Genomic DNA, 144,179 nt, shown 5'->3' with positions numbered 1-144,179 from the left:
CTTATTTCATCTTTGAAAATACTGGTTTTTCCTATGAGGGGTTAAATTTCTTCAAGGAGAGGAAGGTCACAGAGAAGGCTCTAAAGAAATTTCCCTAGGATGAAGATGAAAGGAAAAAAATTAATTAAGGTGAGTAATTTATTTTCTAATAAGAAAATTAATAAGATTTCAAGTTAGATATTTGTCCATTTTTATAGCAGTCTAACATTAAGAATGTAAGCTTAAAATTTTACATAAGAAAAAAGTTCTATATTAATTTTAAAAACTATATAAAATTATAATTTACATGATTTCATTCTCTTGATTAATATCAAATTTCATTGAGATGTTATAGATGTTAGATGTTCTTGATGTTCTTGATAAATATTAAATTTTATACTATATTTTACAAGAACACATTCTAGCCCTCATTGCATATCAAAAGTTCATAACAAAGACTATTGTAGAGTTTGATATAGGGGCACATGAAACATGTCACATGCTCCAAAAAATACTACTCATCTTATGCAGTCATCCTTTTGCATCCTTGAATGGTGGAAAAAATGTCTTCCAATGGATAACAAAGAGAAAGGGTGAAAGCCAAGTGCAGTCTACCTACTTCCATGGCTACACTGAACAACCCCCAGAGCTCAAAACACTAACACTTCTTGAATCTGCAAGATCATACACCTTTTATGCAAATAATGAACACAACAAGTGGAAAAAGAGATATGGAAAAACCATAGTCAATTTCTACCCAAAGTTCTACAACATCCCTGATGAGGAGTCAAAGTTTCAAATATTCTATTGGAGTGAGCTACTCTTATAGAAACATTTTCGCCATATAGAGATTGAAATAGGGATTAAAAAGGATCAAATTATTAAAAAATAGAAGCAAATTAATGCAACAACATATTTTGTATGATATGTCAATCACATTAACCAAAAGGGAGAAACCATAGAAGAAGATGAAAGAAGCAATGATGCCAACATGGATGAAACAATAGAGCTAAATGAATGACTATTCTTTTCAAAAATATGGACGTGAGTTTGATCACAATAATAGATGGGATTTGGTTTCAATACCAAAACATTTACATGAAATTGCAACACAATTCTTAAATGCCAAAAAAATAATTGGGCAAGAGGAAAACATGTTGTCTAGCTTTGACATTCCACGCTATACATTATTGACAAAGCAAGAAATTGCTTTAGAAATAATTACAAACCACAAAAATTTCTCGAGTTCCAAATCACTTCACATTATTATTCAAGGGAAATCCAATATAGGAAATCATTCTTGATCACCTACATACAAAATGCACCCAACGGTAAGACACTAGAAAAAAGAAGCCAACTACTCATACTAGCTCCTATAGGAGTTGCTACATTCAACATACATGTGTTGACACTACATTCAATGCTCAATATTCCTATTAGAGAAATGCATCCATTACATTGGTAGTCCTTGAAAACATGTTAGGAATAATTAAAGGACATAAGATACATTCATATTGATGAAATGAGCTTCATCGGGGAAAAACTACTATTAAAAATAGATAGTCGATTGCGACAAGCATTTCCCTACAATGAGCACCTATGCTTTAGAGGAATCTCCATAATCTTAGCTAGAAATCTTATACAATTACCACCTATAATGGATAGGCCCATCTACACAACACACTCTATTGCTAGGTTTCTATGGGAGAAGTTCACAATAGTTGTCACTTTAGAAATAATGTTTTGACAATAAGGTGAACACACACTCTAGACATGATTCTATCAAATGTTACAGAATGTATGAAATACAAAACTAAGGAAAGAAGATTGGTAGTTGTTGATGACCTGAACAAACAAACAAGTTACATCATCGAAAAGGGAAGAATTTGATCGCTCAATGCACCTATTTGCTACCAATGATTTGGTGATTCTACACAACAAATGAATGTTGTAATTGTTGAACTATTCCTATTGCAATAAGTATTGCAGGAAACATGAGGAGAAAAATGGACAATGCAACTAGTGATGAAAAACTCAAAAAATAAGTGCTACTTTATAAAAGCCAATGCATCATGCTCATGACAAATATATGGACACAAGAAGGTCTTTAAAATGGATCTCTTGGTGAGGTAGTTGATATTGCGTATAGTCTATCTTTAGGAATATCCTGAGGGGAAAAGGTGATATGTTGTGATGTGGATAGGTTCCCAACCATGACCTGGAACTAGGAAACATCAATGTCATCTAGGACTATTGAATCTTTAAGGGCTTGATCCAAGATCTTTTGATGTTGGGGAGACACATGTAGTAGGTCCAAGATGGATATTTGTGTAGGGGTCTTGCTGAGCTATTCAACAAGGCTATAATCAGATGAAGTAGAAGCATTAGGTCTACTAGGGGGTATAGGTCTAGTAGAGGCAGTAGGTCTAGAAGGAGATCTAGGTAGGGTGATCTTAGTATAATGTGTAGTGACAATGCAACAAGGGTCTTCAACATTTAAGGTGAATATGGATAGGTGGGAGTTAGACTCATTGAAGCAATTTATGGTGTAATCATATCCGGTGTGTGTGTAATTCATATTAGCTTGTGGGTTTGAGTTTGAAATAGAGGCCTTTTCTTTGTCATGATTACCTAAGGGATCTTTGAAAATAGTGTGATTAGAGTTAGATGCTAGTAGTGAAGAAGGATCTATAGTAATTATATCGACATCGATGAGGTCTTGTATTTCATGTTTGAGTTGAAAACATGAGGTACTCTTATGTCCCTATAGTATGGTGATAATCAAAAAATTTCTTTTCATCCCGTAATTCTAATTTTTTTAGTGGTTCATCACTGATTGGGGGTAATTGAAAGAAATTTTAACTTAGTATTTGTTGAAGTGTAGTGTTGAGAGTTATCCCAAAGGGTGTGAATTTTTTGTCCTTGGTTCTAGGACATCTTCAAGGTTTGTCCTCCATGGAAGTATTAGTTTTCTATTATTGAGGTGATGTTTGATTGGGAGTTTTTTAATTTGTAGGGTTTGCACCTTTTGGAGTCAATTGAGGTTGTGTTGCGCTAATTATTCATGCATCCACAATGCCATCATTTGTTACATTCTTGTTCTTGTAGAAATTTTTTTCCTTTTCATTAGACGAGTTGGTGTTTATGTTTTCCTTGTTCATTTTAAGGATACCCTTATGGATGAGGATGTCTTGAATACTAGCCCCCTTTTTTATCAACTTGGAAATGGTGCTTGGACATTTGATCTTAAGTTTGTACATTAAGTTAGGGACTAGGTTTTCAATGCACATATTAACTTGTTGTTCTTCAGGAATGTTTAGTGAGCATTAACTAAGTAAGCTTCTCTAGTGTAATAAGAATGTAATGAATGGTTCTCCCATCTTCTGTTTAGTTGAGCACAAATCAAAAAGTGTTACCTCATTTTTAATGTTGAAGGAAAAGTGGGAGATGAATTTTTTTTCCAGTTGTGACCAAGATTTTATGTTACTAGAAAGTTTGGAGTACCATTTAAGTGTAGGTCCACCCAAAGAATGAGGGAAAATCCTCATGAGGTAGGTGGGCTCATCACTAAGTTTGGTACAATAGGCACACAATTCCCTAATGTGATCAACAAGGTTGCCTTTTCCTCAGTATTTTTGAAATCTAGGTGCCTCAAAATATTTTGGGAAAGGAGGTATATACAAACTTTGTCAAATGGATTAGGATATAAGTCCCATTCTATATAAAGAGCCTATTTTTTCTGGACCCCCAATACCTTGACTTGTTTGGATAGTTGTAGTAACTCTTCATTATGGTTTTGCATGATAGTCTTCTCTTCAAGTTTTTTGTGTCTACGAGTAGATCATTTTCTATCAAAAGAACTATGTCTACTTGGTTCTGACATTGCTGTGTCTAAAGAGTTGGGTGATGTGTTTTGAGGTTGTGGAGGTATGTTAGTACCTCAAAGGAAAAAAGGTCCTTGTTGTGGTAGTTGTTGTGGCACTTGTTATGGTACTAGTTGTGGCATTGATTATATTGTTGTACCATGTTTTGTTGTTGCATCACTTGTTGTGGTTGTTGTTGTACCATTTGTTGTGATTGTTATTGACATACCTATGTTGTTTGCATGTGAGACCATGTATGTGACTGTTATTGTAGAGGTATCTATTTTGATAGGAAATTTTTTGCTCAAGGCATGTTTGGTGTTCCATCTATTTTTTTAGTTGCTCTTGTTGTCTAGCAAACATGGCTTGTTGTTGTTGGAATTATTGCTAGTACGTTGCATGAAAGTCAAGTGGATTTACATTGGGTTGTGCGTTAGTAATGTTGGATCCTTGCACCACTTTAGGTTTTTGTTGTGGTTGATGTTTTTGTTGATATGTTGTATGCATATTAAGTGGATTTTGACTTGCTTGTGCACTAGAAATGTTAAGTCCTTGTACCACTTTAGGTTGTTGTTGTCTTGGAAGTTGATTATGTCCTTGAGAATTGAACATCATGTTTGGGTTTTTGCTTTGATACCTTTGTGTGTTAGATGTTTCTCCTTGGAACATCATATTGATTTGGAAGTGAGACATGTTCCTTTTGGGAATGAGTGAAATGTCAATAAGGCTCTTCCTTTGTAAGTCAATAACGGTTGTTGCAATTGATGTTTCACATGCTGTACTCATGGAAGGCTCAATAACATTTGATGTCATAACATTTGGTACGTTAGGAGCAAGGGTGTGCTTTGTTGATTTTACTCCAAAGAAGATATGTTTGGAATCCATAGAGTGCAAGCCCCTTCAAACACATCTTGTTGTTACATTATGTGATTGAGATCAAGTCTTAATGTCCTTTTGGGATATTTAGGATAAGTAATGGAGGTTCATCAAACAAGGGATTGATGTTGATGTGTTCAAACATACTTTGGAGGATTTCAATGGTTGATTCTTGATGGGATCTTATAGGTGTCATCATTGTGTTTGAAAATTCCAAAGGCTATTTTCCCTTGTCCAAGTCCAAATTAATCATGGGTTATATGTTTTCAAGTGTTGGGTTGTTTTGATGTTTGGGCTTAGGTCACTCCAAGTGTGGATTAAATTAGATAGTTTCTTGGGCTGCCAAGAGTTTGAAGTTTTTGCAAAAATTATTATCATGGCAAGCCCTAGCCATTTCTTTATCATTGATGCCATAATCTATGTCAAAATCATCACTTAGGTGTAAAGTACCTTGCATGTTTAGAGGATTGAAGGTACTTGTGTTAGGTACACTTTGAGAATTGTAGGTACACTTCCACATCTGGGTGATATAGGTACAAATATGGGTTCAAAATTAGGATTCCATTGAACCATTATATGTGTAGGGGAAATTCTTGAAGGGAATCTCATAGTAGGTGTCTTGTTTAGGGTTGGTTGTGTCATTCCTTGATGTTTGTGATCTTGCGGATACATGCTTAAGGGGTCCACAAGTAAAGGTTGTGATGCTTCAATTTGGTCTTTGTTAAAAATTTGTTGGAGTTTCTTGCCCTTCTTTTTTCTTGGATGAGTTTTAGGTTGCACTTTGGGTTGTGTTTGTACCTTAAAAATCAAGGGTTGATAAAGTGCTTCAGGTCTCTAAGCTGATTGTGTCCTTGTAAGTGCTAGCATGGTACCTAAGGATGTAGATTCAATGGAGAAAACCCTAAATGGACACTCTACCTCCCAAGTGTGCACCCAAACTATCAACTACACTTAGATAGTACCAAGTGTGCCCTTCGTGCCCTCAGGGACCTCAAGGTAAGCAGTTGTAAGCAGAAGGTATGCAATTGGTAAAAAGAGGTGTTAAGGTGACCAATATGTAGAATGTTAATGATTTGAGTGTTTTTAGGTGTCTTCTAGGGTTTAAAGATGTAATGCAAGCTATGTAAGTGTATATTAGGGTTTTGGAACCTAAAATTAAATCCCTAATTACCAAGTATGCTTTGAAATTACAAATTTCACACTAAAACTACCAACTGTGCACTTTAAGTGTGTAGTTGGTAAAATAGGGGAAAACATAGAAATATGGAAGTGGGTATGCAAGATATGAGTGTTTCTTTATTTTTAAATGTTAAGGGATGTTGTGCAACTTAAGGAAGTGCCAAATAATCTATGGAAATCATCCAAATTCAAATGTAAATGATGTTTTAGATTTTGAATAAAGGGGATGAAAATGACTTTATGGTATGCAAAATGAAGATTAGGGTTGGACCTTGGACTTGCAAATGATGTTGAAGATTGATGCATGTATGTTAGATAATGAAAAGGGAGGTGTAATAAGGTTGATAATGACATTTAGGATATGCAAAATGAGGATATGAGATCTAGGAGACAAGTTGATTGATAGGCAAGTTGATAGGATTTGATATTGGAAATGATGCTAAGGTTTTGGACAATGCAAGATGGAGTGGTTATTCAACTAAAGTAAGTCAGAATGACATTTAGGGAGACTAGGAATATGACAATGCTATGACAAGGATGCATGTAAGGTTTTGAACTTAGGATCAAATCTTTGGAAAGTATTTTGTCTAAGAGTTTAACCTTGTGAAGATGGACTTTGGATCTTGACCAAAAAGAGAAAGAAGATAAAAAGATCAAGTTGATAAAGACGAAAAGGTCAAATCCATCAAGACATAGATAGATTTTGACCAAAGAAATAATATAAATGCCAAAAGGACTAGTCAAGATCCATCATCCATCAACATTAGGAGATACTTTAGGACTCATACTTTGTTCTGATTTTTTTACTAAGTTTGAAGGTTTTGGTTTAAAAATGATGTTTAAGGTGACAAAAATGATAGTTATGCTAATCATATATGCAATATGAAAAGATCCTAAGATGAAAAATGAAGTTTTGGGTGCAAGATGACATTTTGGGTCATATGCAAAATGAGGACCTAGAGAGGCTTCTAGATGTAGTTTTAGGGTCCCAAAATATAGTTTGGAGCCCCAAAATGGTCATGAAGGTACCCAAGTTAAATCTAATAGAACAAAGTGCACTCAAAAAATTCCAACTACACCTATGGTGCACTTGGGCCAGCTTGTGTGCAGTTGGTAGTTTAATGACACAATTGGGAGACTAGGTTAAATGTTTGTTGATTCTGAGCTGGGTGATAGCTAAGTTGCTATACCAAAGAGATAGGATACTAGGGATGATTTTATGATTGGATTGAAGATTTAGAATGAGGGTTATGAACTAAGGAATGAATCCTAAAGTGAAGATAATGAAGGTTAAGACATGCAAAATGAAGATTAGAACATGCTAAGAAAGAGAGACCTATCTAGGCATCTAATGACCCTCCTAAGGTCCCAAAATGATATCTAGAAGTCCAAAATAGGTTCTCAAACTACCAAGTGTGCGAAAATAGAGACAACTATGCCCATGGTAGACTTGGGGCTAGTTAGAGCACAATTGGTAGTTTCAGAGTGCAGTTGGTAAGTGTTGGAATTCTTTAGAATAACTAGGGTGGGGGGTGAACTAGTTATCCAAGGTCCAAATGTATAAATAAAACTTTTCACAATCTAGTGAACCCACAAAACATTCATATCTATGCATGCATCCATTAAGATTATGCAATCCCTAAAACTTGTAGGTTACTATCAAATCAACTTGCAGAAATGTAAAGCATGAAACATAATAGATTCATCAACACATTTGACACAATGATTTATGTGGAAACCCAATTTGGGAAAAACCACTAGTAACATGCTAATTCTTTTTACTCTTATGAAGTGATGCCCTATGAAAAGCCAACCCTACAAAAGGTTACAATACACACTATTAAATGTGAGCTAGTTAAGGGATTTCAATTACCCTATTAAAAGTAAGCCTTGTTAGAGGACTTTAGGCCATTCACTTGGAATGCCACCCAGTTAAAGGATTTACAAATGAATGTTAGGTCAACCTTAATCCAAAGGATTTATACTGGATTGATACAATTGTTAGAAATTAACCATAGAGATTTGATTTGATACAACTTACAACTTCTCTTGCAGATTACAGATCTTTGTTCAATCCTCAATTTTGCTTGGCCTTCATACTTTGTAGCTCTGATAGTTTGTTCACCCTTCAAGCATTCATCTCCTTAAGCCTTCTTGCTTAATATGACATTGCAAATTCTCCTCTTGCGTCTCTTGATGAAGAAAAACCCCTTAATTCCTTCTCCTCCTTGGGTTCTTGTGCATGATAACTTTGCTTCATGACTAGACATTCCTATAAATAGGAAATTAGGATATTTTTCCACTCATTTTCCATCATCCAATTTAGGGTTCAAATGGATTTGGTAGGGTACAATGTATCCACCCCATATCTTGTATCTCTTCTATAAACTTCTCCTAGAATCCATTTGAACTCACCTAAAAATTGTTTAAATCAAGTTCTGTACCACCAACTCATCAACCTTATCTTCCTCCTACTTCACAAGTTTCAAGAAATCAAACTTGTCAACTTAGATTTGGAAAATCTTTGATCTTTAACATAATGCAGTAGCTCGACATTATCAACCTTTTGATGCTTGACATATACTACGTGATGCAGGAGCATCCAGAGGTATAAGGGCAATCCTGTGTCACCCAAAAAAATGTAATTAGAATTAGTTTCTATTTCATGTCTTTACATTTTTGGATACCCATTTGGCTCAAATAAAGGTTCCAACTCTCATAGTTCAACTATCAGTGCGTTTAAAAATCTCAAAAAAATAGGAGCATGTATTTGGGCCATCATTTCAGTAAACTAGAAGGTGTGAATTGGCCAAATGAATGTAATCATGATTTAGAGCATTCCAAAAAAAGAATCAGGTCAATAGGTCCCATGGTTTGAAAGTTATTGCAATTTTTTGGGTTTTGGAGACCTCCTAAGAATGCTTCAAAGTCAAGTTTGGGGCATTAAATGACCTCAAAAAGGGTCAAAAAATGGGGGATGAGCAAAGCTTGTCCATAGGGCTATAGAGAACTTCGAGAGCTTTTTGAAAATGTAAACGGTTCGTCAATCGGAGCTACGGTTCAAAAGTTATGCCTCCCGAAAGTTCGGTTACCATTTCTGGATTCTTTTAGATTTGCACCGACTTCTAACGCAGCTTCCAGAACCTTCTATTTCATCGGTGGATGCCTAATAGCACTTTCTAGAATGTACTCCTAGTCCTTAACCCTCTGGGGTCTATTTAAGGAGATTTTTGGAATTGTAAAAGGAAGTTCGGAGTTGAGTTTGAGAGGAGGTGCTAAAAGGAGAAATATTCTCCAGATTTATGCTATTGTAAGCCCTTAGGGCATGTTCTAAAGTTTATTTTCTCTGTACTATTTGTGTTAGATTATTTTCTTAGTTAATATAATTTTCCTTTATGTTGGTTCCATTCTGTTCTTGGGTTGTGTCCCCATCAAGTGGTATCAGAGCGGATTTTCCTGAGTGTGTAGATAGAGCGCCGACTGTGAGGCAGTTTGCACCAGGACTATGTGGTTGTGGGTTCGAGTTAGAAGATGCCTCCATGAAGAGAGCATGGAGGAAGGGCCAAAGCTATTGATCTTGAGGAGGTTAGATCCCTCCAGAGGCAGGTACAAGCATTGCAAGAGGAGCTTCGTAGAGGAGCAAATGTTGCCGCAGGTGACAATAGTGAGGATGACAATGAAGAGGAAGTTGACAGGGAAGTTTTGAATCCTGTAGAGGAAAGTTTTTTTAGGGCCATTACTAAGTTTGGGAAAAGACCTACAATTGAAGTGCGTATATTTTCAAGAAATCTGAAACCAGATGAGTTGATCGATTGGATCAATGAACTGGAAGAATACTTTGAGTATGAGGATATAAGGGACCCAGATAGGGTTAAGTTTGCAAAGGCCAAACTGAAAGGCCATGCCAAAATCTAGTGGCAAGAGGTTCAACTAGAAAGACTTAGAAGAGGAAAGGAGAAGATCACAAGATGGGATCACATGGTGGACAAATTGAAGAAGCAGTTCATTCCTGTGGACTACGAGCTTGATCTGTTTAAGAAGATGCATGGGTTAAAGCAAGCAGGAAGATTAGTCCAAGAACATATAGAGGAGTTTTACCGACTCTTGATTAGAGTGGGGCATGCAGAAGAAAATAAGGAGAAGGTTGCTCATTATATCAGTGGGTTGCGACCTAGCATCCAAGAGGAATTAAGTCTGGTAAGAATGACCAGCGTTGAAGAGGCATACCAGTTTGCCCTGCGAGTTGAAGAGAAGCTGAATAAAATTTTGAAGGAAGACAAAGAGGGCGCAGTCAAGGAGGAAGGGGAAGCGGTAGATCATCTGGAGGCCACAATGAAACCCAAAAGAAAAATGAAGATGTGGGTACTAGCAGAAACCAGAGGAATGAGGGTTTCAACCGCTCCCATGATCAAGACTTTGGAAATCAAAGAGGAAGAGGTAGAGGATGTGGAAAAGGAAGAGGAGGCTTCCGTGGTACCTGTTTCCATTACAATGAAGAAGGTCATCGTGCCTTTGAATGCCCTCAACGACAAGGAAGGATGAATAGGAGAACTGAGGGCCAAGCTAGGGTTGCTCATGTGGATGAGGATGCACAATCATCACATTCAGAGGATGTAGAAAGAGGAGAGACCTTGGTAAATGAAAGAGTCCTACTAAGTGGTGAAAATGAACCAAGACAACGAAGGAGTTTGTTCTGTACCAGATGCAAGTGTGAGGATAAATGTTGTGATGTGATCATTGATGGTGGTAGCACTGATAACTTGGTATCAGAAGAGATGGTCTCTAAGCTGAAGCTCAAGAGGGAGAAACATCCCTAGCCCTATCAGATTTCTTGGGTAAAAGATGATCATAAGGTCCTGGTAAGTGAACAATGTTTAGTAAAATTCAAAATTGGGAGTTACCATGATGAAGTTCTTTGTGATGTTATTTTGATGGATTTTTGCCATCTATTGTTGGGTAGACCATGGCAGTTTGATAGACATGCAATACATGATGGCATGCAAACACATACTCTCTGAAAAAGGATGGAGTTCGCCACAAATTGAAGCCCATGAAAAAGGAAGGTGAAAAGGTATGTAGCAGTGCTAGGATTTGTCTTGTTGATGAAAGGAAGTTTTTAGATGGCATGAAACATCAGCATATGTGCTATGCTTTGATTCCTAGGAAAGATAAAGAAGGTAGTAGTGAAATACCATTTGAAGTTTCAAATTTACTAGGGGAATTTGGAGATATTATCTCTGATAATGTTCCAGATGGATTGCCACCAGTAAGGCAAATTAGTCATCAGATAGATCTGATTCCAGGAGCTAGTTTGCCTAACAAGGCTGCTTACAGGATGAATCCTACTGAAATAGAGGAGCTAAATAGATAGGTTCAGGAGTTGTTGAGGAAGGGCTTGATTCAAGAGAGCCTGAGTCCATGTGTAGTACTTGCAGTACTTGCACCAAAGAAGGATGGAGAGTGGAGGATGTGTATAGATTCTCGAGCTATAAATAGGATAACCATCAAGTACCAGTTTCCTTTACCAAGGATGGATGATCTTATGGACTGCTTGAGTGGAGCTCAGTACTTCACAAAGATAGATATGAAGAGTGGCTATCATTAGATATGGATTCGAGAAGGAGATGAGTGGAAAACAACCTCCAAGACCAAGGAGGATCTTTATGAGTGGTTAGTCATGCCCTTTGGATTAACGAACGCCCCAAGCACCTTCATGCGGCTCATGAATGAGGTACTTAAGAAGTTCTTGGGAAAATTTGTTATTGTCTATTTGGATGATATTTTAATTTTCAGCAAGACTTTGGAAGAACATTTACTACATATTCGTAGTGTCCTTGAAAGGCTAAGGGAAGAGAAACTGTTAATTAATCTAAAGAAGTGTGTCTTTGCAAAAAGGGAGTTAGTCTATTTGGGATTTGTTATATCACCTGAAGGTCTCAAAATGGATCCAGAGAAGGTAAAAGCCATCTTGGAATGGCCTACTCCAAGGTCTGCTACTGAGGTAAGATCATTTCATGGTCTGGTTAGTTTTTACAGGAAGTTTATTAAGAATTTCAGTGGCATATGTGCACCCCTAACTGATACAATAAGAGGGGATAGAAAAGAGTTCAAATGGACTGCAGAAGCTGCGAGAAGTTTTGAATTGTTGAAGAAGAAGGTGACAGAACAGCCTGTGTTGGCACTTCCAAATTTTTGAAAAGTGTTCGAGGTGGATTTTGATGCTAGTGGCAGTGCTATTGGGGCTGTATTAAGCCAAGAAGGTAAGCCTATTGCATATTTTAGTGAAAAATTGAATGATGCAAAGAAGAAGTATTCTGTTTATGATCAAGAGTTGTATGCAATAGTTCAGGCCTTAAAGAAATGGAGGCATTATTTATTGCCAAAGGAATTTGTTTTGTATACTGATCATCAGGCATTACAGTACCTAAATAGCCAAGGTAAATTGAATCAGAGGCATATGAAGTGGGTAGAATTCTTGCAGAGTTATACATTTGTGTTGAAGCATAGAAGTGGAAAATCTAACAGGGTTGCAGATGCACTAAGTAGGAGACAGTTGTTGCTTACAACAATGCAGATTGAAGTAGTTGGGTTTGATGAACTCAAGAATTTGTACCCTAAGGATCCTGATTTTGCTGAAGCATGGAAAGCTTGTAAAGAACCTATTGCTGTAGATAGAACCAAGTGGTTAGACTATTTGATTCAAGATGGCATGTTGTTCAAAGGTAGTCAATTGTGCATTCCAAGGAGTTCCATGAGGGAAAATCTGATTAAGGAGAAACACAGTGGAGGGATGGCAAGACATTTTGGTCGGGATAAGACCATTGCCATTCTTAGAGAACATTATTTTTGGCCTCAAATTACACACGATGTGAAGAAGTTTGTACAGAGTTGCCAGGTTTGTCAAGTTGCCAAGGGGTTTAGTCACAATACTGGTTTATATCAGCCGTTGCCTATTCCATCAAGGCCATGGGAGGACAAAAGTATAGATTTTTTTCTTGGATTGCCAAGGACACAAAGGGGTAATGACTCAGTATTCTTGGTGGTTGATAGGTTCTCCAAAATGACACATTTTATTCCATGCCACAAAACTCATGATGTTGTCCATATTGCAGACTTGTTTTCCAAAGAGGTGGTAAGACTACATGGTCTTCCAAGGAGTATAGTTTCTGACAGAGATACTAAATTTGTGGGGTATTTCTGGAGGACATTGTGGAAGAAGTTGAGAACAGACCTAAAATTCAGTTCCACGCATCACCCACAGACTGATGGTCAAACAGAAGTCTAGGAAATTTGTTGAGATGTTTAGTTGGGGATGAGCCCAAGGGATGGGATTTGATTCTACCACAAGCAGAGATTGCTTATAATAACTCTGTAAATAGGAGTACTAGAAAATCACCATTTCAAATTGTATATGGGAATAGCCCAAGGACTGCACCAAAATTGAGGAAGATAGAACAAGGGGAGAGGACAAGTGCTAAAGCTGAGGAATTTGCTGAACACATCAAGCATCTACATGAGGAGGTTCAAGCACACATTATCAAGATGAATCAAGAGTATAAAGCTAGGGCTGATCAAAGGAGAAGACATAAGGAATTCCAAGTAGGGGATCTAGTCATGGTGCACTTACGAAAAGAAAGATTTCCAGTTGGTACTTACAACAAGCTGAAAATGAAGAAATTTGGCCCCTGCAAAGTTTTGAAGAAACATGACTTAGGAAATGCATATGAGGTGGAGCTACCAGATGGTATTCACATTTCTTCCATTTTCAACATTGTAGATTTAACAAAGTATCATGATGATGGTGTAGATGAGGAGCTGGTTTTAGAGCCATGTCCAATTCTTGCTTCTAAGAAGGAGGAGATAGAAGACATTCTAGATCATCGTGTGGGTAGGAGTACCAGAAACATGCAGTATGAAGAGTATTTGGTCAAATGGAAAGGACGACCGATCGAGGACTCAACTTGGATTTCAGCAGCTGAGGTTTCCCATTTGGAATTTCCTCTACCATCCATAAAGTGACAGGGTCACTTTTCAATCTACCCTGGGTATCTGATGCAGGAGCATCCAGAGGTATAAGGGCAATCCTGTGTCACCCAAAAAAATATAATTAGACTTAGTTTCTGTTTAATGTCTTTACATTTTTGGATACCCATTTGGCTCAAATAAAGGTTCCAACTCTCATAGTTCAACTATCAGTGCGTTTGAAAATCTTGAAAAAATAGGAGCATGTATTTGGGCCATCATTTCGATAAACCAAAAGGTGTGAATTGGCCAGATGAATGTAATCATGATTTAGAGCATTCCAGAAAAAGAATCAGGTCAATAGGCCCCACGGTTTGAAAGTTATTGCAATTTTTTGGGTTTTGGAGACCTCCTAAGAATGCTTCAAAGTCAGGTTTGGGGCATTAAATGAACTCAAAAAGGGTTGAAAAATGGGGGACGAGAAAAGCTGGTCCATAGGGCTATAGAGCACTTCGAGAGCTTTCCAAAAATGTAAACGGTTTGTCAATCGGAGCTACGGTTCAAAAGTTATGCCTCCCGGAAGTTCGGTTACCGTTTCTGGATTCTTCTAGATTTGCACTGACTTCTAAGGCAGCTTTCGGAACCTTCTATTTCATCGGTGGATGCCTACTAGCACTTTCTAGAATGTACTCCTAGTCCTTAACCCTCCGGGGTCTATTTAAGGAGATTTTTGGCATTGTAAAAGGCAGTTCGGAGTGGAGTTTGAGAGGAGGTGCTAAAAGGAGAAATATTCTCCAGATTTATGCTATTGTAAGCCCTTAGGGCATGTTCTGAAGTTTATTTTCTCTGTACTATTTGTACTAGCTTATTTTCTCATTTAATATAATTTCCCTTTTCTTTTGTGTCCATTCTGTTCTTGGGTTGTGTCCCCATCACTACGTTGCTTGACATCAACTATAAAATAACTCAACATCAACTAAAGTTTACTGATGCTCAACATAAACTAAACTTTACTTGGAATCAACTATCTTTCTTGGCATCCACTAGAATTTTCTTTCACTTGACTCCAACTAACTTTTTGCTTTTCTTGCATTGACTTTACTCGAAACCTACTATCCACTTGGTCAAGCTTGGCAGACAAACTTTGTGTAACTTGTTCTTCTAAACTTTCTTAGTGTAGCCAACATTTGTAACCTTAAGTAGATTATGAGTACATCATGCCATCACTATCTTAACTAATCCTTGTACCTCATTACATAATCATAATTCAACCTTTCCTCTAGGTGCTATTGTTACCTCTTATTGATCAAATCCTCTTCATCAATCAACTAAGTGATAGTACTTGAATCTATAAGTAGTTGTCTTACTAGCAACTAACAGGTTTGACACCAATGACAAAACAATGATTGAGACACATAGTCATCTTCAACAATCTCTTTCTTTCAATAATCTCTCTTAGCAATGATCTTTTCAATCAAATTTAAATAGTAAGTTGAGCTGAAACTAAGGTGATTTTGGGTTCTGTGGTTTCCAGATTGATGTGACAGTGAGTTAAATGGTAGAGGATAGTGATAAGACAAGAATTAAGGTGCAAAATGATGGTTATTATACCCAAAATTAGGGTTAAAGTATGCAAGATGAATGTTGTTGGGTAATATAAGAATGAAAATGGGGACATGCAAGATGTAGATTTTGGACTGAAATGTAAAGACTAACGGATGCAAAGTGAAGGCTAGGGAATGCAATATGGATGATAAGAGATGCAAAATGAGTAATAATAAGATGTAATATGAGGCCTAGAGGATGCAAGTATAAAGCTAAAAATATGGTGAATGCAAGTGGGTGCTATGAAAAACTTGAATCTAAGGCATGCCAAGCACTCCTAAGGTTACAAGTTGTCATGTTTTCCAAATCTTGACTTTTTTGGACCAAAGTTTGCAATATTTTGAAAAGAGGTGTAATGTTTTGACAATGTGTAAAGTTTTGACAAGGTTTGAATAATATCCAAGGTGTAAATTTTCCAATCTAGTTTTATCTTGATTATTGTTCTCCACACAAACAAAACACAATAAACAAGAATAGTTTTTGTTAAAGTGAAAAGACATAGTGCCACAACCTAGGCTTTAATACTATATCCACTAAATTCCCACTTGAATCGAAGTTCATCCACACTTATCTAGAGTGGACAACCTAGGATCTTGGCACCATAGGCTCCCCCTCATAGCTCACTCACTTCTTGGGGCTACCAAGATCCAAATCCCAAGGGTCATCGCTTCCTAGGGATGGGTGACCCCTTGAGCTAGTGGATAGAAATTTTTTGGTCTCTAAGAAAAAATATTTAGTATGGGTATTCTATTTAGCAAGTGAATGATAAACTTCCTCAGAATGTCTCCCAGCCTTGAGAACTAGGGTTAAGCACCCAGAAGGGTACTAGAGGAGAGCTATCATGCAAAAAAATTGTTGACATAACATTAATCGTATCAAGTTTTTTATAGTAGCTAGAATGTTGACCTGGCTTTGACTCATAATTGTTTTGAGATCATCCCCTGGGGCTCACCAAGTGGTGAGTCTTAGGTCAAAGGTAGGTCTCTCTATAGAAATTGCACAGATTTCTCTTGCACCCAAGATCCACAAATGGCAAGGGGAGAGGATATGTCCATGCAACTCCTAGGGTTCTAAACAATTCATAGATACCAAGTAGTATAGAAAGTTTATTTTAGTGCACCAAAAAAAGTGTTATCTAATCTAGAAAACCCACACATAGAGTTTGGACAAGCACATGAGTCTTGGACAATGTCCTACAAACAAACATTAGTAGTTTTTCAATGAATGTCTTCTCCCAATGATTGCCACATGCTACAAATAGATCATCAATAGAAAGAAATCATCTACTCTAGGTCCTAGAATGAAATTGAAACCCTAGATGTAGATTCTTATCAAAATAGGTGCTTTTTGTGAACCAACTGCACTCTAATAGAGAAGATTGTGCCCCATAAGACTAGAATGACTCAAGAGACCCCCAAGTGCACTCAGATAGTGCTAACTATGCCCATGGTGCACTTGGGGCCTAGAAGGGTGCAATTGGTAGTTTTGATGTAGAGTTGGGAGACTAGGTGTAGACTATGGGGAAATGGTACCTAAATAAGACCCAAAACTTGAAATTTTGAAACCTAGTCAACCAAGTGTGCTCAAATAGTGAAGAGTGCACCCCTAGTGCACTTGGGGCCTAGAAGGGCATAGTTGGTCAAGTGTGAACAATAGATGGGGGTTGTGGTGACTCCTATGCCCCTAAAATAGTTTCTTAGAGGCCCCAAGTGTTCCTTGACAGAGCAGAGTGCACCCTAGGACAATAAGCTAACATAATGCATAAATGAGAGCTTAACATCATGTTACTGGGCCCCCTAATTAAAATATATGTGATAAGAAAGGGTAGATAGCCATTATACCCTTTTGAATGAGCTCCTTCTTTTCACCTACAAGCACAAAAACAAGAAACCCAAGTTAGTTAAGCATGATCTTCATGTCGGGTTCACTAATTGTAGAACTAGAAAATTGGCTAATATCTAACATACTATGAGAAATCATAAAATCAATTAACATACATTAATACCCTCTAGTCTACCATGAAATCCAAATAAACAAAGAAATAAACACAAAGTAAAAATCCTCTCTTTCATTTGTAGCTCCTGTAATCACCTAAAAATGGTCATTTAGACTATTAGCCCTCTTCTCAACATTTTGGCTAAATTAAATTAATCATTTACCTAGACCAAATTGCTAATAATCAATTAATTTGATTATAACCTATAGTTTTCCTATGCTATCCTAAGTTCATTATTTGATTAGAAGAACATCTCCCCTTTTAATTAAATAAAAGACCCCATTCTTCTAACCCACTTTAAGTGCACACATAAAGTCCTTTTTCTATTTTACAATTAAAAAAAGAGGCTTTTGACACCTTTGTCTTATATGACAAGTCAACTTATATTCTATTGGTTGACTTGTGTGTGTACGTGGATCACTTCCATTTTTGAATTCAACCATTGATCATCCACCATCTCCATCTTGATCTCTACCATCCGTACGACTTTAAAAGGGAGAGAGCTTTCCCCCTCAAAGGATCCATCCTCATTCGAATAGTGTTATGCTATAGGTTTTCTAATAGGTTTCCTTGGAGCTTTGTGGAGAACTTCTTATATCTTGTCTCATTCTCTCATGCCATAGCATTTTAGCTTAGAATCATGTTGCATGTTAGTTTAGCTTCTATTTTTCAATAATCTAGATCACATAGCTTAAAATTTGGGTTTGTAACACTCTCATCCATGCTTAGCCTAGTTGCACTTTTCATACTCATTCTAGTGTAGTCTTCATACTTGCATTGCATCCTTAAGGGATTCATTGTAGACACTTGTATTCTTGTTGTTGTCTTGAAGAACCTCCCGTTGCATGCTTTACTAGCAAGAAACGTATCTCTAAGACTTGGTTGAGAGCCTTCATACTTGAAACATACCTTCTTGCACTCCATGGATAGGAAGCTCTAAGAAAACATCCAAGCATTCCAAACTCATGGAATCATTTGGATAGAAGGGTTTAGAGTGTGACTCTTTTAGAGTGTACAACTCCCATGTCCTTCTTTTGTCTCCATATGATATAGCTCCAATTGCCTACAATGCACACAATTAAAAATAAAAGTCTATGATGGGATAATGGTAATGATAATACTATAAGAAGTGATTTTAATCTTTATGACTATGGACTTAGGCATGAGGACTAGAAATGAGAGTAAGAAGGCTCATTTTATAGTCATCACACAAGAGGAGAACATTGGACTTGTCACCTTGGATATGCAACTTAGCAAGAGATTCCTTTGAGAATCTATGATACATATGAAAAAAGATGCCATATGTAGGATTGTATGACACTTTGAAGTCAAACATGGCTAAAAATGGTGGAGGATATATGACACATTATGTGACACCTCAAAGCCACTTAAAGCCAAGAATCTATGACAATGATGACTAAATATAGATATGTGTAAGGAATAAGAATATATGGAGTATGACAATTCTTAGCCAAGTGGAGATGGAGAATTCATGATGTAAGATTCCCATATGTCATGATGATGTCAAGATTATGTCAATATTATGTGAAATATTTGAATTAATTATTCATTGTTCCTCACAAATGGAAATTAGGAATTTTGAAATTAGAGGTGAAAAATGTGACTTAGGAAGTTGAGACTTTCCATAGTTTATGAATGTTGAATCAATTAATTAATAATATTAATTAATTGAAGATGTTAATTAGAAGAATAATTACAAAATGCAAGACAAAAATTATTGGAATGACATAGGATTAAATAATGGGTTATTTAATCATATAGAAAAAATTAGTAGTTGATTGGCCAATTTGATTAATAAATGCGACAATATCCTTTCATAAAATGTGACGATTATGTAGATTAACTATAATGATGATAGGTAGACCAAAGCCATGGTCAAATTTATTGAATGATTAAAATTGATAGCATGCCAAGGACACATGACATGAATTAAGGACACGTAATATTTAACTGAATTCACAAATGCTACATGATCAAGATTGATTAATATGGTTGATCATAATAACATTGATGAAAATTTTCAACATTATTAAATTAGTTTAATGATGTCATGATTTGACAATGACGGACTTGATAATGTCAATGATCAGATGACAGGAATGACAGGTTGACCTAGCACTAAGAGCCATGACAGTACTAAAGTCAGATTGATAGATTTGATAGATTGGTAGGTTTTCAAGGCACTGAATGTTGGAAGCATAAATGCTAATGATATTTATATGGAGGAGTATTGTAGAAACATGATTAGATGATTATCATGATGATATATTACATTCATGATTGTGTTTGTCATTTATGTCAACATAGTAGTTTTATGTGGTTTTTGATCGAAGAACAATGGTAAAGATCAAGTTGGTATAGATAGATCATTGAGTACTTTCATTAGTGAGGTTAAAGGGAGATTATACTATGTGTCTAGTATACATAGCTAACCTCAAAAGTATAAGATATTAAGTTTGGAAGAAGTTATGCAAGTTTTGATGAAGACTATTTTGAGATAGAGTTTCCAGAGGCATGTTTCGGTAAACTTGTTATATCTCTTAACAAAGTTGTAAATATAAGAAGAAAAAGTTAAAGATGTGAAGAAGACATGTTGGTGATGAGGTGGGTAATCTCACTTGTCATAATGTTACATGTATGGAAATTTATTCAAGTTGCAAGGAAAAAGATGATTGTTATCACTAAGTGTAACGTGTTCTTAATGTGGTCCTATAATCATTAATTGAGAAGGTGTAGCAACCAACTTAGGGAATTGTTTTATGGATTCGATATAAAGGAAGGATATTTTCCTTTATCATGTATGGATGAACATGAATGATTAGAAGCAAAACACAAAGTGAAATGCAAAGATAAGAAAAGTAGAGCAGAAGTGAAGGAAACTTCATTGTCAAGGTTTTATTGTGTGATTTGAAGTTTGATACTTGGATCTGAGGTTCATGACCTACTCTACAAGGTTAGAAAATGATTGGTCCACTTGATAGGATAGAGGAAAGAAGTTAAATTATAGTATGGATAATTATTCTACAAAGGATAGTTGAGAGATCAGTTGGATAGTGAGTTCAGTGGTCTTGCCGCAGAAGCAATTTGGATAGTGGGTCTTTCTATCTTCTACAACTCCTAACAGGGTCCATCCTGTAACAAGGAATATATATTAGTACATCATTTTGTGGGCATCATTCCCACTGGGTTTTGTCTCTGATTAAGGGTTTCCCTAGTTAACATATCTTGCATATTTTTTTATGTGCATCTTGTTATGGTTGCTATTTACTTTGGTTGAATGGATAAGATTGTTTAAGGTTGATAAATGTTTTAATTATAGGATAACTGATTCACCACCAAACCCCCCCGCCCCCCACCCTACCCCCACACTTAGTTATCTTGGTGGACTATTATTTATAATAATTGGTATTAGAGCATCAAGTCCTTGAAGATAGAGTTTAACAACTTTGGGAGATCCATGGAAAACATGTCTAGGAAAGATAGTCCAAAGTTTGATGGAACAAATTATGATAGCTAGAAGGAAAAAATGAAGACACATCTATTGTGTATGGGTCCAAGATATTGGATCTTGACAATATCATCAAAGAAAATCATTGTTGAAAGTAATTTGGAAACTTGTACCCAGGAAGAGAGATCTTTTCATGTGCAACATGAGAGCTAGAGAATCACTACTGTCTGCACTCATTGAAATTGAATACAACTAGGTAAAATTACTTAATACTTCTCATTTGATTTGGAAAGCTTTGGAAAATAGTTTTGAAGGTGATGAACATTCTAAGAAATTGAGGCTACAAAATTGGATTAGTGCATTTAAAGATGCTAAAATGATGGAAGATGAATCTATAAGAACATATGTAGGTGGAATATCAAAAATTACTGTAGGTATCAGATCTCAAGGAGGAATCAAAGAAGATGATGAGGTTATATGGAAGATACTAAAGAGCTTAACACCATCGTTTAAGTCAAAAGTTCAAATGATATAGTTTTTGATATCTGGCACCAAAGATTTCACAAAGGAGACATTGCTTGGGAGACTTGAAGCAGTTGAGAATGAGCTTAGAGAGCTTGAAGAATTGACTAGAATAGAAACAACTTTCAATGCCTTGAATATTTGACCTAGTTTATCAAGGAGTACAAGTGCTAGAGGAGACTACTAGTAGTAGCAGATCTAATGAGGACATAAAGATTGAAGAAGGAGTAGCCCTTCTAGTAAGAAGAGAAAAGGATGGTAAGAAATTTTTTAAATGTTGGACTTGCAACGAATTTGGTCATTATGCATCTAAGTGTCCTAAAAATGAGAAAAAAGTATAAATGAAATTTCAAACCTAGAAGAGATAGAGAGTGCCTGTATGCAAATGAAGATGATGAATCTGATGAACAAGTAGTAAGTGCTAGTGATGATGCAATAGGATTTGTAGCAATTAAAGAAGAAAGTCCACAGAAAATAGCTTTGGTATCATAGTTTGAAAAGAAATCTATTTGGATAATTGACAATGGTTGTTCACATCATATAACTAGTGATATGAATAATAAGTTTGTTGACTTCAAAAGTCATGATGGAGGCATTGTTAGAGTTGGAAATAGTGCATCATGCCATGTTAAAGGAATTGGATTTTTAACTCTTGATGGTAAAACTAACACTAAGGATGTATATTTTGTTGATGGTTTGAAGCATAATCTTCTTAGTGTTGGACAACTAGTAAAAAGGTTATCAGCTGTGTTGCCCCACTTTTCATCCTGTACCCATTATGCAAAGTGAAAAGTGTCTCCATTAGATTTTCACCTTCTTCCTATTCCTGCATTACATAACTGGGTGGGTTTCCCTTGTTGTCATGAGTTTGTGGGTAGTCTAAGATCCTTTTCGATGGAGATTCTTAGTTTTTATGATGATCTTCACAAAGTCATTTCCAAGAAATAACTTTCTCATGGCTCATTATAGTTTACACACAAAGAAAATGAATTCTGCAAAAAACCTAGCATCAACTTCTCCTTGGCAGATTTTCACACTATGTAGGTGATTTTCTACAGAGGCCAACAAAAGAGGAATACAATCTAGAACAAGGAGGAAATGTGTTGTTTATGGATGGATAGTTCTTATATTGCAGTATTCTACCTTGGGAGTTACTCAGAAATCATTAGAATGATCACAATAGCATCTGGTGAAAATTTCTAAAGCAACCTCTCCACTGCAGGATTTCGACCCAAGAAGTCAATTTTCTAACAAAGGTGTTTGTAAGAGAGAAAAGCAAGGAAGTGGTCTCATTTTTTATTTTCATAGCTCTTTTGAGACTTTCCAAAGTCTAGGGACATATTAACTTAAGAGGCTAAGTGAAAATAAGAAGAAGGGCAAAAAAATAGAAGTTACCTTCTCTGCATTGGGTTTTCAACCCCTTAAAATGATTTTTCGCATCCATTGAAAAATCACTTCTACAAAAATGTTGAGCTCACAGATCAATCACAGGATGCTTTAAAAAGATAATGGAAGCTAGTTGATCACATTTAGGGAGGGATCTTGAGTAAAATATGGCTAGGTAGATTTTTCCCAATAGAGTACTCTGTTCTTAATTCTCTACAACTTGGTGAAAAATGGGAAAGTAAGTCTGTAATAAAGGAAAGTAAACATTGGGCCAATGGGAATAGTGAAATGACATGCAAAAATCTGTTACAAAAATCCGTTAGAAACCCCTACAATTAATGATCTAACAGATTTATCCTTTAATTCACTCGTGTGGCACAAATCTTGAAGATTAACAGGTGGATTGATATTTCTATATAGAGATGAACATAACTAATTTATAAACTATCACTTTCTTATTTTAACTGTTATGCTATCAAATTGTAAATGATTTCAGAATTCTTATAGTTACAAGGCCCTAATCTCTATACTATTTTCAATTTTAAAATTTGTAGTCCATCTCTGTCTTAGTTAAGATGGCAACAAGATTCACTAGTTTTAATGGACTAGGTGGGATTAAGTCAACATTGCAAAATGTTACAGATACTTCACTTTGCTTCTTTGACATGCAAGATTTCCAAAGGAGGTTGAAGATGGAGCCAATCCACCCAATAATAGAGAAACTCTGAGAAAGTAGGTTAGTGGAAGCAGCCAGGTTTCTAGTAGCAATTGAAGCCCGTAAGTTTATTGTTGAATGCATTAACCATTACAATCTAGATACTAAACAAATTTTGTTGCCGGATCATACAATTTTAATCTCAATGTCATCAATTGCCTCTAGATTCTAGAATGGGAAGAATTTTTCAAATTGATCATGGGAGGAACCATGTCTAAGTTTTCCATGAAGAAGATGGTGTGGTGGAAGGAAATCATGAGGTCTTGGTTCCAAAAACCACGAGGACATAAGAGTAAGGTTCCTAAGACTCTTTTTGGCACTGATCTTAAGCTCAAAATTGTGGACATCCTAGTTCTTTTACATCGGTTGAAAGGTGAGGTAAAAGCACTCAATTTTGTAGACAATTATTAGTGCAAATCATTTGTTTAGACACACATTATGTTGATTAGGCGTATGAGGTTAGTGAACATCTATCCAGAGCTTTGAGTGCTGCAAAATTCTACAATACCTTCTACATGTCCTCTTTCCTAATTTATATGTTGGCTTCTTTATAATTGTGGTTAGTCCTCCCCAGAATAGAGGATTTTCTTGATGATGTAAAAGGTTACAAATTTTATGTGTGCTTGCAATTACAAAATAGTTATGCAGAATATGTCAAGGTTAATGATTCTTTTACAATGAGAATTTGCAAGGAGCTACAAAGATGCCCAGAGAGGAGGTTTAGCCCATAAGCAATGACAACCATCAGGTAGTTGGTAGCTATTTCATTCAATTCTCATGCTTTTCATATTTATGTCTTGTAGCTTTCGATGGATTTTCTTTGAAGCTGCCTAGATACCCAAGTGACATGATCATGCTCATAGAGATCATAAGACAAGCTATCCAAGTGAACATGCTAAGTGCCAATCTAAGAAAGAAGGGATACAAGTTCCCCATGAAGGTTGGGGCTTATAGTTGCAATCCTTGGTCTAAGACTAAAAACATGCTCAAAGCATTCGAGAGTAAGTATAAACTGGAGGAATATGAAGTTATGAGGCCTATGTTTGACCCAAATGGATATGTAAGGGAGGTGCTTCAGATTAGGAGTGTGATCAAACATGTCACCACTCTGGAAGATTATTGAGTAGATTACAAAGATGAGTTGGAGATCCATGATCATGCATTTGCCAGACTCACAATGGAACAAATAAAGACATGGTGTTGATCTCAATGTAGAGGGATTATAGAATGATGGTCAAAATATGTATAGCAATACATATCTTACTAAATTAAGAGGAGTTCCTATCAGTTCTGAGCCATATGTGGATGTGGAGGAGAGTCTTGATATTATGATGGCAAGGATAATCAAAAGAACTAGGAAGTGGGTTGAGTGGACAATTAGAAAGAGTTGGAGTAAGGGTGCAGCCACTCAAGCCTCTCTAGTAGCTGAAATGCCTACTTCATCTCAAAGTGTGACCATAGCCTCCACCCAAGGACTAGCTCAAAATGTGGGCGGAGGTGATCAACCCCTAGACAAGAATGTTCATATAGCCCCAACATGTCATGATGGATTCTTGTCAGTTATAGGAACCTAGACTAGCACTAAAGAGAAGAAAGTAGAAGAACCAAAGGCAGTTCTCCTTCCCCAGTACCTTCCCCACATACTACTCTCATTCCATCTCCTCACACTACCCTTGTTCCTTCTCCATATACTAATCCAATCCCATCCCCTCATCATAGCCCCGTGCCATTAGCAAGTGCTCCCCTTTTGAAACTAGGTGGTTCACTCATATATATAGTGGACTAAGGGGATGGAAAAAGTAGCACCAATGAGTCAATAGAATCAGATGAAGAGATGAGGAAGAATTTGGAGATGGAGAAAGGCTAGGCTTCTTCCAAACTCATCTCAAAGGATTCAAATAATCATTTCTCTTCAACTACTATGGCCATGACTCTAGTGAAGAAGAAGATGTTCAACATTAAATCACTCAAAACAGCTTCCAAGGGGATAGGAATTGACTCTTGGCTAGAAGATACTTTGGAGAGGAAAATAAATAGAAAAGATGAGGGTGTTTCTACAAAAGAGACTATGCCCCTCGTGGTTCATTCTGGGAATGCATTGAAAAAGTTTAAGAAGTAGAAGACTTTGTCCATACTTGGACAAGATCCAAAAATAGGGCACCTGACAATGGAGATCGCAAAGCCAAAAAAAGGAGAGAGAATTGAGGATATGACTCCTAAGGATTTTACTTTGCATTCAGTAGACCTTGGGGAAGCCATAAATGATACAAAGGTTGGCTTGTGGAGATCGAGCAATGAAGTGATAGAAGAACAATTAGAGAGTCTCAAATTGTCCAAGATCAAGATGAAGGCAGAAATAGAAGAGTTGAATAAGTTCATTAGATAGATTGTCACTCCACTGGAAACTATTTCTAGAATGTCTGTGACTCAAACTCCTAGTGTAGCTGAAGTGCAAGCTCTCATTTCCTAACTCTAGGAAGATAGCCACTATGGCCAAATCAGAAGAGAGTAAATTGAGAAACTCAAGTCAGAGGGAGTTTCTCTCATAGATCAAATTGGGAATGTTATCCTCAAATTAGAAATAGAAAAAGATATCATATTATATAACACTAACACTCTGGCCAAAGATAGAGTCAAGTTTGATGAATGTCTCTCCCTCTTAAAGATGATCATGCAAATGAAGGCCAAGGAAGTAGTTGAAGCTAAGATTCTAAAAAAGGGTAATGAGCCTTTATTTGAATGGTTCCAAAGTATTCTGTTTAAGCTTGAAATGATTCAAGAAGCCGAGAAAGGGCTCAGAGAGAGAAAAGATAAAATAAAAAAGACCCAAGATAGAGGATTTGAATTGATGAGAGGGCTATACACAGAATCTCAAACTAGTGGTCAAGGAAAAGACCTCATTAGAGTAGAAGTGATGAAAAAAAACTTCTCAACCTATTTGGATAATTTTTCTACAGTGGCATCCAGTAACCAAAACAGAACTAAAGAATTCCAGGCACTCAGCAGATGGATACATGTGGCTGCAATGGAGTTACCAGATCAATTGAATAACGTAAAAGAGTTCACAAGGGAACATACAAAATGGCTTTTGAGATTCACCAATATACACGTGCTCAATCATGAGGAACTAATCCTAGTAATGGTTGCCACCAAGTCACATAGAGTGAAAATAGTAAAGGGGAAGAAGCCTAAATGATTCATATGATACCCTCTTTTTATTTCTTTCATAATTTTGTAATATGACAAACTGGCATCTTGTCATTTGTCACTCTTGGAAGATGAACTGATTAAACTTCCATTTTAACGGTCATCTCAAAAAACTTCATATGTATGAATTGAAAAGATTAATGAAAGGTAGGCAAATTTTTGATGTGAAGTACTTTTTGTTGTAGACACAATTGAATGGTATTTTATGTCAATTATTTTCTGTTTCGGAAGGTATTGTATTTAGTTCATGTTTCGCTTTCTGTTTTACTGGGAATAAAGGAAGAATAGAGCTTCCCCCCTTGTTTTGAGGCAATGGATGAGTGTGATAAATATTGTTATAGTTTCATTCAATGAAGAGATTCTATTAGTATTTTTGATTTATTAGTTATATTTTAGGTTTGAATTTTCTTAGTTCAACATCAGTTGATTATGTGAATGAGATTTACAAACTCATAAGATGTGTGGGTACATGAATCTATTCCAGTGTTGAGAATTTTTTATCTGCCTGAGTTGGATTTTATTTAGGTCTAGCTCAATTATCCCTCTACTATTCTTGGGTTAAGAACATACCCCAAATTAGTCTAAGAATAAAACAAAATTCATCACAAATTTATTTCAGGGAGCTATACCTACCAATTCAGAGGAAAGCTAGTACATTCATAGAGATTTTTCCAACTGTTTGTGATTAGATATTGTTCCAAATTGGGCATTAAAGAGTGATAATTTGAAAGAAAAAATCTATTTACCAATAGATTTTTTGGCGACTTCACTGGGGAAAACAAACAATCACTTGATCAAGAAGCCTATCACATGAGGAAAAATGGTACTACATCATGAAAATATAATTCCAGTGCTCCAACCTAACCTTGGTTTTTAGGATGACCAAGAGGATATAATTTCATCCCTTAACATATTTGTTTGGAGACATAGAAGGAATATTGAACATTACAAGAATGCTAGTCTAGTATTAGAAGAAGAAAGAAGAGTTGAAGCCTTGGAGAGAGCTATTCAAAGGAGAGATATCTGGAGAGCAAAAAGACAATTGAGACAAGTAGCTTAGAGATAAACTAGACGGAGCATCATGGAATAGTTTAGATTCCTTAGAAGTACCAAGGAATGGGGTGTGCAAGATCCTATCTTTGATAAACTCATAGAGCTCAAATTTCCTATTTTAGATGTCCCAAAGTAGAAAGGTGAAGGTAAAAGCCAAAGCAGACCCGCTTCCCCTATTAGAAATCAAGATGCTAGCACTTCATATTCCATGTGTCAGGTGTTAGCACTTCATGGAGTTACATCCCCTCCAGTTGTTAATTTCCCACCATATACTGCCAGGATAATCATGGCTACTCCATGGGCTATGGCAATAGGACCCTTAGCATTAAAGGCTTATCATCCACTTTCAGCCAGTTTAAGGAAAAATTTCCCTAAATTCTCGAGTGATGGGAAAGTCACTATAGACGAACACATTAAAGCTTTCTTCGCAGCCACTCATATCTTAGGGGTGGGACATGAAGATGTGGCTGTAAGGTTGTTCGTAGAGACCCTCACAAGCAATGCAATAGACTAGTTTTACCATCTAGCTAATGGATCAATAACTGATTGGGATACATTGAGGAAAGCCTTTGAGATAAGATTTAAGACTATGGAAGATGAACATGCCTTGCTAACATAGTTGACTTCAATTAAGAAGCAACCAACTATGAGCATGATGGATTTCATTGCCAAATTCAATAAGATTATCAACAGAATTCTAGTTGGTGATAGACCCACACCTAGTAATTTAAAAACTCTCTTTATTAGTGCAATGCCTCTAGATGTCAATTATGATTTAAGGAGGGTACATCCCACAGATCTAGCTGATGCACAAAAGAAGGTGATTGAATGTGAGGATGATTTGATTTCTACAAGAAAATGGAAATGAGAACTTCAAAGTAAAGGGATTTCAAGTAATACCATGTCATCAAAGGAGATGATTCAGAAGTTTTCTAATGAGCTAGTAGCAATGAAGAAGAAGTTACTCGGATTCAGTAGCTCTTATCAATAGAACTACCAAAATTCACCAGCAAGAAGCAATAAAAGTAGATTTTCACAACTTACAAGTTCACAACCCAGGTTGCAAATTGAGGCAGTGCCAAAAAAAGAAAATATGTGCATCTTTCATTTGACCACAGATCATGATAGAAAGAGCTTCCCAAAGACAACCCGCATGTTGCAATTGTTATCTACTAACAAATTAAACACTACATCTCCTTGTTTAGAACCAGATTCCTATCCAAGTGGCGACACTGGAAATTTATTCTTGGAATACGAATCAAATTTTGAATCAAAAGGTGAGTGTTACACAACCATTGATGGAACTTCATACATAGTGCTTACCCATGGACAAAGGTTGAAGAATCAATCCTCTAGTCATATTGACAAAAATGATTCCAATCCTTTGATAAGTAATACACATGCTGATTAAGGAACAACTACTACACAAACTGATAAGGATACGACATCCTTTGATTTCATTCAATTTTGTGAAGAGTCAAAAATTCAAATTTCCACTATTGATTATTTAAAGTCACATCCTTTCGATTTAAAAAGATTGGTAGACCGATGTAGAGGAAGTACATTAGATGCAAATTGCAATGTAATGGTTGAGAAGGAGGATGAAACCTTGACATCTAGTTTGTTTAACCAAGAAGACTTTACAGTTCTAGTGACATCCCCAGGGCAAAAACCTGAGCCTTTTTATATTTCATTGTATATTAATGGATGTAAACTTAGTAATTGTATAATAGATTTAGGTGCATCAGATAATATTATGCCTTATTTCTTAGCCAAAGCCTTGGGTATCAATCTCACTAAAGTACATGGAAGATGCTACTCGATGGATGCTAAACAAGTTCCCTTGCTTAGGCAGATTAAAGACAATTGGGTAGCTTTAGCTTCTCACCTAGAAAAGAAGCTCCTATTGACTATTTTGATAGCTGATATTCCAGCCAATTATGGACTACTTTTAAGTAGAAGTTTTTGTTGGGACTTGGGGGGAGAAATAAAGCTAGATTGGTCTTAGGTGGTGATACCTATTGGAAATAAAAAGATCAAATTAGAACCTGAGGAGAAGGCAAAGTTTACAGTTTTGAAATCAGATGACCCCAAAGCTCATATTCTCTATCAAAAGCTAGAATTTGGCAACTATATGTTGTTTACTGAAGAGGGCCTAGATGGACAAGTAGATGAGAGTCAAAACAAGGAAGTTTTAAAAGGAAATAGAGATGCATTGAGTATATGGACACTTGAATTTGATGGAAGTTGTGCCACCTTTGGATCTAGAGCAAGTGTAGTATTGATATCTCTGGAAGGAGAACTTAAGCCTATGAATTTCAAATTAGAATTCAAGAACATAAATAACACTGCCAAATATGAGGCCTTATTATTGGGAATAATATTAGCAAAAGAAAGGGGGATAAAGGTTTTAAAAGCTCAGGGTGATGTAGAGCTTGTTGTAAAATAGGTAAAAGGATAGTATTCTATTAAAAATCACAAGCTAAAGAATTATAGAAATAGAGTCTGAGATGAGATTGAAGTTTTGGATGCCTTCTCTATTGAAGCAATCCTGAGAGAGATGAATACCAAAGCTGATTCCTTAGCAGTCTCTTCCTCCTTATTACTTCCTCACCCAAATTTCAAAGACAAGAAGTACCAGATCAAAATTATGTATCAATCTGCCATTCCAAATAACACAGAATCATGACAAGTCTTTAATGATGATAAGAGTCTATAGATGTTCCTTGAGAATGATAAGTCCAATTTCGAGTAAGAATCCAGTGGAAGTAATCATGAAAATTCTTGCATGGATGGGGAAGAGAATCAAAATGGAGAGGTTCGTCTAAAAGGTAATATTATTCCCCCATATTTTGTAGCTTTAGAGAAACTGTTTAATTGACACGATGCTTACATAAAGCAAAAGAGAGTAGAAAAGGGGTCAACAATAGGTGAATATGAAGGAGTTAAAATTGGAGGTATTCATAATCCCAAACTAATTAACATCGAGAAGTGTTGTTCACCTGAAGAGAAAGAAGCCACAAAGAATCTATTTATGGAATATAGAGATGTTTTCACTTGGAGCTATGAAGATTTGAAAAGTTATAGAGATGGGAAGGTAAAACACCAAATCCCACTAAAGCCTGATGTAGTTCCTTTTCGGTAGGAACAAAGGAACTACAATCCTAAAGTTGCTGATGCCATTTCTTGAGAAGTAGATAAGATGTTAAAAGTGAGAATCATTTATCCTATTCATCATTCCACCTAGATAGCCAATATAGTACCTGTTCAAAAGAAGAACAGAGAAATAAGAATTTGTGTTGATTTTTGCAACCTAAATCAAGCATCCCTAAAAGATAATTGTGCACTTCCTAATATGTATTATTTATTGCAAACAATAGCGGGATCTGAAATGATGTCTATGCTTGATAGCTTCTCAAGTTATAATCAGGTTGAAGTAGAGGAGAAAGACTAGCATAAGATGACGTTCACTACCCCTTGGGGTACATTTGCATATCACAGAATGCCTTTTGGACTTATCAACGCTAGTTCTACATTTGAAAGGTGCATGAGTAAGACATTCACTGATTTGAAAGACTAAATCATAGTCATATACCTGGATGACCTCACCGTGTTCTTGAGAAAAAGGAAAGATCATATGGAAGATTTGAGGAAAGTTTTACAAAGATTCAGAGAGCATGAAATTTCTCTCAATCCCAAGAAGTCATTTTTTTGTGTAATGGAAGGGAAACTCCTAGGTCATATAGTGTCCCAAGAAGGCATTAGGATCAACCCTAAACAAGTAGAGGCTATTCAAAGATTGAGCTTGCCTTCGAATAAAATAGGAGTTAAATCTTTCTTTGGATAGGTAAATTTCCTCAGAAGGTTTGTGCTTGATTTCATGAAAAAAACAAAACACATAGTGGATATGATGAAAGGAAGTTCAAGTTTCAAATGAAATGAGGTAGAAAAGAAAGCCTTTCAAGATATAAAGACTGCTATTAATAATGACCCAATGTTATGTCATCCAAATTACCAACAAGATTTCATCATCTATTGTTATGCTTCCGAACACACCCTATAGGCCATACTTATGCAAGAAAATGATGAGGGTGTACAAGCCCCAATAGATTTCATGAGCATACCTTTGAAGAATCACGAATTGAAATATTCACAGATTGAAAAGCATACCTTTGCAGTCAATCTTGCATTCACATTCTGTGATCTTTGTCTTGGATGTAGCAGTGAAGAGTGTATTGACACAATAGGATGTGGGTTGTAATGTCAAAGGAGCATGGGTGGAAAAGATACAAGAGTATGATATAGAAATAAAACCTACCAGGCTAATAAGGGGAAATTCTTTGTGCAAAGCAATTGCAAAAAACAAGATAATTGAAGAATCAAAAGAATTGGAGGAGAAGTAGTTAGTGTTGACTGTAGGCCTCTATGATTCATGGTTTGAAAATATTTATTATCTATTGACATATGGTGAATGCCCATAACGCTTAAATGCAAAACAAAGGCAAGATCTCAAATTGAAAGCAGCTAAGTATGTGATTTGGGATGGTAAGCTATTCAAACAAGCCATTGATGACACTTTCCTTAGGTGTGTAGATAGACAACATCAAGAAAAACTATTGAAAAAATTTCATGATGAGGCTTGTGGAGGTCATTTCTCATCTTTAGTCACAACTTTTAAGATACTAAGGTAGTGTTATTACTGGCTTGGGATGTTTAAAGATGCATAAGCCTGGGTAGCGAAATGTGAGAAGTGCAAGATGTTCTCTAGACGTCCTCAATTAGCCACTATACCATTGAGACATATTATCATTGAAGGACCTTTTTAGCAATAGGGTCTTAATTTTATTGGTCCGATTAGTCCTACATCTAGTGTCGATCACCAATATATGATAACTGTGACTGAGTATTTAACCAAGTGGGTGGAAGCTAAAGCTACTAAGAAAACTACTTCCAAAGTGGTGTGTAAATTCATAAAGGAGAGCATATTGGTCAGATTGAGTGTTCCTATTAAATTAGTGATGAATGATGCATCTTATTTTTCTTTGATTGAAATTACTAACTTTTTCTTTGAGTATGGGATCACCGTGGGTCATTTGTTTGACTATTTTCCCCAAGGAAATGGCCAAGCTGAGTCAAGTAATAATAATCTGATGAATATTGTTAAGAAATTAGTTTCAGATAATCAAAAGAACTAGCACAAAAAGATTCATGAGGCATTCTGGGTAGATAGAGTGACACCTAAAAGGGCAATCAACATATCTCCTTTTGAATTGATTTATAGAACCGAAGCTAATCTTCCCTTACCTTTGGAATTAGCCACAAATAAACTAAGAACAGTGATCAAAGATGATGTTTTCAAGGATGGTTTAGAAAAGAGGATCTTGTACTTGAGTAAACTTGAAGAAGAAAGGGAGGAAATCATAGACCACATCACACAACACTAGATGCAAGTGAAGGTTCTCTTCGATAAGAGAACAAGACCATGAAATTTTATGGTGGGAGATAGTGTGTTGCTCTAGGATTAGCGAAGTGCTCTGAAAGGAATGCATAAGAAGTTGGATGCTTTATGGAAAGGCCCATTCAAGATTCATCAAGAATTTGAAAAAAATTCTTTCAAATTGGCATATGAAGATGGTGAAGTACTACCCCTGACCTATAATGGTAAGGATTTGAAGCTTTATCAAATTACTAACTAAAAATAGGTAACACCTATATTTGTATTATAGTTAGGCACATTATCTCCTTATGTTTCCTAGTTAATCCTTTCCCTTTGCTTTTGTTTTCCTGTTCTTTGTTTCATTGTGTTTTTTTGTGTTGCCACCTTTTTTTTACCTTCTTTGTGAAACTAGAGATTTTGAGTTCCTTGCTTGGGTATGATCAACCCAAGTCCCCAGTCAGAGCCAACTATTGCCCCACTTTTCATCCTGTAACCATTATGTAAAGTGAAAAATGGTCTTGTGTCTCAATTAGGTTTAGGTATGTTTGAGTCGGTTTCTTTTCCCAAGTGAAAAGTCTATCCATTAGATTTTAACCTTCTTCCTTCTCCTGCATTACATAACTGGGTGGGTTTCCCTTGTTGTCATGAGTTTGTGGGTAGTCTAAGATCCTTTTTTATGGAGATTCTTAGATGGTATGATGATCTTCACAAAGTCATTTCCAAGAAAGAACTTTTTCACAACTCATTATTGCTTACACACAAAGAAAATGAAGTTTGTAGAAAACCTAGCATTAGCTTCTCCTTGGCGGATTTTCGCACTGCGTAGGTGATTTTCCGCAGAGGCCAACAAAATAGGAATACAAGCTAGAACAAGGAGGAAATGAGTTTTTTATGGATGGATTGTTCTTACGTTGTAGTATTCTACCTTGGGAGTTACTCAAAAATCATTAGAATGATCAGAATAACATTTGGATAAAAATTCTAAAGCATCCTCTCCACTACAGATTTTCGAGTCAGGAAGCCAATTTTCTGACAAAGGTGTTTGTAAGAGAGAAAAGCAAGTAAGTGGTCTCCTTTTTTATTTTCATAGCTCTTTTAAGAATTTCCAAAGTCTAGGGACATATTAACTTAAAAGGCTAAGTGAAAATAAGAACAAGGGCAAAAAAATAGAAGTTGCCTTCTCTGCGACGAGTTTTCAACCCCTTGAAATGATTTTCTGCATCCATTGAAAAATCACTTCTGCAAACATGTTGAGCTCATAGATCAATCATAGCATGCTTAAAAAAGACAATGGAAGCTATTTGATCACATTTAGGAAGGAATCTTGAGTAAAATCTGGCTGGGCAGATTTTTCCCCATGAAGTACTCCATTCTTAGTTCTCTGCAACTTGGTGAAAAATGGGAAAGTAAGTCTATAATAAAGGAAAGTAGCCATTGGGCCAACAGGAATAGTAAAATGACATGTAAAAATAAATTAGAAACCCCCACAACTAATGATCTAATAGATTTATCATTTAATTCACTCGTGTGGCGCGGATCTTGAAGATTAATAGGTGGATTGATATTTCTATATAGAGATGAACATAACTAATTTTTAAACTACCACTTTCTTATTTAAACTATTATGCTATTGAATTGTAAAGTGATTTTAGAATTCTCACATTTACAAGGCCCTACTCTTTGTACTATTTTCAATTTTAAAATTTGTAGTCCATCTCTGTCTTAGTTAAGATGGCAACAAGATTTGTTGGTTTTGATGGACTGGGTGGGATTAAGTCAACATTGCAAAATGTTATAGATACTTCACTCTACTTCTTCGACATGCAAGATTTCCAAAGGAGGTTGAAGATGGATCCAATCCACTCAATAACAGTGAAACTCCAAGAAAGCGGGTTAGTGGAACCAGCCAAGTTTCTAGTAGTAATTCAAGCCCCTGAGCTGATCATTGAATGCATTAACCATTACAATCCTCATACTAAACAAATTCCTTGAAGAAGATGGTGTGGCGAAAGGAAATCATGAGGTCTTGGTCCCAAAAACTATGAGGACCTAAGAGTAAGGTTCCTAAGACTATTTTTGGCATTGATCTTAAGCCCAAAATTGTGGACATCCTGGTTCTTTTACATTGGTCGAAAGGTGAGGTAGAAGCACTCAATTATGTAGAACAATATTTCCTTTTAGTGCAAATCATTTGTTCAAACACACATTATGTTGATTGGGCGTATGAGGTTAGTGAACATCTGTCCAAAGCTTTGAGTGCTGCAAAATTCTATAATACCTTCTACATGTCCTCTTTCCTAATTTATATGTTATCTTCTCTACAATTTTGGTTAGGCCTCCCCATAATAGAGGATTTTCTTGATGATGTAAAAGTTATGAATTTTATCTGTGCTTGCAGTTACAAAATAGTTATGCAAAATATGTCAAGGTTAATGATTCTTTTACAATGAGAATTTTCAAGGAGCTACAACAATCCTTGGAGAGGAGGTTTAGCCCAAAAGTGATGGCAGCCATCAGCTAGTTTGGTATCTATTTCATTCAATTCTCATCCTTTTCATATTTATGTCTTGTAGCTTTTGATAGATTTTTTCTGAAGTTTCCTAGATACCCAAGTGACATAATTGTGCTCACAGAGATCATAAGACAAGCTATCCAAGTGAACATGTTGAGTGCCAATCTAAGGAAGAAGGGATACAAGTTCCCTATGAAGGTTGGGGCTTATAGTTGTGATTCTCGGTCTGAGGCTAAAGACATGCTCAAAGCATTTGAGAGTAACTACAAATTAGAGGAATATGAAGTTATGAGGACTATGTTTGACCCAAATGGATATGTAAGAGAGCTGCTTTAGATTGGGAGTGTGATCAAACATGTCACCACTCTGGAAGATTATTGGGCAAATTGTAGAGATGAGTTGGAGAGCCGTGATCATGCATTTTCCAGACTCACAGTGGAACAAATAAAGACATATGGTGTTAATCTCAACATAGAGGGATTAGAGGATGATGGTCAAAATATGTATAGCAATACATATCTTACTAAATTAAGAGGAGTTCCTATCAATTTTGAGCCATATGTGGACATGGAGGAGAGTCTCGATATTATGATGGCAAGGATAATCAAAAGAACTAGGAAGTGGGTTGAGTGGACAGCCAGAAAGAGCCAAAGTAAGGGTGCAGCTACTCAAGCCTCTCCAATAGTTGCAATGCCTACTTCATCTCAAAGGTTTGACCATAGCGTCTACCCAAGGACTAGCTCAACCTATGGGTAGAGGTGATCAACCCCTAGACAAGAATGTTCCTATAGCCCCAACATGTCATGATGAATCCTTTCCAATTATAGGAACCTAGACTAGCATTGAAGAGATGAAAGCAAAAGAACCAAAGGGTAGTGCTCCTTCCCCAGTACCTTCCCCACATACTAATCCTATTCCATCTCCTCACACTACCCCTATTCCTTCTCCACATACCACTCCAATCCCATCCCCGCATCATAGCCCTGTGCCATCAGCAAGTGCTCCCCTTTTGAAACTAGGCGGTTCCCCTATACATATAGTGGACTTAGGGGATGGAAAAAGTAGCACTAGTGAGTCAAAAAAATCAGATGAAGAGACGAGGAAGACTTCAAAGATGGAGAAAGACCAAGCTTCTTCCAAACTCATCTCCAAGGATTCAAAGAATCCTTTCTCGTCAACTACTATGGCCATGAATCTAGTAAAGAAGAAGATGTTCAATGTCAAATCACTCAAAACAGCTTCCAAGGTGACAGGAATTGACTCTTGGCTAGAAGATATTTTGGAAAGGAAAAGAAAGAGAAAAGATGAGGGTGTTTCTACAAAAGACACTGTGTCACACACGGTTCATTCTGGGACTGCATTGACAAAGTTTAAGAAGCAAAAGACTTTGTCCATACTTGGACAAGATCTAGAAACAAGGCACCTAAAAATGGAGATAGCAAAGCCAAACAAAGGAGGGAGAATTGAGGATATGACTCCTAAGGATTTTAATTTTCATTCAATAGACCTTGGGGAAGCTAGACATGATACAAAGGTTGGCTTGTGGAGATCGAGCAATGAAGTGATAGAAGGACAATTAGAGAGTCTCAAATTGTCCAAGATCAAGATGAAGGCAGAAATAGAAGAGTTGAATAAGTTCATTAGATAGCTAGTCACTCCACTGGGAAATATTTCTAGAATGTATGTGAATCAAACTCCTAGTGCAGCCGAAGTGCAAGCTCTCATTTCCTAGCTCCAAGAAGATAGGCACTATGGCCAAATCGAAAGAGAGTAGATTCAGAAACTCAAGTCAAAGGGAGTTTCTCTCATAGATCAAATTGGGAATGTTATCCTCAGATTGAAAATAGAAAAAGATAACATATTATCTAACAGTAACACTCTGGCTGGAGAAAGAGTTAGGTGTGATGAATGTCTCTCCCTCTTAAAGATGGTCATGCAGATGAAGGCCAAGGAAGCAATTGAAGCTAATATTCTAAAAAAGGGTAATGAATTTTTCTTTGAATGGTTCCAAAGTATGCAGTTTAAGCTTGAAATGATTCAAGAAGTTGAGCAAGGGCTCAAAGAGATAGAATCTATGGGTACATGAATCTTGATGGGGACACAACCCAAGCACAAAATGGACACAATAGGAAAGGGAAATTTTATTAACTTTGTAAATAAGCTAATATATTCAGTACAAAGAAAATAGACTTCAAAACATCCCCTAAGGGTTTACAATAGTATAAGTCTAGAGATAATTTCTCCTTTTAGTACCTCCTCTCAAACTCCACTCCGAACTGCCTTTTACAATGCCAGAAATGTTCTTAAATAGACCTCAGAGGGTTATGGATTAGGAATACATTCTAGAAAGTGCTAGTAGGCATCCACCAACCAAATAGAAGGCTCTAGAAGTCACATTAGAAGTTGGCACAAAATTAGAAGACTCCAGAAACGGTAACCGAACTTTCGGGAGGCATAACTTTTGAACCATAGCTCTGATTGATGAACCGTTTACATTTCTAGAAAGCTCTCAAAGTTCTCTATAGCCCTATGGACAAGATTTTCTTGTTTTCCATTTTTTGGCCCTTTTTGAGGTCATTTAATGCCCCTAACCTGACTTTGAAGCATTCTTAGGGGGTCTCCAAAAATTGAAAAATTGCAATAACTTTCAAATCGTGGGGCCTTTTGACCTGATTCTTTTTCTGGAATGCTCTAAATTACAATTACATTCATCTGGCCAATTTAAACCTTCTAGTTCATCAAAATGATGGCTCAACTACATACTCCTATTTTTTTGGCATTTACACATATCCCAAGGCATTCAAATACTCTATCCTAGAACACTGATAGTGGAACTATGAGAGTTGGAACCTTTATTTGACCCAAATGGGTATCCAAAAATGAAAACACATGAAATAGAAACTAAGTCTAAGTACATTTTTTTGGTTGACACAGGATTGCCCTTATACCTCTGGATGCTCCTGCATCAAATCTAATTCCCATGTTGAGAAGTTTTTATCTACTTGAGTTGGATTTTATTTAGGTCTAGCTTGGTTATCCCTCTACTATTCTTGAGTTAAGAGCATACCCCAAAGTAGTTTAGGAAGAAAAAAAATTCATTGCAAATTTATTTTAGGGAGTTGTACCTACCAATTCAAAGGAAAGCTAGTACATTCAAAAAGAGCTTTCCAACTATTTGTGATCAAATATTGTTTCGAATTGGGCATTAAAGAGTGATAATCTAAAAGAACAAATCTATTTACCAAGAAGTTGTAATTCATGAAAAAAATGCATGATTAGAGATAAAGATAGAAAGATAATTGGAACAAGAACTAGATCTAGAGGTAATGTATTTCAGTTGAATCCTATTGAAATGACATGTTTGGTTGCAAAGGTAGATGATAGTTGGTTATGGTGTAAGATATTTTTTCATATAAACTTTGACAGTATTGTGAAGACTAGTATGTTTGCAGTTAGAAAATTTCCTAAGATTATAAAACCTACTAACACAATTTGCAAGGAGTGTGTTTTGGCAAAGCATAACAAAACTTCTTTTCCTAGCATGAAGTTTGCTACTATAGAAAAATTAGAGATTGCACATACAGATCTTCATGGTCCTAAGAAGACTAAAGGATTCTATGATGAAAGGTATTTCATGATTTTAGTTGACAACTTTTCTAGAATGGTGTGGGTTGTATTTCTTAAAGAAAAATTTGAGGCATTTGATAAGTTCAAGATATTCAATAATAGAGTTGAGAATGAATTGGGTATGAAGATTAAATGTTTAAGATCAAATAAAGGAGGAGAGTTTACTTCAAATGAGTTTAACATCTTTTGTGAAGCTAATGGAATCAAAAGATAGCTATTAGCTTTGAGAACCCCTGAACAAAATGGTATAGAAGAGAAAAGAAATGAGTCAGTAACATAAGACGCAAGAGCTATGTTAGTTGAGAATGATGTATCCAAGATTTTTTGGAGAGAATCTATCAATATAGTAGTCTACACTATGAACAAATTGTAAGTTAGGAAAGACACAAACAAGACCCCTTATGAACTATGGTTTGGTCACTCACCTATAAGTAAGTATTTTAGAATTTTTGGCAGTAAGTGTTATATCAAAAGAGATGATGATATTGGTAAGTTTGATGCTAGAAGTGATGAAGGTATATTTCTTGGTTATTCATTGAAAATAAAGGCTCATAGATGTTATAATCTGAGAACTAAGACTATTATGGAAAGTGAAAATGTAAAAGTTGATGAGAAATTAGCATACAAGAAAGAGTAATTGATTACAATTCAGATAATGATGTTGCTATTAAACCAAGGAATGATGAAGTCTTCCTTGAGACCAACAATGATATGTAGAATGAAGGAGAGCTAAGGCAAGAACAAAGCTTGAAACCTTCAATAGAGCCAAGAGTTGAGATAACAACTCCTACTTTAGGTAAGAATATGACAAAGAATCATCCACCCTAGTAGATCATCAAAAACAGAGATAAAAGTGTGATGAGAAGAAGTAGAATCAATGAAGAACTATGTTTGATATCTCAAGTTGAACCTAACAATGTAGATGAAGAATATAAAGATGACTATTGGAAGCAAGCTATGAAAGAGGAATTGGATCATATGTAAAGAATGAGACATGGGAATTAGTCCCCAGACCAGTAGACAAGAATGTGATAGGAACTAAATGGGTATTTAGGAACAAGATGAATAAACAAGGTGAAGTTGTAAGGAACAAGGCAAGATTGGTAGGTAAAGGTTACGCACAGCAAGAAGGAATATACTATGATGAAACCTATGCTCCCATGGCAAGAATAGAAGCAATAAGGTTATTCTTAGCATATGTAGCATATAAGAAATTCAAAGTATATCAGATGGATGTTAAATCAACATTTTTGAATGGAGAACTTGAAGAAGAGGTATACATTAAACAACCTGAAGGTTGTCCTTTAATAGATGACAAGGATATAGTATGTAGATTGAAGAAAGCATTGTATGGCTTGAAGCAAGCTCCCATAACTTGGTATGCAAGGTTAGAAAATAATTTGACAAACCTTGGATGTAGCAAAGGTATAACATATAGTAATCTCTATTGGAAAGAAATTGATGATGGATTTATGATTTTGGTAATATTTGTTGATTATGTCATGTTTGGAGGAAATGATGATGAAAGTGACAAGTTTTTAGAAGAAATGAAGAAGGAATTTGAAATGAGCATGATAGGAGAAATGAAATATTTTCTAGGATTACAAATTGTGCAGGACAAAGAAGGAATATTTATTTCTCAAACTAAGCATTTGAATGATTTACTAAAAAGGTTTGGTTTGGAAACATGTAAACCCATTGGAACAACTATGACAACTAGACAAAAGCTATCTATAAAGGATGAGACACCTACTATTGACTAGAGGAAGTACAAATCTATGATTGAAGGATTGCAATATTTGACTCACACAAGGCTAGATATAGCAAATGCAGTTGGAATTGTTGCAAGATTTCAAACTAATCCCAGAGAAGCACATTATGCAATAGTCAAAAGGATATTTAGATACCTAAAAGGAACACCAAAGTTCAAATTATGGTATGATAAATCTAATGATTTCACTCTATATGCTTATACTGATGCTGATTGGGCAGGCAATATGGATGACAAAAAAGAGCACTAGTGTGGAGCCTTCTTTCTTGGAGGGAGATTGGTTTCTTGGCTAAGAAAATTGTAGGATTGTACCGCATAAAGTACAAAAAAATTAGAATATGTTGCAACAAAAAGAAATTGTAATTAAGTTGTTTGGATGAAGCATATGCTGAAGGATATAAGGATAGAATTCAGTGAACCTGTTATCATACATTGTGACAAAACAGGCATAGTAAATATGTCTAAGAATCCAGTGTTGCATTCTAAGACCAAGCACATTTCTATCAAGTATCACATGTTGAGAGAGAAAGTTTCAAAAAAGAAAAATAGATTGGAGTATGTGAGCACTAAAGAGAAGATTGCATATATTTTAACTAATCCTCTTCCTAAAGATACTTTTGAGCATTTGCGATGAATGCTAGGGGTTATGCCCCTTCCTACATCATAGTAGATGATGCAAGAGTGCATTAGTCTAGTGTAATAGAGCACTATTGTTTTTCTAGACTAAATGTTAATGCTTCCTGTAAGGGGGAGTATTGGTGATGGACATAGTCATCTAGGAATCTTGTTGGATGTTGTTTTTGAATAGTGTCTTTGGACACTTGAGCTAGTCAGAAATAATTGTTGCAAAGTTTGATGGTTGCTGAAACCTTTGACATTAATTTTGATGGGGGAGAAGTATAACATGAAAAATAAATAGCATGAAATAGTAGTATAGCATGAAAAAATAGTTTGATGTAAAGCACATTGAGTTATATCAATGGGGGAGAATGATTGATGAAGAGGATTTGAAAGAAAGATTAATAGTCTTTTGTAGTTGGTATTCTTGGAACTAGACATTTTTCATCTATGTTGCCATCAATGCCAAAGGGGGAGATTATTGGAAGATGAATGTTGATGATATTCCTATGGGGGATTATTATAGGAACATGATTAGATCATTATCATGATGATATGTTATATTCATGACTGTCTTTCTCATTGATGTCAACATAATAGTTTTCTATGGTATCTGAGAGAAGAATAATGGTAAAGGTCAAGTTAGTTCAGATAGATCATTGAGTACTTTTAGTAGCAAGGTTAAAGGAAGATTATACTATGTGTCTAGTATACATAGATAACCTCAGAAGCATAAGATATTAAGTCTAGAAGAAGTTATGCAAGTTTTAGCGAAGTCTATTTTGACATAGAGTTTAGAGAGGTATGTTCTGGTAAACTTGTTATTTCTCTTAGTAGAGTTGTTATTCTAAAGAAGCCAAAGTTAAAGATGTGAAGAAGACATGTTGGTGATAATATGGCTAAGCTTGCTCGTCATAATGTTATGTGTACAAAAAGTTATTCAAGTTGTAAGGTGAAAGATTAATGTTATCACTAAGTGTAACATGTTCTTAATGTGGTCCTATAATAATTATTTGAGGTGTAATAGATGACTCAAGGAATTTTTTTATGTATTCGATATAAAGGAACAAAATTTTCCTTTATCAAGTATGGATGAATGTGAATGATTGGAAATAGCACAAAGAGGGGAATGTGAAGATAAGAAGAGTAGAGTGAAAGTGAAGGAAACTTCATTGTTGAAGTTTTATTGTATGATTTGAAGTTTGATAATTGGATCCAAGGTTTGACAAGGTTTGATAGTGATTGGTCTAGTTGATAGGACAAAGGGAAGAAGTTAAAGTATAGTACACACAACTATTCTACAAGGAATACTTGAGAGATTAGTTGGTTAGTGAGTTCAGTGGTCTTGTCCCAAAATCTATTTGGACAATGAGTCCTTCTATCTTCTACAACTCCAAATAGGGTTGGCATAACTCCTAACAAGGTTGGTATCTTCTAAAAATGATTCAAAGCCTCCTAACATGGACTCATATGTACTAAATGTTGTAATAAACTCCTAGTAGGGTCCATCCTCTAACAAGGAATATTTATATTAGTATATCATCTTGTGGGTATCATTCCCACTAGGGTTTTCCCTTTGATCAAGGGTCTCCCTAGTTTACATATCTAGTGTAATTGTCTATGTGCATCTTGTTATGGTTGTTGTTTACTTCGGTTTAATGGATAAGATTGTTTAAGGTTGATAAATGTTTTAATTATTAGATAACTAATTCACCCCGCCCCCCCCCCCCCCCCCCCAAGATATACTGATTTTGGGTAGATTTGGGGTGATTCTAGGTTGATTTTATATGATTTTGATGATGCTAAAATGATTTTTGATTGATCAGATATGTTTTAGAAATGATCTACAATTTGATGTGAAAATGGATATGAGTGTTGAAGAATATTATTGAGATATAATCACGTTGGCCAAAAGATCATAATTAGTGAAATGAGAAAATGGGATGAGTTAGTACAAAAATGTGATGAAATTGTAGACAAGAACCATTTTTTAGCATCTATAGATCCTACTAGCAGGGAACAATTGATTGTTCATTTTATTGTACCTAATCTGATGATAGTTCTATAGGAATTTTTAATCAATGCACCTAATCAGCAACTAGACCCATTTAACTAGGTTATGGCTAGTTTCTTTCTAAAAATATTTGCTATGATATGTTTTTGTAAAATTTCTTGTGAACTCTGCCCATTTTTCCTAGTCTGCATTATTTTTGTATAGGTTCTTGAGGTAAGTCACTTAGCATGGGTTTAGTGAGTTTTATTGTTTTATTATTTGGATTTTGGAACATGTATGTAGTTGGATCAATTTTTTTGTTGTTCTAAGATGTAATAAGCACCTTTAAAAGATCTCTAATTAGACAAGTTTAGAAGGAATAAAGAGATACATGTTTAGAAGGAAAATAAATGGACATTTACATAGTCCTTGAAGAAAATCATAGAAAAAGGGTATGACATAGAAAAAAATTGCAAAGCAAGGGCACAGAGATCACAAGGGTAGGGCATGGCAACAAAATCGTAGAGAATGGGCATGACAACAAAAGGTAGAGATCACAATAATGAAATCATAGAGCAAGGGCACAGAAACAAAATATAGAGATCATAAAAGTGAAATGTACTGATCACAAGGGCATGACAACATTAAGAGCTTTCCACCCTCGTTCAAAGCTCTCCACCCTCTTTTGTGTGTATATCCCCATAATGAAAACAAATGGGGAATGTTTTATATAATGTTTTATTTATTTTTGTTTATGCTCATGTGAGCATTGCAATTGTGATTCCAATGTCGATATTGTGATGATGTTGGGGAAAATTGTAAAAATAGAACATGAAAATCACTACAAATTACAACATCATCTCAATTTGACCTCAAATGTTGTAGTGCAAGATAAGTAGTAACCCCACCACTCACAAGTTGATCCCAAACCTAAGGCATGTCTCCTCATTCCTTACAAGAACTCAACTCTTGCCTTTTTGGTTCACCTCCCATGGTTCTACAACTATTCTAAAATCCTATCTCCACTTCTTCAAAAACCAAAATGCTTAGATTTCTACTAAATTTTATGAGAACGGTGGCCAAAATGACCTAGGAAAACATGTCACTCATGAAGATCTTGACATGTTAATTGAAAACACTTGACAAGTTAACCAAAGATATTCCCTCAAGAAATTTGTTCTTGAACCCTTTTCTAGGATCATCCATACCTTGGAACATGGCAAGGATACATGGAAAGTGTACACTAGTTCTTTATCACTCATTGCAAACTAACACTAATAATGATATCGAGGTTCAAGTTTTTTTGTTGACTATTGACTCGATATCTAGAATTTAAGTAGAGGACTTGGACCTACAAGATTCCTAGGGCATTACTAATGTTATTTCCAATTAACATGTTCATGCGTGGTGCATTGACAAGGTTATCCATATAAATCAAAATAAACTAGAACAATTCAAAAACTTCAAGATATCACACATTTTTATGAACCTAATGGTTTGTCAATTTCACTTTAAAAAATGTCATTGTTCATTGTTGATATATTTGAGTTAAATAACATGAAGTTTTAAAAGATTTTCAATAAGGAAAATATTGATGATACAATATATAGGAGTATGATAGCAATTGGTAATGATTTTCACACACACATTCCAATGCATTTGAGAGGAGAAATATGACAAGGATTTATGATGATGACATGCCTTTTGAAAAGATCAAGAGGTTTTTTTTTATAATGTCATTTTATGTCTTTTTATTGGGAATTTGAGTCACCAACCAAGGGTTAAGATTGGTTTGAAATCATCCAAACATCCTGCCATTTTGGTAAAAGATGTTGAAGGAGAATTTGAAATTTTTTACACCATAGAATATCCATTCTTCCTTATGGTCATATGTGCTTTACTTGGTATTTATTTTATTGTTCCAAAATTCAAGTCAAGAATGAGCACATGTGTTTCATATATGTTCCATTCTTGGGAGTGCAAAACTATGGAGTGATGTGGGAAACTTGAATGGTATTTTAGCCAAGATTCAATATTGAAGTAGGTGGAGCATGGGATTTGGTGGTTTGTAGAAGTTAGGGATGAGTAGGTTGTTTCAAGCTCTCCTTACCATGTTTACCCATTCTTCTTTTGGGTTCTTTATAAAACAAGGAGCTAAGGAGAAATGAGGTAAATGAATATTGGGGGTTCATCATAGATTCCATGCATGACTAAAATATAAATTTCTGGATTTTTGGGGAGAAAACTCATCTAGGAGATGAGGCATCAATGAGGGTTCTCATTGTGGTAATGGTGGAAGGAGTTAAGGTCACAAACATACAAAGGGAAATCAATGAGGAAAGATTATTGGGGTGTGTTTCAAGGCACTTCTCAGTGGTCTCATTTTTGACAAATTTGGATACTTTTGATTGGCTTTGTCAAAGGATGAGAAATATTACAAGTGGATGGGAGCTGTTTTTAGAATTTTTATTTTATTTTGTTCAATTTATTTTCATAATATGATACTATGTATAACTCTAAAAATAGGGACAAGGTTCCCTTTTTTGTTGTCATTGATTACTTCATATATATAATTTGGATTGGCTTTGCCCATATGAGGTGATGGTGATCCCACCATGTTCTCTATAGTGTTACTAGATTGTTTTGAATAAAAGCTTATAAGAAGGAAGTCTAGATGCCTTTTCAGTAATTTGTAAATTATAAATTTATTATAGTAATGAATCCATAATTATAGTAGTTATAACAAAAATAAATTTTACCCACCAAAAAATTAATGTAACATTATAGTATGATTATAGTTTATAAAGATTATTTATATTGTATAAGTTATTAATTTTAAGCTTCTAATACATATTATATATTATTCTAACTTATTCATTAATATTTTAAAATTAAGAATAATCATAAAATATCTATGAATTAATTACTTCATTGTAGAACTATTATACGGGTTCCTAGTAGGATTAGAGGGAAATCCATTTGAATGGGAGAAGCATTGGGTGACTTGACACTTCATTTCCATTTGGTCAATGTTCACATCTCAAAATAGGTGTTTGAGAAAGGGTGATGGATCTAGATAAGGTAAATGATCTGTTACCTTCTCAAAATTCTTCATGGGTAAATCTAGTCAAATCCAAACAAATGAATTTTGAGAGAAGAGGGTTCTTGTCTTTTTAGTAGTTTCATTCTTTTTATGAGAGATGCATTCCATCTCAATCTAAAGATGAATCTTGGATTGTTGGTAGTCTCAAATTTTGAAAAAATTTGAAACATGTCTATGCTATAAATTTTTCCAAGGCACAAAAAAAGAGCACCCAGAAACGATATTTAGAGTACCCATGTTTGAATGTAAATTGTAAGGTTGGATCTTTATGATTGTCATGCGAGATTACTTCCAAAATTATTTACCTCTAACCATTCAACATAATTTCGAGTATGAATCCCTTCATTTTCATATTTGATTGATTTTAGGAGCATTTGGTTTGACGGCCTACATTACCACATGCTATTGGTTGTCATGAAAAACTAATAGTTCTATTATATTGTAGACACGAAAGTGAGACCCTATACACATTTTTAGACTCCAATTATTTCACCTAATGAGTTTTCCAAGACAAGTACATACACAGTTTATTCAATTTTTTGAAATGTACGGAGTTACATATTCAAAAATACCACTTTGAATGGGTTACCTTTTATTATCTATTGATTTTGATTGAGAAGCTAGTTATTGTCTAGTATTCCCAGCATGTGAATGTACTAATGTGTAATTTCTTAGACTCTAGGGAGTTTGAAAAGATATTTTTCCAATTTCATATGAAATGTGCTTGATTCAAAGGTGGAATTGGAAAACCAGTCTTGTACACATGTTTTTTGTATCTCAATGATTAAATCATCTCATTGACAACTTCATGGTAGGTCATTTATTATTTAATTAGGAGGCGTGTGATGAGGTTTGAGAATAGTTTCAATGTGTCTAGAGGTAGGAGCAAAGAAGTGGTTAACTTTAAAGATTAAAATTTCTCATCTCAACTAATGTCATGCAAAACTATTTTGCAAAATGACCCCTTTATATAAATTTGTATGCCCAATTGTAATCAAAGTGATTGTTTATAGTAGGACCAACAAGGGGACCTAACTTGTGTTCAAGATTGAGATTATTGTTTTATTATTATTTAAATATTTTCTATGATTTAAATAAAATAATAATCATATAAGCTAAGGAAATCACAAACAAGAAATTTGATGAGTAGGAGTCCCTTCTTTCTGTGATAGTTAGAATGAATTGTCAATTATAATGAACACATTGATCAATGGAGCTCAAGTTGCAAATTCTACATATATATCAAATCACAGCCTACACTAAGGAAGTATCTAATAAATTTTGGCTATTATACTATACTATTGATTGGATGTATATTAGTTAGGAACAAATATAAGTAGTTTAGTCAAATCACATGCAAAGACGGGGAAAAAACATTGACATAAAATCTAGGTGTTCGTCCTCTATTTATTACTTTTGTATGTGAATAAAGAAGTGAATTAGTTTCTACTTTAGAAGCCACTCCTAGCCAAATTTCATTTTAGCACTTAAATAATTTCAACTTATTGTTTTACTGTTGAGCCAATTGATACATAAGTAGAGAGTTAATAGAATAATTGCTAAAATGGTTTTAAATAAAAGTGGTCCAAATTCTAATAGAATTATAATATTTCAAAATTGTCATTAGATGTTTGACTATTAAATAAACTAATTTATAAACAAAGAGATACGACTTGTTAAATCTACTTTATTAAAAGGAAGTGGTTTCAATTCAAATGTTATTTTATTATTAAAAAACCCCCCATTTAGGTCTAGAATTTGACAGTCACCCCTCTCCATCATATGATTTTTTAATGATGGTTGGGTCATTTTAGTGCCTTTCATTTTACGTTTTAAGAAAAATATTGATTGTCAATTTTTTTATGAATAATTTAATAAATTAATTCTTAAATTTGAATTTTTTTCAATATAATTTGCAATATATTTATTATAAAAATTATACTCAAAAGTAAAACATCTAATCTTCTAATCTAGAAGAAAAAATTCATTTCAAATTGAGATACAAAACATAGATTGATAAAAATAAATTAATCAAAGGTCAAAAAGTCTTCTTGACTTTGTGTTCTTCCATATATGATATATTTCATTCCAATTTACATCATTTATTTCACGTCTATTTAATGATACTCTCATCAATACATCTAGTGTATCCAAACCTAGAATAGACTTTCTGACATCTTTGATGATATTTTGTTTTGAAAATTCTCTTTCACAATCAATAGTACTTGCAAGAATAGCAATCATAGCCTGTCATAACTTCATCATATGAGGATAACTTCTATGTCAATACTTTGTGTTACAAAAGACTCTCCATGCATCTTTCATTTTAAAACCCTTACAACTCAAATGCAATGCATCAAAAAAAGAGTTTATCTCTCTTTTGCAACCATTAAAATTGTAGTGTCTGCCCATAGGTCGCATTTTGTTATCATTGCAAACTCTTTTAGGTCAATTGTATATTGATGATTGGTGACATTATTTTGAGATATATCATACATTGTTTCAGATTCAGTTGATTTATGATGAGATTACTTGGTACTTTATATTTCATGTTTGCATGATGATTATTCAGTGATTTCAGTTATTGATGATGATTAGTTAGATGATTTATTATCATAAGTGTTTTCTCATGGATACTTACCCCATACTTGCATGTGTATGGTGTGTGTGTTTGTTTCCTTTCTGTATGGCATTTCTGATGTGGTTAAGGAAGGGAGTCGTAGTCACTTGCTAGTCGGGATCTACACGATGCACCAATTCTTGCCATTGCCTATTTAGCTTAGTATATACTGTGCTTGTACATGCATAGATTTTATAAAGGTTGCAGGTGCTAGGTATCGACTTCCCTGAATTGTCAAGATGAGTGTACCCTATCACATTATCTCAATGGTAAGAGAGGGGAGATAAATTCTCAAGTCCAAGTCTCAACCCTTTAAGCCATTTGTCCTGATTGAAAGCCAGGACAAGTATCTGAGTTGAGTACCCTTCGAATACATCAGATGACATAATTCATGATATTAACCCTTTTGGTTTGATTTTGTATGTGTTTTGCTATGATGGGTTTTTGTATTTTACTTTATGAGTCTTTAGTGTATTTTCTATTAATTAAGCCTAATTAAAAGATTTAATTAATGGTTTAATTTAATGGAAAATTAATATGATATTTTAATATTTATTTTTATTTAATTAATTGGGAAATTAATTAAATAAAAAGAATTAATTTGGAGATGAAAGTTATAAGTTTAAATTTGGAACGTGACAATATTTATTTTAATAATAATATATTTAAATAAGTTTAAATTTGGAACGTGACAATATTTATTTTAATAATAATATATTTAGAGTTCATTTTTAAATAAATATTAAATAATATTATTATTATTTAAGTTAGTAAATATTTTTATCAATGAAGTTTCAAAAATAAATTTAAAAGTAGAAAGGATATTAAAATTTATTAAAAGATTCTAGATCACATGATGCATGCATGTGATTATATATATATATATATATAAAGACAAAACAAGTGGATTTATTAAAGTGAGTGCATGAGATTTAAAAATTAATAAATTAAATTGAAAAGAGTAAAGTGAATATTAAATTAATTAATGTGAAATATTTATTCACATAGGAGTATGCGAGCTCTTGGGAGTTGTCATGTTGACAACACAAGAGTTTGCACTCTAATTATGCACATGTTGTCTACACTTAGGAGTTAGCATATTATTTGAGCACATGTTGTCTACAACATTCTAGATACCTATTTATCTTCTTATTGTGGAAGTTATGTGCTTAGTTGTCATGCTTATCTCTTAGTTCTTTCTAGACACATTCTAGATGCATCTTAGAGGGCTTTAAATAGAAGCTCTCCTAGTGTGTATGGACAAGCTTACATGCATTCGAGAAGCTCATATGCTTCTATATGCTCATATGCTTCTACAAGCACTTCTACTCACTCCGGGATTTTGGTTGGTTTGATTCTTGGAGGAACAATGAATGTTGGAGAAGGAAGGGATTTTTCTATGGACTTCAGAGGCATAAAAAATTAGTATCAGTATCCAGGTGCACTCGTGATTTTCATATATTCCATTTGCACTCTTTCTCTTATCGTCTTCATCATGTCTGTTATATGTGTTTGAATATACTCCATGAATGAATCTCCAATCTTGAAATTGGAATCTAGATATGTATGTTAATTTTTATTTGGTTGCAAAGAAATATTAGGAAACCCTAGTTTTATTTATGAAAAAAATTCATCACAAACTGCCCTGTCACTGCCCCTTACATAGACCCAAACTCAAACATTCATAACTTTTTATCTAGACCAAATTTATTCGATCACTCTAGTCAAATTTGGCACAACTTGGCCCTCTCTAACATATTTCAAATTTGGCTCAATCCAACAGTTCATTAGGGAGATATGACCCCCGTATTGGGACTGTTTTATTCAATGACAGTCATTCCTCCATTTTTCATAACCAGGAGTTCTTTGTGCTTAAACTTCACAAAAATAATCTATCAAAGCATGGAATGAATTAAAAACTAAACCAACATAGATCTAAGACATTTATAATCAAGATTTGGAAATTGATTCGGGTTTGGGTTTGAATTAAAATAGAATCTTATTAATATGCATTAGTTCTATATGATTTATTAACTAATCTAATTAAATTAAATTTAATTAAGACTAGTTAATAGTAGAAGAAGTGTAATTAATTATTAGTCAATTTAAGTAAATGGATTTTTAAATGAGGGAAAATTAAAAGAAAAAAAATATTAATAAGTGGAATTAAATAATTGAATTATTAATGAGATTGATTAAATGATTGTCCTTGAAGTGTTTAAAGGAAATTGTAAACTAATTATTTGAAAGTTGATAAGTATTATTCTAATGTTTTGAATAATGTGAATGATTTTATCTAAAAGTCAATGGGAATTAGTTTAATGATTTAAATAAGTAAATAATTATCTTCTGATTATTTTAGAAAATAATGGAGGGATAATTCTATGTTTTATTTGAAAAGATAAATGGGTTGACTTGGAGATTAAATGAAGAATCTTATACACTTGAAATGTACTTGAAAATGAAAACTGAAACCTAATATTTGGCTTAACCATGTGGTTGCGAAAGCAAACTAAAATATGTGTTTGTATCTTGTTCTTTATGCTTCCATGTTTGGGGTTTGGGTGGTCCTAGAGTGTTGACCAGTTAGGATGTTTACTAGAAGCTTGGGAGTTATGCGAATGTGATGGCATGTTGATGTTATTTGGTCTCAATCTTTATAAAACCCAACCATGGTAATGTGATGGTATGCTCTATGAGATGTTTGTATTTACTAATTGTTATTGCTTTCTAGTCTTCTTGTGTGAAGTTGAGGTGTATGTATTTGAGATACTTGACATAACCATTTTTAAGTCATCGATCAGTTATACTTGGGTTACTTTCCAGTCGCCTTGATGGGATTGAAATGTTTGTTTTGATCTTGATGATGTCATGCTATGACATGTTTTGACTTGACCATTTTTGAGCCTTTGATTAGTATTACTTTGAGATATTTTTTGATTGCTCGTTGAGAATCGATGGATATTATGATTATCAATAGATGATTTTCAGTTGCTCATGGAGGTTTGATGTTCTTATTGTGGATTATCTTTTGGTATTTTTCCAGTTGCTTGTATAGGACTGAGGTGATTTTGTGATTTATGATTCCATGAGCCTAGGGTAGGTTATCTACTCGTAGTGTCAGGAAGTGGCTTGCAATGGGGGTCGGGGCCCTAAGTGGCTGCCAAGGTAACTCATTGTAAGTTCTATTAATAAGTGAAAACATTTACACTAAATGGGGATTAAATGAACCTAATAAGATAATTGAATGTTCTCGCCCATGCCTCAAGTGCTAGTATAGACTAGGATGGGAGTAGAGAGAACGCTTGGTTGTGACCTTGCATTCCATAGTATGCCTCGTCAGTACGAGAGGATACTAGTGGTTGCATAGAGATCACTAGGGGGCCGAGGTCTATTGAGAGACTACCAGGGTAACTCTAGTGTGATCTGTGCAATGACACTTTCTCACTTGCATAGTAGGTTTCCTATGTGTCTTTGTGTGCCTCTGGGTATAGATGTCAATCTGTGTGTTGGAACCTTTGAGTTAGCATACTTTAGGATTCCTAGAGAGTACTTATGTTATGTGATTTTTTATCTTGTGTTATGTGATTTGATATCCTATTTGGGACTTGAGACTATCTCCTCAGTGTGGTGGGAGTGGGCCATTTAGGTTCCATGCAGTCAAGTGGTAGTGCATTTTCACTTTTACCATTTGAGATCCATCTAAGACATCGTGGCTAATGCATTTCTTGTTGGCATCTATCTTCATTCTATTCTTGGGTTATGATGGTGGACATGTACCCTTACATTGATGATTTTCATATGTTAGATGATGTTATCTTATGCTTTACTTTGCATGTTAGATTTCTTTTCGGTATATGATGTAGTGTGATTTAGGAGTGACATTCCTACTATGTTAATACCGATGATCTCTTTTGTGATTTGGGATGTTATGCACAAAGGGATGGCTAGGGCCCATGATGGTCTAATGATGTTATTTACGATTGGGAGGGATTGTGCACTTAGTTAGTTATGTTTGTGTTATATGGATATCTTTTATGATGATGATGTATCATGTATGGTATTTGGTTTCATTTACCTTATAGCATTTGCACCATGGATTAGAATAGGAAGATCTATTTTATTCTCACACATTTATATTCCTTAAGCCTTTCGTACACTGTGTCATGTATAGTGGATGATTGAGCATTCCAAATTTAATTGCCAAGAGGCATTCAGAACAAATGTGTAATATGAACATTGGACTTTCCATTTATTCTTTCATGTCGATGTGGTAGTGGTTAGACTTAGTGTTAATTGAATTAAATGTGACTCAACGTCTTGGGATCCTTAAGGAATGTAACATGTTATGTATGCTTACAGTTGATTGTATGTTATTGTTTTCGCTACTATGTGTTTGATGAGAATGGTTTATCTTTCATGATTAAAAAAAAAATTGTTTGGCAAACTTAGTAAAGAATTTTAGGTTAATTCTTTTGGATTCCTTGGCGAGGCGTTACAAAAATCAAATGTATATTCAAGATCATTAAAATTGTTTGAATTAGTATGTTGCAAATGTTGAAGAAGCTTATCAAGCCAATGCTCTGAGATGCTATCTCAAGTCTGGAAATCATATGAATAATAAGAAGGGCTGGAAAGTTTTGTTGCATTTAAAAAGAGGAAGATTTGGAAATCTTTCATTCAAACAATCAATGAGAGATTGAATAAAACCATTTATCAAGTGTTGACAACATTTTTGTGTTCCTTCAACATGAAGTTACATGAAATTCTTCCCTATATCCCTATACTAAAACCCCTCGCATGGATAACCATTTGGTGATGTGGATTTAAAAAACATTCAAAACATTGATCTGCATAATTTTAAGTAAACCATTTAGCTCCTTATTCTTTTTGGTGAATTTTGGATCCATGCATGCACTTTTTGTCTTTCTATTTGTTCAACTCATAGTAACTCTAGTACCCATTTGGAAGCATCAGCTACTGCTAATGATTCATGATGAGCTATATAGTGTACTAAAATAAGATTCAAAATATTTTTTCATAAGAGAAACAAATCCATTTTCATGACCAACCATTTCAGAAGCACCATCAGTTGAGTCAATTATTACCTTTGTTAATGGAAACTCTCTGTCATTCATTAATTGGTTAACAACATCATATATAGTCTTCCCTCTACATTTGGCACATTCATTATCTTCATAAACTTGGAAACTAGTGTCCCATTACCCTCCAAAGTCATATATGTTAAATAAGCAATAAGATGTTTTGATTAAGTAAAAATAGGTTTTGAAAGGGCTTTAAACCTTTTACAAGGAGCCAAGCAAATTATTAATAAAAATCCAAGAGAAACTGTGCATTAGCGCCAAAAAGATAAACAGGCTACAACATAATTCCCTAAAACAATAGGCAGATAATAAAGACAACAAACAAATAGCAGAAAGATAGCAATAGGACAACTATAAAGTCTTCAATAGATTAGCAGCTTGATCAACCAAAATGTTCATGTTCACAACGAAAGCCCTCAACTCATTGATCTCTTTATCATCCATGACCTCTATCTTCTTTGATAAACAATAATATGTTTATCTAAACTTTGATAAGTACTTTCATCAATAATTAGTGATAAAAAAAGACATTTCAACATCTCACATATTCAAATTTTCCCAAGATATTTTGATATGCAAAAAAGAAACTCATTGGCATCCTTACAATTTGTGTATGCAGAGTAATTCTGATTTTTTGGTATATTGGGGGCTTTCAAATCCATGAGAAAGTTACATATTTTCTCATATTTAGTCAAAGATATTGACTCTTAATAAACAAAATAAGTTGTTTTCATTATGGTTATTAATCTTTCTCTATTAAAATCTTCAATCTCTAAAATGTGATTAGGAATAGACTTTATCTTATTTTATGATGCATTAATCCATCATGCTTGAGCATTTTTGTGTATTCATGGTTTTTCATGAGTAATCAAAGCATCATGCTGAAAATTACTATATCCATCCCTAAATCCCATGATCCTGGCATCATGTACTTCTCACAATAATTGCATTTCATTACTATGTTACCATCATTACTTAAATGATTTAGCCACACAAAGTTTTCTAGCCATTCCATTCAATATTTTATTTTAACATGTACTTTTTCCTTCCCTTGATTAGTAATAACTGACCTATCTTCAATTTCATCATTAAAACTACCCCCTTCCCCAAATTGATTTATTTATTCATTTAAATCCTTATCTGAAGAAGACCCAAAAATTTCTTTGAATGTTTCTTTCAAATTTTTATTTTGAGATTGTTCATTTTGATCTAATAATGAAATACTCAAAGATCCTGAATGATTTTTTCTAGGACACCTATACATTTCTCCAATAGTTGCTTGTTTTCTTCTCTTTGAAGATATTTCTGATGTACGTACAAAAATAAATATAACATTGATAACTATGTATGAAAATTATTGTATATAGATATTGAAAAATTATATAAAATTTACCTTATGAGATTCAATATGATGAAGAAGAAGAATTTTGAAAACTACATAAAACTTACCTTGTGTTATTCAATATGATGAAGAAGAAGAATTTTGAAACTAAAATAAAATAAAGATACAATTGTTTGATAATAAATATTTTTTTTGGTCATATGATTGTCTTATATAGATACAAATTGAAATAAGTATAAATTACTAACAAATAAACAAATCTTATATTTACAAGTTTCTAATTTTTCATACTTTATTTGAAAACAAATTTAAATATAATAAGAAAAAAAAGTACAAATTAGTCATATATATATATATATATATATATATATATATGTTTCTAAATTAATAATATAAGAAAAAAATTTAAAACATTAAAGATTTTATTTATAAGATAAAAAATATTAAATCATAAAAATATTTTAAAAACTAGACAACTTTCTAAAATTTATATATTCAATTTTAAAAATGCTAAATCAATATAAATATAAACAAGTTTTTAAAATCATACACTTTATAAAAAACATTATAAAATAATAATAATTATAAATTACAATGAATTGGTAAAAATATAAATATAAATATATAATAAATAACATAGAATATTTGTTAAGGATTACATAATAGTATTATTTATTAGTAATTTGAGTTTCTTAAATTCAGATATTTTATATTCTAAATTACTACTAATATATATATAATAGTTATTAAAATATCCTATAATTATTATGAAGTTTAATTCCCAAGTTTATAGTGTTAAAAAATAGAAAATAACCAATATGACATCAATTTCTAGATTGTTTTCATTGATTTCAATTCAAACATGTTATTTTATTAAATTCTCATTGACTTTTGAACTTGTTAATATTTAAATATTTCTATTTAACCATAAAAATATTCAAATATTATATACATAAAAGAGATGAATAAAAACCAATCCCATATTAAAATTATACAATATCATATATGATTAACAAATTATTTAAATCACATTATACCAAAGACTTTTAGTCCTCACATATCTAAGAAAACTAAATAGAAACCAATTCCATAATACAATTATATAATATATGACCAACAAGTTATTATGTTAGAAATAAGTTGCTTTGGTTGTGTTAAATAGGGTGTTGTCATTGCAATTAGACTAGTACGACCAGTTCCATAGTTTGGTGGAGACTTCCAAAAACATGGAACATGATTTTTTTTTTGAGATTTTATTATTATTTGAAAAAAGAGAAATCAATGATAAGAAATTATTTAAAAAATAAAAGAGCATTCATATGTTTTCATGAATTTTATTGGGGAGACTAATTATACACTTTGTCTATAAGTAGAGGCTACGTAACAAATCAAACATATATTTTAGAGAGCTATGAGTTCAAATATATCATTTAAATCATTATTCTAATAGTTCAAATTAATTCTATTAGACTTTATTTTCAAATCTCAATTAAGATATCATCCAAAATTTATAGTGAAGCATCCTAATTTAGCAATATGATTATTAGACATTGATATTACTATATGATACAATTGTATATGATTGTTACAAGTTCTTGCTCTTTTCCAAAGGATAGTTTGTGCCCTTTTTCTTAACATTTCATATCACTAGGCATGTCTATATATATGAATAAGCATTAACAAAGATCTCTATGTCGAGTTTATTGATATAATGATATTTTTTCTATATTTTAGAGATGGGAGGTAGCATGTCTACTCTAATAAGTTGAATTTGCTGCACCATTTGTATTTGCTATAGTCACTAGCGTATTTTTACCAAGTATGTTTCCTTGTTAGATTGAATCAAAAGTCTAGTCTACCATTTCAATATATTATTTGTACACTAGTTTACCTAATTTGTCAATTGAGGTTTTTTTTTTTTCAGTTCCTAATGGCTACTGGCATAGAGGAATGTGAAAAAAAGGTATAAAAAAGCAAAGCAAAGCACCTGCTAAAACCAACTATATCCTTAAAGAAAATGGCAGAGGGTTGTTGCCTCGAATTTGATGACCATATGGGCTCTTTTTAATAAGATAGAACATAGTGGTCAAATGAAATATTTTAATATTTCTAAGGAAAATACAATTTTCTTTTACTTTATTTATTGAAAATAGGGTTATTTTCCAACTGCTTAAATAAAACAAACTAAGATTCGATTCTTAGACTAAAAGTGTTAAATAGTCAAAATTGACTTAAGCAGGAGTCCTATGAGAGGGGCTTGAGGTCATAAATTTTCTAGAGGAGCCAAATTTTTTTTTGGAATCTTTCACTATAAAATAGGAGCTCCAACTTTTTAGCCCTCTCAATTTGAGTGGGTGAAAATGGGGTGGGTATGAAATAGCTCCACTAGCTTAAGGATTTTTTCGGCCACATGTCAACAATTAGCTTATTATTTTGATAAAATAATTATGATTGTAATAAATCAATGACACCATAAATTTATAATTTTAAGCTTTTTCTACGCTTAAATCTATGGGAACACAATCCTTATGATTGAACCTCTTTGACTAAGAGCCAAGGACTAAGAGGCATCCATTTCACTAGATTCACAAAAGGTTAGAGTTATGCACTCAGTGAGATCCCTTATGGACTTGAAACCTTTCAATCTAATCAATAGACTAAGAGCCCAATTTGCGAAAAAATAAATTTTTAATGTTGAACAAACTAAAAAAATTTATGGAACTGTTAATATCAACAACTACTCCCTCTATATAACTCCAATCTTACCTTTTTAATTTTTAGGAAAAGGTGGAGAAAGCCACTAAATAATATATAATGCTATAAAATATAGTTCAAAAACTCCATAGGGAAAGAACTAGCAAGAAAACACTATTTCATCATTCATATACAATATAAAAAAATGTGCTCAAGGTCCATGCCTCAAAGTCACAAAAAGATTAGAGTGTAAGCACTCTACATTTAAAGTGACAAAAAAAAAAAGTAGAGTTGAGGCCACAACCATATGTAGAATTAGCCATACAAGTGTTTTCGAGAGCTACCATGAGGTCTAAGTTGGGAAAAAATCCACCTAATCTTCTAGCTACTAACAAACAACTTGCCAACAAGCATTCAACTTCTAAAAGTTTCCAAGAGGTTCCAGCAGTGAAAAATTCCACCAATAATTTAGTGTGCTAGCTGAAGCCATGTGGAAGTTAATCAAGCAAAATAAGAATCTCAAAATTGCATAGAATAACACTGCAACTTTTTGATTCATCTATGTTTTTCCATATTTGTGAAATCACTAATGGCAAGATACAAATAAAAGTCTATTGTCAGGTTGAAAGAGCAAATGCTAACACCATCACACCCCAAATTTGAGAGATAATCAACTAGTTTGTTACCTTATTAGTAGACATGAGATATTCTACATTCACTAAAGGATTCAATAAGATTCCAAATTCAATCCATTATGTATGCAATCCTCCAATTAAGTAATTTTTTGGAGATATAAGCATTAATAATAATAGAAGAATCATGCTCAATATGCACTTTTGTGAAACCACCTAGTTTTGCCAAAGTTACTCCTTCTACTATCGCTTGCACCTTAGCAACATTATGTGTACCTAGTGGAAGTGGACAAGTTGTGATAGCCAATAGTTGCCCATCATGATCCCTTATGCAAACCCCAATTCCAAATTGCCTTGAGTTACCATGTGAAGAACCATCAAAGTTAACTTTACAAAAACCATGTTCAAGAGCATTCCATTTTATAGTAGCTTTGTCAATGAACCGATGAACATTAGGATTAGGAATTTTATTCATTGGGATATCTAATCCTTTCCATGTTTTCAACATTTTTCCATCCCAAGGAGAAAAATAATGATTGCATCTATTGTTAATCAAGTTTGTATTCATCATCTCCATAATATTTATCTCAAGTCGGTCTTGAACTTGGCTCAAAGAAGAAGATTCATGTCTGAATATGAATCAATTACATTTGCACCATAAAGCCCATGCAATAGTTACAGAAGCACATTTCTAGATGCTATGACACAAGGAATCAGAAAACAAAACTGACCATGATTGAAAAAGAGCTCATAAGCTATTAGGTAGAGGCATAAAGTAGCTTAGTTTTGAAAGAAAAAAATGCTAACATTGCATGGAAAATGAGCAATTCAATAAGAGGTGATCAACCAATTTAGTTTCCTCATTACAAAGAATGCAATTAAAAGGCTATGATATTCAAAGCATGGTTAATTTATCACTTGTAAGGATATGCTTCCTTAGTGCTAGCTAAGAAAAACACCTTGGTTTGGGTAGCACTATATTGTTCTAACACATTGAGAAAGCTCTAGATGAAAGCCTCATATTCTCAATATATTGCATAGTTGCATAGCCATCCTTAATATTGTATGGGCCATTCTTTGCTGGAGCCCATCTAAGGACATCCTCCTTCTCTAAGAAGAAAACTTCACAATCAACAAGAAACTTCTTCAAAAAAACCCTTTACTTCTCATCAAGAGGTAGGTTTGATAGATCCTTCCAAATGACTTTCCCTGAGTATATCAACAACACTAACATTATGGATCAATTTTCCCCCCATGCAAATATGACAATATTCATAATATCCTGAAATGAGGGTATTTTTACTAGAGGAGGTTTGTTATTCCAAGAGTCCTTCCAAAACAAAACATTGAATCTGTCATGCACTTCCCATGTAATACACTTTGAAACTAAATCTCGAGATGACATCACGAAGTTCCAAATTGTGGAACTATTGGGAGGGTCAAGGATTGTGAAAACATGAGCAGTGTCCCCATTATCTATGTAATTTTTCTGCATGATCTAACACCATTTTCTCTTCAGTTTAGAATATAATTTCCAAACTAAATTCCACCAAAAGCCTAATTCCTTTTACTCAAATCATGAAGAGCTACAACCCCCAAAGCCTTAGGTTTGGACATGTCATGTAAGGAAATAAGGTGAATCTTTTTGTCCTCCAAGAGATTACCTTTCCATAAAAAATCTCTGATTAGTTTTTCAATATGATCTATCACTATTATAGGAGCTTTAAGAATAACAAGATAGTAGTTGTGGATTGTAGCTTAGACTGATTGGATCAAAAATTACTTACTTGATAAGGACAACCACCTAGCTTTCCAAGTTGAAACTCCAATACTAATTCTATCAGGTAAAAACACAAATTTGTGTCACCATTTGTGATACCAAAACATGTTTTGGTTAAATCTCATTTCTCTATCAAAACTCTTTTTTTTTTTCAAAAACTAAAAATACCCTTTTATAGATCTTAGATTCAATATCATCATTATATAAAATTTTGAGTGTTTTGATTAGTTATAATATGTTATAATCTCAAAATATTATAAGTCAATATTTCAACATTTTAGAAGATGCTCCCTCAAAAAAGAAAAAAAAAAATAGTAAATCATATGAAAAAAATTATAAAATTATATTTATCTCTAGAGGAGAGAATCCTCTTCATGAATATGTAATTTTTTTTTCAAGAAGGTATACATTTGATAGGAAAGTTTTGACGGGAGGAAAAAACTGTTGGATTCTGATAAGGTCAAATTTGAGTACTTATAACAAAGAAAATATACATCAAAAATAATTATTTATTTTTGTGTTCACTAGCTATACATGCCATCTATTATAAGATATTTTCAAATCAAAAGAAAAAAAGATGATTTACATATACTTGTTTGACGGGAACTACACCCTATATTTTTTATAGTTAAAAAAGGGACTTCAAAATAAAATAAAATGAATAAATTCTTAGTGAAAAAAATTATAAAAATTATAGGCATAAAATTCATCCAGTTCTACACATTTCGTCAGTTTACATCATCTTCATATTTTAAACACAAATACCATTTTTTTTGTCGTTAATGTTGAATTTCACATTCTAATATCCCGTTTCTTTATAAAAGGTGACATAGGTTTGTACTTTTACCTTGTCAATGATAGTAGAATATTAAGCTGGCTTATTTTCCCCAACAAAAAATGGAATGCTCAAATATGTTAAAGGTAAATGGTCAACTATGAAGCCTAAGATGTTAACAATTTGATTAGCGAGGACATCATTCATGTTCAACAAGTAGATTTTAGATTTGTGAATAGTTACCTTTTTCCTAGATGCCGAAGTGTATAATTCTAATTTCCTCTTAATTTTCCTTGCTTCTAGGAGGGAAGCCTTACCAAAAAATAGTGTGTCATCAACAAATAAAGAGTGTGTACCCAAAATATTTGTACCAATAATATGGGTCCTTCTCCACAACCCTTGCTTATGTTGTTTCATTATAGTATGAGTGAGATCCTTTGTCATGATAATTAAAATAATTGGAGACAATGAATCCCCTTGCATAATCCACTTTGATGAGGGGAAAAAGCCTACTAAAGCTCCATTGATGATGATCGAAAACCAAGCACCAAATATGCATGCGCTTACCCATTTACACCAATTTTTTGAGAAGCCAAATTTTTCTAGAACTTTAAATAGAAAAGTCCCAAGTCACTTTGTTGTATGCATTCATCATATCAAATTTAATGACAAAAAAGTGGTAATTTGTAATTTTTTGTAGAGTGTAATACCTTATGCACTACCAAAGCACCTCCCATTGTTTCTCTTCCAGACAAAAACCACCTTGCTCCAAAGAAATCATGCTGGGAAGTAATCACTGCAAACTCATGTATATAGAATTCAAAAATATTTTGTAGATTGTGTTACACAATGAGATTGGGTGAAAATCTATAAAAGTTCTGGGGTTCTTGATTTTAGGTATGAGAGCAATATTTGTGGTGTTGAAATTTCTCAACATTGCTTTTCCTTTTCTAGACTCTTCCACCACTAACACTAAATCTTTTCCAATTATATCCCAACATTTTTTTTATAGAAGAGGGCTATAAATCTGCTAGGCCTAGCGACCTTATCAGGTAGAAGGGAAAAGACCACATGCTTTATCTCATCCAAACTGAAAGTGGCCATGAGTGAAGAGTTGTCATGATCAGATATTAGCTTAGGGATGCTATCAAGAAGTTAATTAATTTGTGTTTGGTCTAGGGTTGGCAATAGAGAGGGATCAAGTAATTATTTGAAGAATCTAACACCCTCATACTGGATGTCAACTAGGTCTGAGATAAAATTACTTGATTTTGCATCTTAAATAGAGAAGATGGTACTGGTTGCTTGTCATTGTTTTGTGGAAGCATGGAAGAACCTTTTTTTTTTATCCCCTTTCTTGAGCCATAGTTCATGAGATTTTTGTCTCCAATACACATCCTCTCTTTTACATAGCTCTTCCCATTCTTTTTGTAACTCTTTCTAGGATAGAAAAGTTGTGTTACCAAACCATGTAGAATAATGTGATCATTTATGTCTTGCATCTTAGTTTTGACCCAATCCTTCTCTTGAAGGATGTTCTTGAATAGTGCGCTATTCCATTCCTTGATCTGAACTTTAACATGCTTAAGTTTACTATAGAATTGAAACAATTTAGTACCTTTTACTATCGGAGTAGAAACCCACCGTTGACAAAGAAGTGGTAAGAAGTGTGAATGCTAAAACCACATTCTTTCAAATTTGAAAGAAGCCTTGTGGTTGTGATCCAAAACTATAGATGGTGAAATAATTAATTCAATTTGAAAGTGATCTGAATCTGTAAAAGGTAAAATCTCTTATATAATTAAAACTTTCTAATTTTTCCATTGCAACAAAAGAAAAAACTAGTTAAGCTTGTCTACAATTTGAAGGAACCCCATTCTCCTATTGGTCCAAGTAAATAAACTTTTCCTAGGCTAAACATCCTATAAAACATTTTCTTCCATAAATGGCAAGAAATCTTATATGATTCTAACCAGGGGACATATTCCAACACGTTTCTTTACTGCCTTGAAAATGACATTATAATCTCCTACTCGAATAAAGTTCAAATCTTCATGATTTTGAATTAGTTGTGATAATGTGTCCCATAACCATTTTTTGTCAATAGTTTGAGAAGGGCCATAAACATTGATGAGATAAAAAGAAAGATCAAAATGTAGGATTTTTGGGAATTTCCAATTAGAATTCTGACTCAAAATTTGTGCCTATATCATTTTAGGATTCCAAAAAATCCCCATTCTACTAGAGACATGTTGCCTTGGCATGTGAACAACCTTCCATGCATTCCATTTGGCCACTGTTTTGTCAAACATATCATGAGATAATTTTCTCTCTTGCAATAATATAATATCTACCTTGGAAGAATCAAGTTCCTACATGATCCTATGGAGCTTATCAAAGGCATTAATGCCTTTAGCATTCCATGAGACAATCTTCATGGCTGACAAGAAGGGCACCTCACCCTTCTTGTCTTGCATTTGATCAATGAGAACTTCTCATCAAGAGTTGTTTGAAAACTTCCAATCTTACTTTTTTAAGCTTACTTTTTTCATTTAATGGTCGATAATTTCAAATAAGAACTTTATAAATGTTGTGGTAAATTGTTTTCAACTTGTAAGAAAATTTTATGGGTTTTAATATACCTCAAAGTGGCGGATTCAAGGTAGTAGTTAGGTGGAAAAAATCCCCAAGCATAATGTGGTCTTGTAATCTGCAATGGCTATAGGGCATTGACAAAATAGATATGTTGAAAAGGATTTAGAAATTTGTAGGCAATGACATTTTGTATGAATATTGTTGAACTAATACAACCTTCACCAATATTCTTTCCCTTTCATTTCATAGGGAGTTTCTAAACAAGCTTTGTATACCACTAATGAGATAGACAAGATAGAAAAATTCATTTGCAAAAAACCACTAAGTCATTTGTCGGTCATTTCTCTTGTATGACAAGGTGTAATTTCTCAACACATTTTGTAATCATCTCTGTTGGCCATGGAACATGATATCAAATATCATGATGCAAATTTTATTAGATTAATAATCCATTATAAAAAGTAAGGTTTATAGTGAAAGATGGTATTCAATTGTTAGAAATAATTCATTTAGTGTACAATTGTAGAGATGGTAGTTTCCCAAGGCACCCAATTTGAATTTGTATGATCTTGGGACTATTGAAAGCATTGAAATATGAAAGATAGAAAATAGTAGATGAATTGAATGAATAAACAAAAGAAAAAGTGTAACAAGATTTTTATCCCAGTTCACCACACTTATGGCTATGCCCAGACTGAGCACAATTTTGTATTAATATGTAAAAATTTCAAATACAAATGATCAAGAGGGGAAAAAAAAGTATGACCGTTGGCCTTCACATATTAAACAACTCCCACCTGAATGAAAACCAATGCTGTAATTAATCACCCAATACCCTTCTTAAATTTTTCTTTACCTTTTCTTCACAAGCCCAAGGAAATTCATTGCACATTCAAACTTCTCTTTGGCAAAAATCTTTGTGATTGTATTTTCTTGATTGATCTTAGCATCAATCTTCACAACTTTTCTTCAACTGTATGATGAACAAAGTGAACATGTGCATCGATGTGCTTTGAGTGACACTGTGATGAATGATTATGAGCCATAAAGATGGCACTCTGACTATCACAAAAATAGTTATATTCAGTTTACTAAACTTCAAAGTCACCAAGAAATCACTGAAGCCTAATCATTTCTCTTACACCTTTAGAAAGAGACAAATACTCATCCTTGATTGAAGAAAGAGAAATCCAATGTTGCAACCTTTAAGCCTAGATAGTAGATGCTCCAACAAACATGAAGGTCTAACCAGTGGTAGACCTTTGTTTACCCAACTCTTCGACAAGATTTGAATTAGTGAGACCTTGTAGCTAAACTTTATTTCTTCCAAAATATAACATAATTTGAATTTCCCTTTAGATATCTTAATATCCATTTGATAACTTCCCAATGAAATTTTCTAAGATTTCTTATGAACCTACTCATAACTCCCACCACATGAGAAATGTCAGGGTGAGTAGAACCATGGCATACATAATGCTACAAACTGCAAACTTATAAGGAATTTCCTCCATGAATTCCTTTTCTTCTTGTATTTTTGGGTACAAATAATGCAATGTTGCAACCTTGAAGCCCAACTAATAGTAACTCTAACAAACATGGAGGTATAACTAGTGGTAGACTTTCATTTATCCAAGTCTCCGATAATATCTGAATTAGTGAAGCCTTGCAAATGAACTTTATTTCCTCCAAAATATAACACATTATCTAAAGTTCCCTTTAGATACCATAATATTCATTTGATGGCTTTCCAATGACATTTTCTAGGATTGCTCATCACTAGTACATTTGGCCTACATTTTCAACAATTAGCCAATTTGGCTTGTTAAACTCTTTTTTTTTAATATGATTCTGACAACCTCAAAATTTTGATGATAGTTAAGTTTCTCACCAACATTTTGATGATAGTTAAGTTTCTCATCAAAATTTTGACATTTTTAGGATCATATTAAAAAAAGAAAAGTGAAACACTTCATTTTGTTTGCATGCTGCAAATTGTAGGTGGGAGTTTGGATCAGGGTTGAGAGGAGAAACCATGACAAGAGGTAAGGGTCGATTTTATGCTTAAATAAAACTATATGCTTGATTTTCATTCCTTATTTTATTTAACTATATATTCTTGAAGAAATTTCTAACCCTTATCACATTTGAGTAGCACAAATTGTGGCACCAATCTTCTTGGGATGACTTCCTATTACTACTAATTTGTAGCACAAATGCAACCACTTGACACATCTATACAACATATCCATTCCATGGCATTCATGCATTCATTTAGTATATCCTCTAACCCTAAGCTAGACACCATGTAAACATGTACATGCACATGGCATCAATTAGGTCCATGAAAGAAAAGGTTTCCTCATCTTCATCTTCCTATTTTAAAATGTGTAGTAGATACAATTTGATATTTACTAAATTTTATGAGGATATGAAAGAAGGAAGCCCTAGAAGTCCCTATATCCACATCATCTAGGAACTCCAACCCTAAATTATTTGTTGAGTGTGGATGCCAAAACCTAGTCTTTCATCTAGGGATTTGCTGAATATTTACATAAAAATATAGAGCCAATTTTTCTTGAATTCACTAGATATTATTTGTTATAGTTCACAAGAAATTATTTTCCTTCTTGAATCAAAGTGTTTATTTCATTTCCATATAATTCTTCTTTATACATTCATGTAATAAAATAACCAATAAAACCCAAAAATCTCTATCCTACTAGTTTGAACTTTAGATATGCCTATAATTAGCTTGTGATTGGAATACTAATAATTTACTACACATCATTTTTGGCTTAGTGATAAAGATACTGAGCTATGTGATTGAAGAATGAATGATTCTAATGAGCTTTCACTAAAATGGGAAATTATGCCTCTGTTTGTACCATTCACCCCTTTCGGGCTAGATTTTGGCTTAAATCATACAAAAAAAATTCTTAATCAAAACTCATTCAAATAAAAGTTGTGATCAATTACAAAAATTTAGTTGCAAATAGTTTGATGCAATTTTAAACAATTATTTTTTTGATACAATGTGATTCCCAATTTTTTCAACACTAATTTGCAACACAAATGCAAAAAATGACACCTATATATGGTTTTTAATCTTCAAATCAATTTCATATTTATGTATTGTTATAGTTTCTCTAGTTTTATCTAACCTAAAAATGTATTACAATAGCTTATAGATTGTTTGCAAGACTATAGGGTATAGCTATGAATAAATTCTATCATATAGTAGCGTATAGATTGTTTGCATGCCACACTTTATTTGAAATCACTAATCTTGACAACTGATTGGAAAATGAAGTTCAATTTGTAATTCTATAGTGGAGACTCCTCACTTCCTATTAGAAATCCTTCTAATTGTATGCATAATATTAACTTATTTGAATTTGAATTGTATGGGCATTATGTAGGCATAAATAAAAGTTTGTCAATATACAAAAAATTAATAAAGAATTTTATATTTCTTTAAAGTGAATTGAGCTAATTGATGAACCAATATAAGTCCACACCACCAAATGGGTGTTTGATATCCAATATTGCAAATGCTCTAATCTATTCACTTGTCACAAGCACAATTTAGTCCCCTAAAACTAATATCTAATTTCTTAAAATCTAAATTGATGCTACCTAATGAATTTAAGGTTTAAAAATAATGAAAACCAAACAACAATAGATAGCCTCTAGATAGCCAAACTATATATACAATGCAATATCGAGACCATCAATGATGAACAATCCAATGGCCCCAAAGTATGAACATATAAAAGAGTACAAATCTTTTGAATCCAAAAAGGTAGATCCACTTGAAGTGGTAAATTGAATTTTGGGATCAATCCTGAATAGTAACATACTTTAGGAATAAGGATCAATTTTGAAGAAAGGACCTTAGACTTTGTGCTCACCACTTTCTAAACCTTAAGATTGCAATGAATATGATATCTTAACAATAAATGAATTTGTGTAAGGATATCACAACTTGTGATCTTATAATAACAATTAGTTAATTAAGATAAAGTTTTCTAGCTAAGACTATACTAAATTCTTGAATAACAAAAATATTACAAAGTTAAATGTCAAGGATAATTTTGATGCAATAAGTTTTCATGAAAGCCAATCATATGTCCTAGAGTATTTTTCTTGTGATCACTATTACATTGAGCATTGGATTTCATTTCCTCTCGAGAACCAAGAGACTCGATTTTATCTCAACCTATTCTCTCAATGTATTTCCATACCAAGATGAGGAAGAGAAATAATGGTAGTTCACCACATAGGCTATATTTTGAATGTTGTTTTTAGTGCACTAAATGAACTATAGGGGTATGTTCTTTAGGTCATGAATTGAGACCTTAGTGATGAAACCATTGAAATATGAAGCTTTAGGAGGAAAAGTTGTCAGTTATATAACTAATTACATGGTTGGACCCAACTATGATTTGGACATAGTAGTTTTGGGAAATGAGGGTCTCACAAATTAATATAGGGTTGATTTGGAGTGATTTCTCTATTTTCTTCAACAAAAATAGACCAATCAATATTTTAGTTTAAGTTATAGGTATTGTACCATTTTTGGAGCTTCCTTGTGTACTCCTTGTGAATGACCTTAACTTTTATACTTTTGAACCCATTGACCTATTTGATTAGAACTCTTGCTTAGGTTTCTTCACAAAGTCCACAACTATCCTTGTGCTCAATACTTGAAGGTGGTTTGTACAATCTAGGATTAGGTATAACTTACTCTATTCACAAAAATTAACTAAGCATTTTTGCACTATTGAACTTAAAATTATTAAATTATTAAACTAGGGGGCTACAAAATGGAAGCTTTTTTTGAGTTGGGGCAATGGAAGGGAAACTAAAAGGTATTAAATTGATTAAGTTATAAACTATGCTCCCACCTATATTTTCTAGTCATTCATTCATTTAGGATTCAACAATGAGTATATATTTTGTCTCTTGGTGTGCCCTTGTGATCTATGTCTCTATAGTGATATTTTAATAATGAAAGCTTTTCTTATTATTATATATATTTAAATTTTATAATTAATTTAATTTTTTTATATGCCACCCTTACTAAAGAGAAAGTACTATTTAATTATTTTTTATTATATATAAGATACTACTAATGCTTGTATATTTATATTTGATTTAATTTTATAGCCTAAGTATTTTCTTGTGAAGAAAGTCTACACCTAACAATATGAACCTAGAACAAAATAAGGTGACAATTGCTAGATTGTGGTCTTAGTTCAAAAGAAAAAGTGATGAAAAATGTTATTGTCATTGCAAAAAATTTAGGGGCTTAAAGAATCAAAGAATTCTAATCACAACAAATCAGAGACATTGTGGGCAACATGATCACATTGAAGGGGGGAAGGATTTTTATCATTTGGTGAATGTGGGTTTTGAATTGGTGGAAAATGAAGGTGTGAATATCAAAGAACAAGGTAATGCTCCTATGGAAGAAGATGATCCTAAGGTAGAGAACACAATTGAAGATGTTGGTATTGGTGCAACGGATAATGTGCTAGAGAGCATGATTGAAAAAGATGTTACTTGTGTAACTAATGAAGATGATGTAGATGATGGTAGTAGCACATCTAACGATGATGATAAAGAGAACCTTGGTATACCTGTAATTGAAAAGGCATATGAGCACTTGTACCAAGGCTCCCAAACAATGCTTCTCTCCATTTTATTGTTGTTGGTAAACATCAAGGTTATGAATGGTATATCCAATGTAGCAATCTCACGTATGCTAAGTTATAGTGTCATTTTTGTCAACTTCTATGTTAGTGTATTGTTAATGTTCTTTATATTAAGATTTTTTCCATAGGTTGATAGGTTATTTTTTGTTACCACCATCAAACATTCTAGCTCGCTCTTTCCAAGAATAATCAACCATTATAAAAGATATTAGAATGGAGTATGAAACAATACATACATGTCCCAATGATCATATTATATATCATAAAAAAATTAATTTGCAACACAATGCCCTACTTATCACATTAGTTGATATTGATAAAAATCAAATCACAAAAAAGGTGTCTCACAAGGTTCTTCATCACATTTCTATTATTCCATGTCTACAATGATTATTCAAGTGCACTAGCTTAACACAATTTATGGATTACCATGTACACAATAGAAGTCGAGATGACATTATGTGAATTCTTGCAGATGGTTCTACATTTAAGGACATAAAAGATAGGTGGCAAGTATATAAAGAAAAACCTCATAATCTAAAGCTTTCATTGGCATCAGATAGTGTCAATCCATTTAGAGAGATGAGATCTATTTACTTGATCTGGTCTATTTTTGTTATTAACAATAACATTCCTCCTTAGATTTCCATAAAGAGGGAGCACATGAAGCTAGCAATGATTGTACTATGTATTTTTCCATTTAATAATCATCTAAATTAATTTATAAAAATAGTATCAAAATGCCCATAATAATTATGTTTTGTTAATGTTCATTCAATTAGGTAAGTACCAAGTGAAAGATATGAATATATATATTAAGCCCCTAATTGATGAGTTGTTAGAGTTATGGAATAGGGTCACCATGTATGACATCTCTAGACCAATTGGTGAAAGACAATTTCAATTCCATGCAATGCTTGAATGGACAATACATGATGACTTGGACTAACACACTTTTGTGGTATGTAAAACTATTAACACATATTTTTGGTATGTAATAGTGCTAACACATTTTTGTTGTATCTTTATGTTGCATGTGATAATTGTAAATATGAATCTTCTAGTACACATGTCATCCAATTATACATGATCTTGTAGGTTTTTAGAAAAAGGGAAAGTTTTCATGTCCAATTTGTGGTCCAAAGATGAAATCTTGTCATTCAAAAAGTTTAAGAAAGCAAGTGTTAGATGAGAATTGACACTTGCTCCACAAAAATCATAAATATTAAATTATCAAAAAACATATTTTCACTGGGAAATAAGAGACAACATCAAAGCCATGAAGAATGACACTTCACATATGGAAGTTGGACAATAGAATGAATCGTTGAGGTATTGTCACTCCATCTGATGAAGGTTTTTGTGTGAAATTTAAATTTGGATACTATCTTTTGTCTAGTAATGATGGAATTGATGTTTCTAAAGGTTTTCAAGGCATTGAGAAACTTTAAAAAGGACTTACAAGCTATCCTAGACAATTTAGTAGGTTGTCATACTATGAGCACCTCTTAATCGTGCATTTGTTTGGTGCTATGCATATTGGAAATAATGTAACAAATACACTATGGAAAATATTGGATGGAAGACATAACAAAGAAAAATAGCTCAAAATTTGTAATGAAATTGATGAATCCAATCATGCATTGAAGTTTTTCCTTGAATCAAATACCAATGGAAACTAGATTAATACAAGTGTCATTTCTTAGTGTTAGTAAACAGTTTTGTCCTTCCAAAATTAGATACAAAGAATGACTCAAGACACCCAAATAGAAAAAAAATTGCCACTAACAATTGGAAATACTATCATGAGATTGATAGCTTTCCTCTAAATTGAGAGGTATAGCTCCCTCTTAGAAAGATATTCAAAGAATTTAAATAACTGGTTAACATAAAAGTTTTCTAGCATTTACCCATCACTATGGGATAAATACGATTATAAGATTTAAAAGCTATACAATGAAGAAAGAAAATGAACAAATAGCCACAGGACTACCTATCCAGTTTCTCATATCACAGAGAAAGTACAAAGAAGCATTATCTTATTTTTCTGAATATGAATGATAATGCAAAACTGCACCTAAAACATGAAAGAAATGATTGCAAAATTATTTTCAATCCAAGAAAGCCATATTTAGACTTTATAATCTGATGTATGAAACTCTCTTTTATTTTAGATGCATAACAAAAGAATAACAATATTATTTTATCTCTGTCATTACAATCAAGTTGCAAAAAAATAGAAATAACACTGCTATTCCCCTCCCTGTTACAATCACTACACATAAAATATATTCTCCCTTTCCTATACCTATAGAACTCTTGGTGAAGAGAAGAACCCCCACTACATCTGAATCTTGCAATAAATAACATTTTGGATTGTCTTTCTGGTTTCCATAACCGTTTCTTGAAAAATCAGTTTCATTATTCCCAAGAATAATCTTGTTCTTGCCCCTTTGGAATTTTAATAGCTGAGCCACTTTAAAGTTTTATAAATTATAACAAATCTTTTACCAAATTTAAAATGAATCCCATGTGCATTCTTGGATAAGTGGCATATGCTGGTTACAAATTGCTATCATGATTTTGTAACTATCACTGGTAATATATTTCTGCACTTAAATAGTCATAACTTTTGATCTGTCAAGAATCTTACAAAACGGCTTGGAGAGAATTTAGATAATTAGGTTTCCTCAAAAATATCTAGAATTAAGCTCAATCCAACAATAAAATTAAAATTTGTGTGCCCCAAAACATGACTATCTTTTCTAACTATGGCATATCTGTATTTGTTGGTGAGTTGACAAACCTGTATTCAGTCCATCATAACTTTTGATTTTGAAAATTTTTTGAAGATTTCCTTGGTGGACCTTTAGAAAACTTGATTTTAAACAACATATCCAAAATTTGATCAGATCCAACAATGGAGTTAAAAGTTATGTCACCCGCATTGTTACTGTTATTTTAATGGTGTAAGAAATTTTGACTCTACAGACTCAAACACGAAGTTGAAGTAAAAACCTTTGGTTCAAGTTCAAGTTTGACTTCTCAAATATGTTACACCTTGGAATGTATTAAAAATTCAGCGTTTTGCAGACCCAATCTTAAAATGAAGCAGAAAATTGAAGTTCTGAATTTGATGGTTCCACCTCAGCATATCTTCATAACTCTATCTTCTTCACAGGTTAGAGTTCATAATCTATCACCAGCAATTAAAAACCAACCCAAATCGACTTTGTAGAGTTAGCTTGGGAGTTTAGAATGTGGGTGCTAAAAGCATGGTAACAATTGGCTCTGACTAGGGATGTGGTTCATGAGGGACACAAAGAATCCAGCAATATCTGGTTGAGACCAGTGCCTAGCAATTGGGCAATAGAGTCATGGGAACAAAGAAATGAGGAAATTTTCAGAGAAAGGGAAGGACAAAGAGAACACCAAAGCACAAAGCTAACAACAAGCCAAAAACCAATAAACTAAAACTAAGCACAACCAAAACTTTATGTACAAAGAACTGGGCAAGCAGCCCAGACTCAAAAGAATGTACCTGACTGCTCATGGAAAACCATTAACTGGTTTAGAAAAATATATGCCAGTGTAGAAAAGTAGCTAGAAAATGTGATGCACCACTCCAAGAAACCATCAAGCAAATGATAAAAGCATCGACCTGAACATCATTTTTTGGACCAACCCTTGAATCACTATGCCAATTCCAAATAGCCATATACCCCCATAGAATTTTGATTTTTCGTGTTCCCTCAATGCTTGATCTCCACATGGTTGCAATATTTTGATTTGACTGACATGATGTAGAAAATTTATTTCACAACTTCCTCTTTTGATCAAATTTTCACAATGAGAATAACTTTTTAAATCTGATTTCTCTTTGATATCAACACCAAGCCTATTTTCAAAGTAAACATGTTCTAGAATAGGCTGATCGCAATCTTCTAGAATTTCAAGGAAATCTTTATTTTCTCTTTCATGAAAATGAAAAACCTCATATTCAAATAATTCATTACTCATATTAGCTTCAAAATCAAACGATTCTTGCATTTTAGTCCTCTTAAGATCTTGAGATGCTTTGGGTTGTAGAAATTCTTCACTGATCTCCATGTAACCAAAATAGAAGCATTCATAAGCAGTATGCAAAATTTCAATTTCAGCATTATCACCCTTAATTTTTTCTTGATCTTGATGATCCATTACACTTTCTTGATTAAAGTAGCCAGCTGAATATACATCAAAAATATCAAATCTAAAAGATTCTAATTCAGAAAAGAAAACACCTGGCAGCAAGCTCTTACTTGTTTCAACATCAACAATGCCCTCTAGAGGGTCTTCTTGCTCCTGTGGTAATTCAAGATTTGATCTTTCTACTTGAGAGGTATAATGAAGATGATAGATTTCATTTTCCCTCCATGTATCAAGATAATAGCTACCTTGTTGTTCATGCTAACTTATCACATTTTTCCAATTATCACCAATGGTTGGGATAGTGTTAGATATTTCAAAAGAAAAAATTCAAGCTCCTACAAGGGTATATCCAGTAATGAGCTTTCATGCGGCTGATTATCACCAAGTTCCCCTTCGGTGGAAAGGCCAATAAAGCAAGTCATTATATTAGATGAATGAGGAAGATGTTGATCATTAATTTCAGCATGTGAGATAGGTTCCTCTGCCATATCCAAAGAATCATTTTCAGCAGGTGCAGGTTCATGAAAATCTTCATCACTATGCTCAACATGTAAATGATAGGCTCCAGCTATACCACAAGGAGTACTTTCACTCACAGGAGAGGTTAGGAAATCTTCATCATTAAAGATTGTTAGATTCTGACAAACTGAAATAGTAGGTGCTGATTTTATTGCTTTGAGAACATACATTTTTTGCTTATGCTTTACCTTTGGCTACTGTTGCTACTCATAGAGACAAATTTCTGCCTGTGTAATTTCTTTACACTTCATTCCACTTAAAAACATGTCATCATCTAAACTAATAGCCTCCCTTTGTGCATCTTGCAATGTTTGCACTTTTAAACGAAGAAGCACGAATTTAATTTCTGTTTGCATGGCAGCAATGAAAATACACAACTAATTTTTTTCAGTTGGTTGGCTAGTTAGGGGTATCTTCCCAACACTTCTATTGAATCTATCAACAAAATCTCTAATGGCTTCACCTTCTTTGATCTTGATTTGAAAGAAATCAGATAACATTTTAGCAACATCAACCAAAAGCATAAACCTTTGTATAAATTTTACCTCAAGATCATTCCAGCAAGCGATGCAACTATCAGGTAAATTTTGGAAACAGTTAGTTGCACTTCCAATGAGGCTTCTAACAAACAATCTAACAAAGACATTCTCCTCCTGCAAACCAAAAATCCTGCATGCAACTGTAATTGCTTTAATGTGATCATCAGGGTCTTGATTTGCATCAATAGAAAACTTTGGAAGATATTCTAATGAATTCTTAGGTAAGGTTGAGTAATGAGATAAAGAAAATGGCCCAATCTAAGTCCCCCATGGCTGACTGGAAACCACAGCCATAATAAACACTAGAACTCCAAAGTTAAAATTCAGCAAGTTTGAAATATAGAGTTGCCAACCTCCATCCTCAGGGAGGTAACCTTCAGATTTCTAAGAAAAGAAAAGCATTGGAATTTTTTTTCTTTCCCCAACAGAGTTGTCAAAAATTTTTAGTAAACAGTTTTTTCCTTCCAAAATTAAATACAAAGAATGACTCAAGACACCCAAATAGAAGAACAATTGCCACTAATAATTGGAAATACTATCATGAGATTGATAGCTTTCCTCTGAATTGAGAGGTATAGCTCCCTCTTAGAAAGATATTCAAAGAATTTAAATAATTGGTTAACATAAAAGTTTTATAGCATTTACCCATCACTATGGGATAAATACGATTATAAGATTTAAAAGTTGTACAATGAAGAAAGAAAATGAACAAATAGCCATAGGACTACCTATCCAATTAATGCAAAACTGCACTTAAAACATGAAAGAAATGACTATAAAATCATTTTCAATCCAAGAAAACCATATTTAGACTTTCTAATCTGATGTATAAAACTCTCTTTTATTTCAGATGCATAACAAAACAATAACAATATTATTTTATCTCTGTCATTACAATCAAGTTGCAAAAAAATAGAAATAACACTGCTATTCCCCTCCTTGTTACAATCACTACAAATAAAATGTATTCTCCCTTTCCTATAGCTATAGAACTCCTGGTGAAGAGAAGAACCCTCACTACATCTGAATCTTGCAATAAATATTATTTTGGGTTGTCTTTCTGGTTTTCATAACCGTTTCTTGAAAAAATAGTTTTATTATTCTCAAAAATAATCTTGTTCTTGCCCCTTTGGAATTTTAATAGCTAAGCCACTTTAAATTTTTATAAATTATAAAAAATCTTTTACCAAATTTAAAATGAATCCCATGTGCATTCTTGGATAAGTGGCATATGCTGGTTACAAATTGCTAGCATGACTTTGTAACTGTCACTGGTAATATATTGCTACACTTAAATAGTCATAACTTTTGATCCGTAAGGAATCTTGCAAAATGGCTTGGAGAGAATTTATATAATTAGGTTTCCTTAAACATATCTAAAATTCAGCTCAATCCAATGGTCAGATTAAAAGTTGTGTTCCTCACAACATGACTATTTTTTCTGACTGTGGCATATCTGTATTTGCTGGTGTGTTGATAGACCTACATTCAATCCATCATAACTTTTTACTTTGGCCAAATTTTGAAGATCGCCTTGGTGGACCTTTAGAAAACTTGATTTTGAACAACATATCCAAAATTTCATCAAATTCAATGGTGGAGTTAAAAGTTATGCCATCCGCATTGTTACTATTATTTTAATAGTGTCAGAAATTTTGACTCTGCAGACTCGAACATGAAGTTGAAGTAAAAACCTTTGGTTCAAGTTCAAGTTTGACTTCTTAGATATTCTGCACCTCGAAATGTATTAAAAATTTAGCCTTTTGTAGACCCAATCTTTAAATGAAGCAAAAAATTGAAGTTCTGAATTTGATGGTTCCACCTCAGCATATCTTCATAACTCTATCTTCTTCACAAGTTAGAGTTCATAATCTATCATCAGCAATTAAAAACCAACCCAAATTGACTTTGTAGAGTTAGCTTGGGAGTTTAGAACGTGGGTGCTAAAAGCATGGTAACACTTAGTTATTAATGCAACAACAAGATGACGACATATTTGAAGCCATAAAAAAACTAAATTGCCCACAGAATTTTCTGCAGACATAACCAGTCGCATATCAAAGAAAGATTATTTTGGGCTAGGGTTGAAAATGCATGATTGGCATACCTTCATCAAGGTAAGTCATGTTCTTCTCGATTTGCAATAATTTTTTTAAACATCATGTATTTTTCATTATTTTATTTTATAATATATTGAAAATATTATTTTCTTATTATTGCAGTACATTCTACCTCTATCTCTTGCACACAAATTTGACAACATTAGTGTCAAACAAGTTATATATGATATTAGGAAATACATGAGGTTAGAAGTGTTATTTGTTAATTTTTTGTATAGATATTATTTTTGCGTCTTGCTCTTCTTCTTCTGTAATTTATTGTAGAGTCTTAATTTATTGTAGAGTCTCATTAATATATATTTTTTTGTTATGAATATCTTCTAGGTGGTTATCATCTAAATAAATTGTTTCAAAAGACATAAAGGATTGGAAGAGAAAAATTGCTCAGCTTTTTTGTGAGATGCAAAAGTGTCTACCTTCAACTTTTTTCAATGTACAAGAACACTACCTCATACATCTAGTTGAGAATATTGAATTGTGTCGACCTATACCAACTAGGTCAATGTGGATGGTTGAGAGACACTTGAAATTATTGAAGGGCTTGGTTCAACAAAGAACACATCCTGAGGGCTCCATGGTGAAGGGATATATGGTATACCAGACCATGGTGTACATTAGTGAATATATTCTCAAGTTTGCATCAAAGATCCATTTAGATCACATTTGGGATCCCAACTCCATTAAAAGATTCAAAGGGGAGTACTTGATGGGGAGAGGTAGATTGAGGAAACTGAGGTAATAATAATATTTTATTATAACTAATTAATTCTTATTCATCATCAATATAAGTTGTTTCTAACTAGTCTATTTATTTTATATTTACATGTAAGTGGGATGCACTTCATTTATATATTGTACACAATTTTGATTGGATGATGGTATGGATTAAATGATCTCAACAAAATGGTCACTCATTAACATGGAAAGATGTTGCTTCATTCATTAAAGAAGCTCATTGTAATGGAGATTCCAATGTTATGCCAATAATGATTGATCTAGAAAATGTTTAAGAGGTTGATAGGTACATATAAGTTAATATATCATGGCCCATTTATTTAATATCAACTCATGGATGGATGCATAATTTTGACATGTTTAAAAAATAACAGGTCAAGCACCACAATACTATGTACTACAATGTGTAATCACCTAAAAATGGTCATCTAGACTATTAGCCCCTTTTTCAACATTTTGGCTAAATTAATTTAATCACTTACCTAAGCCAAATTGCTAATAGAGAAATAAATTTATCCCATTAGATTCAAGATTTTTGAAAGAAGATGGAATGGAAGCCTTTGGAAGCTTGAATGTCAACTTTGAAGTATTTTCAATATTCAAGTCTTTTAAAAGAGACTTGGGAATCCATATAGCTTTAGATTTTCCTTCGGATACTTCAAAACACATTTGTTCAATAATGGGTTTAGGAACCCATATTTTCTTTGATTTAGCTTTTTTGATAGTGGACCTTTGTAGTCTCTTTTGTGCTTTCTCCTCCTTAGAATTCACATGTCGATTAGATGGGACATAGTGATCTTTCTTTTTCAATGGATTCTTATTTTTATTCTCACTTCCAAAGGACTTGGGATTTGTGGATGAATAAGGATGATATGACTGGTTTAGATGTATAGATGGGTGAAAATTCACCAAGGATGATTGTCTTTGTTGATCTTGAGGTATGATGGAAGAGCTAGGGAATGATCTAGGAGTGAATGTAGGAGATGGAGGAACATAAGGTCCCAATATACATGGAAGGTTTGAAGACTTTACCTTTGATGGATGAGGACCAAGGATAGACTTAGAAGATGGAGAGGGATAGTGGAAATGGATATCAACATCTTTAGAGTGAGCAACATGATCAAAACCATCAATAGACTCGTGAGTACCTTTCATAGGAACAACATTTTTAATAGAAGCATTTGAAGCTTGAGCACAATTTTGAAGTGGATGTGGAGAAGTAGAACATGAGGGGATGCTTTGATCTTGACAAGTAGCTTTGGATAGCATATGAAGAGAACTTTTCTCATAATTTTCAGTAAGCTCAAGGGAGATAATGGATGTGGTATCTTCATAATACTTAGGAGGTGGACAAGATATAGAATATGGAGGGGAAAAATCTTGAAAGAGATGAAAGGGTGCTTGATCTTGACCTTTCTTGACATTTATAGCTTTTTCTTTTTGAGAGTCCTCTTGACATGGAGCCACTTCTAAGGACAAGGGAGAATGAAGAGTGAATGGAGTAGTGCATGAAGGTTGAAGATGTTTAGGATTGGTAGCATGGAAAAGGTTTGCAGCCAAATGAAGGTTAGCTTGAGTTTCTTTTAGAGATAGCCCTTGAGGATACACGTAGTCTATGTGGAAAGCATTATGTTCTTTATTTGATGGAGGCATGTTGGAAAGCTTTGAAGTGTTGGGACATGCATGAGTGTTGGAAGAAGTGGAAGATGTAATAGAGCTGCTACTAGACATAGTTTCATTAATGTAATCTTGCTCAAGAGAAGTATCCTCAGCACATGAGTCACTAGAGGTTCCGAGATCAACAATCTCATCATCAATGAGATCTTGGATTTTATGTTTCAGCTCTATACAATCAAAAGTAGCATGGTCATTAGATTGATGATAGGCACAATAGGTATCCAAGAAAGGATTTCCATAGGAGCTAGACTTAGGCAACATGATGAGCTTAGTTTCAAGAAGTGTTTGCAAAATGTCATCATAAGAATGTTGCAAGGGAGTAAAAGTCCTCTCAAAAATATGTCTAAGATCTTCTTGTTGTTTCTCAAGTGAATAGCATGTGTTCATGTCTTCATCATTATCTTTGTCAAAGATAGGTCCATCATAAAATTTTGGCATAGGCTCAAAGGAGGTATCACTTGCTTGTTCACTAAAGAGGTCTTTAGATCTAGAAGATGAAGACATTTGATGTCTTGAAGTAGAGCATGTAGACCTAGAAGAAGAGGATGACCTCAAAGAAGGTGACTCACATGCATGTAAAGACCTTAAGGAAGATTCATGTAATGATTCAATCTTCTCCTCCAAACTTTTCTCAAGTTTAGACTTCAATTTTGTCATGCGCTTAGAGAAATGAAGGTAAGAAAGATCATTTGTCTCTTCTAGTTCTTTGTATTGTGCATATAGATCTTGAAACTCTTTAGTGACATGGAGGATATCATGATCATCTATATTTGGTTGAGGTTTGGGAGAAAAAGCTTTGAATTCCATAGTAGTAGATAGATAATCAAGCATGAAGGAGACTAGAGGAAGCTAACAAGGTAACACAAGATAGCTTGATGTCCAAACTAGAGAGGTAGATTATTCACTTGCCAAGATAGTAGAGAGAGATTAAAGTGACTTGTCAAACAATATGTCCAAGAAACTTACGACATGAATGACTCAAGTCAATATCTAGGAAAGATGCCCAAATAGCCAAAAATATAGAGCAAGCAGGGTGACAAGTGAACAACTCTCCAACCCAAGAGTGTAGTCAAGAAATCAAGGCAACCATTTCAGCAAAAAGATAACTAGCAAGTGGACATAGACCATTAAGATAGAAAGACCAAGAGAACAAAGACCAAAGAGCCACTTTAAGCATGTTAAAAAACTAGAGACATAGCAAATCAAAGTCAAATAATGAGACTCCCCTTAACAAGCAACACAAGAAAAAAAGTTAAGACTTGATGCTTTGAATTGGTTGACAAAGTTTCACAATAGTTGATAGCATAGAAAGTTTGATGTTCAAAAATAATTTGTTTCCAAGCAAGATAGTGACACATGAAGTAGTCTTCAAACAATCAAGCAAGGGACAAAGCAACCTTGCATGATACACGCATATATGAGGTCTTAAAAGAAATCCCTAGAACTATCGTCATGTGTATGTTCAAATATTTTCACAGGTCTAGCACATTCAAGAACACATCAAGCAATATCTACCTAGAAGTCACGGTTCATTACTCAACAACTTAGCCCACGCTTGATGCTCCTTTGCCTCACACCAAGTGGTTGCCCACAAGAGATATTAGCTTTGTAATGGAAGTGCCATAAGCACAACCAAGGGAACACATATGGTGAGTGTAAATCTTGAGGTGATCCGGGTAGTCCACTAGGATCGATCCTTGCACCAAGAAGTTGAGCGGCTAAAAAAAAAAGGTAGTTACTAACTTAGAGTTTTTAGATCGGGCTTCCATTCATAGTGTTCCTCTTGCTCCCAATTATGGGACACCTCACCTTGCGATGAGTAACCGATCTCGCGATCACAAGAGTACCTTAAGCATTCTTACCTAGTGATCTCCCTATGGTCGAAATCCCATAAGCAATCACACTAGGCGAAGACAAACACTATGTCTACCAAAGTTTTGTGTCCTTGGTATCCTTGAGTTTATAGTGGGTTGGAAGAGCTGGGTAATCTACTTGTCCCCACTTGGGTCGTTCCTCTCAGGTTGTCCGAGAGCAGGCCCTCTAAAGGATTCTAACTACACAAAGAGTGGATCAACTTTCGAAAGTCAAGATTTTTGATTCACCACAAGGGTGAAGAGCATACTCTCCTATTCCAATCATTTTCTCCCAAACACGCCAAGAAGATTCAATTGCCTCTTACTCTTGAAACCAAATGGTAAGTCAAGATTTCTGATTCACCACAAGGGTGAAGAGCATACTCTCTTATCACCAAAAGATCCTAATTGTAAGTTTTAATATGCCTAAAAATAAACAACTAGTATATGCTGCACATGAAAACTAAAAAGTAAGAAATTTTGGGTTTTTATGCTTTGGGCAGCCCTGCAAACAATGTTAGTAGCCCTTGCGCATTTGAAGCTTTGACATGCGTTCTTTTTATGCAATGTTTCAATTTTTTTTTTTCATAAGGATGGCAACCTGTAATCACAACTTGTTAGAACCAAAAGTTAGTATGAAATAACATAAAAATCTGCAATAAAAAGTGATGAGTTGCCTCAAAAATCCAATTTATCTTCCAACCAATTTCATGCAAAGAAAGTGCAAGTTAATCACAAATGCTCTCATTTTTACTCTTTGATTTTGACCTAGTAACAAGATTGGACTTGTTTACTATGATTTTGTATCCAAAAATGAAAATGAAAACAAGAGACCCCTATTAAAAATCAGAGAGCTTTCCAAAACTGCAAGAAATTTTAAAAAATCTCTTCATTTGTGCTCTAGAAATCAATTTTGTCAAAACAGACCAAATTTATCAAATCGAGTTTTTTATCTTTAATACGACTTCAAAATTCAAAACACAAAAAAAGAACCCCCATTAGAATTGAAAAAAATTTCTGAAAATGTAAATTTTTAAAAAAAAATCGCTGATTTGCGATCAGAAACGGCTTTTTATGAAAAAATAAGAAAAACTCATAACTCCCAAAAATGAAGTCAAAATGCTTTGCAAATCGGACTGAAATATTTTGAGCATATATCCAACTTGCAAAAAAAATTTCAGAACCACAATCTAAGTGGTTTAAAAGATATGATCAAATCTTTAAACCAACTAAGTTTTTGACCTTCAAACCAATTTACTTATGGGTTGACCTTAAAATCAAAGTGATAATTCTATAAAAGCATTTGTTTAGATCCAATATGCTACTATAAAAAATTAGAGATGAAAAATAAAAGGAAATGGAGCTAGAAACTTGATTCAAGCCGCACGGATAAATTTATTTCTCTTTACTTTTGCTACCAAGGTGCCACAAGAAGTGGTTTTCACCAAGGCACATTTTCATTTTTTTCATTTGCATTCAGGACTTTCTATCTTTTTCTACATTTTGTTCTTCAAAATTAGATATCTATATCTATCATCGCCTACTTGGCTTTCTATTTTCTTTGACATAATGTGTTCCCAGATCGATCACGCATTAGTCAAAGAGGGGCAAATGTAATCACCTAAAAATGGTCATCTAGACTATTAGCCCCCTTTTCAACATTTTGGCTAAATTAATTTAATCACTTACCTAAGCCAAATTGCTAATAATCAATTTATTTGATTATAACCTATAGTTTGACTATGCTATCCTAAGTTCATTATTTGATTAAAAGAACATGTCCCCTTTTAATTAAATAAAAGACCCCATTCTTCTAACCCACTTAAAGTGCACACATAAAGTCCTTTTTCTATTTTACAATTAAAAGAAAAGGCTTGTGAGACTTTTGTCTTATATGACAAGTCAACTTTTATTCTATTGGTTGACTTGTGTGTGCACATGGATCACTCCTATTTTTGAATTCAACCGTTGATCATCCACCATCTTCATCTTGATCTCCACCGTCTGTACATCTTTAAAAGGGAGAGAGCTTTCCCCCTCAAAGAATCCATCTTTTGAATATTGTTATGCTGTAGGTTTTCTAACAGGTTTCTTTGGAGCTTTGTGGAGAACTTCTATTTCTTGTCTACATTCTCTCATACCATAGCATTTTAGTTTAGATTCATGTTGCATGTTAGTTTAGCTTCTATTTTGCAATAATCTATCTCACATAGCTTAATATTTGGATTGTAACACTCTCATCCATGCTTAGAATAGCTGCACTTTTCATATTCATTCTAGTTTAATCTTTAGTTGCATTGCATTCTTGAGGAACTCTTTGGGACATTTGCATTCTTGCATCTTGTCTTTGGAACCTCCCATTGCATGGTTTACTAGTAAGAAGAGTATCTCTAAGGCTCATCTGAGAGCCCTTGAACTTGAAATACACTCTCTTACACTCCATGGATAGGGAGCTCTAAGCCGGCATCCAAGCATTCTGAACTCATGGAATCGTTTGGATAGAATGGTTTAGAGTGTGACACAAATCAAGTGTACACAATGGCTATAAATTTTGCATTAAAAAATAGATAAAACTAAGTGAACTTATGAATTTGGGATAACTGCATTCTTTGAGGTCACTAATATTTCATCTAGAAATGACATCCATCCTCAACAATCTAAAAATAAATACTATGGAATTTTGTAGGATATAATTAAGTGCGATTTAATTTCTTCAAACTAGTTTTATTCATTGTCAAATGGTGCAAGCTATGACTGAATCAAAATGATCCTGATAGAACTTTTATTGAACATGATAATGGATTTACAATGATTAATACAAGATCATTTGAGTCAAATGGAAATGACCCCTATGTTCTTCCAAGCCAATGTGAGATAGTGTTTTACTTTGGTGTTCTACATAAACCATGTTGGTCATTTTTTGTTAGACACGATCCAAGAGGAAGACCAATAAATTATAATGTGATTGAAGAAGAAGATACCAAAGAAGTAGAAGACAAAGTAGATGATGATGAAGGAAAAGATGAAGAAGGAGATGATGATGATGGAAAATATGTTCATGATGATGGTGATGGTATTGATGATGGTGGTGGTGAAGATGGTGATGCTGGTGGTGGTGGTGGTGGCGATGATGATGATGGAAGTGATGCTGATGATGATGATGATGATGACAATGATGATGGTCATAGTGATGATCATGATGATCATTGTGATGATTTGAATGATGATGAAAATAATGATGACATTCATGATGATGAGATGGATGAAGAAAATTATCAATGGAAATGTATTAGGTGTTGATTAGGTGCAAATATTTGTTACGATGCTCAATTCTTGGTGTTGATTACTTATAATATATTTGTTTTGTAGAGGTAATGAATTAAAAAGTATAAAATGGTTATGATGTATGTATATTGTTCATGTTATGTTCTATATAATTTGTAGCATAAGTATCATTTAATTTGTAACTAACTTAAGAAAATTGATTTACATATGCAAGAGACTACACCCCTTTGACGAGGATCATATGCAGCTATATGGATCAAGAGGTATAAGTTTATTACATGCTTTCTTTCTCTTTACTTTCAATATTAACTTTAGGCAAACTTCATCAATATTAGCCTCATTTTATTAGCAAAATATTTTTCTCCTTCAACTATGTCTCTCATTTGATGGGCTACAGGTACCACCATATAGGTATTTTAAAGATTTGTCTTCCCCAAGTGAAGAAATGTGGGAATAAAAGAGGATAGTGAGACATGCAGTAGGTATAAGAAAGAGAGACAAACTAGAGGTCAAAAGATTAGAAGAAAATTCAATAAGCACATGCAATTTTTCCTTGCTCAAGGGAGGTCATGTTCTTATGATAATGACACAAAGGGAAACATCAAGGTTCCTTGAAGTACATACATCTTCAGAAATAATGGGTACCCAAGGAATTACCTCCAATTAACACTAATTTTTTTTGTTAATGAGAAGATATATCACATAGCTCCAACATCATCACATGGTTTGGGCCAATTTTCTATGAATGGCATAAAGGTCATTTATAAAAAAGTTGTTGAATTGATGCAGTATGTAGAATCTTGTTACAATTACAATAATTAGATGTAGATAGTTTAATATAAAAAAAGTATGCATAGGTATGCACTATCAACAAATTATCTAAAATGGAAAGAAAATAATCAAAGTAAAAGACTTTTTGTATACATTGATGGAAGACCAGAATCAAAAGGGAACATTATAGGTTTTATAAAAAGTATGCATCTTGGGTCAACTAATAACTGACCCAATTACATTTTTGAGGTGAGTGAGGGAAATCATGTTTTTGTATGTGTGATAAAATCAATAACTGTAGGGGAAGAGCTACTAATAGATTACAATTTGAAGCATAGAGATACAAATAAAGTTGCTATCATGGGACTTGTAAGTACTATATATGTAATATTTAAACTAATTACTTCCAATTAATAACTCCAATATACAATATACCATTTTATTGATAATTTTTTTTGCTAAGTCAACTATTCCTTTCATCATGCTAATTTTTTTTTATGTATATCTTTTGTGATAGGGTGACATGGCTGATCCATCAAATGACACAGGCCAAGATTTTTCTCCCACCCCTTCTTCAATGTACATAAACAGTCTATATAAAATTTGGTGTAATTGTGATTATACATAATGTCATATTATTATGTTATTTTCCTTAAGGTTTTGGACTTTTTATTATTATTTTATTGATGTTTTTGTCATAATTTGATTCCTAGGGAAAGGGAAAAGAACCAATTACATAAGAGAAATTAGTTGTTGATATGGTGGCCACAAAATTATGTGATGATGACATCACATATACTACTGATCCTATAAGCATGTGTAAAAAGACCCTAAAAAGAATCAATCTAAAAATTCTTGCACTTGTGATGGATCCAAATCCAATAGAAGAGAAAAAGGCAATGAGAAATGAACTATGTTGGAGAGCACATTTTTGGAAGTAAGAAACAATGAATCTTTAGCTAGGATAATAGTTCAACAAAGATTTGTGTTTTATGCTAATTTATGGATCATGAACCGAAATATGTATATGTTGTTACAATGTATTTTGAGACCTCATCAAGGTGTTCCACTTGATGAGGGTACCAGTGCAACTCCTACAGGTATGTGATTTCAATTTTCATTTGATTTTTATTTTCTTGTTCATTTTATCTAGTATGACATTGATTAATTTTTTGTAGTGAAAATTACACCTTCTCATGATGATATAATAGATACCAATAGTGGTGATAATTTCCCATCCTTTCCTCGAGTAGCTTGTGTTACTTCTACCGGATAGTTGGAGGCATCATTGTTAATGGTTGAAAAAGATATGGTTCCCTTAAAATTACTTAAGCTTCTAGGTATGTTAAAATTGTAATTATTTAGTGTAATTATAGTTTACTTATTCATAACTCATTTTTGACTAATGATCCCATGATGATTTTGTACGAAACAATATTTTTAATGAAATTTTTTTTTATTTAACATTGAAGATATCTGGGCCCACATTACGTAAAAGATATGTAGCTTCATATAATTGGTAGAATATTTTTTCGTTCATCCATTTTTTGTAATATATTCAAAGTGTTGGACCCTATTTTATGCCCCATTGTTTCAAAGTGGTTCTGGAATATTTTTGAATTTTCAATGGTCATATCCTTTGTTTGGGGCAAGAATTTTAAAATAAACCCTAAATGTAAGGTGAATGTTTTAAAAAAATCCTCCTTTATTTTGAATCTTTTGATATGGTTGTTTTCCTTGCTACGGTTTTTTTTTTTGAAGAATAGGGCTAATTCTTTTTATTTTTTTGGGTTCACTATACCTATGGTTGCATCCTATTATTTCTATGTACTAATTAAATGTATTTAGTAATCCAAGTGATGCTCTTTCTCATCAACCTTCGATCTATGATTCTCACTTTTTCATTTTGTGAAGGTGTTATCTTTTTTATTTTATACAACAATGCAAGATTTTGACACCTCCCTAATAGAAACAAAGGTGTAGTAATATTGATATGGAACACCAGCCATCAGATCAAACATGAATCTACAGTTATCACTATGTCACTAATGGAAAGTGAAAGGTCTTTACCAAAACTAAGTATGCGATGTGTTGACATGTGGACATGGTGGGGACCAAGTGTCTCTCAGGATTCAAAGGAAATGAAGTCATCATAAGAGCACCAAGTAGTACATCCTAATTTGTTTTTCAATTTTTTGCATGCAATATTAAGTGTTATTTTGAACCATCAGAATGAAAAATGATCGATGAACATCACCATGTATTTATGAAGAGATTCTCAACTTTTAACTATAGTGATGAAGCAAAAAAGCACCACATGTCTAATAGGTCCTAGTAATGCAGTAATATAAGGGATTGAATGTTAGTCATAAGAAGTAGTTTGAATCTACAACAGTTGCTTTTTTTCCAAAGAAAGATGTGATCCTTTTAAACAAAGTGACATAGCAACATGAGGACACATGCAAAGGTGCAACTAGACAATCTACAAATTTCTAATGAAATTGATGTCACATAATGAGAAGTGTCAGATTGTGATTTTTCCTCATCTCAGATCAAACTATTTTCAAATAGTATTTTAGTCTTTGATTAGTGTGGAGATCAATAATCATCTCTATCTTGAATTAAAAAGATACAAGGTTCTTAACCATAGTGAATATGTGATGTGGTGATGCATGCCCCCATGGACCATAGAAGTTGAGATAGGTCTAAGATCTTTTTAGTTTTAAGAATAGAGATGAATCTATGATAGTCACTAAGTCGCAATAAAAATGTGCTTAGTAGATAAGCTACCTAACATAACAAAAAAAAAGACATGTGTCTAGGGTGGGTAACTTTGAAGTTAGAAACATCATTTGTTATAGGCTTCAGATTAGAAATAAATCTACGGTGGTCACTATTTTGGCATAGAAAATAGACAAAGTGAGTGTGTGACACGTGGAAGCTATGGCCCACCTAAAGTTGATATAAGTCTTTTTATTGTAGTCATCAAATTAGAGATCAATAAATGTTGGTCATTTAGTCATTATTCAAAGATGAATAAAATTTAAGAAAAGTGACATAATGAAATAATACCATGTGTCCAAGGTAGGCCACTTGTAGAAGAAATAACTAAGGGACCTAATATGACTTTAGTCATTCAATGCAGAGAAAATCGATGCCTATCATTATGTTGTTATCATAAGTTGCAAGAATTTTAACTATAATGACATAGCAACAAGTCGATGTATGTCTAAAGATTTAGTGCCCAATATAACAAGGATGTTAATAGGACTGAAATCTCCCAAATGATGCAATAGGACTGGCTTGACTACTAAGTCAGGATGTAGAAATATGAATCAACAATAATATTAAATTGATGTCATTAGATTTCTCACAGATCAAAAGGCTCTTTTCGAAGCTGATATGAAGCATGCATACCCACTCCTTGTAGAGAATTTATGAAAATTAAAGGCTTCTCATGCAACATGATGCATAAAATATAATGGAGAATTGATATCTTATTTTGAAAAAGAATCGTTGAAGAACCATAATAGAGTGTAAGTGGAAGCCAAGTTTGATACTAAGAAAGATCCTAGGAAGTGAAGAAATTGGTCCCAATAAGTGATAATTTCCATTTATTTAAAGGATTTTAATAATTATCTTTTGTATTTTCAAAATTCCTCCTAAAAAGGATTTTTCCAAGAAAACAAACTATCAACGTAGAAATGGTAATGATGATTTTGTAGAGAAATTGAATGAATCAACAAATGATGTAGCAAAAATGAGGAAATTAATTCCTATTTCTTCAAGATTAAAATTTGCTGATGGTTTATATCATAGAGATAATTGGACTCGTTATGTAGTAACATCCATGATTGGGTTACAACTAATCAAGAACTAGTTTTCAAAGAGAGATATTTGCCTCATATAGTAACATATTGAATTTTGACCTTGGGAAATTGGTTCTTCTAGGAGTATTTATGGATGCAGACCATCTAACATCAATGGAAAGGATGTATGATTGAATTACTAGGCTAGTATGATAGATAAATGGGGAATGCCTAATAAAGATAACACTTGAAGAAATTGGAGAAATATTCAAGATGATCCCTATTTCATAGTATCATGAGCCTATTGATTTTCAAGAATTAGAGAAGGGATATCACGCTAGAAGATGCAAGTTATGCAAGAAGCCCTAAGAGGACATCTAGAAACCATTGGGAATACAATATTGGTTGTAGCCTTAACCCCAAAACCATTGAAGAAAGATTTTTCAATTCTCATGCCCTAGATATTTATATGTCTTTGTGTAGGGTTTTTGGTGAAGATGAACATTATTTTATGCCTACCAAGTTTATGTATATGATTGTGCAAATTTCTTGTTTTTGATTTAATATCATTTTTTATTTCACCTCATTTTTAGCTAAGGAAATTCATGTTGGATTAATTGGAATTGTAATGGTTGGGGGGTGGTTGGGGGGGCGAGGAGTGAAGGTAGAAAAATCCTTTGGTTGGTATTCAATGTTAATGCATATGTTTCTTTTTAAAGGAGCCACTTAATTTGAAAAATAAATGCAATTAACAAGGGAGCATGAAAGAGAACCCCTACTTGTCTAGCTCTGGAGTGCAAACATATCTTGAGATGTGAATGAGGCTAGTTTTTTTTAATATTTGATAGATATTTTGCATCAAAATTGAGGATACTTTTTTCTAGGAAGAACCAAAGAATTCCTAAATTTCTCTTAGATTTTGTTAGACCCATGGGCTCCCCTATTGAATTAAAAGTTTCCTATAATTGGATAGATATTATTCCATATCCATTTTTTACTATTTTTAGCATAAATGGGTTTCAAGAAACCCTTTATGTGTTGCCATACCAAGTACCTTTAAAGGGTGGCTTGGCTGATATATTGTAGCATATAGGAGGTTTGGAGGAAATTGAATTAGTTCAAGTAGATCAAGGCACTCTATCTTTCCTACTTGCACCTTTACCTGTCGATTTGTGATCACTATAGATTTTGTTATATAATTTTTAAAATCCTCATAAATGACAACATCCCATGCAAGATTTTTTTGATACTGAGGGATTTTTTGAGATATTTAAGAAGGGAACAAAACCAAAAGCCCATGAACATAGATTCTATTACCCTAAAGATATCATAAGGAATGAGTTCTCCTTACAAGAACAAGAAGTAAAAATGGAGAAATGGAGGGTTTACTCTAGTGTCTTGGAGTTTTTAATTTTTTTTGAGAAAGATTACAACCCATTGGCAGATGCTAAAACCATGGTAGATAAGGTAAACAAGTTAATGGTTTTCTTTGCTAAGATAATGAATACCTTGAATGAGAATAAAATTATCCTAATTAGGAAATATCTTGATAAATTACAAGAGATTATAAAAATTCTAGCTTTCATTCCAATTGTGGGCTCAAGACAATATATATTTTGCTAAGAAGAGGCTTGGGTATACTATAATCAAAATGGAAGAGCACAATGATAAAACAGGGAAAAAGAAAACTGATGTAGATGTGCTTTTTTCCCCAACCCACAAGAGATCTCAAGGTGAGGTGAATCCATTAGAACAAGAATCCAAGAGGCAAAAGAATAGAGAAGATTCCATGTCTAAGGATCTAGCCTACACACCATCTTAGTCACCCCTTCACCTTGGAGGTGAACAACCCACAATTGAACAAATGGAACAACTTGGAAATAAAGGTGATATATTTGTTACTTCACCTAAATTAGATGAAAGAACATTGAAAGAACCTCCTATACACAATATGGAGTTAACTATGGATTATTTTAAGGGTAAGGGGTTGGATCCTATGATCAAAAAAGCTAGCCACAAGTTCTTGTCAGAATATAGTTTTGTTAAATCAAGGGCTTTCTTTCTTATGAAATATGAACAAGTTGTGGTAGCCTATAATTAGAAAGTTAAGAAAATTCTAAGAGCTAAAAATGAACTTGGTTAGTATAAAGGGAAACAAGTTAGAATCTTTGAAGTGGGGGAGTCATTCTAGGGAATGATTTCAACTTCACCTGCCCCACTGCTACTAACTAGCCCCATAGTTGAGATTCATGATACTCCTTTGCATCAAGAAGATTCCACTAGGGAGGATATGGAAGAGGAAAAAGATAGGCTTAAGGCCATGGAAATAGAAACATGACAAAGATATGAGTAGAAAATAAGGGAGGCAATATTGTATTTTTTTTAATGATATTGATACTAGAAGATTATATCACATGGTAATCAAATTTCTTTCCTTTATTAAAAATTGTAGTGATGATGAGAATAAGTTAAGAGAAATCCTAAACAAATGGATAGCAAGAGAGGAAAAAATGACCAAGATATGTTTCGATATAGTTGATAAGGAGAGTAATGATTATTATATTGAGAAGATACACGATCAAGTAAGTAGTCTATTAGAGTTCGATGTAAATAGGGAGTTTCTATAGAGACATATTAGGTCATGCATTTTTCCAAGTGTCAAAACAAAATATATATACCTTATTTCCTTAATTTTTACAAAGGATCATGAGATGAAGACACTAACAGATTGGGATGATGACATTTTGGCTATGTTGAATGATAAAGTAAGCAAGGTACTAGGCAATGATGATAATGCTTTATTTATAGAAGTTGTATCATACTTAATAGAGACCAAGAGGTTCTATAAAATGTTCATCTCTAAGGAAAAGAATTCATGAAATGAATGGAGAGATACCTCTAGCAAAGAGAAAGAGATCCTTAGTGATGTTTGGATTGATGGTTTAGTGTATGATGAATGGGGGGCCAAATATGTTTCAATAATAGAATCATCATAGATGGTAGTAGATGATAAAATAATGTGTACAATTGGTGTCACACTTCTATAAACCATTATTCTTGAGAATACCCATGAAAGAGAGCATCTCAAGAGGTGGCTTATAGCTCTCTATCTATGATGTGAAAAGGTTAAAACATAGTATGGTGGCTCTTAAAGGAAAAAATTTGTGTAACAATTGCAAAGTGCACCATAGAATGGGACATTCAAAGATGGGAGCAAAAATGCTACCATCCAAGAATCTAGAATGAATGTAATGCAAATAAAAGCTAAATGAGAGAAAGTAGAATGAAAGATAAACTAGAAAATAAGTATTACAACCATTATTTAGACTAGATTATTTAATCTATAAGAATGCAGAGAAATTAGAATAAATGAGAAGCATGAAGAATGAAGAAAAGTAGATAGAAGAAGAGGAGCTCCACAAGTATGAGATCTTCAATCCTACAGCATAACATTAGTAAAAGAGTGGAGTCCTTTTTTTTGAAGTGAAGAGAGAGCTCTCTCTTTTCAAGAGAAATGGATGATAGAGATCATGAGGAAAGATGCATGTGATCAAGGGTGGAGTTTGAAAGTGGGATTGATCCATGTGCACAAGAATTTCAACCAATCGTGATGAAGAGTTGACTTTTGTCCCCTATGTGGGAAAAAATGTCTTTTCTTTTATTTTTAAATAAGGGAAATGATTTTATGTGTGAACCTTAGGATAAGAGATGAGTGGGGAATTTTATTCAACTAAAAGGGGGACAAGTTATTTTAATTAAATAAGAACTCAGGATAAAGTGGTCAAACTATAGGATAAAATCAATAAATGGATTTTTGGAGATTTGATCAAGGATAAGCATTTGATAAATTATGCAAAAATGATAGAAAGGGGGCTCATCATCTAGATGACCATTTTTAGGTGATTACATTTTCCCCTCTCTGACTAATGTGTTATTAACCTGGGAACACATTAAATCAAGTAATGAAGAAGCCAAGATGATAGAGATATTTGACTCTAAGGAAAGAAGCACAGAGAGATAGCAGATCTTGAATGCATAGTCTATTAGTAGAAATACTAAAAATTTGGAGAGAGAAAAGATAATATTAGTACCTAATATGAGCATTGATATGTCGAGAAATGAAAGCATATAGATCAAGAGAAAATAAATAGTTGTAGCAGAAAGAAATTTGCAACAACGATAGAATATTCCTTCTCCCTTAAGATTGAAATCAAAATGAGATAGAGGAGATGTAGAAATGAGATAGATTTGATCAAATCATAACAAAGAAAAGTTCATGATGATATATAAGAAATTAAGACCAAAGAGTAACCACCAAGAAATGAAGATATGCCCTAGTTTTACTAGGTTTGATCAAGAAAGATAAAGCATAAGAATTAGGTCAAAGAAAGAAGAAAGAAGAAATGTGATTAAATAAATGAAAGCAAAGACTAGTGGAAGAGAGTAGAAATGATGAAGAAATAAAGAAATGATCATTTCCCCAAAAAGATTAAAATATTAAGCTTCAATAGGTCAGCCAACTACATAGAAGAATGAAGAAATTTTGACTAGCAAGATGAATCCAAATTTGGATTTCGATCTTGAAAATGGATCCAGGATGTCAAGATTATAAAAGATTTGTTACAAGCATAGATGAGATGGTAAGATAGAAAAGAATAAAGAAATAAAAAAGAAGAGATAAGATAACACTGACAAGAGGTGAGAGAATGATGAACGTACTTAGCTGACAAGTCCATGAAAGATAAAGAAGAGAGTTCTCTCAACATGCAAAATGTAAAAAAAAGCTAGAATGGACACTAGAATGAAAACTAGTATGAAAAGGTGCAATTTCAATGATTACATAGGTAGGTCCTTTTTTTATCATCCAACCTTATTAAGGACATCAGAAGATCATACAACCATCACTATGAGGACCTATGAAGATATGAATATGATCTATATTAGATAAAAATGTGGAAATCCAACCTATGCATCAAACACATATAGGTCAAGATGACTATGCAATTAGATTTCCTAGTTTAGTATAAAAAGATTACACTTGTATCAAGGCATAAGCACTAGGATAAACCCTAAGTGTGGTCTTGTGGAAATAGACAAGGATAATACATTGTATTCCAAAGTGTCAAGTAGGACAAGAATGAATGCTCTAAACACCTTAGCCTAAAAAAGTATACCCACAAGTAGAAAAATAAGTAAAACATGCCCCACGCCCCTAGTCTTATAGTACATGACATCCTCTAAAGACTATTAGGGAGGGAACCCTTAGCAATGAAATTTTCATAAATAGTACAAAAGAAGGTAAAGTTCATCATAGCTTAGCAAGTTTTATTGTTTAAGTGCAAATGAAAGCTAAATGAGAGAAAGAATAATGAAAGCATTTTGTCTCATGATCTCTATCATCCATTTCTCTTTAAAAGAGAGATCTCTCTCCTCACTTCAAAGACTCCCTTCTTTTACTAACATTATGCTATAGGATAGAAGATCTCATACTTTTGGATCTCCTCTTCTTCCATCTTCTATTCTTCATTCTTCATGCTTCTCATCCATTATAGTTTTCCTCCATGCTTATAACTTAAATCATCTAGTCTAAATAGAGTTTGTAATACTTATTTTATAGTTTATCTTGCATTTTACTTTCTCTCATTTATCTTTCATTTTCATTACATTCATTCTAGATTCTTGGATGCTAGCATTCTTTCTCCCATCTTTAAATCTCTCATTCTATGTTCACCTTGCAATGGTTGCATACTTTGGTTCATTTGAGAGTCATCATCTCATAGCCTTTGCACATCATAGATATCTAGCTATAAGTCACCTCTTGAGATGCCATCTTTCATGGGTATTCTCAAGAATAATGGTTTATAGAAGTGTGACACATTTTATGCCCATAGTGGGAGCCAAAAATGTGTGTACAAAAAGTGTCACAATTATATAAGCCATAATTCTTAAGAATACCCATGATAGAGGGAATCTCAAGAGGTAGTTTATAGTTCTCCATATATGATGTACAAAGGCTATCAGATGGTGGCTCTCAAATGAACCAAACTATACAACCCTTTCAAAGTGCACTATAGAATGAGAGATTCAAAGATGGTAGCAAGAATGCTAGCATCCAAGAATCTAGAATGAGTATAATGCAAATGAAAGCTAAACAAGAGAAAGTAGAATGCAAGATAAAATAAAAAATAATAATTAAATCCCCTATTTAGACTACATGATTTAAGCTATAATCATGGAGAGAAACTATAATGAATGAGAAGCATGAAGAATGAAGAATAGAAGATAGAAGAAGAGGAGCTCCACTAGTCTGAGATCTTCAATCTTGCAACATAATATTAGTAAAAGAGTGGAGTTTTTAAGTGAGAAGAGAGCTCTCACTTTTAAAGAGAAATGGATGATAGAGGTCATAAGGAAAGATTCATTTGATCAAAGATAGAGTTTGAAAGTGGGAATGATCCATGTGCACAAGCACTTCCGCCAATCTTGATGAACAATTAACTTTTGTCCCGACCCATGTTGTACAAAAATGTCCTTTCTTTTATTTTTAAATAAGGTAAATTCTTTTGTGTGTGAAACTTAGGATAATAAATGAGTGGAGAATTTTATTAAATTAAAAGGGGACATGTTGTTTTAATTAAATATGAACTTAGGATAAAGTGGTCAAAATATAGGATAAAATCAAATAAATTGATTTTTAGAGATTTCATCAAGGATAAACATTAGGTAAATTATGCAAAAATGCTAGAAAGGGGGCTTATAATCTAATGGCCATTTTTGGGTGATTACATTTTCCCCTCTTTGATTAATGTGTGATCAGTTTGAAAATACATTATGTTAAAGAATGAAGAAGCCAAGATGATAGAGAGATCTAATTCTGAAGAACGAAGCACAAAGAGATAGCAAACCCTAAATATACATTCTATTTAGCACCAATACTAAACATTTGGAGAGAGGAGACACAATATGGTGCAATTGCAAGGGTTACATAAGTAGGTCCTTGTGTTTATCATTGAGCCTTATTGGGGACATTAGAAGATCATACAATCGTCACTAGCATAAACTATGAGAATGTGAATATGATCTATACTAGATAAAAATATGGGAATCCGACCTATGCATCAAAGACATATAGGTCAAGATGACTACACAATTAGGTTCCCTATGTTTATTATAGAAATATTACACCTATATCACAAAATAAGTGTCAGGATCACCCTTGAGTGTAGTCTTCTAAAAAAAACAAGAATGATATATTGCAAGCCGAAAGCTTCAAGTAGGAAAAGCCTAAATTCTCTCAACACCTTAGATTAACAACTTAAAGTATACCCACAAGAAGAATACAAGTAAAACATGCCCCAATTTCCCAAGTCTTCTAGTCTAGTTCATCCTTGAAATACTATTAGGGAGGGAACATAGCAAATAAATCATCATAGACATCACACAAAGAAGATAAATTTCATCATAGCTCAACAACTTTAATGTTCAAGTGTATTTGTTGATATCACATGGTCATTTCTTCAATACTTGTATTTGATAGTGAGAAATGTCATAGCATCCTAGACTATAGGTAAGGAATCCAAGAAGTGTTGAGAAACACTATTTTTCATGAGTTTCCAAAGAAACCCTAATGCATAAGGAGACCTTTATAAGCTAAGTAGTCATACCCCTGAGACAATGACATGAGAAAAATTCCAAGCTAGGAAATGTTTTGTGAAATGAATGAGACTAATAAACATAGCTGCAAGAGTGGCAAGTAGTGCCCATTTCTAGGTTTTCAGCACTTGGCATATTTTCTTTAGGAATTTTTCCAAAATTTTAGAATTTTTTCAGCATCATATTGTTGGAATTCTTTTAGAATAAAAGAGAGGGGGGGGGGGGGGGGGGGGGGGGTGTGAATCAATTATTCAAGGTCCAGATGTACAAATTAAAACTTTTCTCACAATTAAATGAACCCATAAAACATTCATACCCATGCATGCATTCATTGCGTATCAACTAAAACTTATATGTTACTATCAAATCAATTTAAAAAAATATATAGAATGAAACAAAACACATTCATTAGAGGATTTGACACAATGATTTAATGTGAAAACCCAATTTGGGAAAACCAACAGTAACATGCTACTCCTTTTTCACTCTTCTGAAGTGATGCCGTGTGAAAGGCTAACCCTATTAAAGGTTACAATGCACATAGTTAAATGTAACTCAGTTAAGGGCTTTCAAACACCCTATTAAAAGTGAGCCCTATTAGAGGACTTTAGGCCATTCACTTGGAATGCCACCCTATTAAAGGATTTTCCAATGACTATTAAGTCAACCTTACTCCAAAAGATTTACCCTAGACTGATACAATTGTTAGAGAGTAACAATAGATCTTTGATCTAATGCAACTTACAACTTCACTTGTAGATTACAGATCTCTATTTATAGATCTCTATCCAGTCCTCAATTCTACTTTGCTTCCATTCTTTATAGCTCTAATAGTTTGTTCACCCTTCAAGAATTCATCTTCTCAAGCCTTCTTGCTTAATACACCATTGCAGACTCTTTTCTTAGGTCACTTGATGAAGCAAAACCCCTTTCTCTTTCTCTTTCTCTTTCTTAGGTTCTCACACCAAACTCTCTAACTCTTTTTCTTCATGACTAGACATTCCTATATATAGGAAATTAAAACATTTTCCTACTCATCATCCATTCTCTAAATTAGGGTTTTAGATGGATTAGGTAGGATACAATGTATCTATCCCATATTTTATCTTCTCTAGAAACTTCTCTTAGAATCCATTTGAATTTTTCTCCAAAATAGTTTACCTAAGATTCTGTGCCACCAGCTCATCAATCTTATGTTCCTTGTAATGCCCTACCAAGGGATTCAAAGAATTAACCTAGAATTTCACTAAGTTTGGTAACATTTTTTTTTATAACATGAAAGTAAATACCACATATAACTTGTACATAATAACGGAAGCAATAGCAATGTCCATCTAAAAGTAAACATAACATACATAACCGATTTCATTCTTTAAGAATCTCTTAACATTGAGTTACATCTAAACTAACTAACATACATGAATCCATCTAGTACAACATCCACATGAATAATAATGATAAGTCCAATGTTCATACATTACATTTCCAAATGCTCAATCATCCACTGTACATGTCATAGGGTATGAAGGCTTAAAAGAATATACATATGTGAAATAAGGTACATCATCCTATTCCAATCCATGATACATCAAAGTAGAGATAATCACATGATATATCATCATAGAAGACATATACATCCATCATAAAGATCAAATAAAATAAACTAAGTGCACGGTTCATCCCAACGGTTAATAGCATCATTAGACCATCGTGGGCCCTAGCCATCCCTCCGTGCGTAACATCCCAAATCACCGAAGAGGTCATCGGTATTAACATAGTAGGAATGTCACTCCTAACATATACAACATCATATGTAGAAAGTAATCTAACATGCAAATATAAGCATAAGATAACACCATCTAACATATGCTAATCATCAATGAAAGGATACATATCCACCATCACGAAGGACGCATCAGCCATGATGTCTCAATGAATCTCAAATGATAAGAGTGGAAAATACACCACCACTCGACCGCGTGGTACCTAAGTGGTCCACTCCCATCGTGCTGAGGAGATAATCTCAAGTCCCAAACAGGCTATCAGAATCACAAAGCATAATTCTCTATAAGTCCAAGAATCCTAAAAGTATATTAACTCAAAGGTTCCATCACACAAAATTGACATCTAATTCTCAGAGGCACACAATGACATGTAGGAACCTACTATGCAAGCGGGAAAGTGTCATTGCAATTATCATGTACAAGTTACCCTAGCAGTTAGCTAAACTCCACAAGTCCATATTGATCTCATGCAGCCACTAGTATTCTCTCATACTGACGAGGCATACTACGGAATGCACGGTCGCAACCATGCATTCTCACTACTTCCATCCTAGCCTGTACAAGTGCTCAAGGCATGGGCGAGAACATCAAAACAATTATCTTTTTAAGTTCATTTAATTCCCATTTAGTGTGTAAATGTTATCACTTATTAACAAAACTTACAATGAGTTACCCTGGCAGCCACTTAGGGCCCCGACCCCCATTGCAAGCCACTTCCCGACACTACAAGTAGATTACCTACCCTAAGCTCATGGAATCATAAAATCATCGCAGTCCTGTACAAGCGACTGTAAAGAAAATCCAAAAGATAATCCATAAAAAGAATAATCAAATATCCATGATAAAAGCATCAAATAATCACAATAATAATCATCAAATCTCCAAGATAAGAATCATCAAATTTCCATGAGCATCCCAAAAGCATCTATAGAAAATCATGACCACAACAGTTCTCTATTGGCAACTGAAGGCATCACTAATAATCATAAGTATCCATTTCTTCTCAATAACAAAAATATATCTCAAAATAAATCACAATATCCATTGGTTCTCAATAAGCAACCAAGAATATCTCAAAATCATACTGATCGAAGACTCCAAAATGGTTGAATCAAACATATCACAACATGACATCATCAAAAAATCAAAATTTCAGTCCCATCATGGCGACTAGAAAATAATCCAAGGATAACTGATCGATGACTCAAAAATGATTAGCTAAAGTGTCTTATACACATACATTTCAGCTTCACACATAAAGACTGATGAACAATAACAATCAGTAAATGCAAACATTTCATAGAACATACGATCACATTACCATGGTTGAGCTTATAAAGATCAAGACCAAATAAAAACAACATGCCATCACATCTCATAACCCCCGAGCCTCTGGTAACAACCTAACCCTGGTCAACACTAGTTAACCCAAAACCCAAAACAAGAAGCATAGAGAATACACGATGCAAACACATGTTTTGGTTTTGCTATCTTACATAGTTGAATCAAGTGTAGAGGTTTCAGTTTTCATTTTCAAGTATATTTCAAGTGTCTTAAGTTTCGTCATTTGACCTACAAGTCAACCCATTTGTTCCCCGATAGCATTATTCTTCCATTATTAAGAATTACATTCTAAGAATAGCTTAAGGATAAATATTCACTAAACTAATCATCATTGACCTTTAATTAAATTGTTCTCTATATTTAACCATGATCCATATTCTAATTGATTAACCTTTCAACTTTTCTAAGATCATTATTCATTATGTTATAAAAGGACCAATTATCATTCTTCGAATAAGAGATCATAACTTCATTAGAATGATCAATTAACATCGGTTCACAATCCTTGACCTTTTATCATTCTAATAATTCTCAATTATATATTACTAAGTCTTCACCATTAAAATATCTAAAGTTATTATTCAAGTCATGAGAATAAGGCCTATCAACTTTGATATCAATATTTTACAACCTCATTAAAAGAATCATGTCAATTAAATCTTCATTACATAACTTAATTATTAATTAAATCCAATTAACTCTAGTTAATTGATTTAATTAATAATTTCACAACCAAACCATCAACCCAATGATTATTAGTTGACTAATAACTAAAAGTCAGCCATACACAAATGTTCATGTTCATAGTTCAATAATAACAACTTGCTAATATTTAATGACAAGCTATATTGAAAATCTTATTAATAGATCACATTCATCATTCTTTATGAATACTAATGTTTCCTTAATTTGTATTAATGATAGTCATCTCAAGATAAATCTCAATCGCATAATATAATTATATTGACAACTCAATGAATGTGAATTGATTAAAAATCAATCATACTTCAAATCTAAAACTAATATCTTTTTACAACACTTTAAGCATTAAATAATCTCCACTAGATTATTTCTAATCAAATTTGTTAGACCCAACAAACATTAATAAATAATAAACTCATCAAACTATAAATAATCGATCTAGAGAATCCCTCCATAAACTTCATTAGTTAATATTTAACTAACTCTTAACACCATTAAGATATATCAATAATTTATTTAATAATACATAACGTATTATAATAACATAATAACTCAAATCATAGTAATGTTTTGAAATCAACCGTTCTAAACTCAACTAAGGGTAAATGTTTGAATCATTATAATTTAATGTTCTCTCAAGAGATGATTCTGATTTAATCGTAGTATAATGAATTTTCTTTCCTCTATCTCGACCAATTAGTCTCGTTAAAACTATTTATACTATCACTCATTAATAATCTTATCCATTAAATAATGATCTCATTAATAATTCAATTATTTAATTCCACTTATTAATATCTCTTTTCTTATAATTTTCTCTCATTTAAAAATTCATGTACTTAGATTGACTAATAATTAATTACGCTTCTTCTACTATTAACTAATCTTAATTAAATTTGATTTAATTAGATTAGATAATAAATCATATAAAACTAATGCATATTAATAAGATTCTAATAAGGAAGGATTACAATAATATCTTTAATTCATTTCATGCTTTGATATATATTATTTTTGAGAAGTTTAAGCATAAAGAACTCTTAGTTATGAGAAATGGAGAAATATCTGTCCTTGAATAAGACAGTCCCAGTACGACGGTCATATCTCCCTAATGAACTGTTGGATCGGGCTAAAATTAAAATATGTTGGAGAGGGCCAAGTTGCGCCAATTCTGACTGGAGTGATCGAATAAATTCGATCACGATAAAAAGTTATGAATGACTAGTTCGGGTCTATCCAAGGGGCACGACAGGAGAGTTTGTGATGAATTAAGAATTTCCTCTTAAAATAATTGTTCTCTAAATTTACCCATTCATCCATCTAATAGGTTTGTCCGTACGCATCTGAAAATATAATTTGATAGAAAGCTTACATCTATCCATTCAAATTTTTAACTTAAAATTTTTATTTTTATTTCAAATCTTGTCTATCTAATTTCACAATATAAATTCGAACCCAAACCCGATTAAGATCTAATTTCCTCCTCAATAGGATCTAGGGTTTTCTATTATTTTTTTCTCAACCAAATAGCATATCTAGATTCCTATTTCAATTATAGATTTAATCACAGAGAGTATTCAGATACATATAACAAATATGATGAAGACAGGAAGAGAAATAGTGCAAATAGAATATGTGATTATCACGAGTACACCTGGACACTGATGCTAATTCGCCATGCCTCAAAAGTCCATAGAAAATCCCTTCCTTCTCCATAATTGCAATTCCTCCAAGATCCAAGCCGACCAAGAATCTCCAAGTGACTAGAAGTGCTAGATGAAGCATAGAAGCATGTAGAAAATATATGAGCATATGAACTTTTCCAATGCATGTAAGCTTTTAAGCTTCCATTTTAAGCTTGTAGCTTGTAGCTTCCATTCAGCTTCCATTAAGCTTCTATGAATGCCTGAATATAAAGAGCTCTCAAGAAACCTTTTGAATGCTTCTTGAAACAGCTGGAAGGTGTCACCAACCAAGCATGGGTCTTTTCCAACCTTTTTGATGAGTCATAGAGTTGTAGACACCTTGTGCTTAATTGATGCACTAACCGCCATGTTGTTGACACATGTTAATTCCCATGCAAGCTTATAACTCCAATTTACTTTTTAAATGATTTCTATTTAAATTTTATAACTTTCATTTTAATTTTTATAACTTTTATTATTATTATTTTATTTATTACTTTATTATTATTTTATTTTATAATTATTATTAATTTTAATTTCTAATTTTCTTTTATTTAATTTTTTTTCTCCAATAATTCACATTTAATTAATTACAATCAAAATATCAAAGATCATGATATTTTATTAAGTTTTTCAAATAAATAATTTATTAATTAAATCTATTTATTAAGACTTAATTAATGAAAAATTCACCATAGACCTCCAAGATAAAATATGAAAATCTATCATAGAACAAATCATACAAAATAAATCTAAAGGGTTAAAAATCACGAAATATGTCATCCGACACATTCGGTGGGTATTCAACTTTGATACTTGTCCTAACTCACTAAGACAAATGGTTTTTAGGTTTGAGATTTGGACTTGAGAATTTATCTCCCTTCTCTTATCATTGAGATAATGTGATAGGGTACACTCATCTTGGCAATTTAGGGAAGTCGATACCCGATACTTGCAACCTGCATAAAAACCATGCATGTACAAGCACAATATATAATAAACTAAATAGGCAATGGTAGGAAGTGGTGCATCGTGTAGATCCCGACTAGCAGGTGACTACGACTCCCTTCCTTAACCACATCAGACACATCATACAAAAGCAAACAAACAAAGCAAATACACACACCATACACATGCAAGTATGGAGTAAGTATCCATAAGAAAACACATATGATAATAAATCATCTTACTAATCATCATTAATAACTACAAACATTGAAAATAATCATCATACATACATGAAATGTAGAGTCTAAGTAATCTCATCACATATCAACTAAATCCATAGCACAATATCTGATAATCTCATAATAATGTTACTAACCATCAACATGAAACTAGCTCTAAAAGAGTTCAGCAATGATAACAAAATGCGAACCAGGGGTAGGCACTACATTTCTCCTAATTCACAAGCTCCAACAAAATAGACTTGTCAACTTTTATTGACAAATCTTTGATCTTTTTCATAATGCAGTAGCTCAGCATTATCAATCTTCTAATGCTCAGCACATACTGCATCACTTGGCATCAATTATAAAATCACTCGGCATCAACTAGATTTTATTGGTACTCAACATCAACTGAAAGTTACTCGACATCTACTATTTTGCTCGACATCCACTAGAATTTGCTTTCACTTGGCTCCAATTGACTTTTTGCTTGGCTTGAACTAACTTTGCTCGACACCTACTATCCACTTGGTCAAGCTTGGAAAATGAACTTTGTTTAACTTATTCTTCTAAACTTTCTAAGTGTAGCCAACAATTTTATAACCTCAAGTAGATCATCAGTACTTTATTACATAATCATAACTCAATGTTTCCTCTAGGTACTTTTGTTACATCTTGTTGATCAAATCCTCCTCATCAATCAACTAAGTGATAGTACTTGAAACATATAAGAAATTGTCTTACCAGAAAATAACAAATTTGACATCAGTGACAAAACAATGATTGAAACACATAACAATCTTCCTTATAACAATCTTTCTAATCAATGATCTTTTCAATTAGATATCAACAATCTCCCTCTTTGACATTGATGGAGAACCAAACTGATCAACCAAGTCAATCAAATGATGAACATCTTGTTCAATAAAACTATCTAGGTTAAAATAGTAAGACAATACCAAAAGGAAAACTTGTATTGAAATTTCTCCTTCTATCAACAACTTCAATTTTCTGATTAGGTTACAAAATATAACTCCCTCTGATTTCCTTCTTATGCCTCTCTTTCATACTGAATTGATCACCAAAATATCTCCCTCTAATAATGATCCTTTTAATTCTTTGATCAATGTCTCCCTCTTTATTTTGATCCTTTTTCTGATTACTTTCTCCCTCTTTGATCCTTTGATCAGTTTTTCTATTTCTCCCTCTTTCTTTCTTAATCTTCTGATGATGTACTTTTTCCATTGTTCCTCTTACACTTGATTAGTTTAATGTACTTTCTCCCTCTTTGAAAACAATGACAAAGACATATACTAAACACTTTGCATGTAGATATAGGCTTTTGCAGATTCTTCAATTTCTTCCTCTATCACCTTGCTTATGACTGATTTGTAGTTCTAGTTCCATGATTACTTTAGGCAGTTCCTAAAATAAGATCAATTGCATCAATTTGTATTAAATGAATGTCAGCTTGTTTGATGTAGGGCACTCCCTCTATCTCTTACATAGCCTTTGATAGGGGTATCACCCCTACTTTACCTCTTAGATACTCATAAACATCCTTAGGTAATGCTTTTGTGAAGATATCAGCAATTTTCTCCTTTGTGTTAACATATTCCATCTTGACATCTTTATCTTGAACCAATTCCCTTACATATTGATACTTAATTGCAATATGCTTTATCTTTATTTGTATCATAGGATTCTTTGATATATTGAAAGCACTTGTATTATCACAATAAAGTTTCATTGGTTCTATGATTTCTTCCTTCATTCCCTTAAGTAGTTGTTTTATCCATACAATGTTTGTACAGTTAATAGAAGCAACAACATACTCCACTTTAGTGGTAGATTGGGAAGTACAACTTTACTTCTTGCTAGTCCATGTAACTAGTCTTTTACCTAAGAAGAATGCTCTTCCACTGGTGCTCTTTCTATCATCAGTGTAGGCTTTCAGTTCAAACTTTTCATTTTTCTTGTAGCATAAACCAAACTCTTCTGTTCCTTTTAAGTATCTCATTATTCTCTCTACAACCATCAAGTAATTATCTCTTGGATTTGTAGAGAATCTTGCAACTATTCCCACACCTAATGCAATATCAGGTCTACTATGTACTACATATTACAATTTTCCAATTATGGATCTATATAATGTTTGATTCACCTTAGCTGAATCATCATTCTTTGACAGCTTGAGTCCTATCACCATAGGTGTACTTACTAGTTTGGAATCCTCTAGCCCAAATGTCTTCAATATCTCTTTGACTTATTTTGACTAAGTGATATATATACCATATTTCATCTAATATACTTGTAATCCTACAAAGAATTTGATCTCTCTAAACATTAACATTTCAAATTCTTGCTTCATCTAATTTGTAAAGTCCTTACACAAAGCATCTTGTCCTCTAAATATGATATCATCATCAAATATTTTAGATAATAGTATACCTTTGCCCTTATCTGTCTTCATGTACAAATTTTTGTTATCATCAGTCCTTTCAAATCCAATCTTCACAAGATAAGTATGAAGTCTCTCATACCATGCTCTCAGTGCTTGTTTCAATCCATATAAGGCTTTGTGTAGTCTATATACCACATTCTTATTATTTTTATCAAAAAATCCTCCTAGTTGTTCTATGTAGACTTCCTCTTCTAGTATGCCATTCGAAAATGTAGATTTAACATCCATCTGATAAAATTCAAAACTTTCATTTGCAACATAAGCAAGCAAAATTCTCACTCCTATTCTTGCAATAGGGGAAAATGTCTCACCATAGTCAATTCCTTCTTCCTATGCATATCCTTTGTAAACTAGTCTTGTTTTGTTCCTTTTCACTTTACCATTCTCATCTAGCTTGTTTCTAAATAGCCATTTGGTGCCAATTACATTCTTGTCTTTTGGTCTAGGAACTAGACTCCATGTTTCATTATTCTCTATTTGTTGAATTTCTTCTTCCATAGCCTTGTACAAGTCAACATCTTCTAATTCATCTTTTAATGTCTTAGGTTCCTTCATGCTTAACAAACATGATTCACTTCTCAATCTATTTCTTGTCATTGGCCTTGCATCTTTGTCTCCAACGACTTGATCTACAGGATGATGTCTTTTGACATATTTGGACAATCTTGGCTTAGTTCTTGTAACTGCATTTTGTCTCTCACCTTCAGTGTCACTGTGTACATCTCTATCAAGTATTTCAACATCACTTTCATGTATATTGATCTTAGAATTATAATGTGCATTTTCTTTATTCTACAACTCGACATCTAAATGTAGCTCGATTCTTGAATGCAACTCGACATTCACAGATTGTGATTTGGTAGTTACTGAGACTTGCTATTGGTTTGCAACTTGATTTGTAGCATCTTCTCTAGTAGGCATTCCTTCATAGAAGTATACAAATGATTTATATTCTTTTGGTTATTTCATAGGTTCAACCTCATGTACTTTTTTGAACTCATCAAAATTCACATTTGCACTTTCCACAATTTTGTTAGTGTTATTATCTAAACACTTCTAAGCTTTTCTTCTTGTGGAGTAACCAAGGAATGTTCCTTCTTCACTTTTTGCATCAAGCTTTCCATTCCTAACATCTTTAAGAATATAACATTTTCTCCCAAATACCTTAAAGTATTTCACATTAGGTGGATATACATACCATAGTTCAAAATGTGTTAAATGATTACCTTTCTTAACTTGCACATAGTTCAAGGTATATATAGTAGTACTTACAGCTTCTCTCTAGTATTTTAGATCAACATTCTTCTCCATCATGAGTGTTCTGGCATAGTCCATTATAGACCTATTTCATCTTTTAGAAATTTCATTTTGTGGAGGGGTCCTGGGTACAAATGTTTGTCTTCTGATTCCTCTGTCATTACAGAACATCTCAAACTCATTTGAAGTGAATTCTCCTCCTCTGTCTAATCTCATGCATTTTAGACTTTTACTTGTTTCTTTTTTAACTCTTTCCAAGTACCACTTAAACATTTGAAAATAATCTGATTTTTGCTTTAGAAACATGATTGTCATCATCCTAGAGTAATCATCAACAAATAACATTATGTACATATCTCCTCTATACCTTTGTACTTCAATAGGTCCACACAAGTCAGTACGAACAATTTATAGTATTTCTTTAGAGGTATAAGCTTTTCTCTTAAAGCTTGACTTTGTCATTTTGCCTAGCTAGCATTGTTTGCATACTATATTATTAAGTTTCTTCAACTTAGGAAAACATCTAACTCTTTTCATGTTACTAATACTAACCAAATTATCAAAATTAACATGACATAATCTCTTGTGCCAAAGCCATATATCATCAAATTTTTCAATAAGACAAGTAGCATCCTCTATATCTAGATAGAACAAATTACTTCTAGTTTGATCACCTTTTCCAATCAAGTTTCCATTTGTGTTATATATCTTGGTAGTTTTATTTTTAAACTCAACATTGTGTCCTAAATTATTCAATTGTGACACACTTAACAATTTATAATTCACTCCTTCAACATAGTAAGCATTGTCACATGAAATCTTGTCTGTGAGTTTGATAGACCCTTTTCCTTTTATCAAACATGGTGCATCATTTCCAAACCTTACACTATTTTCATCATAAAAAATTAAGGCAACAAACTTATTTTTGTCTCCAGTCATGTCATGTGAGAATCCACTATCAATGATCCATTTATTGTTCATGTTCACACAAGTCACAAGTGCAATTGCCTCATCCTCATTAGATTCATCCTTCATTGCAACATATAACACTTCATCATCATGTTCATGAAAATCATGTTCATCAGCAATGTAGCATGACTTCTTGCCTTTGTCTCTATAGCCTCCTCCATCATCTTCTCTTCTATTTTGTGCTTGTTTCCTTCTCTATATTTCTTCTTCTATGTACATTTTGCAGCAATATGACCAACTTCATTGAAATTGAAACAAATGATGGGTAACTTACCTTTGAACTTGCCTTTTCCTCTATGGAATCTTCTTGATAGTAGTGCTTCCAATTATTCAATGTCTTCCTCATCTATGTTGTTGTCACTAGATGCATATTTTATCTTTCTTTTCTTCTTCTTCTTCTTCTTCTTCTTCTTCTTCTGCTTTACCTCCTCAGAATCTTTTAATAACAATTTAGCTTTGAAAGCTGATTCAAGACTCTCTAGTTTGTAATTGTCAAAATTAGATAGCTCAAAAGTAGTGAGTCTACCTACCAAACCTTTAAGGGTTAGATTATTTCCTGGTATACATCTTAACTCTTGGATTGTAGAAACTATAATAGGATAAATAGGTAGTAAGGTCCTCAATACTTTACTTAGCATAGTATCATCATCTATTTGAATAGTTGTACCTTTTATTGCACTAAAAACTTCTTTTATCCTAGTAACATACTAAGCAATATTCTTACCTTCTTCCATTTTCATGTCATCAAACTTACCTCTGAGACTCTCTGACTCGGCTCTTTGAACATTTTTGTCTCCGCCATAGATGGTGGCTATGGTATCCCACATTTTATTTGCACTGTCAAGACCTTTGATATCATCAAATTTGGCATAGCTTAGGGCAGAGGCAATCTGCAATATCATCTAATTGTGTTCTTTCTTTTTCTTCATATCTTCATTAGTTAGGGCTCTTGTTGGATCAACATTTTCCACTATGATTGTGCATGATCTCCAAGTCCTCCAAGGTGTAGCTTCATCAAAAAAATTTATGTAGGAAAGTTATCTCTGTTGAGCTTGGGTACTTCTTTTTTTGACATCTTGATCTTTGTACTTCTAGTATCTTAAAACTAGTCCTCTTAAGCAGATGGCTCTGATACCAATTGTTGGAATTCTTTTAGAATAACTAAGAGAGGGGGTGAATCAGTTATTCAAGGTCTAGATCTACAAATTAAAACTTTTTTCACAATTTAGTGAACCTATAAAACATTCATTACCATGCATGCATTCATTGTGTATCAACTAAAACTTATATGTTATTGTCAAATCAATTTGCAAAAATATAAAGTATGAAACACAACACATTCATCAACACATTTGACACAATGATTTAATATGGAAACCCAATTTGGGAAAAAGCACTAGTAATATGCTACTCCTTTTTCACTCTTTTGAAGTGATGGTTTGTGAAAGGCCAACCTTGTTAAAGGTTACAATGTACAATGTTAAATGTGACTAGGTTAAGGGATTTCAATTGCCCTATTAAAAGTGATCCTTGTTAGAGGACTTTAGGCCATTCACTTGGAATGCCATCTTGTAAAAGGATTTTCCAATGACTGTTAAGTCAACCTTACTCTAAAGGATTTACCCTTGAATGATACAATTGTTAGAGAGTAACAACAGAGATTTGATCTGATACAATTTACAACTTCACTTGTACATTACAAATCTTTATTCAGTCTCCAATTTTTCTTGGCTTCCATTCTTTGCAACTTTGACAACTTGTTCACCCTTCAAGAATTCATCTTCTTAAACCTTCTTACTTAGTATGCCATTTTAGAATCTTCTCTTGGGTCACTTGATGAAGCAAAACCCCTTTCTCTTTCTCCTTCTCGGGTTCTCACACCAAACTCTCTAACTCTTTTTCTTCATGACTAGACATTCCTATATATTGGAAATTGGAACATTTTCTCACTCATCATCCATCATCTAAATTAAGGTTTTAGATGGATTAGGTAGGATACAATGTATCTACCCCATAGTTTATCTTCTCTAGAAACTTCTCTTAGAATCCATTTGAATTTTCTTCCAAAATGGTTTACATAAGATTTTGTGCCACCTACTAATCAATCTTATCTTCCTCCTGATTAACAAGTCTAAGAAAACAAACTTGTCAGCTTTTATTTAGAAAATCTTTGATCTTTTTCATAATGTAGTAGCTTGGTATTATCAATCTTATGATGCTTAACACATACTGCATCACTCAACATCAACTATAAAATCACTTGGCATCAACTAGATTTTACTGGTACTCAGCTTCAACTAAAAGTTACTTGACATCTACTATCTTTCTTGGCATCCAACAGAATTTTCTTACACTCAGCTCCAATTGACTTTTTTCTTGGCTTGAACTAGCTTTGCTTGACACCTACTATCACTTGATCAAGCTTGTTAGATGAACTTTATTTAACTTATTCTTCTAAACTTTCTAAGTGTAGCCAGCCATTTTGTAACCTCAAGTAGATCATCAATATATTATGTTATCACTATCTTAATTGATCCTTGTACTTTATTACATAATCATAACTCAACCTTTCCTCTAGGTACTTTTGTTACATTTTTTTGATCAAATCCTCCTCATCAATCAACTATGTTATAGTACTTGAAACATATAAGAAATTATCTTACCAACAAATAGCAGGTTTGACATCAATGACAAAACAATGATTGAAACACATAACAATCTCCCTTATAACAATCTTTCTAATCAATGATCTTTTCAGTCATATATCAACACATATACGATTTCTTTTGGATTCATGTAATCTAAGAGAGTACGCATTTCAAGAGCCCTACAAACTATGTTTTTATTTATTAGAAAGCACAATAGGGAAGATGATGGATAAAATAGCCAATATGCAATGATAGATTAATATTATCAAGATCAAAGAGGAAGAAGGAATACATGGATGATGGAAGAATTATGCATTATGCCTATTGCTAGGTTTTCATCATGGTACTTATCCAAGGTGGCACAAGAAGTGGTTTTCACCAAGGCACTTTTTTTAATATTTTCTATTTCTTTTTTGTTTGTTTTTTTGGATTTTGAGAAATAAGTTGAGCTTTTTCAAGTTAGATAGATCTCCTATAGGAAAGATAATTCATGATAAGGCAAGACCATAGAAAGGAATGCTTAAAGATGTTGATAAGGTGAAGGAAGAGAGATGGTATTAGGATAAGTATATGCAGGGTAAGAGTTCATGTCTTGAAAGGATTGTAGGAGTATTGATAGCATGCAAGTGTAGGCTTGAAAGGATTGCATAAGAATAGATGAAATAGTGGACAAAAATAACATTGACACACACCTTTGAGGGTTTTGGAATGATGGAGGAATCATGAATGAAATATCTTGAGGTTTAAATGTATGAAGTGGTAGAATAATCTACGAGGAAGATGGAGTGGAAAGGTTTGGAATTTTTTTATGAAGATGTTTGGAAGAAGATGGAGTGGAGGCCTTTGGAAGCTTGAATATCAACTTTGATTTATTCTCAATATTCAATTAATTCAAGAGAGATTTGGGAATCCATATAGCTTTAGAATTTCCTTTGGATACTTTAGAACACATTTCTTCAATAATGGGTTTAGGAATGCATATTTTCTTTCATTTAGCTCTTTGGGTAGTGGAACTTTGTGGTCTCTTGAATAATTGACTAGATGAGACATAGTGATCTTTATTTGTCAATGGATTCTTGTATTTATTCTTGCTTCCAAAAGATGAGATTTTTTGATGAATAAGACTAATATGACTAGTTTAGATAGATAGATGAATGAAAATTTGTCAAGGTCAAGTGTTTTTATTGATCTTGAGGTATGATAGGATTGAGAGTTAGGAATAGAAACTGTAGGAGATGAAGGAACATAAGGCCCCAATATGGAAGTAAGGTTTGAAGGTTCTAGATTAGATGGATAAGGACCAAGGATATATTTTGGAGATGCAAATGGATAGTCAGTATTGATATCATCATCTTTAGAGTGATCAAAATGACCATGGGAATCAATATACTCACAAGTATCTTTGATAGGAGCAACACCTTTGATAGGAGCATTTGAAGCTTGAGCATAGTTTTGAGGTGGATATGTAGAAGTAGAACATGAGGGGACACTTTGATCTTGACAAGTAGCTTTGGATAGCATATGAAGAGAACTTTTCTCATAACTTTCAATAAGCTCAATAGAAAAATAGTGGAAGTGATGTCTTCATCATACTCAAGAGGTGGATAAGACATAGTATATGGAAGAGTGACCTCTTGAAGGAGATAAAAGGGTTCTTGATCTTTATCTTTCTTTACATTTATAGCTTTAGCTTTTTGAGAGTCCTCTTGACATGGATCCACTTCTAAGGACATGGGAAAATATGATGTTTGCATGATAGGCTCTTGAACAGGTAATGGGGGATTAGATGAAGAAGGCATAGTAAGCATAGAATCACATGAAAGTTGATAATATTTAGTCTTAGTAGCATGGAAAATATTTGTAGACAAGTGAATATTAGCTTGAGTTTCTTTTAGAGGTAGCCCTTGAGGATAGGCATAGTCAATGTGGAAAGAATTAGGTTCTTTTTTTGATGGAGGCATGTTGGAAAGCTTTAAAGTGTTGGGATATGCATGAGTATTGGAAGAAGTAGGGGTCTCAAGGAGACCATCACTATATATAGGTTCATATATATGATCTTGCTCAAGAAAAGTATCCTCATCACATGAGTCATTAGAGATATCAACAATCTCATGATCAATAAGATCTTGGATTTTATGTTTCAGCTCAATGCAATCTAAAGTACTATGCTCACTATGTTGATGATAAGCACAATAGATGTCCAAGTATGGGTTTCCACATGAGCTAGACTTAGGTAATGTGATGAGCTTGGTGCCAAGAATTGTTTGCAAAGTGACATCATAAGAATATTCCAAGGGAGTAAAAGTTCTATCAAAATTATGTCTAGAGTCATTTTGTTGCTTCTCAATTGAATAGCATGCATACATGTCTTCATCATTGTCTTGGTAAGAGATAGGTCCATCATGAAATGTTGGCATAGGCTCAAAGGAGGTATCATTTTCTTGTTCTCTAAAGAGGTTTGTAGATCTAGAAGATGAAGACATTTGATGTCTTGCAGTAGAATGTGTAGACCTTAAAGAAGATGTCCCATATGTATGTAAAATTCTTAAGGGAGATTCATTTAAGAATTAAATCTTCTCCTCTAACATTTTCTCAAGTTCTGACTTCATTTCTATCATGTGCTTAGAGAGATGAAGGTAAGAAAGATCATTTGTCTCTTCTAGTTCTTTGTATTGAGCATATAGATCTTGAAACTCTTTAGTGGCATAGAGGATATCATGACCATCTAGTTTAGGTTTAGGTTTTTGGTAGCACAAGATTTGAATTCCATAGTGGTAGATAAATAATCAAGCATGAAGGAGATGAGAGGGAACTAATAAGGTAAAATAAGATAACTTGATGTTCAAAATAGAGAGGTAGAGTGTTCACTTGTCAAATAGAGGTAGCAATGAATAAGTGACTTATCAAGCAAAGTGTCCAAGAAGATTATGACACTAGTAACTCAAGCCAAGAGCTAGGTAAGAAGACCAAATAGCCAAATATATAGATGACAAAAAACAAGTGAACAAATATTCCAATCAAGGAGTATAGTCAATAGATCAAGGTAACCATTTCAACAAAAAAGATAACTAGCAAGAAGACATAGACCATGAAGATAGAAAGACCAAGAGCACTAAGACCACAGGTCAACTTTAGGCATGTTCAAGCACTTAGAGAAATAGAAAATAAAAGGTAAATAATGAGTCTCCCTTAGCAAGAAACATAGAAAAATTTTTGCATTTGATGTTTTGACTTGGTTGATAAAGTTGATAGCATAGCAAGTTCAATATTAAAAGAAAGATGTGACACATGGAGTAGTCTTAAAAAAATCAAGCAAGGGACAAAGAAACCTTGCATAATACAAGCACATGTGAGGTATCAAAAGAAATCCCTAGAACTATCATCATGTGTATGTTCAGAAGATTTCCATGGGTCTAGCACATTCAAGAACAAATCAAGTAATATCTACCTAAAGGACATAGTTCGTTACTCAACAACTTGGCCCATGCTTGATGCCCCTTTGCCTCATACCAAGTGGTTACCCATAAGAGATATTGTATTTTTCATGGAGATGCCATTTGTATAATCAAGGGGACACAAATGGTGAGTGTAAAATCTTGGGGTGATCTGAGTAATCCACTAGGATCATTCCTTGCACCAAGATGTTGAGCAACAAAATAAAGTAGTTTCTATCCTAGGTTCCTAGTAAGGGCTTTCGTTCATTGTTCTCCTCTTACTCTCGATATAGAACACCTTATCATATATAAGTAACAGACCTTATTGCCATAAGAGTACCTTAGGCATTCTCACCTACTGACTTCTAAATGGTCACAATCCCACAAGTACTTCCATTGGATGAAGACAAGTAGTATGTCTACCAAGGTTTTGTGCCCTTGATAGCCTTGAGTTTATAGTGGGTCATTCCTCTTGATCTCTCAAGAATAGGCCCTTTAAAGAATTCTAAACTACACAAAATGGATCCACTTTTGGAGGTCAAGATTTTTTATTTTTACAATGGTCAAGAGAATACTCTCCTATTCCAAGTATTTCTCCAAACACACCAAGAAGCTCAATCAACCCACTTACTTTCAAGATCTAAAGGCAGATCAAGATTTTTAATTCACCACAAGGGTGAAGAACATACTTTCCTACCACCAAGAGATGCCAATTGCAAGTTTTATGTGCCTATGAAATATAAACAACTAGCAATATTTTTGCACACAAAAACAAGGGAAATAAAGCACACTTTTTATTTGTTTGTTTGTTTGTTTTCTTTGGGCAGCCTTGAAAATGAGTATTAGTAGCCTTTTTAGCAACCAAGGTCTTGAACATACATTCTTTTTAGCAATGAAATGAGAAACTCCCTACAAAATTGATGCAGGAGCATCTTGGGTGTAAGAGCAATCTTGCATCACCCAAAAATATTTTCTATTTTAATAAAGACTAATAGATAGGGTGGTTACTATTTATGAGAACTTGCTATTTTTAGTAAGTTTTCCATACAAGCTCAAAATGTTCTCATTTTCTACATGGAGGTTCACTTTGAGTTATAAGCCTACCATAAAAATTTCATTTCTCCAAATTAAGTATTGGAGAAGTTATTGGAGATTTTCAGTGGAAAAAATTGTAGAAAAATCTCTAGGCTCACCATTGGAGGCCTTAGAGTGCCTAGATGAGGTCCAAAAGCTCAATGGAAGGGTGCTTGCACAGTTTTAAGCCTATAGACTAGGAGCTAATGTTTCTAAAAAGTGGTTATAATAGCCAATCAGAGAAATGGTTCATGAATTATGGTCTTTCAAAGTTGGGCTACCCAAAATTTCTAAAATAATTATCAAATATGTGTTTGGCTGACTCTATGTATTGTTAGGGTCTAGAGAGATGCATATTTTGGATTTGATTGTGTGCCATATTTTTGCATCAATGTTTTGAATCACACTCAGTGATGCATTATCAGGATGTGAAGGGCTATAGGAGATAAATGATTGGTTGTTAGGGTTTGTTAGCCCTAGGTATTAAGTTTCAATGTCTAGAACCTTCCTAGGTGGCATAAATTGCCTATTTAACAAAGGCTCGAACATTGTCTAGAATAGCTCTAGGTGATAGTTCACAACTTGTCTTGAAAATTATTGTAATGAAGGTGCCCATGTGGGTTAGCACATTATACTTGTGAATTCTGTTATTCTGCATTTGTGGCACAAATAAGAAGTCCATATTTTGTTCTCACATTTGATGTTGTTTCTTTATTTTTCTATTATGGTTTATGGTATTAAGGGGAGTACCCTTCATAAAAAAAACCAACGTTAGGGCATAATAAACAAGTAAGACCTACAAAAAAAAAGTGATTAGATACCTAAAAATTTATCTTTTAACCAAGTGTATGCAAATAAAGTGCAAGCTAACTGCAAATGCTCTGATTGTTACTTTGTGTTTTTGACCTAGTCAATAAGATTAGACTTGTTTTCCATTATTTAGGCTCCAAAAATAAAAATTCGAAGAAGATACCCCTACTAAAAATGAGAAAGATTTCCAAAAATGTAAGAAATTTAGCCATATCTTTTCATTTGTGCCCTAAAGACTCATTTTGTCAAAAATAGACCAATTTTTTGAAATTGAGTTATTGAGCCCTAATATGACCTCTAAACCAAAAACACAAAGAAAAAACCTTTAGTATAATTAGAGACCTATCCAAAAGATGCAAGTTTTTCTTAAAAAGTCTCTAATTTACACCCAAAACTCATTTTTTATGGAAAAATAAAATAAAAATGTAGCATGTGAAAATCAACTTGTAACACTCTACAAATTAGACTACAAATTTAAGATGCATCATCAACTTGAAATTTTTTTTTTAGATCCGAACTCTAAACGGTTCAAGAGATATGGTCAACTCCTTAAAATCCTAGGGTTTTGGCCTTCAAACAAATCTTCACAAGGGTTAGCCTTAAAACCAAAGTGGAAAACCTAGAAAACCATTTGATTAGATCCAAGAAGCTACTATAAAAAAATAGAAATGATAATGTAACCAAAATCCAAGCAAGAAAATGGAACTAGAAACTTGGTTTTAGACCCACAGTGGGTGTCAACAATGTGTGTACAAAAAGTGTCACAATTCTATAAACCATTATTCTTGAGAATACACATGAAAGAGAGAATCTATAGAGGTGGCTTATAGATCTCTATCTATGATGTGAAAAGTTCCAAAATAATAGTATGGTGGTTCTCAAATGAACAAAGTTATGCAACCCTTGCAAAGTGCACCATAGAACAAGAGATTCAAAGACGGGAGCAAGAATGCTACCATCCAAGAATATAGAATGAATGTAATGCAAATGAAAGCTAAATGAGAGAAAATAGAATGCAAGATAAAATAGAAAATAAGTATTACAGCCCCTATTTAGACTACATGATTTAAGCTATAAGCATGGAGAGAAACTCTAATGAATGAGAAGCATGAAGAATGAAGAATAGAAGATGGAAGACGGGGAGCTCCACAAGTACGAGATCTTCAATCTTGTAGTATAACATTAGTAAAAGAGTGGATTTTTTAAGTGAGGAGAGAGCTCTCCCTTTTAAAGATTAATGGATGATAGAGATCATGAGGCAAGATGCATGTGATCAAGGGTGGATTTTGAAAGCGGGAGCGATCCATGTGCACAATCACTTCCACCAATCTTGATGAAGAGTTGACTTTTGTCCCCCATGTGGGACAAAAATGTCCTTTCTTTTATTTTAAAATAAGGAAAATTATTTTATGTGTGCAACTTAGGATAAAAAATGAGTGGGAAATCTTATTAAATTAAAAGGGGGACATGTTATTTTAATTAAATATAAACTTAGGATAAAGTGTTCAAACTATAGTATAAAATCAAATAAATAAATTTTTGGAGATTTGATCAAGGATAAGCATTAGATAAATTATCCAAAAATTCTAGAAAGGGGGCTCATAGTCTAGATGACCATTTTTGAGTGATTACAAGTTCAAGACAAATCAACAACCATTGAAGAATTAGAGTTTGTTGACAAAGGTGTTCAAACAAAAAATGATAAAATAGAAGAAGTTGATGAAAAACTACTTTTTTGTCAAGCAAAAATGTCACGAATGCTTTCCATTTTCTCATGCCATGAGGATAATTACATTTTTTCCTCATTTGTAACTCCCTTCTTTTTTTCTCAAGGGCAGTTATCCTTTTCCTATTAGGTTTGAAACTTGTTGCAACTTGTGCTATATAAATGAGTTTATAAGGCTAGATGAAGGGTCTAAGAATCATTTTGTTGAGCTAAGCCTCATTCATTTTTGAGTTGGTCCATATTTATTATTTTTTTTTTTCCAAAGATAGAATGAAACAAGTAAGAGTTAACAATCGTTGATCAAACTAAGTTTTCTCTGATAGGAGTTGACATCAAATTGTATATTTTTCAAAGAAAGTAATACAAAGATCTGGAAAGTTTCTTATGCATTTTTAGATCTTGTCTCTTCTTTTGTTTTTAATTAATTCTCTAATATTTGATAGAAAATTTTACTAAATCTCATTTGTAATTCATTTTGAGTTATATTTCAATCTACATTTTTCTTATGATCTAAGTGCTTATGTAAATGCTTGATGTAAATTGGAAGAATTGCTTGTTTTTCAATGAAGATTTTGATAAGAATGAGATCTAGAATTGGATATTGATATTCTTCTCACAAAGTGTTAAGATAAGATCTGATAGTAAATCTCAAATTCTTGTGAGATAATAGCCCAATAGTTAAGGCACTGGTCATCCATTAAAGTTGATATAATTTGGAATGTCTATATGGTATAATCCTTTCATAAATCATCTTGTTAATGTTTTATTTTTGAAGATTTGAAAAGTGAGGCTGAACTTGGTTCATGGAGTTTTAGTGTTTGATAAATTAGCCATGTATCATCTATTTTAAAGTCATAAACATAGAAGAATTAAGTTCAACTATTTTTTGTAGGGGAATTCATATTGAGATTTTAAAATTGGATAGAGAAGATGAATTCCTAGGAAAACCCACTTGAATTTTGTAGAGTTCAAACTAGAGAAGACATTGTAGAGTCTTGTTAGTTAGTCCTTTTAAATTATTTTCTCAAAAAATACTTGTCATGAATTTTAGCTGACCCCTAGGTAATTCTCTTCTTTTTAAAGCTTGTTTAAATTCTATCAAATCAAAAGCCAACAATATGGTGACTCTGGTGGAGATTGTATTAATTTATTTTAGTAGAGAAACCTTGAAAATCTAAAAAAGTTTCAATACACTAGAAAGGAAGTACGTCAGGTGGGTATATCCCAAAGTATAGTGGGTCATGTTTCTAAGTAGTGTCATGTCTATGTGATAGATTTTTCATTTCCCAAAGTGCTTCATGATAGAGTTTATTGTGTATCAAACCCCTATGTCAGATCTGTTTTCAAACATTCCATTCTCATGATAGTTTTCTATTTTTGGATCATATTAAAGAATTTACTTTCAGTGGGTGTTGAATCAATCAAAGTTTTAGTAGTTAGTGCTATATTTTAAAAGTATTAATTGAGATGGTGTACATAAAGAAAAACACAAAAGCATATATAAAAGTAAACCTATAGGTTCCACTATACACATAACTACCTCAGGTTCATAGGAAGAACCAACCTAAGAAGAAAGGAGTCTTTAGCCATACATGGAAGCCTTGAAATAATACCTCAACCTATTTACAATATGAGCATGTGATAGAAAGAGAATCCTTGCCCCTCAAATTTGAACTTGAGAACACTAAGCTTCTAGGTAAAAGTTTCATTACCCAATTTTGTGAAGAAAGAGTATACAATGATAAAATTGCTTCTTCCATAGGAGATACTATTTTTAGACCCAATATGTATAAAGAGGTAAACCAACAAAGGGGGTATAAGAACATGTTACAAACTATGGTTGTCGTTGCCCCAAAATATCAACATGTTAATGCTCGATACAACCACTAGACTTATAGAACATAGGAGGCAATTAATCCATGTCACAAATTTTGAATGGGAAAATTTGGTGTTTAGTCCAAGAATCCTCCCTCAATGTTACCTGAGGAGATCAGAACCTATGATCAAGCTTTAATACCACTTGTTACAAGTTAGGGTTTCCATTGCACCAAAAGATCTACTTGTTAATGTCTGATACAACCACTAGACTTTTATAATACAAGAGGTGGTTAAGCCATGTCACGAATCCTAAAGGGGAAAATTGGTGGTTAGTCCAACAGAACACCCTAAATATTAGGCCAAATCTTGGGCAAATTCCATATATCAAAAGAAATCTCATAGATCTAGATGATCTTGTAGATTTAGAGTCTATCTTTCTAAATCTTGATGAATTGTTATTTGAGACTGAAACATTGATGAAGAATGTTGCAGAGGAATATGCCAAATATATACATTTGGAGAAAGAGAAAGAGGTAATCACTATGAATGCTCTCGTAGAGAGGGAAAGTTTTCTCAGAAAAATGGAAGCACTTAAAGAGAAGAATAGGAAGTTGGAAGAGAAATCTTCTACTCTAAATTTAGACATATTTGGAGATGTGGGAGAAATAAGGTCTAAAACCCAAGATCAAGAGAATCTTTTACGAGAAAGGGAAGGACATGACATTTCTCAAGTCCAACCGGATAAACCCATTGAGGAAAATGTGATAGATCTTACCACTAAGAATGTTGATAAGGGAAAGTAGAAGTTGTAGGTGTAAAAATCAATGAGCCTCAAGTTGCCCCTAAAAATATTGTTATTTATAAAATTGATTTAGAGTTGGAAGAGCAAAAAAGGAAAGGGAAGATCTTGCAAAAGAATTGGAGAAAGTTGAAAATAAGGCTGAGGCAATAGAGATGAGGAGGATTTATATCCTTAAATCCACTTCTAGCTTAACAACTTGTTAAAACCAAATTTCATAGGCTATATCTTCTATCCCAACTTCTAGACTTGTGATGAATAGTCAATATTTTTTCCAATCAATATAGCTTCCTCTTCTACTACTACTAGTCAATTAGGTGCAGCCCAACAAGGAAAAATTCCAATACAAACCCAAGGGGTTGGACCTAGTTCTTCAAATGTCTTAGGATTTTAGAAAAATCCCATCTATATGGAAAGATAAAAATAGTTTTCCTTTATAGGAATCCCTAATTTTCCTCATCCAGTCATGAATGAGTTGGGAGATAAAGTCACAGAGTTCTTTGGAAACAATGTCATTCATTGTGAAGAACATCTCAAAAAATTTACTAACATGCTAAATGATTATGAAGTTGAGCATGAAGATGTTGTCATGAAGTTATTTGTAGATTCTTTGACAGAAGATGCCAAAGACTAGTTTAGGATATTTCATGATGATAGTATTGGTTTGTAGGATGATATTGAGATTTTTTTCAAGGAGCAGTATAGGGATAATACTAATGCAATTTTTATGCTAAAAAAGTTTAACAATATTAAGAAAAATCATAACAAATCTACATTTGATTATAATGTGAGGTTCCAAAATGGAATATATAATTTGTTCCAAGTCATGAGATTAGGAGAGAATGTATGTTTCATTACCTATTCCAAAAATTTTGAAAGTAAAATGGCTTATATTCTGAAAGAAAAAGATCCTAGGACACTGAGAGATGCTTTCAAGATAGTCATTAACATTGAAAATAATAGGAGAGCCTCTAGAAAACTTGGAAATAGAGATGATCCAAAAAAATTTAACTCTAGGGCAAACGAAAAAGGTGATAAGCCTATCACAACCAAAAATCCAGAGGAAGAAAAATGGATTGGGTTTTGAACTTGCTAAAAAAGTTGAAGCATTGAGTTATCAATGCAAATAAGCCTAATATTGGTCAAAAGCTACAGTTCAATAATAAAAATATTAGGAAAACCAAATCACAGAATTACCCATACAACACACAATGGAAGGATGGAAAGCCCATTACTATTCCTGTACAAGGAAGAAATGACAAGAATACATTAGATTCATTGCAGAGAAATTTTGTAAAGATGATTGGAGAAATGCCTTGGTGTATTATTTAGCTATCTCCTCATTCTCCTGACTATTGTGTAGTTGCTTAGTCTTTCTCTGTACCTCAACAGACACAACCTGAAGAAGGGAAGGAAGAAAAGAATCATGATGATGTGGCCTACAACACGATTAATTCTTGTGATTATTATGAAGAATCAGATGAACAAGAATTTGATTATTATGAAGAATCTAAAATGGAATTGAGTGATCAATGAAACATGTACCAGCTATACCATCAATAATTCTTTTTAGATGATGAAGATTAAGTTGATGACAAGATGTGCAACATGATTTCAAGGATGAAACACATGAATCTATGAAAACCTTCCATGGAAGAAATTGATAGAATAACTGCTAAGATGCTTTCTCAAGTTCACTGTACCTATAATCTAAGGAATATAATAGTAAATAATACTATTGGGAAGGAATCATACATTTTTATTAAGGATATAACCCATAAAAAGAATAATGGCAACAAAGAAGAAGATCAAATGGGTGTCAATATTAAAGATAGTAATGCTAAGAAGTGGGAACCCATGAAGATGTGAAAATCTTAGGATGCAAATGCAATCAATGAAAATAGAGAAGAAAGAAAGTTAAGTCTTGATGTTGTAAGGAAAAGTGAGGATCCACCTACTCAACTTCAAGTAATTAAAGGTAATTCATACAAAACCCTTGTCTATGACCGTGTTGATATGATTTCTATGTTGTCAAAAATTACTATGAAGGTTCCCTTGTCTAAAATGTTTAGAATAGAGGAACATAAAACTAAAGCCCTTTCTCAGTTAGGGAGAATTGGGAATAGTATTGTTACAAATTAAGGGGAATTATCATTAGGGAAGGAGGTACAACATATAGTAAAAGAAAAGGAAGATAAAGAAGTCATATCTTAAATACCCCAAATGTATATGGATAGTTCATCAGCAACATATATAGAGAATATTGAACCCTTCTCCCTTAGCTTGATTATAAATGGAAAAATCTTGAAGAATTGCACGATTGATTTAGGAGCTTCTAATAGTGTCATGCCTTTTAAGATCATGGAGTCCCTTGGTCTAAAAGTAGATAATAAATAGGATAGATGTCAAGCTATAGATGCAAGGCAAGACCATGTTATATGCACCATTAATGCATTACCATATAGGTTAGCTTCTTATCCTGATGTTGACCTAACCATGAGTGTCTTAGAAGTTGATGTTCCTCCTTAGTATGGGATATTACTCTCAAGAAAGTGGAGTTCTTCAATGGGAGGGAGCCTACAATGTGATTTGTCTTTTTCTACATTTCACATAGAGAAGAAAGCTGTCAAGATCAATAGGGAACCAAGGGTTATTCATATGATTGAAGACCAAATTGATATTGATTCTACATGTTTCTTAGATACATAAGTAAATACTTTCAGGGATGAAATCACTATTTTAGAAACTGAAAAGATAGTCACATTGATTTCACAAGAAGTAATAAGATGTATAGACTCATAGAATGTTTGGAGAATATATTTTGATGTGGCTAGTTCCAAAGAAGGGTCAGGGGTTGGAGTAGTTTTTACCTCACTAGAGAAGAACACATTTAGATATTAATTTACCATGAGCTTTACTTGCACAAATAATATAATAGAATATGAAGCATCTAAGAACAAGATACTAAAACAATACAAGAATGTTTTATGGGATGAGATTGAAGCATTTGATGCTTTTGGAATCACTTGGATGGATAGGACTAACAATAACATGACTAATCTACTAGTTAATGTAGCCATCAAACTTGATGACATGTCTTTTGTTGGGGTCTCAAAGATTGAAGTGAAAAATAGGCCCTCAATTATTGATAATATAGAGAATTGGTAGGTATTTGAAGATGACAAAGATATTCTAACTTTTCTCCTAAATGAAGAAAAATACCATCACTAGGAGTTAGATTGTAGTACCTTGCTTGAGAACATCAATGGGAAGGACACCATTTTTGGCAAGATATATTACATAACTAAAAAAGAGAGTACCTAAATGGTTAGTAATATTGGAAAGTGTTTTTACCAATCAAGATAGGGTCCACTAAGAAGTCAAAGACAAGAAACTACTAGAGTTGGAAGAGGTTAATAGTGGAATGAATAAGTCTCCCAAAATGGTTTATTTAGGTAAGACTTGTTAGAAATAGGGAATACTGAGAGGCTGTGTGAATCAGTATTCTACCATGTATAAGAGAGTAAATGAGTAATGTTGAAAAAAAAAATTATGCATAAAAAGTACTTGTGATGGATTGATCAATGGGGAGTAGAGCAAGTGTGGTGAGTGGGAAAGACATATTCAAAAATTTAGGAGGGAATGGGGCATAATCATTTGGATCTAGAGATTAGGTAGGGACAACTATAGACTCTAAAAAGGGGAAGGATCCTAATGAAGGTGGGACAATAGAGGATCCAGGGGGTCTCAGGCTTGCTATTTTTTTGACAAAAAAGTTATCCAATTTGTTTGACATCAAGCCAACAGGTAAGTTCTCCTTTCCAGTATTGGTAAAGAATATTCTATGGATGAGAAAGGTATGTTAACATTGGAAATCTTGGATCAAATGATAGATAGAATTATTTCTAGGATGGATTCGACTCTAGTTGGGATGTTTTTAGGAGCAAGGCCCAACATTGAGGTTGTTTGTTCTTTTGTTAGAAGGAAATTGGTTTTGAAAGGTCGGGTAGACATTGTTGCTATTGTGAAAGGATGCCTATCCTTTAGTTTCTCTTGTGAAGAAGATAAATAAGAGATTCTATGCAATGGTCCCTAGGTTGTCGATAAACATACCTTGATTCTACATAAATGAGCACTAAATATGAACTCTCATGATGAATCTAGTATTCAAGTACTAGTATGGATCAGACTAACAAGGTTATCTCTAGAGTTTTGGGTGGAGGATGTGTTTCAAGGTATTGCTAATACTTTTGGTGAACTTCTTTCTATGGACCCAGTTACAACATCTAGAAGAAGATTGACTTATGCTAGAATTTGTGTGAGAGTTCCTCAAGGAATGGATATGCTAGAGGTTATCTCTCAAATCTAAACTAGGAACTTGGAAGTAGAAAATAGAGTAAAAATCAATCCCCTTTGCCTATTTTCATTGCAAAAAACTATTCATTGGGCTAAAAAATGTTAATCTTTGATTGGAGATCCTATTTTTCTTTAAAAAAAATTGGGTTCACAAAGGATTGAATGATCTAGTTGAAGCTATGAAAAGTAGTCACAAGGAAGGGAATATTCAAGAGGAAAGTGGTATTGAGAAGGGGACCTTGGTGGCTAAAGATTCTAAATAGGTTGAATCAACTTAGCAAAAGGAGAATGCTAGAGTGGAGAACCAAAAATGGGCACCTCTAAATCACAACAACGAAGATAAAAATATTATATTAGCATAGGAAAGAGGTGTGGAAAGCCTCAAAAAAATGGATGAAGAATTTGATGGTGAGATTTAGATAGAAGATATTAACAAAGACAATTTTGAATCCCATAAGAAATAGGACTATAACATTCATTACTAGAAATGAAACTCAAAGTTCGTTTAGACCTCTTTTAGATGTTATAGTCATAGGGAGTAATCAAAAGTGGGGGGATGTAGAGGAAATCTTTAAAGCTTTTCTTAGGGAGGATGGTGACTCTTGTGTAGACTGGGTGAAAGTGGGGGCTAAAAAAATAACTAAATCAAAAAAGAAAAATGAGGTTTTTTCTTCTAAAAAGAATAAAGAGAATGCTTTATTAAAAACTAGGAGTAATAAGATAGATGATCTCTCCAACACACCATCTGGAAAAGGCATTAAAAAAGGTGATCTTAAGAGAAACAAGGCTAGGGATTGTTGTTTACCTTTAGCACCATCTGGGAAAGGTATCAAAGTGGGAGATGTTGGTTAATCTCTTACTTCTGCAGGAAGACCCTCCAATGTGCAAAGAAGAATAGTGAAGACTAATAGGAGTATAGTAGATGGTACACATAGGACTATCTTAGATTCAAAATCTTTTCATAAGAAATAAAGTTTATAACATGGAATATCAGAGGATTAAATAATCCTCACAAGCAAGATATAGTGAAAAATATGATTAGGGATAACAAACGAGATATTGTTCTTTTAAGAATTTGGCTTAGGCCATAATTCACCCAAGAACTAAAGAACTCAACACAAGCACATAGTAGACCAAAATAGACAGAGTATGATTAGAATGATGATATTCATTCAATAACTGGATTTAGAGTACACTAGGAGTGCTTGAATATAAAGGCCTCAGGAGAGCTTCTAGAATGCATAGAAGTTAGTATCATGATATGTCATACAACCAAGAACATGTCCACAAGATATGGATTATCCTCCATTAAGCATGAGATTAAGTGTGATGATGTGAGGATAAGCCTACAATGGTGTAGCACGCAAATCAGTGGAGTAGACAACATGTGCTAAATGAGGAGTGTTGATAACTATATTGTCAACATGACAACTCAATGAATGATGCATACTCCTATGTTGTAGACACCATGTGCATAATTAGAGTTGCATAACTCAATGAGAGTACACAAACTCCTAAGTGTCTCACCTAAAATAATAATAAAATAATGCAAAATAATTAAATAATGCATTAACCTAAGTAAAAATTAAGTAAGTGTAATAAGTAAATACTTATTTACACCAACACCCCCCCTTAAGTGCAACTTAGGGGAATGCTCTTAAGCTTACAAAATCTAGGATGATATGTAGGATGGGTCCCAGCTACTAGGCCATGTTAGGTACCCATGTACATAATGATATGCAATCTCCCATAAAGTAGGGAAAGAGGGAAAACCTCATGGGAAAAACCCTCCCCCAAAAAGAGAGATAAAGAAGGATGCATCGATGGATGGAGTAATCAAGACCCCCCCATTATGACATACATCCAATATATACATAAGAGAATGATGAGAAGAGGTAGAGAGATAGGATGGGCTCCCCCCCCAAAGAAGAATGTCAAACAGTGACTGCTCTGATGAAGAAGCTAATCCAAGACTGTAGAATGGTGTTCCTCCCCTTAGGAAGAAACAATACCAAGGGTACAAATGAGAAGCTTCCACTGTGTGTGGAAAGAATCCCATGAATGAGTGATGTCTCTGAAACCTGCTCAACTGACTGAAGAAACTATCCCAAAGAATAGTATGTCTCTACAACTGATGAAGAACCCTGCTACAACTGTTGATCATAAGTATCCACAATCACTTCAACTTATGAGGATTGATCATGTAGAGAATGAACAAGAGAGTCAGATGGAACCCTCATGACAATTGAAGAAGGTAATTCTACATCAAGAAAAAGAGGTAAATCATCAATACTATCCTCCAAATCTATCACTAAACTTGTATCTGGAAGACTAGATGTACCCTGTCGTTCTCGACCTATCATTGTGGCGATGTTTGCATGTGGACTAAATTGATGAAGTGACCTCTCACTATAACTATTGATAGAACTCCATGTGTTTGAATCTATTGAAGCACTATTGCTGGTGTCACTATCAGTATCCACACTATATGATGTATGAAGAGGAGTAGAGGACAAGCTTGGTGAACTTTCCTCAAAGTATACATCCTTCTCCACAAATATCCAATGTGTCTCAGGATCTAGAAGTCTACATGCCTTCACACTATCTTCATAACCAATGAAGGTACAAGGCCAAGATGACTATGCCTTGCATCCCCTGGAAGATCTCTTTGCCCATGCAGGACAATCGAAGACTCTGAAGTGTGTCACAATAGGTTTTCTACTGCACCATGCCTCAAAAAGAGTTTTTCCATCTAAGACTAGATCAGGAGAATGATTAAGAATGTGAGTGGCACTTGAGATTGCTTCGACTTCTAATGATGGATCGAGAGACTTGGCATGAATCACACAACTTTCCATAGACTTAAGAGTGAAAATCCTCAAAGCTACAACATCTGTCTTATGCAGACTGAATGTTGTAGGAGTCTGAAGATCAATTCCCTCATGTCTGCAAAGGTCTTTAAGTCTTTTGTTCACATCCATGTTTCCATTATCCATGCAGAGTACTTTGATGGCTTTCCTAGATTTCCATTCTACATGAGCCTTGAAGGCTAGAAATGTGTCCAACACTTCATTTTTACTATGTAAAAAGTAGACCCACGTAAACCTTGAAAAGTCATCAACTAAGGTAAGTATGTAGTGACCCTGGCTGAATGTAAAAGGACCTGCTAATACCATGTGAACCATCTGTAGAACACCTATTTCTCTGGAAGACTTCCCTCTTTGTAACTTCCCCTCTAGCTGCATATCCATTGAATCTCTTGAACACTCACCCTTACAAAAGTTGATTTGAGGTAGACCTTTCACCATGTGGTATGTGCAATGTTGCTAAAGATAGTGATAGTCAAGATGACCATATCGCTCATGCCATCATTGCATGCTTGAATTGGATTGAGATGACAAGGCTTTTGAAGGAGACTTTGGCACAAAATGGGAGAAAGAGTACAACCTCTTGTGATCATTCACTTTCTCCACTGCAACCTAGGAATCATCTTTAAGACTGTGCACTTTTACCGAGTCAAGAAGGAACTCAACTCTATGTCCATCTCCAAAGTGAGTGACCTGGTAGATTGATAGAAGATTTGAACTTAGGTTTGGAACATAGAGAACCTCTTGAAACTCTCCATTTTCCATGTCCACGTTTCCTTTTCCTTCAACTTCCATTTTGCTATCATTCCCCATGAAGATGTGCGGTACCTTTGAGTGCTTTATTGAAGAAAAATCCTCCTTTGAAGAACCCATATGATATGAGGCACCTGAGTCAAATATCCATTCCTTTGAAGAGTTTGCATTTGCCATGAATGCTTGCCCTTTTCCCTTAGAATTTGAAGATGATCCTTTATCCTTGTAAGCATTAGGCAATGGAACATTATGTTTCTTCATGATGTTGGTCAATTCATCAATCTTTTTGAGATAACACTCATGCTCTTCATGACCCATTTTCTTGCAATAAGCACACTTCTTCTTCTCCTTATTGTAGTTGTCCCCTTTCTTGTTGGAATTCGAGGACTTGCCTTGTTGATTGGATTGTTGTGTTGTCTTTTCTGCATCCTCAGATTTGCTCTTCCATTTTTTCTTACCCTTTCCTTTATTTGAAGATTGACCGGCTGAATATTGAGAACCCTCATTGGCCACATATGCTTTGGACTAAGGTGATTTGAGAATCCACATTGATTTCAACTTCTTTTCTTCATCATCCAACAGTTTTGCATATTCATCAAAAGTGACTTTCTTGTAGGCAAACCCTAAGGTAGTCTTTGAGGTGTTAAAAGAAGATACAAATGTGGAATACTCCAATGGAAACTTGTTATGTATGAGATAGATTGTTCTGTCATCTTTGATAGAATTCCCACAATCAGTAAGCTTTGTCCTTAATTCATTCACCTTGATTATAAAGTCCTGTATTGAGTCATACGACTTAGGATCTAAGGATACAAGCTCATCTTCAATCTTAAACACATCCTCTTCAGACACTTTACCATAAAGGCTTTTGAGGGTATCCGAAGCTTCCTTGGATGTAGTACATTTATTAATTTGATACATGATTTTATCATCTACCCCCAAACATATATCACCTAGGGCTTTCCTATCCATGGCTACCCAATTTGAAATATCACTTGCAAACACATTATCACCTGCTGGTTTAGAAAGAGTACCATCTACATATTGTGAAACTCTATTATGCATTAAGTGATACAACATTTTGATTAACCATGGAGCATAGTTATGAGGAGTTAAATTAGGAAACTTAAAGTTTCCCATAATGCAGAAAATGAAAGAAATGTGCATAAAAGAGAGAACACAACAACAAGAACACCCCCCCTTTTCACTAAATCAAGAAACCCCCCACCAAAATAGATGCTTTGGAAACTTTATCAGTAATGTGATTATAATGGGCCACTTGCCAATTTTGGCCTTCGTGGACTTCTGATTTTGTTTATTACAACCTTTTAATAGAGTACAAATCTGAAACTTTACAATGTGCTACAATTCTAAATTATTACAATGCAAAGAAAGGTCCTATTGCTGAAAGTGACAATTTTGTCCACACAACAGTATAATCTGATGCTAGATCTGGAAAGTAGACAAAAAAATATGCACTTTCAAGAAAAAGGAACTTTTTTTGACTCTAGATGTGCTCGTACAAAGCGTTTGAAGTTGCAAAATGCAAGATTATACAGGTATAGTCACCAAAAAATGCAATTTCTAAACAATCCATCTACCAAAACTAGAAAATAGTTGCACCACTAAATGTTTTAGAAAATTCTACCCAATTTCAAAAAAATTGCACCTCATTTGGAGTCCGGATGTGCGAGTTATAACCTCCTAAAGTCGGACTAAAAAAACCAAAATGAATTTGGTGAGGGGTTGCACTAGCAAAAGATGGGGCTAAATTTGATGATCATATGGCCATTGCAGTAGTTATAATTTTTCCTGTGATGACATCCAGATGAGCATCAAATTTAAGACAGGAAAATGATGATGTTAGCAAAACTCTGCCCTCTGATGATGTCAGCATAATGTCATCATGTATGAAAATGTACAATGATCCACATGGTGGATGACATGTGCTGATTAGGTGAGCTTACTAGATGTAGACGTGGCAGATGAGTCGAATCTGACTGGGATGCTGACTATGTTGCATAGTCAGATCTGACTATGATGCTAACTGTGCTGCATAGTTAGATTTGACTATGATGCTAATTGTACATAGGTACTCTGTGACATGTCTAGGACTGTGCAGCTGGGCTTTGCTATCCATGTGGGCGAGTAACAAATCACCACATGTCACTGTGTATGGGCACAATTTTTCCAGAATGTTCCTCCACCAGCCGAAAATTTGATTACTGATGCCAAATTTTAATTGCATTGCCAGAGTTGTTTGGATATTTAAAAGTTTAACCCCACATTTGTGAGTTCTAGTGTCTGCGGACTGTTTAAATAATAGTCCTCATAGAAACACACTCAAACGGCCACGGGTGAAGGAAATAGCTGGTCGGTGAGGCCTTCGACGTCACCAAAATTTGGTATCCATCGGAAATGTTGTGACGACTGTCAATTGTTGATGTCTGCCAGATTTTTGCTATCACCAATTGATACAGCTCATAGATTATAGTATTACCCGCACAATTAAATAAAACCCTGCGAATAAAATAAAACTTCCACCAAAGTTGTAGGGTCGAGATTTGACTCCTCGACTCTACAATTTTTTTCTCACCAGGCAATAATAATTTCAAAAGATATCCAATATTGGCAAAGAAATAAAAATTGATTTAGATATGAAATTAATGAAATATAGATCTGAAAATGACCATACCCAATTGCAAATTGGTGCCTTCAGGTGCCGGTTTGCAAAAAAAATTTGCCTCACAATCAACTTTTACCAAATATAGCCAAATTTATAGTTGATCTTCATCGAATTGATGCTCTGGATGCAATGAAGAGGTCAGAACTGGCTCTAGATGCTCCCAATTTCTATGGATCCTCTAAATTCGTGTTGAGGTGCTTAAGCATGAACGGTCTCGAATGGTTACGTGATGAGAATCCTCCTCAACTCTAATACTATGTAAGAATTTGGCTTAGGCCAGAATTCACCCAAGAACTAAAGAACTTAACACAAGCACACAGTAGACCAAAAAAGATAGAGTATGATCAGAATGATGATATTCATTCAATAACTAGATTCAAAGTACACTAGGAGTGCCTGAATATAAAGGCCTCAAGAGAGCTTCTAGAATGCATAGAAGTTAGCATCATGATATGTCATACAACCAGGCACATGTCCACCAGATATGGATTATCCTCCATTAAGCATGGGATTAAGTGCAATGATGTGAGGATAAGCCTACAATGGTGTAGCACGTAAATTAGTGGAGTAGACAACATGTGCTAAATGAGGAGTGTTGATAACTGTGTTGTCAACATGACAACTCAGTGAATGATGCATACTCCTATGTTGTAGACACCATGTGCATAATTAGAATTGCATAACTAAATGAGAGTACACAAACTCCTAAGTGTCTCACCTAAAATAATAATAAAATAATGCAAAATAATTAAATAATGCATTAACCTAAGTAAAACTTAAGTAAGTGTAATAAGCAAATACTTATTTACACCAACAGTTCTTATTTAAGAAAAAAAAATGTTAAAGGATAAAGTTGAAGGTCTTTTATTTTTTCGAGGAGGTATGATCATTGGAAGTGATTGTGATGGGGTCTCAAGTGGTGTGGTGGTTTATTGGAATGAAAAATGTATTAATGGGGAATTTATCTCTTAGAATAGAAATATGATGAACATTAGATTTAGCAATTCTAAGGATGGCTCTTCTTGGGTGTTCACTAATGTATCCACTCCCAATTCCAAATGGGGTATAAAGGCACTCTAGGAAGCCCTTACCAATTAGAGAAAAAAAATTTGTAGATGAAAACTAGATCATTATTGGGGATTTTAATACTCCATTGAAAGAAAATGAGGAGATGGGAGGAAGTTAGACTAACTTGGATAATAGATTGGAGTTGATGGATTTTATTGATAATCATCTCTTGCATGATATGGATTTGCATGGGGTTGATTAGACTTGGACCAATAGAAGATCCAAAAGGGACCTCATCCAAGTCAGATTAGATAGAGCCCTTATTAGTAGTGAATGGATTTTGAAATATAAATGTTCTCCTTTTGCTCAGGTTTGAGTTGGATCAGATCATACCCCATTTTCCATATGGCTGATCCTTTAACTTATAAGAAGAATTATCCCTTTAGGTTTAAAAAATGTGGACTCTTCATCTAGGACTAGAAAACCTTGTTAAGGAATGGTGGAGCATTCAAGTGGAGGGTACTGCTATGTTTAAAGTTGCTAATAAGTTGAAAAATGTTAAAAGGAATATAAAAAGATGGAATAAGGATACCTTTGGGAAAATATTTGACAATAAAAGGAAGGTTATTAATGATCTTAAAGAGATTTAAGATAGTATTTAGGTAGAAGGGTATGGGATAGTGTCCAGGGAAGAGGAGAGCTTGAAATTGACTAAGTTGCATGATATTATCACTAAGGAGGAGATGTATTGGAGACAACTATCTAGAAAAGTTTTTTTGAAGGAAGATGATTAGAATATTAAGTACTTTCATATGACTAACTTGAATCATAGAATGACTAATAGAATTTCTAGACTTATTGCTACTCAGGTTCTTATTGAGGATGAGGAGATTATAAAAAGGGAAACCACTAATTTTTTTAATAATTTATTGAAAGGTGATCCCAATCTAGATAAGGATAAGAAGAAAATGTTTCTTGATTGTATCCAAAATTGTATTTTAGAGGAATAGAATAAATTCCTCATTTCCATTCCATCTAATGATAAAATTACCTAGGCTATCTTCTCCTTTGATGGAGACAAGGCACCAAGTCTAGATGGGTTCCCTTTCTTTTTTTTCCACAAGTATTGGTGTATCATCCAAGAAGATGTTTGTAATGGGGTTAAGGAGTTCTTTGGATCAAGGAAAATTCTCAAGGAGATGAATGGTATTCTCCTTGCTTTGATTCCTAAAAGGCCTGGTGTTGATTGCATCGATCAGTTTAAACCAATTAGTCTTTGTAACTCTTTTTATAAAGTTATAACTTAAGTGCTAATGCTTAGAATTTTATCTTTTCTTCCTAACATAATTTCCAGATAGTAGAATGGGTTTGTTCTTGGTAGATAGATATTGGATTCTATCATCTTGGTAGATGAGAATATTTATCCCCTTACCATGTCCAAGAGAGAGGGGTTCCTTCTTAAAATTGATTTGTCTAAAGTTTATGATAGTGTGGATTGGGCCTTTTTACAAAGAGGGTTGGAAGCCTTTGGTTTTAATAAGAGATTTAGGGAGCTAGTCCTTATGTTGGTTTCCTCTACCACCTTCTTTGTTGTTGTTAATGGATCTCCAACCCCTCTTTTCTAGGCTTCTCATGGTTTGAGACAAGGGGATCTGCTTTCACCTATCCTCTTCATTCTCATGGCTAAATACTTAGGTAGATTTGTGGAGAAAATGGCATCTGTGGGGGATTTTGTTGGGCTCAAACCCTAATCTAAAGAATTAACCTGTTCTCATCAACAATTTGTTGATGACTCTAATGTGATGGGAGAATATTCTATTAGGAATGCAAGAAATATCAAGAAAGATCTTGAGGATTATGAGCAAGCTTCTGGACAAATTATCAACTGGAATAAAAGTGTGATATATTTCATCAATGTTAATGATAATCTAGGTAGAATTAAATTAAAAGACTTATTGTTTGTGAGACTGGTACCCTACTAGGCTCTTATCTTGGTTTACCCCTTTGTTTGGACCCACCTAATATTTTTTGGAGTTCATTGATTGATAAAATCCATTCAAAGTTAGCTGGGTGGAAAGGGTCCCTCCTTAGCCAGGTGTGTAAGGTTATTGTTCTCAAATCCACCTTACAAAATGTTGCATTGTATGCTTTGAGTGTTTTTAAGATCCCTAGAAAGTTTTCTTTGGCAATTGAGAAAATTCAAAAACTTTTCTTATGGACCGGTATGGAAAAGAAGAAAATATTGGTTTTAATTGCATGGGAGAAAGTTTGCATGCCTTTCAATAAAGGTGGCCTTAGTCTTGGAAGAGTTGCCTCTATGAATGATTCTTTTCTTGCCAAGCTGATATGGAGGTGGTATAAAGAGGTAAGAGAATGGAGAGACATTTGGAATGATAAATATAATAGTGAGAATCAAGATCTTAAATTCTTCCTTAATAATGAGACTTTACAAGGGGGTTTAATGATTTATAAATATGCACAAAAAAAAAAGCAGATTATAAATAGAGGGGGAGAGATGCATATTATAGATTTGATTGTGTGCCATATTTTTGCATCAAACTTTCAAATCTCACTTAATGATCCATCATTAGGATGTGAAGGGCTAGAGGAGATAAATGATTAGTTGTTGATCAATATATGTGAGAAAGCAAGTCTATGAGGAGAAGAGGGACACAAAGATCAACGCACAAGGTCAACCTAGAGAGAGACAAAAAAAACAATAATAAATGAAATGAAATAAAAATTGGTCAACCCAAAAACCAAGAAAAAGAGAGATTAAAGCACAAAAAGCAATAGTGAAATGGATAAAAATGACCAAGGAAATATTAAACAAGCAAGAGAAAAACAAAAACAAAAATTGAAGAAGGTGGTAGTGATAATCATGACAAAAATAATAATGCAATAATGAGGGAATAAGAATAATCACAAAATAATAGATGAAAATGGTAATAATGAAGATAAATATATGTATAAACTATATATGTAACTATGAATATACATATAAATGTATAAATAAATATATATATATATATATATATATATATATATATATGTATGTATGTATGTATGTATGTATGTATGTATGTATGTATGTATGTATGTATGTATGTATGCATGTATATGTGTGTCTAAATAAAGCGGTCAAATGGAAGGTGGGAAATGGGAGAACTGTTCTTTTTTGGGATGATATTTGGATTCCTGATCACTCCCTCAATTCTAATCAAAGATGGAATGACTTTATGGAGCAGTGCAAGAATCTCTAGGATTTTTGTTGAAGACTATTGGGGGGAGAATAATTGGGTTAACCTCAATAGAGTGGATAAATATCTTAATGATCTCAACAATATTATGAATGTTGTCTTTCTAAGACAAGAGGAGGATGCTCTACTATGGAAATATAATCCTAATGGGTTTTTTTTGTGTCTTTGGTTTATGCTAATTCTTTTGAAGAGCATCAAGATCCTTGCTGGGCCAAAGCTTGGTTTAAAGGTATGATTCCCAAAGTTAAAATATTTTTTTGCATTCTTTTGTAGGATACAATTCTAACAATGGACAATTTGTTGAAGAGAGGGTTTAACATTGTCAATAGATGTTATCTATGTAAGAAAGCTGAGGAATCAGCTAACCATATGACTATTCATTGTTCTTATACTAGAAGATTATGCAAAAAGGTTTATAGCTTGTTGAATATTACCTAGGTTTTCCAAGATTTTATCAATGGTTGGAAGTCTCCATCTACTAATACTTTGGTTATCAGGTTGTGGGATTTTATCCTCTGATTCTTTTTTTGGGGTGTTTAGGGGTAAGGAAACTAATCTAGGTCAGTTATTCTGTAAGATTAAGAATATGGTGTCTGAGAATATCAGATCTTGTGGAAAAGGGCACCAAACTCAAAATACTTGCGAAGAATTAGTGTTTCAGAATTGGAATTTAGATGGTCTTAGTCTAGTGCTGGATGGTCTTAGTCTAGTGCAAAATGGGCCTAACTTCAGGGATTTGGCAAGATGGGATTGTCCTCTGAAGGATTGGTATAAGATTAACTTTGATGGGAAACCCAAGAACAACATGATGTGGTGTCATTATTAGGAATATGAATGAGGATAGATTAGCTAGAATGGCCATTCCTATTGGGTTTCAAACTAACCATGTGGCAGAAGCAAGTGTGGCGCTCTATGGCCTTAGCCATGCTACAAGTTTGAATTTGAATAAGATCTAACTTGAGAGAGACTCCCTTAATATAATTAATTGTCTTAATAAAGTTACTAATCCTTCTTGAACTATTAATAATATTATAGGAAAGGTCATTGATCTTATCAATTCCTTTGAAAAATATGTTTTCACTTGCAAGTACAAAGAAACTAATCAAGTTACTAACTAGGTAGCTAATGTGGCACACAAGAGTGATGAAAAGCTAATTTGGAATCAAAGTGATATTAGTCCTACTAAGGGGCTTTTATTGATTGAGCATGACCAATATAGAAGTAAACAAAAATGTTTCATTAATGATGAATATGCCATCAATGACTAATAATGATATGCGTAGGATTGAGAAGTGGTGGGGTATTATGAGAAGGGTAGTGTATTGTCATTCAATACCACATGGATTGCGGGTCTTTTTTTCCACTTAAATCCTTGGTTGCAATTTTGACTCTAGCCTGTTTTTATAGTGGGGTTTTTTGAGAAGTGAAATCTATTGCTTTAGTGTGAAGAACATGTGAGGAAGAAGAAAGAGAATTGAACTAACATGCTACAAAGAGTGGAAGAAGAATAGTGTGATTTGGGGCATACTAGAGTAAGGGAATTTTATAGGATATATGGAGAAATTGAAAGGCAGTAACCCTTCCATTACTTGGCAATTCATCAAAACATAGAAAGATGGGAGTATATTGGTGGGTAGTTGGAGGATGGAGGTTTCTAAAGATATTATTGCTAAAGTAATGAAGATTTGACACATAGGGTATTAACTTCTACCAGGATAGGAAGCTTTCAGATCGGGTGGTTGAAGTGTTTGTAGAAATGACTAAGGAACACAAAATGTTGGTGAAAATTGGTAATTCATACTTTAGCCCTAGCTCTATTTCTCACCCTTGGATATTTGTTATGTTCATGGTGATAGAGTATCTTACTTTATATCATCTATTTACTAAGATATATGGTCGCCATTTCATGTTGCTTAACCATTTTAAGCATAGGATTAGGCTAAATTTACCCTTTTACCCTAGACAACCTTTGGGCAGTTCTATTCTAGCTATTCAAAATGATCTTGAGGGTGATCATGCTTATCATGAGGGGTTAATGGTTTTAGTAATGAAAATTCTAAAATCCAAGAAAGTGGATGGGCCTTGGTAGAGAAAGAAATCTTTAGATTGTGAGACAGAAGGAAGTGAACTAGAGGAGGAATCTGATGAGGATACGAAGGATGAAATTGCTCAGGTTGAAATGAAGAAGAGGAGGAAATTTGATCCTAGGAACTTATCTAGGAAGAAAAGGAAGGAAAATGAGATTGAATCAAAACAAGATAGTGATTCTGAAGAGGAGTAGGGAGAGGGTATTGAGAAGAGAGGAACATTAGGTAAGGTTTCAGGAAACAAGGGGAAGAATGTTGAAAGTGATTTTGTCCCCTCTGATGAGGAACTCTTAATTAAGAGGGTGGAAAGAAAAAATGAAAGTGCTTGCTCAAGATGTAGATGTTGAGAAAGAATTAAGGAGACAGAGATAGGTAGGAATAAATAGGGGGAGCATGAAGACTTCTTTGAGCATAACAAGGATGTTGATGACTAGGGTTTTTTGAAAGGAATCTTTGGTAACCCAGAGATAATGATGAAGGATATTGGCACCCTAAAGAAAAAAATGTAGGACATCTCAAGGGATTTTGATCAACTCAACAAGATGACAAGGGGGGAGAGAACACTAGATCAACACATTAATAGACTATCTAAGGTTATAGGCAACACATAAGAGGTAAATAATTTGATAAATCATGTGCCACCTCTTGAAGCCATGAACAAAAATTTAGATAAGCTAGGAAAAGATCTTTATAAAAAGATGGATGGTCTGGATACTAGATTAGGTAATTTGGAGAAAATGGTTAAGAAATTGGAAAATCAAAGCTACACTATATTGAAGACCATGGCTAACAACTTTAATACCCTATTGAACAAGCTTGAATAGGGTAAAGGCCAAGACTCTAATGCTATAAAAGAGGATCAGAGCTTGAGCATGTGCACAAGGGATAATTCTAAGAAGAATGAGGGTGTGGAAGCTAAAATGCTAGATGACATGAAAGCTTTTATAGAAAATATGAACATTTTGGAAGACCAATCAACAGACCTTTTGAAGACTCTATAGCTATCCTAGGGCTATCCTTTTGCTTTCCTTTTGCTATCTTTTCATGTATATTTATTTTCTAGCCTCTTGTTTTTGGCTTGTCTTGTCTATTCCTTTTTGGCTTTGAGGCCTTTTGTTGTCTGACATTCTATGCTTTAATTTCTATGATACTTTGTACAAGGTCTCAAGTCCTTTAAAACCTATTTTTATGTAATCAAAACACCATTTTTTAAACTAGGGAAACCTTGGCCAAGGGAAAACCCTAGTGGGGATGATACCCACTAGATAATTTACTAACATATATGTTCCTTGTTAGAGGATAGACCATGTTAGGAGTCAATGAGAAAATTTAGTATAGAGAGTCCTTGTTAGGAGACTTTTAATCCATGTTAGAAGATTCCAACCCTATTAGGAGTTTTAATATAGTAGATAGGTATATAGGTGTTGTAACTTCTTTCTTGACTGATCTCTTACCTCAGCTAGATCTCCGATCACAAAATTAGGTTCTCTAAACTTCGCATATTCACTTCATAGAAATTTTTCATATCACTTATTACAATAAAATTTCACTCTGAATACACAAATGAATTTGTAATATGTCCTTTGCATAAATACCATGCCTTTTCAAAAATCACTACTAGGTTGGCTAAGACCATAATAAACTTTTCCAGCTTACAATAAACATCTAAGATGTCAGCCTTAAATAGTCAAGTAATTATTTTGTAAACAAAATAATTCCTTTCCTTTAATTTTTCTATTTTATTCAATGGTAAAACATGAATATATCTTTTATGTATAGTCCATACTAATGTCTAAGGTTATACACATCATCATCAACATGTATAATATCTCTATCTAACTTCACTAGTCATAATATGACATCAGTAACAAGTTACATACAAAACAATACACTATTGTAAACCAATTACATACTTAGATAATTTTCTAGATACCAAAAGCTAAGTATCTTTATTTTTCAAGTTTTCTACAAACCTGTACATCATGTGTTACCATAAATGAAAAAAATTACATATCTTTATTAGTCAATTTTAAACAATCTCTCTCTTTGGCATTGATGGAAACAAAATAGGGAAAATTTGACTAAGTATCAAAAACTTGTCAAAACAATATAGTATCAATACATTAATCATCTTTTACAACTTAGTCATCCTACATATGTTCCCCCTTTTGATATGATTTCATACCTTACCTTACAATTTTCTTTTGCATCATCTTCTCCCTCTTTGATATCGACGACAAAGGTCAAGATGTCAAAAACTGTAAAAAATTATTCATCTACTGTCAAAAACTTTTTTCATCTTCCTTAAACTGATAATATTTTCATGCAATCATCAAAACTTACCTTGAGACTATTTAAAACTTTTATCCATGTATCCTTGGTTGTTTCAGTAGAAGTGAGAATTGCACATAGTGCATATGATGCAATCTCAATTGCATTGAGATCAGAGTATAAGAAGTTTGAATAGGTGTACTTGGCTTTAACACACTCCTCCAACTGTCTCTTAGTAATAGACATCTTCAGAGAAATAGACTCTTTGAATTCTGATAATCTCTTCAAAGTTTTTTCTTTCTCAAGTTCTAGTTTCATGATATCACTATGAATACTAGCCTCTTGTTCTTCTAAGTCATCAACTTTGTTGGAAGGTTGTTGTATCTAGCTTGATAGAGCTTCTAGCTCACTCAACTTTCCTTCAATCTTGTTGTCAAAATCCTTAGTCAACTTATGAGATAAAGTACACTTAATGTACAATACCTTTTCATCTTGTTGACATCTCCAAAGTTCCTTGATACAAGTATCAAAACTTAGCAAATCATTCTTGATATTCTAAAAAATGGTGCTAAATAAATTAGCATCATGTGAAATCTAGGCCTTTGACTCTGCAACATTCAAAAAATTTGTAAATTCTTCATCAAAATATTTTAACACTACGTGCGCCCTCTATTTAGGATCTACGTCTATATGCTTGATTTCTAGAGTACTATATAATCTATTAGTTACCTCCATTAAGGTTTGTAAGATCTTTACTTTTCTATTCTTCTCAATCAATTTGATCATCATCATCACTTGTTAGGCTAGCAAGTAAAGTGGAGTAGATGAACTAGATGGTTTAGTTTCATCTTCCCTTTGCTTCTTCTCTACTACCTCCTTTTTTCTTCTCTCTTCTTCCTATTTTTCTTTTCTTTCCTTCATTTTCTTTTCTTTCTCCTCTACTCTTTTTGTCTTTCTTCCTCTACTCTCCTTTTCATTTCTTCTTCAAGCAATTTTTTCTTGGCTTCTTCAATCTTTTTCTTTTTTGCCTCTAATAGCCTCTTTTCTTCTTCAATTTGTTTCAATTGATCTTGAATATCTTCATCCTGAGATTTAGGTTGATTAAAAATCCCAAAAGGCTTTGTGTCATCAATGTTGATGGTAATATTGGTCTAGTCAATCTACATAGTGTCACCACTTACTAAAACTTCCAAATATGTGTTGCCTTTGACTCTTTCATCATGTGACTAATAGTTGTGGCTATTTCATTCCTTATTGTATCCTTCTCACCCACCATAAATAGAAATGGTCTCACCTTGTTCCTCAAGTAGGATGCTAGCCTAATTAACAAATTCTTGACTTCTTCCTCATTATTTTTTTTCATATTGTCCTTATCATAGAATTCCAAAGTTCTATATCCTCTTCTTGAGCTAGTGCTTTCTTCTTTATAAGTTTGTCATAGAATTTTTGATTTATTGTGCCTTTAATATATTTAAGTTTTAGATTGACAGAAATAATATATCTTATAGTAGATATATCAATATGATCTTTCTCAATACCATTATATAAATTATAAAAAAAATTCACTTGAACAAACTTCCCTTCATTTGCAATGGCAAGTTAATCTTCTCAATCTTCCACTTCCAAGGTTGCCTTGCCTTTCTTGCTATCTATTTAGAAATAGTAACTTTTTCTACCTATTTTTCTTCTTGTTCTCCTTCTTCATTGGATTCCACAAGTGTGAACAATGACTTCTGTCTTTTTCCTAGTCTGGTAGCTTGTTGCTTGACTCTTTTAGTTTTGATGGTCATAACTTCTACTAATGTCTCAAATTTTTTGTTCGGCTCACATGGTTTTTCAGCTGATACTACAACATATTAAATGCTTTTTTTTAAAGAAGTTTTTGCAATAGACACTAATAATGGTTGCACATACATTATTCCTTATTTCTTGTCTGTCTAACTTCCCATGACTCACTTTCTATCATACTTTCCTTAGCTAGAGCTTTCTTCATTATTGTCTCAATGAGATGATTTCTCTAAGGATGCTTGATGAGTTGATTGGGTAATCTCTTCATATTTCCCAAATCTATACTCAAGTTGGTCCTTCTCAAAGTTCAACAATAGATCAATATATCCAATTGCTACATTATCACTTAACTCATAACCTAATGGATCAAGGAATGTTTTCCTAGGTTCTACTGCTTGAATATGAGTTAAATTTGTATCAACCATAACACATATATCATTTTTGAATCTTTCTACAAGTGCAAGTTTATCCCATTCTAAAATGTTTTCATGATTAAATTTCTACTATCCAAGATTTTTTCTTCTAGATGTCTTCTACATACATCTATAATCTTCTCCATGGTACATCTCTCACTACTCATAATCTTTGTGATTGATAAGTATGGAAATCTCTTAAGTACAAGAAATAATATACGATTGATCAATTACTAAAATCTAAACTCACCATTCTTGGTCCTTTTGATTTTCTCTAAGTTTTCAAGAAGTTGGATTCTTAGAATTTCACTTAGGTTAGCTTGTTTTTTCTCAACACAAATCTTATAAGCTACATAGATGAATCCTACTGACAATTCATCAATCTTAGAACTTGCACAAATAGAATAGTTAATGATTCTACTTGGAAATCTTATATCATCTTGTTTAATGGTGTTGATCACCATGGCCTTCCCATTATAAACTACCTTAGTGTAGCTCTCAACCTTCTTCTTAACTAGTTTGTCACCTATAGGTGCACTACTTTTTTTTCTAAGACTAGTCACCTCATGAATAAGGTTAGCTAAAATTTCAACTACATTGTCTTCCATCCATAATTTTCCATCACGAGTTCTACTTAGTATGATCTAAGTCCATTCTTCAATGTCCAATTCTCGGTAGAAGTGATATTTGAATAGGTCTAGTTCTTTCAAATGTTCAAATATGAGCTTTACTAACATACCATGGTCAAAGGGAATTTCCATATCTTTTTTCATATACTCACTTCCAATAGTTTCAAACTTGCTATTACACTAACTTCCTACATCTTCCAAATATACTACGTTGTTCAGAATAATAGATAATGCTAAATTAGGGTTCCCTCCTATGGATTTCATAGAAACAACCTTCAATTTTAGTCTCTCCTCATTCTGAACATTATGAATTATTGACATATCCATGGTTTTATCAAATATGAAATTTATCAAAGAAATTCTACAAATAAATGACAAAATACCTCTTTCTGAAAATAGGGTTTAGTTTGAAATCACCTTGTCAAGTCACTTTTGAGTGCTCTATGCTTCTAATGTAATCACAATGAAGAGGTAATCATGTATGTACTCCACTTTATTCATTCAATTCATACTTTCATTAATTTTATGCTTTACAAACACAAAAAGCTATCAATCACATTTTGAAATCAAATATATCATAGCTTTCTTGCATCATGAGAGTGCTCCAAGAATCTTTTCTCCATGAAATTCTCTGTAAAAAATAATTTTCATCTTTTGTTGTAGAATTAGCTTTCTATGTTATAATAGTAACTCTTAATTCCTTTGTAAGATGTTTTGATAAGCTCCAAATTGTAAGTGAGTTTAGCTATAGTCTAAATTTATCTCGACACACCTTTACCCAACTTTGTTACCCGTACTTCAATCTCTAAATGAAGTTTCAAATTATGGTGTTGTGAACAAGCTTAATTAAACTTAGTTGAATCAAACATAGTTACTGACTTTGATCTTCTTGTCTCACCATCTTCTAACTTCTCATCTAAGATGTCTAATCCTTTTATGAATGCCTCATTGAGTTCTTCTCAAAGATCACTTACTACATTTCTTTGTTCCTCATTATCTTTCTTAGTTCCAGGGTTATTCTCATGATTCCTTCTATCATTTCTGATGTTTCTTCCATTGTTCCTTCTATTTCCAAAGTTTCTTCCATTGT

This window comes from Cupressus sempervirens, chromosome 4 (genome assembly GCF_028749045.1).
Source record: "Cupressus sempervirens isolate cs-2001-9-10 chromosome 4, ASM2874904v1, whole genome shotgun sequence".
Lineage (NCBI taxonomy): Eukaryota > Viridiplantae > Streptophyta > Pinopsida > Cupressales > Cupressaceae > Cupressus > Cupressus sempervirens.
Note: the sequence above shows the minus strand (reverse complement) of the source record.